This window comes from Equus asinus, chromosome 25, assembly GCF_041296235.1.
Source record: "Equus asinus isolate D_3611 breed Donkey chromosome 25, EquAss-T2T_v2, whole genome shotgun sequence".
NCBI lineage: Eukaryota > Metazoa > Chordata > Mammalia > Perissodactyla > Equidae > Equus > Equus asinus.
The window spans coordinates 18,954,799-19,098,977 of NC_091814.1; the positions used below are offsets into that span (position 1 = coordinate 18,954,799).

The 144,179-nt window shown below is 44.6% G+C and overlaps 1 protein-coding gene across 3 annotated transcripts; it reads left to right on the forward strand.

The window, feature by feature from the left end:
• The first annotated feature begins 21,968 nt into the window (after positions 1-21,968).
• Positions 21,969-105,384, forward strand: LOC123280641 (CD48 antigen-like). Of its 3 annotated transcripts, none has more exons than XM_070497245.1 (6): positions 21,973-22,078; positions 93,095-93,478; positions 95,778-96,056; positions 97,912-98,046; positions 98,214-98,305; positions 98,571-102,104. In XM_070497245.1, exons 1-6 carry the CDS (start codon positions 22,006-22,008, stop codon positions 98,655-98,657), a joined length of 1,050 nt encoding a protein of 349 aa, XP_070353346.1. In that variant the 5' UTR covers positions 21,973-22,005; the 3' UTR covers positions 98,658-102,104. The 3 variants fall into 3 exon arrangements, with proteins under 3 accessions (XP_044614034.1, XP_070353346.1, XP_044614033.2); XM_044758098.2 differs by lacking the exon at positions 21,973-22,078 and adding an exon at positions 87,599-87,761 and having other exon boundaries at positions 98,571-105,384; XM_044758099.2 differs by lacking the exons at positions 93,095-93,478; positions 95,778-96,056; positions 97,912-98,046; positions 98,214-98,305; positions 98,571-102,104 and adding exons at positions 27,216-27,599; positions 30,110-30,688 and having other exon boundaries at positions 21,969-22,078.
• The last annotated feature ends 38,795 nt before the right edge of the window (positions 105,385-144,179 follow it).

Genomic DNA, 144,179 nt, shown 5'->3' on the forward strand with positions numbered 1-144,179 from the left:
ACCCCTTTGCTGTTTCTGTGGTTTCTGTGTTAAGGCCAGTCATGGAGTCACCAGATTTTCTGCAGCATCATATCCACAGGTATTGGGGGACAGATTGTTGGATATTGATTTTTTACTAAAGTGTATCTAGCAGGTCAGACATGGCTCTGCAGCGAACAGTGCCGGTGGTAGCTCTTGACTGCTGTGTCACAGCTGAGGCATTCTTTTTGCTTGAAGCCAAGCATTCTAATTGACACACACATAGGTACTCATGCCATGCTGAGTGCAGGAATTTGGCTGAAGAAAATATCTGATCCTGTCTTTGATGAGAGGTGATCAGGAGGATGGTTGATGGATGACTGTGATGTGGCAGTTAGGGTGTAATATAGTCAGATGTATCCTCAAAGGATGGAGGAATTGACATGTAGTGAAGGAATTGTGACCTGGCTATAACAGGGAGAAGCAAGGAAGGCTTGACCACCTCTCTCTACTAAGGTATGTGGGTGTGATAAAGAGATCATCCTCTTCTTGAGAGGTTCTGGGGCACAGGGGGAGATAATGATCTGCAATTGGAGAAGCAGATTTCAGTTAAGGCAAAATATTTATTGCATTTAACAACAGGTATCATTTTACTTTTGTGAATTATAACTTTTTTCCTTCAATTATATGTCTATTTGGTTACAACTGATGTATTATGGCCTATTAATTTTGATACGTTGATCCTAAATTCAGCCTATTTAATTGAATTCTCCTATATAAATATTATATATGTTAAAATACTATTAATATTTATTTAAAGTTGGTATTAATACACACTAGATATTTATAAATAAATATGTAAATTGTAATCTGTAGAACAAGCAGTTAGAACATAATGGAAAAATACATAGTAAAAGAAATGACAAGAAAACATAATAGTACAATAGAAAATAACTGTTTAACATGAAGAAGTTAGCAATAGCAGAATAAGGAAACAAAAATACATGAGACATACAGACATTTTAGAAAAACGGCAGATGTAAACCTTACAAATGGCAGAGCTAAATTTTATGTTAATAATTACATTAAATGTAAATGGATTAATAGTTCTAATTAAAAGACAGAGATTGGCAGAATAAATAAAATAAAACACAGGATCCATGTATATGCTGCCAAAAGGGGACATACTTTAGATTCAAAGATACAACTAGGCTGAAAATAAAAAGATGGGAAATGATATGCCATACAAATAATAACTGAAAGGATTAGAGTGGATATACTAACTTCAGACAAAACAGACGGTAGGACAAAAATTGTTACTAGAGACAAAGAAGTAGATTTTATAATGACAATATGCTCTATCCATCAAGAAGATATAACAATTATAAACCTATATGACCCTACAAACAGAGCCCCAAAATACAGGAGGCAAAAAATGACAGAATAGAAGCTAGAATTACACAATTCAATAATAATATTAGGAGACTTCAATACCCCAATTTTAGTAATGGATAGAAAATCTAGAGAGAAGATCATCAAGGAAATAGAAGACAATAGATTATATAAAACAATTAGTGGAGAGTTACATGCAAAAGAATGAAACTAGACCACTGTGTTACACCATACGTAAAAATTAAATCAAGGGAGCCGGCCCCGTGGCTGAGTGGTTAAGTTCATGTGCTCCGCTTTGGTGGCCTGGGGTTTCACTGGTTGGAATCCTGGGCAAGAACATGGCACCACTCATCAAGCCATGCTCAGGCAGCATCCCACATGGCCCAACTGGAAGGACCCACAACTAAAAATACACATCTATGTACCAGGGGGCTTTGGGGGAGAAAAAGCAAAGAAAAATTCAATCAAATTGAATTAAAGACTTGAATGTAAGACCTGAAAACATGAAAGTTCTAGGAGAAAACATAGGCAGTGCGCTCTTTGACATTGGTCTTAGCAGTATGTTTTTGAATATGTCTCCTCAGGCAAGGGAAACAAAAGCAAAAATAAACAAATGAGACTACATCAAACTAAAAAGCTTCTGTACAGCAAAGGAAACCATCAAGAAAATGAAAAGGCAACCTACAGATGGGGAGAATATATTTACAAATCATACATCTAATAAGGGGTTAATATCCAAAATATATAAAGAACTCATACAACTCAACAACAACAAAACAAATAACCTGATTAGAAAATGGGCAGTGGGTCTGAATAGACATTTTTCCAAAGAATACATACAAGTAACCAACAGGCACATGAAAAGTCATTGAATATCACTAATTTTTAGAGAAATGCAAATGAAAACCACAGTGAGATACCACCTCATGCCTGTTGGAATGGCTATTATTAAAGACAAGAAATAACCAGTTTTGGAGAAGATGCGAAGAAAAGGGAACCCTCATACACTGTTGGTGGGAATGTAAATTGGTGCAGCCACTATGGAAAACAGTATGGAGATTCTTCAAAAAATTAAGAATAGAATTAACGTATGATCCAGCTATGCCACATCTGGGCATTTATCCAAAGAATATGAAAACACTAATTCAAAAAATATATTTACACTCTCACGTTCATTTAAGCATTATTTAAAATAACCAATACACGGAAACAACCTAAATGCCCATCAATGGATGAATAGTTAAAGAAGATGTGGTACAGGGCCTGGCCCTGTTGCTGAGTGATTAAGCTCTTGCGCTCCTCTACAGTGGCCCAAGGTTTCACCGGTTCAGATCCTGGGCACAGGCATGGCAATGCACATCAGGCTATGCTGAGGCAGTGTCCCACACAGCAAAACCAGAGGCATTCACAACTAGAATATACAACTATGTACAGATGTTAGATCAGGTGCCAATCTTAAAAAAAAGGAAGATGTGGTCCAGAATTGAATACTACTCAGCCATAAAAAAGATGAAATCTTGACATTTGTGACAACATGGATGGACCTTGAGGATATTATGCTCAGCGAAATAAGTCAGACAAAGACAAATACCATATGATTTCACTCATATGTGGAAGATGAAAACAACAACAAACACATAGATACAGAGAACAGATTGGTGGTAACTGGAGGGGAGGGGTTGGAGGGGAGGACGAAGTGGGTAAAGGGGGACAAAATGGTACAGAGCCAGATGGAGACTAGACTTTTGGTGGTGAACACAATGTAGTGTATACAGAAGTCGAATTATAATGATGTACATCTGAAATCTATGATATAAACCAATGTTACCTCAACAAAACAAATACAAAACCAATTAGATCTAACAGACATCATTGAACACACTACGCTCTGTCTATAGAACTGCTCACTATTCAGTGATTTACACATTCTTCTCAAGTATATGTGGAACATTCTCCAGAAAACACCATATGTTAGGCCGCAAAACAAGCTTCATTAAACTTAAAAAGATTGAAATTATACAAAGCATGTTCTCCAACCTCAATGAAATGAAATTAGAAATCAACAACAACAGGAAATTTGGCAAACTCACTAATACATGGAAAATACACAACACGCTCTTCAACAACCAAAGAGTAATAGAAGACATCACAAGGGAATTAGAATCTACTCTGAGCTGGGAAAAACGAAACACAGCACACCAAAGCTTGTGGGATATACTGAAAGCAGCACCTAAAGGAAAATTTATAGCTGTAAGTTCCTACATTAAAAGAGAAGAAAGACCTTAAATCAATAACCTGAACTTCCAACTTCAGAAACTAGAAAAAGAAGAGCAAACTAAACTCAGCACAAGCAGGAAATAGAAAATAATTAAGATGAAATATTTGACTGTATGGATATATCACATTTGATTATCCACTTATCAGTTGAACATTTCAGTTATTCACACTTTTTGACTATCATAAACAATGTTAAGTTCTTGTCTGAATATGTTTTCAGTTTTCTTGGGAGTATACCTAGGAGTGGGGTGCTCGGTCATACGGCAGCTGTGTGATGAACATTTTTCAGGACTGATAAACTGTTTGCCAAATCAGCTGCACCATTTTACATTCCCAGCAGCATTGAGTGAGGGTTCCAATGTCTCCACATCCTTGTCAACACTTGTTATTTCCAACTTTTTGATTCAAAAATACAAGTAGACTGTGTCAAGTGGCTATGAAGAGTTGCCTCAGTGTAGTTTTGATCTGCATTTCTCTAGTGAGTAATGATGTGGGACATCTTTCCATGTGTTTATGGGCCATTTGGATATTTTCTTTGGAGAAGTGTTTACTTGGACCCTTTCATAATTTTTAAAAATTGAGTTGTCTTTTTATTATTAAGGTGCAAGAGTCCTTTATGTAATCTGGATTTCTTGTTAGTGCTGTTGAGTCGATTCTGATTCCTAGCGACCCTGTGTACAAGGAAGTGGAACCCTGCTCGTTCTTTTTGCACCATCCTCTCATCTTCCAGCCTCATGTCAGACAATGCTCTGCCACTATTCATAGGGTTTTCATGGCCAAGTATTTCAGAAGTGAGTGGCCAGGTTTGTCCTCTAGTCTATCTTAGTCTGGAAGCTTCTCTGAATCCTGTCCACCATGGGTGACCCTGCTGGTATTTGAAATACTGGTGGCATAGCTTTCAGCATCACAGCAACACGCAACCACCACAGAATGACTACAGTTTGATGGAGGGTGTGGTTCCCTGACACGGAAATGAAACTGGGCTGCAGAAGTGAGAGCGCTGAGTCTTAACCACTAGATCACCAGGACTGGCTATGTATTCAGGATATTAGACCTTTAGCAGATACATGATTTGCAAATATTTTGTCCCATTCTCTAGATTGTATTTCACTTTTTTGACAGTGTCCTTTGAAGCACAAAACATTTTATTTTTACTGGAGTCCAATTTATCTATTCTTAATTTGGTTGCTTGTACTTGAGGTGTCATATCTAAGAAACTATTGCCTAATCTAACATCATGAATATTTTCACCTGTTTCTTTAAAGAGTTTAGCTCCCATAATTAGGTCTTTGATTAGCTTAGAGTTAATTTTTGTGTATGGTCTGAGGTAAGGGTGCAGCTTCACTCTTTTCCACGTGGCTATCCCATCTTCCCAGCACCATTTGTTGTAAATTGTTCTTTCTCCCATTGACTTGTCTTGGCATCCTTGCTGAAAATCAATTGACCATTGATGTGTGGGTTTATTTCCGTTCTTTCGAGTTTTATTCCAATGATTTATTCTCATGTCAATGCTACATTGTCTTGAGTACTTTGGCTTTGTAGTAAATTTTGAATCCATGAAGTGTGAGTCTTCTACTTTTATTCCTCTTTTTCAAGATTGTTTTGGTTCTTCTGAGTCCCTTTTATTCCCAAAGGCGTCTTATGACTGGCTTATCAATTTCGGCCAAAGAAATCAGAATGGAATTTTGATGGGGATTGCATTGAATATCTAGTTCAATTTGGGGAATATTGCCAACTTTGCAATATTAAATCACTAATTCATAATCATGGTATGCCTTTCCTTTTACTTACGTACTTTTTAATTTCTTTCAACAATGTTTTGCAGTTTTCTGTACACTAGACTTGCATTTCTTTTGTTAAATTTATTCCTAAGTTTTTCCTTTTTTCTATTGTAATGAAATTATTTTCCTAATTTACTTCTGGATTGTTTGTTGCTAGTGTATACAAATATAACTAATTTGTGCGTATTCATCTTGTGTCTTGAAACCTTACTGAACTTACTTATTAGGTCTAACAGTTTCTTATGGATTCCCTTGAATGTTCTCTATATGAAAACATGTCATTTTCAAATAGAGATAGTTTTAAATCTTCCTTTGTAATACGGGCACATTTTATTCTTTCCCTTACCTAAATTGCTCTGGCTAGAAACTCTGGTATAATGTTGAGTACAAGTGATGAGATCAGACACTCTTTTTTTCATCTTATGGAGAAAGCTTTCAGTTTTTCACCATTAAATAAGATGTTTAGACAAGGATCTTTTGTAAATAACTTCTGCAAGTTTTCCTCAATTCCTACTTGTTGAATGGCTTTTCTCATGAGACAGTGTTGAATTTTGTCAAATACTCTTTTTTTTCTTTACTGAGGTGATCATGTGGATTTTTCCCCTTTAATATACTGATATCTCATATTACACCACTTGATTTTCTTACGTTGAATGAATCTTGCATGTCTGAGATGAATCCCACTTGGTCATGTTGTAGAATCCTTTTTTATATGCTGATGATTTCAATTTGCTAGTAATTTGTGGAGGATTTTTGCATGTATAGTCATAAGGATATTTGTCTGTAGTTTTCTTGTGATATCGTTGTCTTGTTGGATATCAGGGTAATTCTGGCTTCATAGACTGAGTTGGTCACTGCCTAAGTGTCATTTCCTATTACATATTTTGGAAGTATTTGTGAAGTATTCACATTATTTCTCTTTTAAATGTTTGGTACAATTCAAGGTGAAGCCATTCTGGCTTTACTTTGAGGGAGCATTTGGATTACAAACTTATTCTCTTTACTTGTCATAGGTTTATCTAGATTTTCAATTTATTCTTGTCACCTTTTTTCCATTAATTTTATTGAGATAATAATGGTTTAAAATTATGTGTAATTTTGGGCTAACATTATTTATTATCAATTTCTGAATAGACTTCATCATGTTCACCACCAGCAGTCTAATTTTTGTCTGTCACTGAACATATGTGCTCCCTTATCCTTTTCGCCCACCCCTCAAACCACTTCCCCTCTGGCAAACACTAATCTGTTCTCTTTATCCGTGCATTTGTCATCTTCCACATATGAGTGAAATCATGCAGTATTTGTCTTTCTCTGTGTGGCTTATTTTGTTTAAGATCACACCCTCAAGTCCTATCCATGTTGTTGCAAATGGGATGATTTTGTCTTTTTTATGGCTGAGTAGTATTCCATTGTATATATATGCTACATCTTTATCCATTCATCTGTAGAAGGACACTTGGGTTGCTTCCAAGTCTTGTCTATTGTGAATAATGCTGCAATGAACATAGGGGTGCACAAATCTCTTTGGATCATTGATTTCAAGGTCTTTGGATAAATTATCCTGTAATGGGATAGCTGGATCATATGGTATTTCTATTTTTAATTTTTTGAGAAATCTCCATACTGTTTTCCATAGGGGCTGCACCAGTTTGCATTCCCACCAGCAGTCTATTGGCATTCCCTTTTCTCCACATCCTCTCCAGCATTTGTTGTTTTTTGTCTTGGTAACCATAGCCATTCTGACCAGTGTAAGGTGATATCTCGTACTTTTGATTTGCATTTGCCTAATAATTAGTGATGTTGAACATCATTTCATGTGTTTGTTGGCCATCTGTATGTCTTCTTTGGAAAAATTTCTGTTCATATCCTCTGCTCATTTTTTTGATTGGGGTGTTTGTTTTTTTCTTGTTGAGTTGTATGAGTTCTTTATATATTTTGGAGATCTACCCCTGGTTGGATAAATGATTTGCAAATATTTGCTCCCAGTTAGTGAGTTGTCTTTTTGTTTTGCTCATGGTTGCCTTTGCTTTGCAGAAGCTTTTCAGTCTGGTGTAGTCCCATATGTTAACTTTTTCATATTTTTCCCTGCCGGAGTAGACATGGTATTCAGAATGATACTGCTAAGACCAATGTCAAATAGTGTACTGCCTATATTTTTTTCTAGGAGTTTTATGGTTTCAGGTATTACATTCAAGTCTTTAATCCATTTTGAGTTAATTTTTGTGCATGGTGCAAGATAATGTTGTACCTTCATTCTTTCGCATGTGGCTGTCCAGTTTTCCCAAGGCCATGTATCGAAGAGACTTTCCTTTCTCCCTTGTATGTTCTCAGCTCCTTTGTAAAGATTAACTGTCCATAGATGTCTGATTTTATTTCTGGGCTTTCAATTCTGTTCCATTGATCTGTGTGTCTGTTTTTGTGCCAGTACCATGCTGTCCTGATTACAGTAGCTTTGTAGTATATTTTGAAGTCTGAGATTGTGATGCCTCGAGCTTTATTCTTTTTTCTCAGGCTTGCTTTGGCTGTTTGTGGTCTTTTGTTGTTCCATATAAATTTTAGGATTCTTTGTTCCATTTCCATGAAGAATGTCATTGGGATTCTGACTGGGATTGCACTGAATGTGCAGATTGCTTTAGGTAGTATAGACCTTTTAACTGTGTTGATTCTTCTGACTCATGAGCACGGAATATTTTTCCATTTCTTTATGTATTCTTCAGTTCCTTTCAACAACGTATTGTACTTTTCAGTGTATAGGTCTTTCACCATTTTTGTTAGGTTTATTCCTAGATACTTTGTTCTTTTTGTTGCAATTGTAAATGAAATTGTATTCTTGATTTCTCTTTCTTCTAGTTTGTTGTTAATGTATAGAAATGCAACTGACATTTATAAGTTGATTTTGCACCCTGCAACTTTGCCATAGTTGTTGATTATTTCTAACGGTTTTCTGTAGGGTTTTCTATATGTAGAATCATATCATCTGCAAACAGTGAGAGTTTCAACTCTTCCTTTCCAATTTAGATTCCTTTTATTTCTTTTTCTTTCTTAGTTGCTCTGCCCAAAACCTCCCATTCTATGTTGAATAGCAGTGGTGAGAGTGGGCACCCTTGTCTTGTTCCTGTTCTTGAAGGGGTGGTTTTTAGTTTTGCACAGTTAAGTAGGTGATGTTGGCTGTGGGTTTGCCATATACGGCCTTCATTATGTTGAGGTTCTTTCCTTCTATACCCGTTTTATTGAGAGATTTTTACCATAAATGGATGTTGGATCTTGTCAAATGCTTTCCCTGCATCTATTGAGATGATTATGTGATTCATATTCCTCATTTTGCTAATGTGGCATATCACTTGGATTGATCTGCAGATGTTGAAGCATTGCTGCATCCGTGGAATAAATTCCACTTGATCATGGTGCATGATCTGTTTAGTGTATGTCTGTATTTGGTTTGCTAGTATTTTGTTGAGGATTTTTTGCATCTATGTTCATCAGTGACATTGGCTTGTAATTTTTCTTCTTTGTATTGTCTTTGTCTGGTTTTGGTATTAGGGTAATGTTGGCATCATAGAATGAGTTAGGAAGCAAATCATCTTCAATTTTTTGGAACAGTTTGAAAAGGATAGGTATTAAATCTTCTTTGAATGTTTGATAGAATTCTCCAGGGAAGCCCTCTGGTCCTAGACTTCTGATTTTTTGGAGGTTTTTGATTACTGCTTCAATCTCTTTTCTTGTGATTGGTCTATTCAGATTCTCTATTTCTTCTTGCTTCAGTTTTGGGCAGTTGTATGAGTTTAAGAATTTATCCATTTCTTCTAGGTTATCCAATTTGTGGGCATATCATTTTTCATAGTATTCTCTTATAATCCTTTGTATTTCTGCAATATGTGTTGTAATTTCTCCTCTTTAGTTTCTGATTTTATGTGAGCCTCCTCTCTTTTTTTCTCAGTGAGTCTGGTCAAGGGGTTGTCAATTTTGTTTTTCTTCTCAAAGAACCAGGTGTTAGTTTCATTAATCCTTTCTACTGATCTTTTAGTCTCTATTTCATTTATTTCTGCTCTGATTTTTTTTTTTTGAGGAAGATTAGCCCTGAGCTAACTACTGCCAGTCATCCTCTCTTTTGCTGAGGAAGCCTGGCCCTGAGCTAACATCCATGGCCATCTTCTTCTGCTTTATGTGTGGGACACTGACCACAGCATGGCAGGCCAAGTAGTGCCATGTCCACACCCAGGATTCAAACCAGCAAACCCCGGGCCACCGAGAAGTGGAACGTGCGAACTTAACCACTGCGCCACCGGGCTGGTCCCTCTGCTCTGATTTTCATTATTTCCCTCCCTCTGCTGACTTTTGGCTTTGTTTGTTCTTCTTTTTCTAGTTCTGTTAGGTGCAGTTTAAGATTACTTATTTTAGATTTTTCTTCTTTATTGAGGTGGATATATATTGCTATGAATTTCCCTCTTATGATCACTTTTGCTGCATCCTATGAGAGTTGGTATGTTGTATTTTCATTTTCATTTGTGTCCAGGTATTTTTAAATTCCTCCTTTGATTTCTTCATTGATCCAATGAATGTTCGGTAGCATGTTGTTTAGTTTCCACATATTTCTGACTTTCCCAGTTTTTTTCTTGTAGTTGATTTCTAGTTTCATAGCATTGTGTTTGGAAAAGATGCTTGAGATGATTTGAATCTTCTCAAGTTTCTTGAGCTTTGCTTTGTTTCCTAACATATGGTCTATCTTCGAGAATGAACCATGTGCACTTGAGAACAATGTGAATTGTTGAAATCTTTTATTTCATTCTTGACTTTTTGTCTGGATGATCTGTCCATTGATGTAAGTGGGATGTTGAGGTCCCATACTGTTATTGTGCTTCTGTTAATTTCTCCCTTTATGTCTGTTATTAGTTGCTTTATGGACTTTGGTGGCCCTGTGTGAGGTGTGTGTATACTAATAAGTGTTATGTCCTCTTGGTGGAGTGCCCCTTTTATCATTATATACTGCCCCCTTTGTCTCTCATTGTCTTTTTTGACTTGAAGTCTGCTTTGTCTGATATAAGTATGGCAACACCTGCTTCTTTTGTTTGCCATTAGCTTGGAGTATCAACTTCCATCCCTTCACTTTGAGCCTATATTTGTCTTTAGGGCTGAGATGTGTTTCCTGGCAGCAGCATTTTGTTGGGTCTTGCTTTTTAATACATCCAGCTACTGTGTGTCTTTTGATTGAAGAATTCAATCCATTTCATTTTGAGTGATTATTGATATGTGAGGACTTAATCCTGCAATTTTATCTCTTGGTTGGTTTTTCTGTTTCCATTGTTTCTCTTCTTTTGTATTTCTGAGTGCCATTTCATTTTGGAAGTTTTCTGCGGAGATTTTCTCTCTTTTTGTGAATTGTGGCTCTGCTCTGATTTTTTGTTTAGTGGTTACTTTGAGGTTTGTATAAAAGATCTCATAGAAGAAATAGTCCATTTTCTCATAGTCTCTTATCTGCATTAACCTAAGCAGATTCCACCTCTTTGCTCTTTCCCTTCTAAGTTACTGTTGTTACAAATTATTCTGTTTTTAATGTTGTGAGTTTGTGACTAAATTGAAGTTTTTATAGTTACTTCTGATACTTTCTTTCCCTTTATCTTTTAAGATATAATTGAGTATTTTTTCCACTGTTCTGATAGAGAGCTTCAGTTTTCTGATTTTGTCTGTCTATTTGTATCCTTGCTCAAAGCCTTTTTGTGTCTGGTATGAGGGCATCTTTAATAATTTCTCAAAGGGGAGGTTTAGTGGCAACGAACTCCCTCAGTTTTTTTTTTTTCTTGTCTTGGAAATCTTTTATTTCTCTATTGTATCTGAAGGAAAGTTTTGCCAGATAGACTATTCTTGGCTTAAATCATTTGCTTTCAGTACTTTGAATATATCATTCCATTCTCTCCTATCCTGTAGGGTTTCTGCTGAGAAATCTGTTGACAGCCTGATGGGGTTCCCTTGTAGGTTATTTTCCTCTGTCTTTCAGCCCTTAGTATATTTTCTCTGTTGTTGACTTTTGCCAGTTTTACTATTATATACCTTGGAGAGGGTCTTTTGCATTGATGTAATTGGAAGTTCTATTAGCTTCACCTATTTGTAAATCCAATCCCTTCTCCAGATTTGAGAAATTCTCAGTTATCATTTCTTTGAACAAACTCTCTGCTCTTTTCTCCCTCCCTTCTCCCTCTGGAATACCTATAATCCTCATGTTGCTTTTCCTAATTGAGTCAGATATTTCTTGAAGAATTTCTTCATTTGAAAAAAATCTTAGTTTTGTCTCCTCCTACCAGTGTAGCATTTCTATATTTTTATCCTCCAAATCACTAATTCTTTCCTTCATAACATCAGCTCTATTTCTTAAGGATTTTAGATTATTTTTTATTTCATTAAATGTGTTTTTCACATCCAGAATTTCTTTGACTTTTTTATAGTTACAATCTATTTGGTGAAATATTCCTTCTACGGATAACTTTGTTTTTGCAGGCCCAGGCCCGTGGCCTAGTGGTTAAGTTTGTGCACTCTGCTTCAGTGACCCAGGATTTCACCAGTTCAGATCCTGGGTGTGGACATGGCACTGCTCATCAGGCCATGCTGAGGTGGCATCCCACATGCCACAACTAGAAGTACTCACAAGTAAATAAAATATACAAATATATACTGGGGGTATTTGGGGAGGAAAAGCAGAAAAAACATGACTGGCAACGTTGTTACCTCAGATGCCAATATTAAAAAATAAAAATTTTGTTTCTGAGCTCATTGAACTGTCTTTCTGTGTTCTCTTGTGACCTGAGTTTCTTTATGATGGCTATTTTGAATTTTCTGTCATTTCAATTATAAATTTCTGTGCCTTCAGGATTGGTTTCTGGTGAATTGTCATCTTCTCTCTCTTCTGAGCTGTAGTTTCTCATGGTGTTTGATGAACTAATCTTTGTTGGTGCATTTGTGGTAGCTCAGGTCACAGATTCCACCTGTTACTGCTTAGGGGAAGCAGGAGCTGTGTTTCTGTCCCCACCCTACCTGCAGGAATTTGTGCGGGTACTATGGATGCCTGCACTGGCCTGGAGAGTATCAGGTGCGTGTGTAGACTGTGCTCGGTGGGTGTGGCTTCCTAGTGGGGAGTGAGCCAGGGCCACTCCTTGGGGCTGCAGGGGCATGGTGAGCTCCCCCACCTCCAGGAAAGTGATCACGAGTGGGCTAAGGGCTGCCACTGCCTCTTCCCACAGTTGTCCTGGGGCTCATTCCCTCTTTAAGGGCTCAGTGGTAATATAGGTGCCTGCATGGGCCAGGAGTGCACATGCTCCCATGTAGGTCTGCCACTGTCTTTGCTCGTTCTCCTGTTGGGCCTCTGTGCTTTGTGGGTGGAGCTTACTCATGGGGCCCAGGTCAGGGCCACTCCCTGGGGCTACAGGGCATGGTGGGCTGCCCCAGCACCAGGAAAGTGTTCATGAGTGGGCTAAGGGCTGACACTGCCTCTTCCTACAGTCGCCCTGTGGTGCATTCCCACTTTTGAGATGCTTGTGCCAGGCTGGAAAGCACAGGGCTGCTTTGGAGGAGGGCAAGGAGTGCTCACCTATCTCTATCACTTCTTGGAGGCCAGTCAACCCCCCCTCAGATGTATAGCTGTGTGTCTCTCAGGCACCCTGTTGTGCTGTGTGGGGTTCCTCCATTGGTCAATGCATGCCCGTCAGGTTGTAGTTCAAAGGGGGAGAGACAAAGGGAACAGCTCACTCTGCCATGTTGCTGACGTCACTCTCCTTAAGACACTTTTAACAATTGTGTACTTCTAGAAATTGGCCCATAATCTATGTAATTTTTTTCCATACAACTGTTCACAGTATTTCCTCATAATACTTTTTATTTGTGTGGATTAAATTAGTTCCCTAATTTCTACAATCATAACTAAATTAATACCAACTTCCTTTAAATAGTAAACAAAACTTTGATCCTATAGAGCTATATTCCATCCTGCTTTGTGCTGTTAATCTTATACAAATTCTGTCTTTACCATTGTGTGCCCATTAATGAAGATTTATGATTTTTGCATTATGCATGTTTCTTTTAAGTCAGTTAGGAGGAAAACCTGTAACAAGGAAAACAACAAAAATTCCATTCTTATTTTCTTTATTCTTTATCTATTTAATGATCTTTACTGGTGCTATTTATTTGTTCATATGCATTCTATTTACTGATTAGTGTCTTTTCATTTCTGCCTGAATGACTCCCTTTAGTATTTGTTATAGGACAGGTCTGCTAGTGACAACTTCTCAATTTTTGATTGTCTGGGTATGTCTTAATTTCCCCTTCACTTTTGCAGAATAGGTTTGCTGTATAGTAAATTTAAGTTTGACAGGTTTTTTTCTCTGAAGACTTCAAATATGTCATCCCAGTGCCTTCTTATGTCCTTGGTTTCTGAAATCAGCTGTTAATCTCATTGGAGATCCCTTGTATGTGATGAGTAACTTCTCTATTTCTGCTTTCAACAATCTCTGTTTGTCTTTGTCTTTTTTTAGATTGAGATTTAATTGACATATAATATTAGTTTCAGGTGTACAACATATGATACATTATTTGTATAAATTGTGAAATGATCACACAATAAATCTAGCTAATATCCATCACCACACATAGTTACAAATTTTTTGTGTGTGATGTAAACTTTAAACATCTTCTCTCTTAGCAACTTTCAAATATCCAATGTTTTATTAACTATATTCACCATGCTATACATTGCATCCCCAGACTTATTTGCTTTATACCTAGTTTGTACCTTTTGACCACCTTTACCTATTCCACCCACCCCCCAACCCTTGCCTCTGGCTGGGAACCACCCATCTGTTCTTTGTATTGATGAGTTCTTTTTATTTGTTTTACATTCTACATATAAGTAAGGTCATATGATATTTGCCTTTCTCCCTCGGAGTTATTTTACTTGGCATAATGCCCTCAAGGTTCAACTACGTTGTCGCATATGGTAAGACTTCCCTCTTTTTTATGGTTAAATAACATTCCTTAGTATATACACCACATCTTCTTTGTCCCTTTACCGTTCATGGAAACTTAGGCTGCTTCCATGTCTTGGTTATTGTAAATAATACTGCAATGAACATGGAAGTTCATATATCTTTTTGAATTAGTGTTTTCTTTTCCCGTGGATAAATACCCAAAAGTGGAATTGCTGGATCATATGGTAGTTTTGTTTTTAAGTTTATAGGAACCCCAGACTATTTTCCTCTACATGCTTGCCAACACTTGTTATTGTTTTTTTTGATAATAGGCATTTTAATAGATGTGAGATGATATCTCATTGTGGTTTTGGTGTGCGTTTCCTTAATAATTAGTGATACTGAACACTTTTCCATGTACCTATTGCCTTTTTGCGTATCTTCTTTGGAAAAATGTCTCTTTAGTTCCACTGACCATTTTTTAATAAAATTGTTTGTGGGTTTTTTTTTGCTATTGAGTTGTATGAGATCTGTACATATTTTGCATATTAACCCCTTATCAGATATATGATTTGCAAAATTTTCTCCCATTCTGTAGGTTCCGTTTTCACTTTGTTGATGGTTTCCTTTGTTGTGCAGAAGCTTTTTATTTTGATGTAGTCCCACTTGTTTATTGTTGCTTTTGTTGCCTTTGCTTTTGGTGTCAAACCCAAATCACAATGTGATGAACTTTATCATTCAACCCTGTCCTATCTCTTGGTTGTCTCTCCAACCCTTGTGTTCAACCAAATAACCTACTCCATTTTTAGTGATTCCCAGTAGTAGAGTCTGTGCCAAGTCCTGTCAGGGTCCCAAAGGGAAGGATCTCAGTCAGCACCTACATTTAGGCTGATTGGAAGCTCAACTCTCAGGCAACCACTTTTTTTATTTTGCTGAGGAAGAGTTGCCATAAGCTAACACCTGTTGCCAATCTTCCTCTTTTTGCTTGAGGAAGATTTTCCCTAAGCTAACATCTGTGCCAATCTTCCTCTATTTTGTATGTGGCTCGCTGCCACAGCATGGCCACCAATGAGTGGTGTAGGTCTGTGGCCAGGAACCGAACCCAGGCCCTTGGTGTGGAGCACTCTGAACTTTAACCGCTGGGCCAAGTGCTGGGCCGCTAGCAGCCACTTTTAATGTATGCAAATGTGCCTTTATCAGGAGAAGAGTGAGAGTTGGACATTTCTGTCTGCTCTTTCTGTGCTGAGCCCTGGATTGATAGCCAGTTAAGAATTATTTCTTTCTTTGCTACTGTCTCATTAAACCTTTGAACACAAGCCACTGGCCACCAGAGCCAGGCTATGAATATATCCTCCGGTCAGCAGACACAAAAACTGGGGTTTCAGACATGTACACAAGCTCCTATCTTGGAGACACTGACAACCTGGGGTGGGGCAGAGGGAGTTAATAAAGATGGCACCCACAAGCCTCCTTGGTCTCTGGAAAGGTTAGTAGTCCACCCCTAGAAGTGTGTTTAATTAGAAGAGTGCCCCTCAGGTCACAGCTATGATGATCAGCTAATAGACCTCTTTCACAGAAATACTGGGGCTGCATTTCAATCTGCTGTCTCTGTGCTGTGTCCTGGGGTGGATACTGGTTTAAGAATTGTTTTTCCATTTTTAATAGTCCTGCAGGACTCATCAGTGTAAGGCCCACTAGCCACCAGAGCCAGGTATTCAAGAGGCATCCCCTGGGTGGCAGCTGTAAAAATCAGGGTGCCAGACAAGTGCATAAGCTCCCCACCAGGAAATAATAGAGACCTGGAGTGAGGCAGAGGGAGAGTGCAAAGATGGTACCACCCATCCTCCATCCCTGGAGAGCACCTTAGTAGGCCTCTAGACGTATGCCAAACCCAAAGCCCACTCCTCTGGCTGAAGTTCCAAGAACAGCAAATAGGTGTCTTTCACAGAAAGACTGGGATGTCTTTCAGTCTGCTATTTCTGTGCTGTCCTCTAAGATTGATAGTAGGGCAAGAACTATCTCTTCCTTTGTTATGGTCCTATGTGACCCACAAATGCAATCCCCACTTGCCAGCAGAGCCAGGTAATCAAGGAGCATACCCTGGGCAGCAGCCAAAAATACTAGGTACCAGATGTAATAATTGGGAACAGAACGCATGTACAGGCTCCTCTCCGGGAGCTCTGGATCTCAGTAGAGGTGACTGCAAAGATAACAGCTGCCCTCTAAGCTGTCTGGAGAAGATTGTAGTTGGCGCTTAAATGTGTGTCTAATTGGAAGCCTGCCCCTCAGGCTGCAGCTGTGAAGATAAGCTAATAGGCTTCTTTCACAGAAAGACTGCAGGCCTCCGTCTCTATAGCTTCTCACTGTGCCCTGATAGTGGTAGCTGGTTAAGAACTCTTTCTACATTTGTCACAGTCCTGTGGGACCCACAAGCATGTCTCACTTGCCATGAGAGCCAGGTGATCTAGAGGTATCCCGTGGGTGGCAGCTGCAAAAATCGGGGTGCCAGATGAGTGTACAAGCTTCTTTCTGGGGTATACTGACAACCTTGCGTGAGGCAGATGGAGAGTGTAAAGATAGCGCCTCCTGGCCTCTGTCTTTGAAGAGCGTTTCAGAAGCCTTTAGATGTGTGTTAAATTAGATACATGCTCCTCAGGGCAAGGCTTTAAGATAAGCAAATAAGCCTCTTTCATAGAAAGTCTGGGCACTTGGCTGTCTCTGTACTGGTCCCTGGTGGGATGTGAGTCCTCACGCATGAGCCCTTTAAGAACTGTTCCTCAGTTCACTGAGGCCTTGTGAGTCTCATGTGTGCACGCCCTGTTGGTTCCATGTTAGATATTGTATGGCTTGTTTGTCAGACGAAAGTCTTAAAAGCTAGGGTTCCAGATATGAGGTTGAAACCCTTCACTCCTCAGGGAGAATCTAGGGGTTGCGAGTTCCCTCTTGATCATGGGTTTGCTTGCCAAGGGTGGGGTTTATGTGCGATTGTGCCTCAGCCTCTCCTACCCACTTCTATGTGGACTTTGTCTCCTTTCCCCAACGTGTAGGAGCCATTCAACCAGTTTTTTATATTTTCCAGAGGAAATTGTTTCACAAGTAGATGTAGATTTGGTGTGTCCATGGGAGGATGTGATTTCAGGATCCTCCTACATCTATCTTGAACCAGACCTACCTGTTTCTTTTGATAATCTGATTCTGATATGCCTCGATGTGGATCTCTTTGAGTTTAACCTACTTGGAGTTCATTGAGTTTCTTGACTGCAGTTTACTGGGCTTTTAAAAAATAAAATTTGGGAAATTTGCTGCCAACATTTCTCCATTTTTTCTGCTCCTTACTTTTTCTCCTCTATTACTAGAAGTCCATTAGATATTTGGTGCTATGCTTGGTGATGTCCAACAGGTCTCTGAGAGTCTTTTCATTGTTCTTTATTTTTTCTTTCTAGTCCTCAGACTGGAATATCTAAATTTACATGCTTTCAAGTTCACTGATTGTTTTTCTGTCAACTCATACCTGCTACTGAGCTCTTCCAGCGTATTTTTCACTTCAGTTATTGTATTCTTCAACTTCCGAATTTCTATATGGTCCTTTCTTACAATTTCTATATCTTTATTGATATTCCCCATTTGATACATTGATCTTATACTTTTCTTTGGTTCTTCCTACATGATTTCCTTTAGTTCTTGGAATATATTTAAAACACCTGAATTAAAGTCTTTGTCAAGTAAGTCTTATGATTATGCTTCTCTAGAGATATTGTTTTTTTCCCCCTTGTGAATGTATCATATATTCCTGTTTCTTGGTAAATCTTATTTTTTTGTTGAAAGCTGGTCATTTAAAAGGATGTAATGTGGCAACTCTGAAAAGCAGATTTTTTTCCCTTTCCAGGGCTCCTTGTTGTTACTATTTGTTGTAGTTTTTCTTGTTTGTTTAGTTGCATTTCTGAACGAATTCTGCTCATTTGCATTCTTTGTTGTGTGTGGCTACGAATGTTTCTGCTCATTTAGCCTAATTGTCAGCTAATGTTGTACAGAGATTTCCTTAAATTCCCAGGCCCAATAAGTCTCCTAGTCTTTTCTGAGGGAAGGTTTCTGTGGGCATGTTGGACTTGTCTTCCATACTCATCCAGGCATTTGACAACTGTGCCTTTAGACTTCAATTTCAGCTTGCACAGAGCCCCAGTGTTAACTATAGGTAAGGTTGAAGGCCTTCTCATGCATTTTCTGACATGCCGACAGCCACATGCGTGTGCTTAGACTTCTAAATTCCAGGAGTATGTCAAAGCTTTTCAAATCTTCTATGGATATCTCATTCTCCAGGTTTCCCTTATAAAGTTTAATTAGTCTATTTGAATCAATTGTTATCCACTACCTCAGGCAGCCCTGAAGTTAGACAATTGCCTGTAATTGTTCTTGTCAAATTCTGCTGGGTAAAGGACTGTTCACAGTGGAAGAGATCCAAGTTAAGTCTTGCAAGCGGCGTCTTCAGGGATACCCCCAGACCTGTCAAATCATAACAATTTACTGGGAATGGGGCTTTGAAAGGGCTCTCTCTGGTGGCTGCAAGGCTGCTGGTGTTTGCCAAGAATACAGACATTTATTTTTCATGTATACAGTGCTGCTAAGAGCAGAGAATAGATCAAGGAAAGTTAAAACACCACAAAACTCCCCATTCTTATTGCACTTAAGCCATATTTCAAGTCATTAGTTAATTTCCAGTGTTCTGAAAAAGTTCTCTAAAAAGTAGGACAGTTTTCTCAGTGCCTTTATGAAGAAGAGAATTTTTGAAGGTCCTTACTCTGACTTTTTTCTACCCTTCCCATTTTAACATACATTGTAAATTATTAATGTTTTCTAATTATGGCTAAAGTTGTTCAGCATTAAATATGTCTCCCTGAATGACCCATTAAATCCAAACATTATTGTGTTATTACTTTCTAAAGATTTATCTCTATATAATTTAAATAAAAATATTAATTCAAACTTTTTTTTATCAGCGAATAGTTAGTTGGATTATAGAGGAAGCAGGAAGGAAGAAGAAAAAGATAGTGATGACCAATCTGTACCAACTGCTGTATGGCCATCTCCAGTCCACCTCTGGGGCTGCCCTGCTGCTCCACTGCAAGTCTCTCATGGCTGGGCAGGGGCTCTTCTCTTTCAGCCAGGAAGGGTGGTCAGGCAAAAGCATAATTCAGACTCTCTCCTCCAAACTCTCCTTTACCTAAACACCCAGCCCTCCTCCTGGGGATACAGGTTCCCCTCACATCATAAAACGGCCAATCTCTGTTTCCCAGGGTCTTTCACAGTGGTGACTTGAATTTCTCAGAATCTACATGTCCCTTTTCCTCTAGAGCATGTTCATGGCTGGGATGATGTTGTCAGCTTGTGAGCACACTGCCATTTATTTAAAATATGACCTTGGACAAGTTATTTAATCTCCTTGGACTTTCGCTGTTCACTTTTCACCTTTCACTTTTCATAGTGTGTGTAATGCCTAGATAATGTGGTGTTTTGAGGATTTAATTAAACATACATTGTGGATTAGTTGAAAGAACACATGGAAAGCCTCTGGCATAGAGTAGATATGCAATAAATGTATTTTTCACATGACCCTCTCTCAACTCGGTGTCCTACCCTTTGGAATTCAAGTAAAATAGACATGACCATCCACCAACTCCCTTGGAGGTCCAAAGAATTCCCTACAATTCCTGTGAATTTGTAGGAAATTCTGATTCCTACGAATCAGAGAATAAACTCATTCTCCTGGTCACCTCTCAGGTCTCTCATTCTTCCTGTGTGCTCAGCTCACTGAACTCTACATTTTTCTCCTATCTGGCCCTTCCTGACACACACATCATGCTGCTGTAGATCGAGGTGTTCCCTCCTTTAATTCCCAAAACGTTCCTGGCATCAGGTAGTTGTGTGTGCACACTCTTACCAAAGCTTCTGCGGCTGGCATGTGTGCTTGTTTGTGTGTTAGACCTTGGCACAGGATGGCTGGGATGTAGAAATGAGGTTAGATATCTGGATTTTTAAAAACTCTCTGATGTTTTGCCAGCATGAAAAAATCTACTGTCTGGCTCTCTGCAGTGTCCCTGGCCTGCACCTGCATTGCTGGTTCCCTGTCTCTAGGCTCCTCCTCTCCATGCCCCTTAAACAATTGGTTTTTATAACCCAACAGTTCTCACATGAAGAGTGCTGTCACAAGAGATGTAGGGACATGGGGGAGGGGCACCTAAAAGACTTGCTCCCCATCACCCTGAGAGTGACTGGTGGAGGAGCTGCCCAGATTTTGTCTCCATATAAGAAGTTTCTGACCACAGGACTCATGCATAGCCTTTGAAGTAATGTCCTCATTACTAGGTGGGGGAGGGGGAATCAAGCCAGTGTTGAATGCTCTCTTGTCTGGGATGCTGAAGAGCAGTTTAGGAGACACACGGACTGGAATCAAGTGACTTGCTTCAGGCCACATAGTAGGATTGGACAGCAGCTGTGATGTTGGGGTCTTTTTTCCAGAGTTTGTTGTTAAGAGTCCAGACCCTCATCCTTGATTTGCAACCTCTTGAGTCTTGAGTTTCACATCCGAAAAATGGGTTACTACGCAGTGCCCTGACTACCCTGAGTGCACGGTCATGGGGCCAGTGCTGTAGCTCCAGCCTTGGGGTGTTCTACCTGGGCAGCTGAGGGGGAAGCCTCAATGGGGAGGAGAAGGAGGCACTTCCCAGAAGTTAGGAAGATGGCGCTGGTCCCCTAAGGTAGGGGAGGCAAGAGTTCTTGGATGTTGCAAGTCTCCAGTCTGGGGGAAGAGTCCGGGGCCTGACCGTCAGTAGGGGCAGTGAGTCTGAGGCAGCTGGGGCTGTGGCCAGGAGGAGTGTGCAGGTCTCTGTCCCTGCTGCTCCGTGATGGCGGGAGCAGGGCTGGCAGAGGCTTAGAGGAAAAGCCTGGTTGGGATGCAGCTAAGAGCCTGTCAGTTTCTGTAGAGGTTAGTCTATGCCCTGTGTGGGGAGCATCACTAGCACTAGTGGCCGCTGAGAAAGCCATGTAGGCGCAAGCAACAGGCAAACGGCAATATGTGCATTGGGGGTGTAGGGATTTGACACTTCACACAAAGAGCTTTGCTTTTTTGCTCACAGCTTCTTACTTAGGTGACTGACAGTTGAAATTTGTGGAAAATCCTAATGGAAATTTGACTCATTAAGGTGAGGCTTAGCCCAGCCTGGCTGTAACAGAGTGACCTCTGAGCTGACCACACTGGCACTGGTGGCCAGGGCTGCCTGGGGCAGGCTGTTGAATGGAGAAGCAGGGGAGGGCTTCCAGTGGGTATAGGGCTGGAAAGTGTGAGATCATGGGACTGAGTTTGCCACAGGGAGGGGTCTCTCCAACACAGGGCCAGGCGTATCACAGAGTGAGGCTGTTTATAATTGATTTTGCACTCATGATCGAGGTCCTACTGTAGGTGCTGGGGATGATATGAAAGAGCTGAATGAGTTACTCTAACTATTGGGCTGCGATCCCAGAACTAACACTTTGCTCCGCCCCTGGGGAGGGAAGAGCATAAGTGGCTTGTCTGAGTGAAGCTTCTCCTCTGCTTTTGTCTCTGCCTCCTGGATGCTTCCTTTGCAGCGGGACAGGCTGGCAGGCAGCCTGCGATGGGGCCCTGCTCAGAAGACACCCCCCTCTGCTGGGCCTCCTGGCTCCTGGGCTTCAGCAGCCTCCTCCTCAGTGAGTGGTCTGGGCTCCTGGGAGGGAGGGCAGCGGGGTGGAGCAGGGGGGCAGGTTCTCCCTTCCCTGTCTGCTGTCTTTGGTGAACAAAAGACCAAACAACTCTTATAATTTAGCAAATGCACTGTCCATGGGTGAACAGAAGGAACAAATGGCTTTTTGGTTGTGGAGAGTCTGGGAGCCCTGAGCTAGGGCGGCCTTGGCCGTATTAAGGGGACCATTAACAGGGAGGTGAGGCCACTTCTGCTGCAATGACAGGGAAGCCAGGACAGCCTGGAGCTGCCTGAGGAGAGGGATGGAGACACAGAAAGAAGCTGCTCCTGGGGACAGAGGGCGTGGGAACGGGGTACCCCTGGTGTGGAACTCAGAGGGGCCCTGCCAGCCTCTGCAGCTGTCCTGTAGAGTAGGGGCTGACCTGGCAGCCCCGTGCCTGAACTGGAGGAACCAACTCCAGTCTGGACTTGTTGGACTTCTCTTCTGAAAAGGGAGAGTGAACGACCACTCCGTGCCTGGGTTTGGGGCTCAGCTCCAAGCACCAAGGAGAGAGTCCCTGGGAGTCTCACCTTTAACTTCAAATTGCTTGTGAATTTTGCGTTCCAGTACAGTGTTAGTTTTCATCTTAAATGTTAGGAGGCATTTATCTTAGTGTAAAGTGAATCCTCTAGGAGGATGCCTTTTTCCTGCCTGTGAGTTGCATCTCCCTCCACTGACAAATGTGGCTCAGGTCCTGGAGACCCCGGACTGAAAGCAGTTCTTTAGAGAAAAATCCTGGAAACACAGGAGGCACCTGCAGTTTGGGAATCATTGTACAAACTGAGGACTATCTGTACCATGGGATAACACGGAGGATAAAATACCAAATGTACCAGTTGTCCGGGAGGGATTTCCAATTTCCATGAGTTCAGAGGCATGGATTTCCACGAGCAAGATGCAGGAGGATGAATTCCATGAAATCTAATTTTGTAAATGAACAGGAGCCTTCAAAATTTAAGCGTGTCTGTGTGCCCACATGTTTATAAATGGAGAAAACGTGGAAGGAAACAGCAGACTGCTAAGGTGGGTTTCCAGAGAGAGCGAACTTGAGGAGGAGAGAAAGGAGGGAGAGGGAGAGAGGGGGAGGTTAAGCAAAAAGGAAACTGAAAAAAAGGCTGTCCTAAGGAAGCCCGAGTATCTCATGTATGACTTTATCGGAGATTTTATGTTTTATGTTATGTATACGTTATGTTACGTATAATGAAATTAAAGAAAGAACTAATGGTAAAATAATAATAACTAGTGAATTATGAATTCAGGTTAATGCTGTGAAAGGTTTACTATATTTTCTTGTTGTAATATCCCAGCCACATCCGAATTTGTAGGGAATTATATTAAATTTAGTGGATTAGAGAGCATTTGGACACAGGCTGTCTTGAATTCGTGATGAGCTTTGCATTAGACCCCTTTACCTAGGTAACGTAGTGTCAACAGTAAAATGTCGGTTTTCTCCACCTCTTCAATTTATTTAAATGGAGAAATATGTTGAATTATATACAGCTTTCTCCATAAGCCCTGGGATTGGAAGATTATAGAAGGAAGAGAAAGAGAGATGGAGAGAGAGTGAGGGAGGAAGGAAAAAAGGAGGAAGGGTCAGAAAAATGGACAACATTTTATGGTGATTTTTCAGTGTTAAATTTTATTTATTTCACTGGATTTGAACTCAAGCCTCCCCAGGCTTGATTATCTTCTTCAGGATTAGATCCTTTGTGGCGCAGAGAGCTCTTGCTGCCTTCCTCCTCTTTCTAAGTCTTCATCCATCTTCCTCACAGCTGGTGCTCCCCATGTAGCTTCTGGGGCCAATCCTCCCTGCAGGGTGAGGGCTGAGACTACTCTCTCCCTGGGTCCCTCCTCTCTATAAAGTGGGGAGTCAGGCTGGGCTGCTCTTTAACCCTCCCCTAGCCAGAGGCCCCTGCTCTGCTACCCTTCTAAGTCTTGCTTCCCTTTCCCAGGAGAGGGAAGTTGAAGGGTGAGACTCCAGGACCTGCTCAGATCCTGGGATCAGACAGCAGTGCTGGGAGGGAGGAGCCCTGGGGAGGGCAGGGAAAGGGTGGGGGAGCTGGTGGGCAGCTCCTGCAGGGGAGAAGCCCTGGGTGGGAAGAGAGGAGACCCAGGCTCCAGGTCTGGCTCTGCCCTGCGTGACCCAGGACAAAGTCACCCACCAGGGAACCTCCTCCTTTGTGAAAGGAGGGCCTGGGCAAATCCCCTCTAAGGGGATGAGATTCCTGAGTCCATCCAGACAGATCTCTACTGTGGCTACTTCAAGGCCGCTGCTCTGTTTCTTCATCCCATCCTGTCCTACTCAAGTGGCCTAAAAGCGATTGCCAGCTGGTGAGCCTGTTTAGGGCACCTTCAAAGAGAAGACCCCGGGAAGTCCCTGTGGTCACCTCCTCAGCCCTCCAAGGAAGGAGTGAATCCTCCTCTTCAAGCCTTATCTTTGAGATCCAACCTTGCCCTCTGTTTTCTGTGTCTCTGCTCCCAAGAGGGATCTCTGACCACCTGGAAGGACATCATCTCCTTCCCCACAGTGTGTGGAACTCTGTCTGCAAACCCTACTCAGGAAAGCTCGCTGCAGCTGTGCTGTTCAGAGGCAGCTGACTGAGAACCTTGGCCAGAGCTTCTCAGTTTCTGTCTGTGATGCGAAAATATCAGCTTCTTTCTCTCTGTTCCCCTGGTGCTGGCCCCCTCTTACCCAATGCTGAGGGTGGGGAGGGGGGAATAGATAAACATAATTTGGTCAGAATTACTGTGAAAATCCCTTAGGAAGGTGCCACCCTGGAGACTGAAATGCTTCTCTCAGTTTGTCCATCTGCACATTTCCCCATTGGAACAGGATGTTCCTGTGAGCCCCAGGTTAGATAGACCGCTTATGGTTAGTGTCCGTTGTTGTACCCCAAATTGCATATTTCAACATGAGATTAACTCAGAATGCCGTGATTGACTGAGGTGTTAAAGAGTGCTTTAATTTCACTCATTAATTAATGAGGGAACCAGGAGGCTGTCACAGCCTGTTCAAAGGAAGAGTCTGAGACCACGCCCACACAGGCCATCAGGATGCTGGAATGAATGTACAAACAGGTGCCCTGTGTTTACAGGGTTTATGGCAATTGTGATTACATAGACAAAAGTCTGGAAGGATACATGTCAATAACAGTGCTTACCTCTAAGAGGAGGCACTCTTTGAACTTTTACTTGAATCAACTCCATAATCCATATAATAGTTTTCTATGAACACATATACCTTTACAATTACAAAGCAACCCACTTTCTTTAGTGAAAGGGGAAAATGCCCACACCAAATAGAGTTGATAATACAAATTTTTTCAACCCAAGCTTGGGATAGCATGTAGCCTGTCCTTCCTCCATCTTTACCACTCTCCCCTGTAGCACAGATGTCCTTGGGTACCTGGTAAAATGGGAGTTGACAGTGGCCATGGAAACCAGCTGCTGTCTACACAGCAATAAATTTCCTTTCAGTCTGAGGCCTTTGGTAAACAAGAAGGCCCTGGCTGGACTTCAGCTCCCTACAACCACCTGGGGGATTGCACCCACGGGTGTTGAGCCCAGCCCGGTATCTAGGTGGAGACCCCTTAGAGGAGCAGCTGGGGGAGAGGAAAGGGCACCACCCTGGGACCTGGGAATATCTGGTTCTGATCCCAGGTAGGTTTGGTCAAGAATCATTTTCATCATAATGAGATAGAACACATTTATGGAACAAGTATTGAGAGCACTGTGCTGAGATCTTCTTAAGGCCCCACAATAATTCTGTGAGGTGAGCACTGTCATCATTTCCATTTCACAGATGAGAAAGTCAAGGCCGAGAGACTCAATAACATCTCAAGTCCACACAGCCAGGAAATGGAGACCTGGCGTCAACTTTAGTCTCGCTGGCTCTGAACTCCAAGCTTTAGACCACCTGTTGTACTGGATCACCCAGTCTGACCCCTCAGCACGTTTCAATAAAACATCCTCTGAGGTGGGACTGAGAGGCTGTGAGGACACTGTGGGTTTCATGTGGTGCAGCTACAAGGTGGTGGAGCCTCCACCGCATGTGACAGACCCCCTCCCTCCCTCTCTCATGGGACGTATGGTGTAGGATATAAACTCACCTTTTCTAAGACCCTGAGGCACTGTAATTATTTGTTACCACAGCACAGCCCAGCCCATCCTGACTACTACACTGCCTGGAAGGAAGGGGAAGGGACAGCAACCTTCGTTATTGTATTAATTATCCATTGCTGTGTAACCTGTTACTTGAAAACTTGTGCCTTAAAACAATACCATGTACAGCCTCACAGCTTCTGTGGGTCAGGATCCAGGGGTGGTTAAGCTGGTTCTCTGGCTCAGGGTCTCTGAGACTGAAATCAAGGCCTTGGCGGGGGCTGCAGTCAGCTCAAGGCTCAGCTGGGAATAATCTGCTTCCGAGCTCACTCATGTGATTGCTGATAGGATGCAGTTCCTGTGGCTGTTGGACTGAGGGCCTCAGTTCCTCCCTGGCTGTTGGCTGGAGGCTGCCCTCAGTTCCTTGCTGTGTGGGCCTCTCCACAGGGCAGCTGACAATATGGCAGCTGGCTTCATCAGATTGAGGGAGAGAGAGAGAGTGTGAGCAAGATGGGTCACAGTCATGTATAAGCTCACATCGCTAGGTGACATCCCATCACCTTTGCTGTATCCTGTTCCTTAGAAGCAAGTCACCAAGTCAGACCACATTCCAGGGCTAGGTGGTTACCAAGGGTGTAAAGCTGAGGAGGGAGGGGTCTTTGGACCCATTTTAGAAGCTGCCTCCTACAGATATGCACTTAGCATATTCTGGAAAATGTGCTGGTGCTTTTGATCCCTGAGCTCATTTAATTCACACTATCATTTTGAGGCAGGTACAGAATCTGCAGGTTAGCACATTTAAGTAACCTCTTCAAGGTTACACTCCACTGGGACCAGGACTTGATTCCAGAGTTGCTTCAAATTCATTGTACTAGGTGTACTAGGCTGCCTTCCAAGAATCAAGGGAGTACGTTGGAAGGATTTCATGAAAAAGATGGGTTCCGTGGTTCTCTCTTTTATCCTTGATCAAAAAACACTCGCTTTCCTGTTTCTGATGCCCTAGGTGTCTGCAGCATTGGGGTCAAGAGTTCTGGAGCACATGGTGCTGGAGTTCAGGATTCTGGAGTCCACGTTCCTTTGAAGGACATCCAAGGAGGGTCTGTGTTGTTTCATGTGATCAAGGAACCAGGAACCAAGCTGGAGGAGATCTCGTGGGGCTTTGGCCCTGACGTAAATTACACAGTCATCCTGCGAGTCCATAATGGGTCGGAAGAGACTCCAACCTGGGTCTGCTTTGAGGACAAGTACAAGCATAGGGTCCACGTGCCCAATATGACATCCCTGAGGATTGAGAACTTGACGCGTGGTGACAGTGGGCAGTACTGGGCTCGAGCCATCTTAACTGGGGGAATGGAATCTAACCAGATTTTCTACCTCACTGTCTATGGTATGTGACACCCCCTCACCTCAATCCCATGGCTATGACCTTCTTTTGTACCTAAGAGTGTCACACGGGCCCCGTTTTGCAGCACTCCTTCCCAATGCCAGCCTTCAGGCTCTATTTTCTCCCTTGAAATTAGAATAAATGCGTTCAGCACAAATGGGGAGCAGAGCTGAGATTCACACCAGGTATAAAGTCACTTCAGTGTTTCGGGAGAGGAAAATGGAAGTTTGGGGGAAATGGAATTTTTCCATAACACTCATTGTTCTTTAGAGGATTAAGTTGACTTATTTATGTGTTAGTTTTCTGTTGCTGCTAGAACACATTACGGTAGTTCTTCCTACCCGTGGGGGATACGTTCCAGACCCCAGTGGATGGTTGAAACTGTGGGTAGTACTGAACCCTATATATACTATGTTTTCCCTATTCATACATACCTATGATAAAGTTTAATTAATAAAAGAGGCATAGTAAGAGATGTACAATAAGTAATGATAAAATAGAACAATTAGGGCCGACCCTGTGGCCGGGTGGTTAAATTCGCGTGCTCAACTTCGGCGGCCCGGGGTTTCACAGGTTCAGATCCTGCGTGCGGACATGGCACTGATCATCAGGCCATGCTGAGGCAGCGTCCCACATGCCACAACTAGAAGGACCCACAACTAAAATATACAACTAGGTACCAGGGGGATTTGAGGACGAAAGGCAAAAAACAAAAACAAAAAAAAGAACAATTAGAACAGCACACTGTAGTAAAAGTTACTGTAGATCTTAGCAACCTGGCATTCTCTTTTTTTCTTTTCTTCATTAAGTCAAGAACTTTCACGTTTTCACTTAGAGGAAGCACTTCATGACTTCTGTTTAGTATATCTGAATTGCCAGCATTGCTGCTCTGTGCTTTGGGGTCCTTACTAAGTAAAATACGGGTTACTTGAGCACAAGCACTGCAATAACACCACAGTCATCTGATAACTGAGATGGCTACTAAGTGACTAACGGGCGGGTAGCCCATACAGCTACACTGGACAAAGGGATACACCGGACAAAGGGATGATTCACGTCCCAGGTGGGAGGGAGTGAGATGATGTGAGATTTCACAGGCTACTCAGAACAGCATGCAATTTAAAATATGAGTTGTTTATTTCTGGAATTTTCCATGTAATATTTTCTGACTGGTTGACTGTGGGTAAATGAAACTGTAGAAAATGAAACCAATGATAAGGGGGACTTGGTGGCTTAAATCAACACAAGTTTATTATCTTGCTGTGCTGTATGTAGGTCAGAAGTCAGACACGGGTCTCACTGGGCTCAAGTCAGGGTGTTGGCAGGGTGTGTTCCTTTCTGGAGGAGCCGGGGAGAAACACTTTCTTGCCTTTTCCGCCTTCTAGTGGCTGACTGCATTCCTAGCTCTTGACCACCTTTGTCTGTCTTCAAGGCAGCAATGGTGGGACGAGTCCTCCTCACATTGCCTCCTCTGAACTCTCCTTCCTTCTTCCACTCTTGAGGACCCTTGTGATTACACAGATCTCATCCAGATAATCCAGAATAATCTCATTTTAATGTCAGCTGATCAGCAACCTTAATTCTATCTATTACCTTACTTCCCCTTTACCATTAACCTAACACATTTACAGGTCCTGAGGACTAGGATGTGGACATCTTTGGGCGGGGAGCACTGTTCTGCCTGCCGTAATTCAGAAATCACATGTAGTTCATCCTCCCTATTCCCTCTGCTCTTCCTCAGGACCAGCCCAAGGCCAGTGTCACTCACAAAATCCAGCCCTAAGAGCCTCCATAGACGTAGGAGCAAGTCTAGCCTGCCCCACTTCTGAAGACCTCATTTAGCACCTCTTTCTTACCCTACAGCTCCTCTGCATAGAGAAATACCCTCCTACAGAGAGTGGCTTTGACAGCTTTAGGTTCCCATGGGATTTCTATGACTGGCTTGTAAACCTGTCATTTCTGTTCCTCTGTGTACCACAAGTTCAGTGCCACATTCTAACCACACTTGGGGTTGTCATTCCTAGTGGCTACCACTGCATCTCCCACAAATGTCTGCACTTTGGGGTGCATGGGGCCTTTCTCTGGACTCCCAGAGCTGGCCAGATATCCTTGTTCACTGTGGGCTGTGTAGTCCAGGCATCATCTCAGCAGGAGAACCAGGCGAGGGCCTTGGACCAGGACAAGTCCTTCAATCCCGACTTCTCCTTCTAGTAAAGACCCATTTTCTAAACATAAAGGGCCTTGGGTAGGTGGAGTGCTGGCTTTATTTTCTTGTGGGAGACTTTAAGACTTGCTCGGTCTAGTGCAGTCACATAAGGCTTAACTCAGTGGCTCCCTTCCTTCTTGTCTCTTACTACATATTTAGCTTTGGATAAATTCTATTTCATCCGTAAAATGTCTCCCCTTCCTAGAGGAAGGAAGACAAAGCTTTAATGAGATAATGGGTGAGAATGTGGCAATTGTAACGTTCTCCACTCATGTGAGGCTCCATTCTCTTGTCCCTCCTACTCCAGAACCTGTGCCCCTTCCCCAGATCCTGGTCCAGTCACTGTCCATCACACCACGCTGGTGCAGCATCATCTTAGAGTGCAGGGCTGCTGGGGTCACAGAGGACCTGAATGTGACCTGGGAAAGCAAAGGCCTCCCCAGGGAGCTGGAGCAGAAAGGGACACCAGGACCAGCCCCCAATTCCTGGACCCTGGCTGTTAATCTTCCTCTGCACCAGCCCAGTGCCAGCCTCACCTGTGTGGTCAGCAACTCCGAGGACCAGAAAACTGTCACCTCAGCCCTTGGGGAGGCCTGTGCCCACGGTGAGTGCAACCTGCCGGTGGTGGTAGGGAGGGGCACTGTCGGAGCTCAGGGAGCACTGGGGTCTGAGGATTCTGGGCTTTTCTCCCCACCATGTTTATCAGCACCATCCCCACCTGGTCACCCTCTACAGGAGCCTGGGAGGGGGGCACATCTAACTTGTTTCTGTTCTTAAATGACTCTCACATCTATGTGTCTCACCTCTTGCCCATGCTGGTGGGCAGCAGCTGTCCAGCACCGCTCCCACTGCACCCATCCTCCACAGGGAATGTAGAGTGGTCTTCAGGAAAGAACCTGGATTGTGTCACTTGTCTGTGTTGCCTGTAGGATTTGTCCTCCAGGGACTCCCTGTAGGATTCAGGCCTCTGACGCTCCTGTGCCCATGTTTTGGTCCCTGACACACTCACACCGACCTGCCTACTTGGAGTCCTGAACGCCTTCTGCTATTGAAGCTTGTGAGCCTCTGGAGATGCTGTTTCGTCTCCCATCATTCCTCCCACCTTTTCCTTCATTTCTTACCTTATTCCTATTGAAGGGTTTCCCTCAGGCATGGCTGACTTCAGTAGCCTGTGATCCATGTTGTCACACAGGGCCCCGTGCTGGGTTTAAAGCTCTGCGGTGGCCATCTTGAAATTTCTAACAATCTCTGAACACAGGGCTCCTCATTCTCATTTTGCACAGTGCCCTGCAGGGGTTGTAGCCATCCTGCCCTCAGGCGTCACCTTTAAGGAGGGTCCCCGGCCCCCCCATGGAGCAGCAATGCTCTGTATTGTACCTGTCTCCTCCAGAGCCTGGAACACCTTGAGGGCAGGGCCCTGTCTTCTTCTCCTCTGAATCCCTGTACCAAGCACAGCTTCTGGCACAGTTTGTTCACAGTGTTCCATTGAATGAACGGATGACCTGGTACCCCTGAGTGCAGCCTCGCCCTTATACCCTACCCTCCGTGAGCTGCTGGAAGGATCTGATGTGTCAGCATCACAGAAAACCCCCTGTGACCCTCCCCTCCCCTGCACACTGGACCCTCAGATAAAGTTCAACACTCAGCTTCACCCACTAGACCCTCTGAGAGCAGACTCCTGCTTTCCTCTGACCTTTCTTCCTAGCTCCTTCCTGCCCTGTCCCTCTCTTGCCTGCCCCAGTGGGGTGCTGGCTACTCCCAGGGGCTGGCTCTTTGACACGGACATGTCCTGAATGTGGTGCTTCTCCCTCCTGGGATGTCCTGCCCACCCTGAGTATCTGGTAAACTTCTATTCCTCCCTCAAGACTCAGGTTACCCATCACCTCATCTGGTAGGCATTCCCTGAAGACCTATGTGCAAGGTGTATACCTCCACTGCACTGCGATCCTTCTGGCTGGCAGATTTTGTCATTCTCTCAGTCTTCCCTGCTGGGTGACGAGCTCCAAGGGCATGGACGAAGTCTTGTCCATCTCAACATCCCTGGCAGCAAGCAGGAGCTCGGGAACTGGTTGAATGAATGAAACTCCATGTTCCTCCCTCTTTAGCTTCTGACCCAGGACCTTCAGAGTTCTCCATCTGGCAATGGGTATCCCAAGTTCCTTCTTGCCTTAACCTTCTTCACTCTCTTTGTGTGAGGGAAACAGATTCACATGGACAAGCCATTGCTGGCCCCCTACGAGCCATCCTAGGGACCATCGTGGCCGTGCTGTTGATCCTCGGCGCTGGACTGTGCCTTTGGAAGACACTGGGAGGAAGATGACAGAGACTGCAAGAGGCAGGTTGCACTTCTCTTTTCTGGCTCAGTACCTCCCCTCCCCCACTGGGCCCTCGGCTCCCTTTCTCCTGCATTTTACTGCTCAGGTAATGTCCCTGTGGAGGGGATGATCCCTAGACATGGCCTTGGGGTTCGTAGCAGTGGGGGAGGGTACAGGTTTCCAAGGCCTGGATTCAAGCTCCACTCTGTGTATGACTCAGGTGCATAATTGCAGGATGAACACAGGAACCATGGTGGCGACACCCACTGTGCAGAGCTAAGCCAGCAGGAGTCTCGAGGGGGCAGGGAGAAGATGAGAGCTTGGAACAGTGCCCAACTGGGCTCTCCCAGGTCCCCATGTGCCTGGGTCTTGGCATTGCTGGCCCTGCTGTGTCTTTAACTCTTTCCGGATAGTCACTGGTATTTAGTAAGAAAATTTACAACTGGGGCCAGTGTAGTGCTGGGTACTCTGCAGGAATTCACATGCAGTTCATGTCAGCGGCATTGGTTCCATGTGGGTCCCTCTGGGGCCTCTCTATCCCGCAGCTGTTCTAGGAACCTTCTGTCTTGCATTTCTAGGGTCTAGATGAATGACATCTAGAAGAAAGGAGCCTTTTACTACTGTCTGCAGTGAGGTCCAGAAGCCAGACCAGGCCATGAAGATAATTTAATTGGAGAAAGCATTCCTAGGACACCTCCATGCTGAGTTTGATCCCTGCAGAAACCTGCCTCTTCCAGCTCTGGTCCAGCTTCTTCTGCCTCTGGTCTGTGTTACTCTGCCCTTTGTGTTCTCAACTCCCTGGGCACATGTGGCCATGCCACTTCCTTTTCCACCTCCACAAGCTACCCTCCTACTCAGGACCCTCACCCCTGCAGGACAAGTGTTCATTCCCTGTCATTGACTCGGCTCCTGACCCCTCTCCTCCTGAAGCTTCCCAAAGGAGACCCTCCTGATGGTGCTTGTTAATCCCCACAACCTCTACTGTGTGTCTTTCTGAGAACATGAGCCCAAGTGCAGAGACTCTGTAGAGGTGTTGACCATGCTACAAAGGAGGGAGTGAAGGCCTTGGTGCTGGCTGGGTTGGGGGGTCAATGGAAGCAGCATGGGTGGGTGGGAGCCCACAAAGGGATTGGCCCGAGGCTTCCTCTGCAGCTTGTGGAGGGCTCCCTTGGGGGAGTTGGGCAGTGTGTGTGTGTGTTGGGGGGAGTGTCTAGTGTACATTATATACTGGCCAGAGCCCTTGTTCTTGGCCACCTGTGCTAACCTGGACCTCGGCCTCAGCGTCAGCCCATGGGTCCCAAACCCACTTCCCTGTGGAGCGGGAAGAGGAATTGTTACTATTTCACGCCCTTTCAAGTGTTCTGTTTCTCAGAAAATGACTCCAGAGGCCCAAAGTTGGGAGTGGCATTCTTCAGAAAATAGCTTCTGCTCTTCCCCTGTCTTGGATAGGGGCACTTGGTGGTTAGAATGGATGAGCAGTGTCCTCCCACCCTCCTTGGTGGGGCTGCTGTGGGGTGTGAGGGGTGAAGCTTGTGGGAAGGTCAAAACTAGCCCTCTCCAGACTCTTCTGCTGATCCTCAGCCCCCCACAACTGTGCTGGCCTCAGCCCCTAGGTCAGTCCCTCTTTGCTCACTGACATCCCTGTGTCTAGAATGACCGTTCCCTCTCCCTGTTCCTTGCTCCCATCCCTGTCTGTTGAAATATTACCATGCTACCTGAAACCTCCTTCCAAGTTACATGTTCCATGGATCCTGTCTGGTTCCAAAGATTTGGAAATGATTTCTCCAACATCTGACTTTTTCAAATGCTTTGGACATAACTAAGGCCACTGCTACAGTCTGTCCTGGATTAGTCATGAGTCTTCTCTGCTGGACTAACCTGGGGCTCCCCCAGGAGGGTGTCGGGGCTGTAGGAGGCCAGGACCAAGAAGACAAGTACCTGTCTCTGTGAAGGGTCTGGGCCACCCTTCCTCCCACAGGAGCTCAGCAGACTGAGACCAAGAGCACAGAGGCTGCCGCAGGTCTTTCTGGTGCTGGGTCCATGTGGAAGCAAGGATGGACATGATGAACTCCCATGACCCTGTCGATGAGCTCTCATGACTCCCTGGCCCAGAGATCTGAGGTGAGGATTCCCCACCCAAGCTCCAACCTCACATTGCCTGAGGACCTGATGCAGCCTGCACTGTGGTGTATGGGAGCTTCTCCCCTCCATGGGGGTGCTCACCTCTTCAAAGCCTCTGCCTCCTGCCTTGGATCTCAGCTCTTTGGTCAGAGATGTACTCACTGGTACTATGATCTCTGGTACCTGATCTGCTGGCCTAGATTCCTGGGTCTCTTGGTTCCCCTCCCTGTAAGCTCAGCTGAGCTGCTTCATCCCTGACCTCAAAGCAAAGTTTTGAGCTACAGGCTTGAGCATTATGAAGCAATGCTAGGAGCCTGCTGGATGGTGCGTGGATAAGGGAGGAGTAGGGGGATCCATAAAAAGACTGTTTCTGACCTCTTTTCCCTCAGGCTGAGCAGAAAGCTGACAGAGAAAAAGATGACATTGTGGGGGACTGGAATTGGCCACCCCAAGATATATCTCTTTGGCATTTGGATTATTTTGGGCTGGTTACTTTCAAAAACTGCAGACAGGAAAGCAACTCTTAAAAGCAGAGTTTACTTACCCTTTGTTAAGAGACATTTACATTGTAAAGGAAATCTCCATCTGTAAAGGTGTCTCCCTCTCTGTACCTGGAAGAAGGGGGGATGACCTTACCTCTAGAAACTCTTAATCAATGCCAAAGGTAAGGACTTAAATCTGCATCTTGTTTACTGTACTTGTCTGGTAAGTTACTGTAACTGACTCCCCCAACCACCAACATCCTCCTTTGTCTTTAGCTGAGGGGGATATTTAAGGTGGTGGCTTTGGCCATTTTGGCAAGTTGCTCAGCTTTCCTGAGCCTCTCCCATGTATACATGTAATAAAGCTTTGTTTAATTTTCTCCTGTTATTTTGTCTCATGTGAATTTAATTCATTCTCCAGCCAGAAGAACCCACAGTGGGTAGGGGAAGTGTCTTCCTCCCCTACAACATCTCCTTACTGGCATCCCAGGTGACTGGTTATGACTGGGTGTCAATCCCCATCAGCCCAGGAGCAGTGACTAGCCACTGACCCTTCCAATCCCACCTAAAGGAAGGAATTGAAAAAAAAGGAAGAGAACAGAGCTTTCAAAGCCTGTAATGAACCAGGTTTTGTCCTTTTTTATTAGTGTCATTGAAGCAGTTCCAACTCTTATAGACCTTGGTACAGCAGAGTGGATCTCTGCCTGGTCTTTTTTGCACCATCCTCTCATCTTGTGATGCTGTATCAGGCAATGCTCTGCTGCTCTTCATAGGGTTTTCATGGCCCTTTATTTTGGGAGTGGGTGGCCAGGTCCTTCTTCCTGGTCTGTCTTAGTCTGGAAAACCCACTGAAACTTGCCCACCATGGTGACCCTGCTGGTGTTTGAAATACCAGTGACGTAGCTTTCACCCTCACAGCAACATGCAGCTGATGGGATGTTATGGCCACACACTAATTCCCAGAACCTGTGACTTTATGACCTTATGTGGCAAAAGGGACTCAAAGATGTGATCCCTCCCCTGGACTCCACATTATAAATTTCCAACTGTTTACTGGCCATCTCCACTCGCATGTGTAACAGGCATCTCCAGCTTGACACGTCTAACTTAAAACTCCCCAAATATGCTGCCCATACAGTTTCCCATCCCAGAAATGTCACCTCAATCCAACAATTTGTTCTGGCCACAAAACCTTGGTGTCGTATTTGACTTCATTCTTTTCCTCATACCCCACACTCTATCAGCAGATACTGGTATCTTTTCATTCAATATATATATTCAAATATTTATTTTCATATATTCAACACAATACCTCTCACCAACCCCCTGTTCCCAGGACCATCATTTCTCACCTGGATTATTACAGTAGCCTCAGTCTCCTTAGTTTTGTCTTAACCAGTTAATGTATGTTTTCCAAATTTCATCCAGAGGCCTTCCTGGTGGTCTAGCAGTTAAGTTTGCATGCTCTGCTTCAGCAGCCCTGGGTGCACCTGCCCGGATCCCAGGCACGGACCTATGCACAGGATCAAGCCATGCTGTGGCAGGCGTCCCATGTATAAGACGGAGGAAGATGGGCACAGATGTTAGCTCAGGGCCCATCTTCCTCAAAAAAAAGTCATCCAGAGTGATCTTTTCAAAACCTAAGTTGCGTCACATTACTCTTTAGCTCAGAACTCCCCTTGGGTTCAATGTATCTGCAAGGCCTGGTACCATCTGATCTGATCTCTCTTGCTCCCTTCCTCCTTTAATTCACTCTAGGACACTGGGCTTTTTGTCCTTCCTTCAATGCAGCATGCATGCTCCTGCCTCAGGGCCTTTGCTCTGCCTAGAATTCTCTTGCCCCAGCTGTCTGCCTGTCTCATTTCCTGACCTCCTTCAGGTCTTTGTACAAACGTTATCTTCTCGGTAGGGTCTCCCCTGACCTCCCTATTTAAAGCTGCAAACTCCTTCAGGCGCCATCTTCCCTCCTCCAAGCTCTACTTTTCCTCACTGTTCTTCCAAAGGCTGTGAGGCAGGGGGCGTTTAATCTGGGCTGTAGTTTAAAGACCTTGGGAAGTGAGACTTCAAAGTGTAAACTGCAAATCCTATTATGCAAATCCCAGTATTCTTCCCAGGACACTGCCACACTGATACGTTAATGAACTTGCCGCAGGCCACACAACCAGGAAGTGGCAGAGCTGGGGTTATATTTTGGAGTTGGATTCTAAAGCCCCCGATCTTGACAGCTGTACACTGGTTAAATAAGGTGTAGTCTGTCCGCATGGTGGAGTACTATAGACGTAATAAGAAGGATAAATTGCATCTTTATATATATATATATTTTTGAGGAAGATTAGCCCTGAGCTAACTGCTGCCAATCCTCCTCTTTTTGCTGAGGAAGCCTGGCCCTGAGCTTACATCCGTGCCCCTCTTCCTCTACTTTATATGTGGGACGCCTACCACAGAATGGCTTGCCAAGCAGTGCCATGTCCTCACCGCGGATCTGAACCGTTGAACCCTAGGCCGCTGAAGCTGAACGTGCGCACTTAAGCGTCTTTATATATTTAAGTGGGAAATTGCCCCTGGAATATTAAAAGACTCTTGGGACAGTGTGTATAGTATTATCCTGCATTATAAATATATACAAACCTATGTTTATGTCGGCATAAAGGAAGTCTGAAACTGATATGTCAAGAAGTTAACAGTAGTTATATTTTGGAACTTGTCTCTTTTCCTGTATCATCAGATTCTCTATAGCACTTATTAGAAAAAGATTATTTATTAATGTTTTTGAGCAGGGCAGTGACATGAGCAGAGTTGTGTTTCAGACAGATAATGCCACCTATATGCCAACAGGAAGCTTATCATCTTAGAAAGTCGTTAAAGTATTTATGCTCATTTTCACTTTCTTTTGTGTTGAATTGATGCCTTCAGAATCTTTACTGAAATAACCCCAGATGTCTATGGATCTGTCTACACAGTACAGGCAAAGTGAAAATTTTGGTCTAATTGATTCAAATGGGCACTCCCCCTGACCCAGCTGACAACCCTGGCTGTTCATCAGGTCAACTGGAGAGATTTTAAGAACAGAAGCTTGGACCCTATCCCCAAACTGGGGATCATCTGCATTTTAAAAAACCCAATAGTTGATTCAGGTGTATGATCTGGGTTGAGAACTCAAACCTTTGGTCTACACGGAGGCTTTATTAAATTCAAGTGGGAATGTACACGGCAAGGAGACTGAGAGTTTGTCTTCCAAGAGGGTTCTCGGTGTGTGCTCAGCACGAGGTGCAGGAAATGTTGGTTGAGCAAAAGAGTGAGTGAAAGACGAGACCCCACAGGTTGCAACTACTTTGATGTGCTCACCAAGGTTCAGATTCTGACATGCAGACCCTGAGCCTGAGCCCAGAAGCCCCATTTCATCCCTTGAATCTGTGTGATTTGCTTTGGAGATGCAAAATCTTGCCATCAAATGTCAAGAGACACTGATACGCACCACCAGAATGCTTATTTATTAATTTGCAGTAAGTGGCACACTTGCTAAATGGGCTGGATGGTCCTGTTAGCCTGAGCGGTGTGTCCTCTTCCAATGACAGGCCACACGGGAAACTACGGTGTCATTGGGCTACCCGAGGTGCCCTGAGTCAGGACAAGTGAGTAGACCCTGCTGGTGTGGATGCCAATGGCTTTCTAGTCTGAGCTCTTCATCTCCATGGTGGGACGTACCTGCCTGGGACATGGGATTCTCCAGCCCGCCTGACAGAACTGCATTTGTCTCTGTCACTCACCTCTCTTTATGCTCCATTTCTTATTAACCCTCCCCGGATTGACATATTTTCTTTGGTCACGTTCATTTGTGAGATGAAGTCTTGCCTTTGTTTCTGATCTTGACTCTCTGTACCTCTCCTGTGATCCAGATATGCGATGTTTCATTTAATCTCCAATGCCCCCTGCCTCAAAAAAACCCGCCAAAAACCCACCCACATATATTTCTCTCATTTCCCAGCTGTGGTGCAGGGAGTGGCGGGAGAGGACACCCCCTCAACACACCGCACACCACCAATTGAACCACCAAACCACTTTTGCAAACAGACTCAGAAAGAAAAGCCGTGAACTGAGCAATGGGATTCCGTAGCTCTCAGGGCCGGAATATTCACCTGATTTATCACAAGCCTTTCGGTGAGATCCTCTCATATTTACAACATCAGAACCACAATAACAACTAGATAAAGCTCTGAGAGAATGTAATAAAATTAATATCTATTCCATTTAAAAATCTTCATGAAATGGACATTTTCTAGAAAAATATGGATGGCTAAAATTGATCTACATGTGTGTGTAAAACTCAAAAAATCAGTACAGACAATATTGTAAAACTATCTGTCACCCTGAATGTGCTAAGCATGTCCAGCCCACCCAGGGAGGGGTCCTGACTCTGGGTGACATGAGCTCTCCAGACCTAAAGAATCCTCAGTCCTTAATCCTCAAGTCCTCCTCCTCCCCTGCTTGGATTCTGATGACTGATTCAGCCTTCTGAACTCCTCAAGGCTGGGAAAGGGGGTGCCCACATACCAGTCCTGGATTTATGTCCTGGGTCATGCAGCAGTTTCCACATATTGGTCCAATTTCTGGACTTGCAAGTTTAAAGACTATGACGAGGGTGTGGCCATTCACTGGGGTGGAGACCTGTTGGTTGCACCACATCAAGTGCCTTAAAATACTCCCCTGTCCCACCACATTCCCTGAGCCTGCCCAGTCTCATCCCTCCCCCATTCTCTGCTAGCCCATTTTCTTCACACTTCCCAGCAGATCGCACTCACCCGTCGATGGACAGATGTTCTCCAGGTGTAAGGTTGCATTCTTCTCGTCCACAGAGTTGCTGACCACACAGGTGAGGTGGCCATTCAACTGGCCCAGGGGCAGGCTCAGGCTTAGATTCCTGGAGTTGGGGGCTGGCCCCAGTGTCTCTTTCGGCTCCAGCTCCCTGGGGAGGTCCTTGCTCAGCCAGGTCACTGCCAGGTTCTCTGTGGCTCCTGGGGTCCCACATTCCAGGCTGATGTTGCACCAGCCTGATGTGCCAGACGATGAATGAATCTGAATCTGAGGCTGGGGCATGGGCTCTGGGGCAATGGGGGACAAAAGAGAAACTGACCCTCAGGACTGGAGGCCCCCCAAAGTACATCATCCACTCTCACTAAGGTGATGCAGCTGTGTGAGGTTTCTAACTGCAGCCCTGGGGAAGGACCCTTCTCCCTCTGGCCCAAGGGGTTCTGACTCCAGCCCAGGGGCAGATGGCTGAGGCCCTCCCGTGCCCAGTGAAGCCTAGATGATTAAATAGACATGATGTACATGATAACCACACAATGATATGTACCCATGATAATCATACAGATGATAATAATTTTATATTCTTATATAGAATAACTACAACATGGGAGGAGTTGAGAATACAGTGGAAAAACATGTTAAAGTTCAAGTTTTGTTCAGAGAAAGAAAAGGATATTGATTATCTTTAAATGGTGAAAGAAAAATTTAATTTCAGTAACCTGTAGGATAAAAATCCAAGGTGGTATGACTTCCAAACTACTAGAAAAGTTTGGGTCAAAGAAGAGTGAACTAATCAAATAAAGTCCAGAAAAAATAAGGAAAAAAGGTAAATAAAAAACATCAGGGGCCAGCCCTGTGGCCGAGTGGGTAAGTTCTTGCGCTCTGCTTTGGCAGCCCAGAGTTTTGCTGGTTCATATCCTGGGCCCAGACTAGTACTGCTCTTCAAGCCATGCTGAGGCAGCGTCCCACCTAGCAGAAGGAGCAGGACCTACTACTAGAATATTCCGCCATGTACTGGGGGGCTTTGTGGAGAAGAAGGAAAAAACAAAAAAAGGATTGGCAAGAGATGTTAGCTCAGGTGCCAATCTTTGAAAGAAAAAAAAACAATACCCCCCCAAAAATTAAACAAGCTTTCAGGAGTAGGTCCATACCTGTATAAAAAATGAAATACCTTGGAATGCGTTATATCCCCCTGTTAAAAGCCAGGACTCAGACGAGGTAAAGCCAGCAGCACACTATTTCCATTACCTAACGACACGGAAAGATCAAAAAGAAAGAGATGGGAAACAGTAGATGAAGAAAATGACTGCAGGTGTGGCCAGAGTCATTACAGACCAAACGAAATTTAAGATAAAAAACATTAAACAGGCCAATGATAGATATTTTAGATTAATATATACCTAACAACATGGTTTGGAAGTGGATAAATGTTATAAAGCAAAACAAAACAAAATCAAAGCCAAAACACTGTTGGAAATTCAAGGAGAAATTTTCAAATCCACTATTACTCCAGTGGATTATTTTACTATGGTGGGTAGACTAGAGCAAAGGAAGAAATACAGGTAAAAGCAGCCAGTAACAGCCACGTGGCCAATCTGAGAGGTGGCCCATCCACACGCAGCCCCACTTCCCTCTCTGTCCTCGCTTCCTCTGCTGTGGAATCTAGAGAGCCAAAGTCTCGGTTTCAGTCTTTCTTACAGCTGCATTGGTGCTGACCAGGGAAGTAGGGGGATCTGCTGGGGGAGGAAAGGTCTTCACTCCTGAAAAGACAGAATCCCAGACCGAGAAGGACCTTCCCCTTGTCCTTCTCTCCTTTGCTGCCTTTATTGTGGAGTGATGTCTGGAGCAACAGCCACCTCTGGACCACGAGGCAACAAGCACGAGGACAGAAGTCTATGTGCTGAGGAGGGCAGAGCAGAAAGACAGAGCGAGGCTGGGTCCCCATAACAGTGCCGAGCAAATGGCCCAACACCAGCAAATGCTATCTCTTGACTTCTTGTTACATGAGAAAAGTGAATTTGCTTAAACCCTTGAAAATCAAGTTTTATGCTAATTTCAAACATATTCTTAGATTATATGCATAGATGACAATAAAAAAGGAGATTCGATCAGCAAAATTGAAAGTTGAATTTTTAAAAACAGGCCAACAAAAAGAGAAAATAGTGATATCCAACTCAAAAACAAAGCTACAATAAATATCACTAGCAATGAGCATTGGGGCTTAATTACAGATAAGATATTAAAAAAATTATAAGGAAATCCTGTGTACAACTATATGCCATTAATTTGAAAATGTAAATGAAATAATGCTTTTCCAGGAGAGTGTAAATGATCAAAATTCTGTTAAGAGGCAGCAGCAAACCTGAATACACCCACAGCCTTAGAAGAAAGTAGAAAGGTGGACAATGATCTGTCCTTACAAAGAGCATGAAGTGCATATGGTTTCGGGGTGAGTGCTACCCAATGGCCAAGGAAAATGGAATTCCTGTGTTACAGACACTGTTTCAGAGCTTAGAAAAAGGCAAAACGTTTCTCAGGTCATTCTGAAAGGATGGTTGAACTTGAATGCTCACATCAGACAAGGAGAATACCAACACCAACACAAGACAAAACCCACTTGCAAATCCATGGGTTAATGTCAGTGACAAACAGAGAACTTAAAATTCCTGAATTAAATATTAGCAAATACAGCCACACAATACATCATGATCAAGTTGGGTTTATTATAGGAATACAAAGTTAGTACAATCAGGAAATTTATTAATGTAATTTACTCCATTAGCAGACGAAAAGAAAACCACAGCTAGCCCTTATTGAGCAGGTATGCATTTCTAGTCACGGCTCCAAGGGTTTACATGGACTCATTTAATCCTCATGTTAACCCTCTGAAGTTACCTGGACCAGCTGTCAGTAGATTCATCTCGGCAGGGGAGGCAACCTTTTCTCTAAAGGGTCAGATAGCAAATATTTTAGGTTTTCACCAGCCATATGGTCTCTGTCACAACTACAGAAGTTTGACGTTATAGCACGAAAGGAGCCAAACACAAGATGTTAATGAATGGATGTGGCTGTGTTCCAATAAAACTTTATTTACAAGAACAGACACTGGGCTGGATTTGACCAATGGCATACAGTTTGCCAGGCCCTGATCTAGGGCAGTTATTAAAAATACAAATGTGTGGGCCCTCCTCAAGACTGTTTGAACATGTGTCTGGGGAAAATTATATTTTAAGTAGCTGTTTAAAAGATCTGATTTAATGAACAGATAATAATTTAAATATAAAACTAAATGGACTGTCTATTACAAAGTGTTATGAAATACAGACGGGTGTTTAGAAAGCTCATGCTCTTAGGTATTTAGAGTATTCACTCAATAATTGGTTTACACGAACCTTTATTCTGCTCTTTTCAAGAGGTGAAGGAATAGTACTCATGCTTGAATAATCAAAAATCCTAGAAAACATAGGTGTGTTTCTGTAGGTATCCTTTAAATATTGCTTAACTCTATCTGGTTAAAGGAATACAGTACTTCCTGAAAGTCTGCAGCGAGCTGTAGAAAACACTGGGCAGATGCCAAGGAGAGCAGGGCACGGACCTTGCTCTCAAGAGGAGAGTGGACCACACACAAACAATGGTAGTGCAAGGCAGAGAGAAACACGATCTGCAGGAGAACTAGGAGAAAGAACTTTGAATCTTAAAAATGGAAATATTTGTTTAATACAGATCAGAAAATCATTTTCTTAGGCCATGGCAGTTCCGAAAGCCATGAGGGAGAGAGAGGCTGTATTTGAGGCACAATATGTTTGGCTGGAAACAAGGCTGGAATGATGGCATCAGTTGGTGGAGGGCCTCTGATGCTGTGATGAGTACTTAGTCCTGCAGGCGATGGGGAGAGAACAAGTGTTGTTGGAAGACTGAACTTGGGCATTGATGGGATGTCAGGGAATGGAAAACAAGGCAAAAGGAAACCAGCTAGTAGCACTTCTTCTTTTGGCAACTTCTCTTCTGCCCCAACCTTGTGTTTTTGATATGATGTCACAGCACCTTAACCCTCATTACAGGGGAGGGCACAAGTCCCAGGCCTTGCCAATAGAATGTACTATTCCTCTGGCCAGTGAGCCATCTAGGGGCGGTCTTGCGACCCAAGCCCAGCCAACAAGGGTCCTTCCCTGGAATTTTCCATGTGGACTGCACCAGGAAAGTCCCTTTGCTCTCTGCTCCAGTGGGACCCATAGCTGCAGAAGGCCGTGTTCCCTACTGTGTGGAGAAGCCCAGGAGAATAAAGCTGACAGGAGGGAGAGAGAGAAAGAGAGACACTGAGAGCAAAGGTGAGGGACCACATGGCCCCTGACAGAGAGAAGAGAGCACCCATCAGCTTTCCTGTCCTTGAGCATGAGGGCCAGAGGAGCTCCTGTATTCATCTACTTCCTAGAGATCTATGTATCTTTACAATGAAAACCTCTTTATTAACCTAATTTGAGTAGGTTTCCATGTCTTGCTGCCAAAAGAGATAGGATGAGACTGTACCAGTAGGATGCCACTGAGAAAGCTATGCAAGGAATTTATCAGCCAAGGAGGACAGAGACAAGATCAGGAATCAGGAGCTGGAGGCCAGGGGGGCAGTGGGTGTATTCTCCACCCTTCACCAATGGAAAACCCCAGGTTGGACAGTCAAGCCAGTCTCCCCAGTCTCTTCTTACAAGCGTTCCCATCCCCCATGTTGGAGTCCCTCACCCTTCCCCTGCTCCCACTAGGTGAGGATTTGCTGGTTGTGCAGGGGAAACGTGGGAGATGGATGTCCCCTAGAGAGCCACCAGCATATGTCAAGGAGAAGAGAAAGGGCCTGGTGGGTGAGTGAAGTGTAGCTCATTTGGAGCATGGCCCATGAGGGAAAGTGTTGGGAAATGAGGCTGGAGAGGCAGGCAGGGACCAGATCCTGTGTGGGGTTGGACTTTTCCTGAGGGCCATTATCCTGTGGGGGTGGGGACAAGAAGAATTCTTTGGTTTTAAGCAGGGGAATAATAGGAAGAGTACTGCATTTTTAAAAAGATCCAAATATGAGCTGGTTGGAGGGTGATTTGGAAGGAGGAAGAGATGAGAGGCAGGAAGGCCCATTAGGAGGCTGCTGGGATCAGCCAAGCAGAGGAGACGGAGGGTGGAGGCAGAGAGGAGCAATGGGCGAGAGCTCTGGCAGGTTGGATGCCCCCAGGCTCTGCTCCCCCTCCTCCCTTTTTGCTGCTTTCTCCACTGCACATCTGCCCAGGTTCTCTGCTTCCTGGGGCAGGGTAGTGGACTCCTCATTGACCTGGGAACTCCAGGGCACAGTGGCTGGGTCTCCTTCTGCATCTGTGACTTGGACAGATCAGGACAGAGCTTTGCCCTGAGATCTCTCCAGTTGGACTTCAGGTCAATTGGTCTCAAAGTGTTTTACCTAATGACTCATCCTATCATGAATCTCCTTCTTGGTGTTTTTATTTCATCTTTTTGGTATTCTGTTTTGTTGTTTTGGGTCATTTAAGAATTTTTAAATGTGATTTTCAATCAACCAATTCAGGACATATTGGATATAACTACATATTCCTAGTAATCAATTTTACAGTATTTTTATGATTGAAGAAAGGTTTTTTTATCCTTTTCAGTAGCTCCTTCTCTGTCCCCATTTCATGTACACTTTATACTTTCTAAAAAATTATAGCTAGTTTTTCCTGGGATGCAATTTTTAAAATCTAGTTTTATCTTTAGTGCATCAGGAGAAATGCAAAAACTCCTAGAAATGTTTTTTTTCTTTACCCGCTTCTAGTTTAACTTACTTTAGACAAAGTGGTTGTTGGAATGCCTGTGTGGGGCATGGTCCCTATAAACCTTACCATATAAACAGAGTCTGAAGGCTTCCTCCTGGGATTTTCCTGACCAGAACTTGATTTTCGCTGTGTACAGTCCACTCATTTCCATACTGAAATTTCTGATGATCAAGAAAGCCAGGTCTGTTAGGCTGAATCTGTGCCTGTATTTTTCTTCAAGGCCATACCATTCAGGATTAGAGGTATCAGGTTTCCAGGACACCAGGATCAAATCTCTCTCATCGCCAGAATCCCGAATCCACTCAATCTCTCAGATGTCAGGAGACGAGGAGGAGGTCAGTTGCAGCTGCACAGATCCCCCCACGGTCCTTTGCAATGTGCAGGATGAGCTGGGGTCTTTGACAGTCTGGGAACCTGGTGAGAGAACAGCTGAGATTGAGGAAAGGAAGAAGCAGGGCAAACACCACACTGCATCTCCTCTCTGCTTTCACATCACATTAACTTTGTATTCATACAAAGAGAATTCTCTCTTTTTACGGACAGGGAAACAAAGCTGAGAGACAACTTGCCCAGGCCTTGGTCCTGCCTAGAACATGGCAGTTTGGATTTAAGCACGTGTCTGTCCCCCTCCCACACTCATGCTCTTTCCTTTTCTTGCAGCTTGCACCTAGCATGGTCTTTGGTCTCATTGCAGAAACAAGAAACTGAAAATATTAGCGCTGCTAAACAATAATCCAGTTTCTCCATTAGTCTGTACACACCAGAAGAAAATCATTCCAGCTTTCTCTGTTGCCACCATTTTCCCCTTAACCCACTGAAGTGTGGCTTCTGGCCCATCACTCCTCTGAAATTGCTCTCGATTGGGTCACTAACAACTCCCTAAAATTAGCAAAGTCAATTGTCACTGGTCAGTCATAGTCTTTCAGGACCATCTTGTGGCATTTGACATGGGACTGTTCTCCCTTCCTTGATATTCTACCTATTTGATACAAATTTTTCCCCCTCTGGGCCCTCAGCCAGCCTTCATTCAGTAAATGCTTAATGAGCTTGGCACTGTTGAGGTCGCTGGGGACACAGTGATGAACAAGCAGACCACGTCCCTGCACTCATGGAGCGTCCATTCTAGTGAGGGACACTGCTGAAAAAAGCATGGAAAACAAATGACTTCAGTTATAAGCGCTGTGAAGAAAATAAAAAGGATGTGGCACACATTTCATCTCTGTTGCCAGCCATCTGAACTTCCTTCACATATCTGTGGAATTTTCTACCTTATGAGGCAGAGCCCACCTCCCGCTATGAATGCCAGATACTTTCCCAGCCTCCTTTGCAGCTGAGACAGCACATGACCTGGGCTCTTCCAATCTGATGCACCTACCACAGACTTTCGAACACAAGCTGATGACATGAAGGGAGGTGGCCCACAGGATCTGTGCTGTTGACAATGGCAGTCATGGCATCAGCCACCTGCACTTGTCTGAGGCAGTGGTGGCAGCAGTTCTGGGGCAGGGCAAGTGTCTACAGTCAGTGGAATAGGGGTCTGAGCTGTGATGTCTTGGTCAGGATTAACGGACCGGCTTCTACTGGACCAGCTCTGGTGGTGTGACTCAGGGTGTGGCTCCTGGATGAGTGGTCTCAAAGCCTGGCCATCCGGACCCCTCAAAGGCCTGTGGGCCACCTGCTAAGCTCTAATATATACATATTCAATTAGTCAGCTGCTTTCCGTTGCTCGTAACCAAGAACCCTGACTGACACTTAGGATAATGTGATAGAAGATTCTTGGTTTGGTGGCAATGCAGGGGTGTGGGTGGCTCATCAAGAAAGTCCCCTATGAGTGGCTGCCAATTAAGGTGAGTCCTGAATGACGACAGGACAGAATGAATTATTCTTTCTTTCTCTCTTTTTTCTTTCTTTCTTCCTTTCTTTCTTCCTTCCTTTCTTTCTTTCTCTTCCCTTTCCTTCCCTTCCCTTCCCTCTTTGCTTCCTTTCCTTTCCTTTCTTCTTTCTTTCTTCTCTCTCTGTCTCTTTCTTTCTTTCTCTTCCTCTCTTTCTTTCTTTCTCTTTCTTCCTTCCTTGCTTCCTTCCTTCCCTCTTTCTGTCTTTTCTTTCCTTCTTTCTTCCTTTCTTCCTCTCTTTCTTTTTGATGAGGAAGTTTGGCTCTGAGATAACATCTATTGCCAATCTTCCTCTTTTTGCTTGAGAAAGATTCACCCTGAGCTAACATCTGTGCCACTCTTTCTCTTTTGTATGTGGGTCACCACCACAGCATGGCAGCAATGAGTGCTGTAGGTCCATGCCCGGGAGCTGAATCCTGGCTGCCAAAGCGGTGTGCACAAAACTTAACCACAAGGTTATGGAGCCGGCCACCTGTAATTATTATTAAACCATAGGGAGGAGCAGGTTTGGGGTGAGGGGAGGCAAAACACAAAAATTTGTTTTTATACTTGTTAACCTTGGCTTCCAAGAACAGTTGTTAAGTAGGCCATAGGGTCTGGGTCTGAAGTTCAGGGGAAGGTCAGGGCTGGAGACGTGGCCCTCAGCGCAGTCATGCTGCTACAGCCATGGGATTAGCTAAAATCACCTGTGGGGATTATAGCTAGTGAAGAAAAGATGGCATAGCCCCAACCACCATTAAGAGAGAGGGAGAAGGAGCAGCCAGTGGGAAAAGCCAGTGAGCTCAGTATCGCAAAAGCCAAAGAAGGAATTTCAGGAAGGGAGGGGAGGCCACCGTGACAGCCCTGCTGAGAGGTGAGGCCAGGCTGCCTTCTGTTCTTTTCTTTTCCTCCTGAGTACTTCCAAAATTATTTGGTGCTTCTCCATTCCACTGGTGCTTACCCCCATAATACATACATTTCTCTGCTATTATATTAAGTATTCAAATTATACCCCTCTGCCCTCCATGTCCCACTGCTCACCACCACAAGTAGGATGAGAATGCGGAACACTCAGCAGCCCACGTTCTCTGCCACCTCACAGTCTTGTAACATTCTTACCCCTCTCCCTGCAGCAGCCTTCCAACCTAGAGGCTTTACTGAAACAGTCAAGTGTTCTATTTCCAGACCTTGTTAGATTTTCTCAAAATGTGACTTCTTTGTTCCAGTAATCTTTACTTTTCACTTAAATCACAAATTCCCAGTCACATTACCATCATCCATTGTGTTTAACTAGAATTGTCGTGTGGTTCTTTGCTATCACTGTTGACTGTATCTTTTCCTACTCTGGAGATCTCTGTTATGACGCATTTCTTATTTGATGGAGAATTGTTTGGAGGATTTTCCTCAAATTTGCTCTGTGGTGATATATTCTCTGAATCCTTACCTCAGTGCTAATATTTTGTCTTACCCTGACAGGAAGTGACAGCTAGCTGATTTGCAAGGATTTGTCACTTGCTGTCTTTCCTTTAAGCAGTGCATAGATGTCCTTTCACTGTCATCAACCTTCTGTTATTGCAGACAAGAAGTTTGATTATTTTTCCTTTCAAAGTATTTTTCCTTTGGAAGCTTTCTAAGTTTTTGTTCTTTTTTGTGGTATTGCAAGAATTATACCAGCTACTCTTAGGTGCGTGTCTTCTTTTTTCACTGAAGTGAAGTCCTCATACATACCATTAACACTATAAAGTGCATATTTTTTAGTGGCATTTTGTGTATTCACAATATTGTGCCACTGCCACCTCTCTCCAGTTTCAAAACATTCTCATCATCCCAGAAGAACACCCTGTACCCACCAAATAGCTACTGTCTCTTCTTCCTCCCCATCCTCTGGTAACCTCTACTCAATCATGTCTGTTTAACGAAGTCTCCATAAAAACCCAAGTGGGCAGTGTTAGGACAGCTCCTGGGTTGGTGAGCACAAGGAGGTGCTGGAGGGTGGCCCACCTGGAGAGGGCGTGGAAGCTCCACACCCCTTCCACATACCTTGCCTTGTGCATCTCTTCCATCTGGCTTTTCATGAGTTATATCTATTTATAATAAACCAAGAATATAGTAAGTAAACTGTTTTCCCATTGTTCTGTGAGCTGCTCTAGCAAATTCCTCAAACCTGACTGGAAGGTCATGGGAACCTCTGGTGTTTAGCCCGTCAGTCAGAAGCCAGTCGGTAACAACCTGGACTTGTGACTGGCATCTGAAGTCGGGGGATGATAGTCCTGTGGGGCTGAGCCCTAAACCTGTGGGATCTGACACAAACTGCAGGAAGACAGTGTTAGAACTGAGTAAAATTGTAGGACACCCAGGTGGTGTTTGAGAAATCACAAAATTGTCCGTGATGGGAAAGGAACACACACACATCTAGCGTCAGAAGTAGTGTGGTAGTCGCGTGAGAGTAAAGGAGAAACAGAGGAGTGTGTTTTTCCATAGCAGGTAATTTATCTGTTTAGATTATGTTTCTCTTCTGGAGTCAGTATTGGTAAATTATATTTTCCTAGAAAATTATCCATTTCATCTCAGTTTTCCATATATTTGTATGGAAAATACTATTTTGCTTAACTTCCTTTATGTATGTGATTTTTTCTTGTCGTTTCATTTCTTCTTTTGGCCCTGTAGGCTTTCCCTGGAGGGTTTTGAAAGATTGGAACTACTCAATCATGCATGCGTGCTCGTGGCAATAAATCAGGGGTTTCATCCTTTTCAGACAAAACATTTCAAAGTAGGAGACAGTTTGTTTCCCCAAAGCAATGTTTGGTTTTTTAAACAGGGAGTTGATGAATAAATGAAATGCAATAGTCCATATTGGAGTATAAGAGGAAGCCATTTGGTTTAAAACTAATTTGGCCTGAACTTCTGTTTCCAAAAGAGCTTGACGTGGCCTGTTGAGCATTAATTGTACATCTGCTTTCAACATTTACTATGTCCCACAGGCAAGAATGATGCCCTTAAAGACATGGATGTAACTTCCCCCCATATGGCATTTCTTTAAGAATAAGCATCACTTCCTGGGAGCTAAGGATTCATTTCTGACCTGCTGCGTTCACCTTGTGACCACCAACTTGTGCCAGCTAAGCGTCTTGTGACAGTAGTAAGAGAGATATTCCTGCCATATGTGATGTATGCTCTTTGTTCCAAGATGGTCCATCACCACTCTGCACACCCCATTTCTTTGGCGCTTTTCCTTCCTTGAGGAGGTAGTCCCAGCTATAGTCCTCAAAACTGGCTCATAATAAACTCTACCCAATTTTGATTTATAGATTGATTATGGATTCTTACATCAACATTTCTTGTTGTAGTCTCAGCAGGATTTCAGAGAAATGCACTGGAGACCACCTGGAACATACACTGAACTGGCATTCAGTACCAATAGGGGCCCACTGAGCCCCCTGGATCACTGCATTCTTCAGGTGACCCTGCTGAGATCTTCTGAACTGTGACCTTCTTATTTTAAGTCAATGGTCCAGAGTTTATACAAGCCTTAAGACTAGGTGTCTTAGGGGGTACCGGTACATACCCTAGGTAAGAGGAAGCTAGGGAGAATTGCTAGGAAAAAGAAACCTAATGGGAATTTCCTAGGTCAGGGGAGCCTAGGGGGTACTTTGGAGTGAATGGGGCAGATTGACCTTTTTAATTTGGCTTTAAGTTGGAAAGAATTGTGTTTATAAAATCTGAACAAACTGCTTGATCGAGAAATGAGAGTCTGAACACGTTCAGTTCCAAAGAACAGGACACCAGCTCGTTCCAGCTGAAAGGCGTTTTCAGGTGACTGAGAACCTCACGGAAGTGTCAGAGAATCAATCCACATGATGCATATGGGTCCCACAGGGCACTCCACTATCGTTCATGTTAATTAATTAAAGGCTCATCCAGGTAAATTAGGAGTGGTCTTCCAGTGCTCCAAGCCTCCTCTGCAGTTTTAGATGACTGGTGGGAGATACTGAGGCATGTAAGAGAGTGTTTATGACCTTTGGTTAGGAAGTAACACTCACATTTCTGACCCACTACACTGTCCTTAGTTTATTTATAGTAAAATTAAACTGAAAGAAAAATGACAAATTGAGTTTCTAAAAGCCCACCAATTCCCGAATGGGCTGCCTCCTCTCAGAACTACAGCTGGCTTCATGCTGAAACTTTCAAGTGCTTAAAGAAATGAGTATTGCAGGAAATGGCTGGCAAGATAACCTGGGATAATTTAACGTTACAGTGGCTACCTTTTTAAGAGCCAGGTAATAGAGGAATTTTTAAACAGTTGAGCTTGACACCATCCAGCACAATTGCTCAAGATTAATTTTCCAGAAACTGTAAATATTTATGAAGAATAGCAAAATATTAACAAGTTTGTTTTGTGTCCTGAGGGCTTGGCTTCATAAACATCTGGTTGGGGTCCCAAAATACAGTCAGACAAAAATGGGGTCGCATCCCACTTTTTGGTCAGAGATGGTCGGACAGAAATGTGGGTTGCATTCCATTGGATGCACCAAACAGCTGCCAGCCTCAGGGGCATTACACTAGCCATCAGAAGGAATGTTCTGATTAGATAAGATCACATAAGTAGTACACTTAAAAGCAAAGACATTAAAATTCCAAAAAACCTTATTGAAAGTTTTGTTGCAAAAAGTTAATAAAAATTAAGTTATAAAAGGTAACTAAAGGAAAATATGTCAGACCATGGCTTTACAGACACCCCTGTATCTACTCCCAGAGTTAACAAGAGTCTGAGAGACTTTCTGGGAAACTGCTACGTTAAAGATTACTGGAATGGTTCAATACCACCAGGTAGTTACTGGTTCTCCTGGCTGAAACCTGACAAGATACTTGAAAAGATTTAGCAACATATGATCAGAAATTCAGCCAAACTGGAAGCTGATATTCAAAGCCTGATTGGGATTTTCTTTCTAGCTCTTCTTCCCTAAGTTAAAATAAAACTAAACACCCACATGGAAGAATGCAAATTAGGGCTGATGTAGTTGGATTGCTAGATCCACCTATAGTGTCACTTAGGTTATAACTCAATTTCTGACGAATTAAGAGAAACTGTCCTTAAAAAAAGTCCTTGCAAGGCTAGAAATATAGCTCTAGATGCAGTTCAGGTTCCTCTCATTTCCCTCATCTCAAAAGGCTTATCACTCTCCAGGAACTGTTATCTAGTCCATCATCAATTCATAAGAGTGAAGAAAAGTAAGTAAAAAACGCAAGAAAAACAGCCATAAGAGCACTTTCTCCCAAAATCTAGAATCTTGAGTGTCTTCTCCACAACAATTAGTGGACAAAGCTTAAAACTAAATTTGGATTCAATTATTCTTTCATAACTAGTGAGCCTTACATTACTGTACCTGATTCATGGCAGTAATCTTAAAAAGAGTAGCTGTGGAGCTGTTGTGTGTGTGTATCCATATGTATGTTATGTATGTGTGATGTTTTACCTCTGGATGGTATAATTTCCAAAAAGCTCTATTTAATTGGCTTAAAGTAAGTGCCTTTATAAATGTAATGGAAACTAACTCAAATGTCTTTCAAGCTAACATGACATAAAATCACCTTCGGTAAATTCAAGCTTAAGTTTGCTGGTTTGATTAAAATAAACACATTTTCAGAGTTTTCAACATGGAAACAAGCAAACTAAATCGATGAGAAAAAGATAAAAATGTTGGGTGAAATTTTTAACAACAATTCTGTATTATGGTGTATGTACTTAATTTCAAAAATTTGGCAACTTGAAACCTTAGAGTTTTGCTAATTGAGTCAAATGATAAAACTTATTGAGTATCTAGATCATTCCCAAATGAGATAAAATATTAGACATTAATTATTAAATATAGTTTATGTACTTTTGTCTTAGTAGAGAGAAATCAAAAGATGCTTTGGTCTACTAGTAAACAGGATTTTATTTTATTGAAAATTGTACTATGAAGTAGCATGTTTCCAGAAATTATAAAAAGTATTTATAAGTTTCCCAAGCCACAGAATGCTAATGTAAAAGACACTTTATAATTGCTTACTTCTTAGTTTTCACTAAAAGGTATGGTCTGTAAGGGTTAAAAATTCTAATTAATATATGTGATTAAGGCTACTAAAATTTAATAAGGAAAACACCTTTGTGTTCCAGGAAAGTAAGATGTATGTTTTCAGTAAAGAAGGTATAAAGCATGGAAGTATTTTCATTTGTTTTGTTAAGAAAGATAAATTTGTCCTAAAGTACTAGGAAGGAAAGACGGCACGGGATAAATTCTGAATGTAAAAAGAAAGTTAGAGAGGATTTGTGGATGAGGAACCCTGTGAAAGAATTTTGTTCATTGTCGAGTTGGCCAGGATTAATATGAACTTAATGGAGTGAGTAAGGTTTAACATCAAAGTAAGCTAGTACAAAAACTAGAATTTGGTTTTCTCTTTCTTAAAAGGATACTTTTGCTGAACTTTTAGTCTGCTCTTGGTTAAGAGATTATAAAAGGTTTTCTTTACTTTTGAGTGAGTCTCACTTTGGCTCAATGGATAACTAAAGCACTGTTTCACAGCGACCATTGTTTCACAGCAACACAGTTCAAAAAACAATTGATGTTGTTTGACCAAGTGTTTTAACCTTTTGATATTTTGCCTAAGCTCCCCCAATTTCATATCCTAATGAAGTCTTTCTTTTGACTTAAAAATTTCTGTGCTAATTTTCAGAGGGCCTCTGGGCCCTCTCAAAGAAATGTGTTTTCTCTTCCTAGAAAGAGGAAGATACTAAATTAATTAGGCTTGTTTGCTATGCTAAGTTGCATGCGAAGCATTGTCAAGTAAATGCTGATAAGCCTTCTTAGGTCATATTGTGCAGGTAAATATTCACTCCCTTAACCCTGCTGCCTTGCTTCAGGTACTACAGGAGGAAAACGACCATGACAGCATTCGATTATCTAATTTGGTTTATAGACAAGTCTTAAATAAATGATAAGCAAGGACATTATCCAGCTGGACATGCTGTCCAGCCTAGAGAATGCCTGCTACTTTCTGTTCACTCTACTAAGCCAGTAAAAGATTTCCCTCTCTAGGCTCAAGAAATTGCCACAGAAGAAGGGAAACAAAGGTGGCAATAAAAACAGGGAATTTTTGACACCACCACACAGATGTGGTTTGGGTTCACTAAAAAAACCCCAGAAATCATAATCCCTACTGGAGCACAATTGCCACTGCTCGAGCATACAACCAATTATCCACTGGGCACCTGAAAAGATGATTTCATGGGGAAAACAATTATTGGAAACTTCCTCCCACAGTGGCTCATAAAGCCTATACTCGTTGTGCTATACACCCAAAATATTATCTAGGGAAACTGTTTCATGGGTCACAAGGCCACTTTCCCTTCCTCAGGGACCCTTTGAGGTATGGCAATTGGGCTTTGTTCAAATGGCATTATCTCAATGATAAATATATCTTGTAGTCATCTGTATGTTCTCACACTGGGTTGAGGCCTTTCCTTGCAGAAGAGTGATGGCTGTAGGTAAATTATTATTGGAAAGGATAATATATTGGATAGGATTTCCTTCTGAGTTGCACAGTGACCATAGAACTCATTTCACTGGACAAGAAATTAAATCTATTTGTGACATTTGGCCAATAATACAACCCTAGAACTAATGGCACAATCAAAACTCAATTGGCAAAGCTTTGGGATCATTCAATCTCTCATGGCCGAAAGATCTTCCTCTAAGTGCTCCTCAACCTTAGATCTGCGCCCTTTGCTAACATTCACTTGTCCCCTTTGGAGATAATAACTGGACAGCATGTGCAATTAGATGAAGGAATGTATGAACTAATTCTGCATAAAGGAGATATCTTACATTACTGTCAAGGTCTCATTGAGACAGTTAATGGAAGTGAGAGGTTTGTAGCTGATTCATTTCCCAGTGAGCTCCTCCGAGATGAAAGCTTTAAGGACCATGGACTTCAACCTGGAGATTTTGTTCATTGGAAAAGACACCAGAGAAAGACTCTTGGCAACCCTGTTGGAAAGGACCAGACCAGGTACTTGTAATCAATTCATGTGCTGAGGAATCAAAAGACATAGACTCATGGATTCATATTTTTCATTAAAAAGAAAGTCTTCCCCACCTATGTGGGTTTCAGTTCCTATGTCTGATTCCCAGCTTTAACTGACCAAGGCAAATATCTGCAAACCAGGATGAGAGGAAGATGGCATCTGTTGTAGACAGCTGTCCCAAGACTCCAGACCAGGCCTGTATTGCCAACATTATATCTCCTCATTTAAACCTTTGTAATGCTTAAACCATACATCTTTTTCATAATCATTCTATTTCAGTTTTCAGAATACTATCATACTTAAAGAAAGTGATTGATTTGGAATAGACTGTTCTTGAAGGCCAGGCATTTATTGGGTGACTTCTAATGGAAATCAGTTGTTACATGAAAAAGACCTGTGGCCTTGACTACTGTCTAGATGGCTAAAACACTGCCCCCTGAGATTCCCTTGGTTACAGGGAAGGATTCACTCTGAGCTAACATCCTTTGCCAATCTTCTGTTTAAGGCCAGATGGGCTTGCTCAGTGTCCCACTGGTATGGCCACCTGGTAGCTATATTTATTCTTTCCTTGGGGAAAGAAGATGTCATATCATATCTAGAAGGCCTGACTAAATCAACCCAATAAGATCTTAATGATAGTCAAGCAGAAATAGCCTTATTAAACACTAAAATGTCTTTAATGAGAAAGGCTGTACTTCAAAAATAGAATGGCCTTAGATGTCCTAACTGCATCCCAAGGTGATACATGTACAATCATTCAAGCTGAATGCTGTGTTTTTATACCTAATGAATCTTCCAATGTGTCATCTCTGCTAAAGCACTGGAAAAAAAAAATAGGTGAATGCCTGAAGTAATTCTACACCCAGTCTTGATTTGTTTGGTTGGCCGCCTTCAGGTATTGGTTCCCTTTTTTGACACAGATTACAATGCCTATTCTATTCCTCCTTGGAATTCTTGTAGTAGTCATAATATTCAAACTAGTTACTGTTTTCTTTACTCAGTGTTGTAGAGTGGCATGCTGGCTAGAGTAATGATTGCTCAGTGACTTGAGATGGTCAATCTATCTTACAAGCCTGGGCAAACTTCCTTTTTTGATCAAGACTATGCTAAAGAACTCATTTTAAAATTAATCTTTTCAGATATTGAATTATCAACATTGTTCTTGTACCCATTCTATAATCGTAAACAATGTGAGCATGACGAGTCATGTGAAGTATATGCATGATGTTTGTGTGACAATCTAAATTAATTGAAAAATTATACAACCCAAGAAATGCTTCCTCTGTTAATAAATACCTCTATGCTGTCCAACTATTTCCCCCCAATGTGGATAACTGGGCAAATAAATGTGATCCAAGGCCAGCACTGAGGGACGTGATGCACCCAGGGCAGGCGGCAACCACCCTAGGACTGATGGACCATATTTTGATCATCAATGCTTTCTATTGAAAGATTATAGATAAAAAGGGGGAAAATGATGAATAAATGAAAAGCAATAGTATTTGAGGAAGCCATTTACTTTAAAACTAATTCAGCCTGACCTTGTTTTTCCAAAGGGCCTGATGTGGCCTTTTGAGCAGGCATTGTACTTCTGCTTTAAGCATTTACTATGTTCCAAAGACAGGCACAATGCCCTTAAATATATGTACGTAATTTCCCCCCATATCAGCATTTCTTTAAAAATAAGCATCTTTTCCTGGGAACTAAGGATCCATTTCTGTTCTGTTGTGTTCGCCTTGTGACCTCTGACCTGCTGACCACCATCCTGCTGTGTCAGCTAAGTATCTCGTGACAGTAGGAAAAGGGCTATTCCTGTCATATGTGATGTGTACTCTTTGTCCCAAGATGGTGTACATCCACTCTGTACACTTCTTCGGTGCTCTTCCTTCCTTGGAGAAGGTAGATCCTGGGTTATAGTCCTCAAATGTGGCTCATAATAAACTCACCCCAATTTTGACTTAAGATTGATTAGGGATTACTTGCATCAATAGACCTAAATCACTAAATAGAAGGCAAGGGGTCAGGGTTCAGGAAAAGATATGAATGAGATAGTTTTCAAAGACCAAAGATTTAATGCAGAGAGCTGCCAGAGCTCACACAGCAGTGAAGTTAGATCTGTGTATCTGTGTGTTTTCGAGCTGCCTGACTCCTGTTTCCTCTCTCTCTCTCAATCTTTCCTTCTTATATTTAAATAAATTTATTAAGCTATTTCTCACAGGCTACAGAAAAGATTCTTTACCACGAACAGGGAGATGGAGTTCCAATTTATAAGAAAACTGAGAGACATCACTAGAGAGAAGTTGGTACCACGATCTTTATAAGATCCAGATTCCTGATTTCCAGTTCTCTTCCCAGTGCACATCTGGAACAGATAAAACATACAGGAAGGACCAGTTCCAATAACGACTGAGAGACTGGGCAAGGGCAGTGTGATGACAGCCGATTCCATCTCTCAAATACCAACACTTCCCATGCCCTCCTTGCGATGCGTATAAGTATACTTTCTTCCCTTGTAAAATTTTAAAGAACTAAAGTTAGATATGATGATAAGATGCCCTATGCTTTGAATGTTTGAAAAATTATCCTTTTAAGTAAAGGACAAGAGTTCACTAGCTCAGTCAACTTTGATTCTTAATAAAAATGAGTTTACCATGAACCCAGCGCTTCCTAAATCTGCTTTAATCCAAGCTGTGTTTACAGGAAAGAGAGTTTGTTTTGTCAGTGTTTAAGGGATAGAAAGGACATTGTGGCTAGAGCCACTGGGCCCCTCCCACTTCCCTGCCCTCCCCTGTCCTATGAGACCCCATGCAGCCTGGTAGGGGCTGCTCTCAATCAGTTTAGAAGTCGGTAAGGCTGACGCCAGTTTGGGTGAGGCAGGAACAGCTGCATTTCCTCCTCTGGGGGACTTATGCCCTCAGTGGTTGTATGGTAACCAATAGCACAGAAAGAGAGGGCAGCTGGGGGCAGAGGCAGCTTCCTGTGCATCTCACCCTGCCATGTATGCAGCTCTCTGAGAATCGTGACAAATGCTACAATGGCAGAGCAGTGGAAGCACCCCCAGAGGAGCCAGCATAGACGTAACTACAGCTCAAGAAAGAAAAAACCCAGGAGGACTCCTTAAAGTGCTCTCTGACCCCACGGACTCCATGACCCTAACCCGGAAATGATAGCATTTGTTGAGCAGAAAAAGGAAAGAGAATTCAGATGGGGGTAGGCACTAAGGGAGCAACTGTTTCCCTATTGAGAAACATAAAAGGAATAATTTTCCTAGAGGCTGGGGTGGGGGGAACAGAAGGTGTGAGAAAAATTCCTTTCAACTAGCAGATGTTCCGGTACCTGCTTAGTTAAGCATTCAGAGGTCTGGGTGTAGCAGTGGGGGCAGGGAGGGTTAGGAGAGGAGGGCAACGCAGCCCGAGTCCCCAGCTCTCTGCTGTCTGAGGCAGAACGTGGTCCTGGAGCTCTTAGATACCTGGGCTAAGACGTAGAAGTGCTGAGCTCTCAGGCAAGTTCATTGGCCCTCTGAGACTTGGTTTCCTTAAATGTAAGACGAGGGTGGTGTTATCTACTCAGTGCAGCTACGTAGAAAGCCAGATTCCAACATATGTGATTAGCAAGGGGTCCTCCATTATCTTGGCTCTCGCTGCCTCAGTATCCCTCCCAGCCCCACAGGAAACACATGGTGATGTGAGGCTGCAATGAGAGAATGTATGGAACACTCCAGGTGCAGATCTTGCCTATGGTAGATGCTCAGCACGTGTTTATTCCTGTTCCTTCTGACCAAATCCTTTTCATCTTCTCGGTCACTCACCCAACCCAGCTTCCCTGGGGCTGTTATTGTCACCACCTTAATGTTGTAACTTTCCCATCTCTCATTTATCCTCTCATTGGGTTCCAATGTTTCATTATTGTAAACAGACCAAAATGAGTGTCTTTGTACATAAGCTTCTTCTGCATGAAGGTTGTTCCCTTGGGGTAAGTCCCAGAAGTGGAGTTACCAAGGAAAAGGTAGAAATCATTTATTTATTTATTTATTTATTTATTTATTTATTTATTTATTTATTCTTTGTGAGGAAGATTGGTCCTGAGTCAACATCTGTTCCAATCTTCCTCTATTTATGTGGGATGCCACCACAGCGTGGCTTGACGAGTGGTGGTAGATCTGCACCCAAGATCCACTGGGCTGCCAGGCCACCAGTGGAGCAGGCGAACAGAACCACTGCACCACTGGGCTGGCTCCCAGGTATAAATATTATAAAGGTTTAAATGTTTCTGACACATCAAATGTACTACCAAGAAGCTTTTTACTCATTTAAAAAGCTGCCTACCATATATGAGAGTGCCTGGCGTAGTGTCCCATTGCCAAACGGAGTATTCACATTAAAAATATAACCCTGTGCTGGTGCAACATGTAAAATACGATATCTAGTTTTCTTCATTTGCATTTGTTTGATTACCTGTGAGGATGACTGTCTTTCATGCTTATTTATCTTACCTTTTTTCCCTTGTTTCGTCTCTCATATCCTCTGCTCATCATCAACAATCGTGGTAATATTTCTCCTATTGATTGGTAAGGGGGAATGGACTTTTTCAAAGGTTCCTACAATGTTCACCACAGTGTAGGAGGTGGAGGGCAGTGGGGAGCGTAGGGACGTGTGCGACCTCTGTGTTACCACAACTACCTCACGTCCCAGAGGGAAAACTTTCCTGTTTTTAAACTGTTGGATCACGATATCACTGTCAATTATGAAATAAGGAAACGTCACCTTTTATTACAGTGTCTACCAGCAGGTTTTTATCAAGCAAGAAATGTGTGATGCTGTATACATGAGGAATCTGTGTCCCTGTTCAGACACCGGTCAGAAAGTGCACAATTTCACTTACTCTCCCAAGAACACCTTGAGTGAGGTATTATTCTATCCATTTTCCAGGTGAGGAATTGAAGCTCAGAAAGATAAAGCCACTCTTCCAGGGTATTTACAATTTGTCCAAAATTTTATGGTCAATATGTGGCAGAACCAGAATTTCGACCCAGCTGGTGTGACTGCTGAATTCAGCCCCTCGTTCCACCACAAGGAGGTTCTGGGGACAAGGGCAGGGGACCAGGCCACCAAGCCCGAGCCTGGTTCCCATGAGGCAGCTCCTGCAGCATAACCCCCACCTCCACGGAGAGCTCAGAAACAACCGATAACCACACAGAAAGGTCACCAGCAGAGCGAGAAGGGAAGGTCCCACTTCCCCCCCAAACCCTGCTTCCCCCCGCCCCTTCTCCTCCTTCGCCTCTGCAGGTGGTGCCACAGCTCAGCTGTCCCTAATGATGGCCAGTGGGAGATGTTCTGACCCCTCACTCCCCACACATGCCCTCCGCAGCCTGGGAGGAGAAGACGGAAGCAGGCTGGACGCTGGGGAGCGGATGGAGACAAGAACCTGAGACTGTGGATTTGTTCCCACCAAACAGGGGTGGAAAATGAGACGCTGGTCTGAGGATCTCAGTGGCAGCAGCCCAACTGAGCAGGACAAATAACTGCCCTTTGAGGCAGAGGTTTGGTGGAGGTTTTCCTGTCCTGAGGAAGTTGCAGGCATCCCAGAAAAGCCCCAGCCCCCTTTCCCTCCCCCTCAACCCTCAAAGAAGCTGGAGGAGTCAGAGTTTTAATATCATGCAAACCCCAGCTCCCCCTCCCACCTGACTCCTCAGCCTCCTCCACACCCCCCGGGGAGCCGCCCCACCTGCTCTGCTACTCACTAAGAAGGAGGCTGATTTGCATCATGGGGGTCTGGCAGGAGAACCAGCTGGGGCACAAGGAGTCAACTGACTGCCTGTTGATGAGGTTAGACCAGTGGCTCCTTCTCTCCCCACCTCTGGTCCCCCTGCCATCCTCACTCTCCTCTTGAATCCTCTCATCTCACACTCACCTTACCTGGTGAGTCAAGGGACATAAAAATTTACAAAAAGAAGTGTTTTTTTTTTTCTGAGAACAATCCATGTTGATTACATAAAATTTAGAAAGCGGAGAAAATTGTTCAGAAGAAGAAAAACCACTTGTTATCACACCTCACACAGCTAACCACCATACACATTCTTCTACCCCAGCTTTACGGAGATATTACTGATATATAACATATGTATGTTAAGATGTACAACAAGGTGAATTCATAAATGTGTGCCCTGCAAAATGATTACCACAATGAGGATAGTTAACGCCTCCATCTCCTCACATAATTACCAGTTTTGTGCACGTGTGATGATAACATTTCTGATCTACTCTCTTAACTTTCAAGTGTATAATATCAGCTCAGGGCCAATCTTCCTTACCAAAAAAATTCAGTTTGGTTATATATAAGAGAAATACCTCCAAGAGTAGTGGCTTACATATAATACAAGTTTAAGTTTTGCTCCAGCAAAACAAAATGAACCCAAAATATTGTACATGCGTCCAATGGAATATTATTCACTCATTGAAAGGAATGACGTACTGATGCACACTACAACATGGATAAACCTTGACACATTATGCTAAGTTAAACAAATCAGACACTAAAGTCCATATAGTACGCGATTCCACTCATATGGAAGTCCAGAATAGATTAGCGGATGTTCAGGGCTGCGAGAGGGTGGGGAAGAAGGGAGAAGGCAGTGACAGCTGAAGGACGCAAAGTTCCTTTCTGAGGTGGAGAAAGTGTCCTAACATTGACTCTTGATGGCTGCACATCTCTGTGAATACACTAAAGCCATTGATTTGTACACTTGAAGTGGGTGAAATGTATTGTGTATCTCAGCAAAGCTGTTTTTACAAATACGATTGTATTGGAAGTACAGGACAAGACCAAGAGCTTTGGGGCCAGACTGACCTGGGTTTGACTCCTTACTATAATTTGTCAGCCTTGGATCTTGGACAAGTCATTCTACTCCTCTGAGCCACTTTCTCATCTGTGAAGTGGATGTAATGATCCTAACTGCACAGAGAGCTGTTGGAGGATTAATGAGATCATTCATATCAAGTGCTTCGTCTCTGTGCCTTGTACATAGTAAGCACTCAATGAATGTCAACTGCCTGAAATATGCCCAGAGCACCTGCTCAGGGGGAAAACACATGGACCACGTGACATGCCTGAGGCCCACAAAGCCTGTCCAGACACCTGCACATAAATGTGGCAGAAAAGCAGATTTTGGCCTTTGGTGTGGACAGGTATAGGAAATGGGTCAAAATTATTTTAAGGACTAAAATATAGTAACATTCAGGCAGAGAAATTAGTGGTAGATATTTTCCCCAGGTGGGGGTCTGGGGGCTGCTCTATTGCTCACATTCTGATAAATGGGTCCCCCTAGATATGCAAATCCTACAGAGAATGGGGACAGTGACTTGCCTCCCTTGCTCCACACATTCCCTAGGCTGAAGGCCCAGAGGAAAGAAAGGGTGAACACAGCAGTGGAATGGTTACAGGAATGCAATGGGCAGAGGCCAGCTCTCGCTGCAGGTCTTGATGAGAATCAGAGGCAGATCTAAGTGATGGATGCCTTCAGCCCCAGGAGAGCCCGCTCTGGGAGGGAGGAGTTCTTCCATCACCCACTGGCGGAGGTTTAAGGAGTTCGCCAACAGATCCCAGCATCATTTGCAGGGTCCCATGAGATCTGAAAGCCAGGGGGGAAGACAGTATTCTCCTTGATAGAGCTGGTGTCCCGCATGATGATGGTGGTAGGAACAGGGCTGCACGTTCTAAACGAATCCCCCAAGAGGGATCTCTGCCTCAGGATTAGTCTGGTTTTATACTGATTGCTGTTTCAGATGGCGAGGCCAGTGGGGAGTGTGCATGTGCTGAAAACTGCACACAGAGACTGCAACCCTAGGGGCAAACATTAATTCAGTGTCCCCATGTTTTTTCCTCCTGCACGTGTGAAGTAATTGCATTTCTTGTTTTGTGGCCCATTTATTCTCGTCCTGTGGCCATGAACATCTAGTTTCTTCTGTGTTTCCATTTGCTTAGGTTTCACGGCATTTCTTTCTGGCGAGTGGAGAATCCACTGTGTATGTTGGGAAGTAGGTTATGACGCACGTTTACATTTTTCTTTCATTGTAAAGAGTTTCAGTGGCTCATATCTTGAAATATAGAAATAAGTCGACTGAAGAGATTAGTGGGTATTTATTCTCAGGTCTTTCCTATCCCCAAGGACAGTTTTATTTTTTGAAGGAAATTAGGAAAATGTACTGCCACGAGGGGGCGCCCATGGAATTGCGGTCTAGTAGTGAAGCCAACACATTCACAATGGAGGAAGCATCTCTATACAGTGGATTCTCGATAACATGGAGCATTTGTTGAGCACTTGTGACCGCACTGGGCACACACACAGGGCCCCATTTACTGCACCCAGAGACTCCTGAGGTAGGAATGTGTCCCCCACTGTTATGGTTGCTCATAGGCTTGCATAGTTCAGCAACTTGTCCAGGGCCACTCAGGTAATAAGTAAAAAAGATGAGATTCAGACCTAATTTCGTCTAGTCCTAAAGCCCCACATTTCCACGACAGCCAACTGTGGCACTGGCACATCTCGGGAGGGTCTGACCTGAAGAGCCCTAGTCAGCACAGAAGCCATGCTGGTCAGTGTGTCCTCAGGATCGGGGTCATGAGCAGTCTGCCCACCACAGAGGTGTTTCAGTTGAGTCAGGAAGTTTCAGAATGTTCCTGAATGTGGGAGAAATAACCCCCACCCTGACCATCGCAGGATCTGTGCCCAGTGAGGTCCCCTGTGGTTGCAGAGAGAAACTGTTAATGGGAAGGGTGTATCTTGGGTCACTGGCTTGACTGGGGAGCCTTTTACTGCAATAAATAACTTGGCATCTACTTCATATGTCATCCTTGACCTAACTTTGTCATCCTGAGTGCATCACCAAGAGTCTGAACGTTAATGAATATTGTAAACATTTAGAGCTTTGGGACCTGAAGTACTGTGGATGGCTGTGGACTTTGAGATTCTCTCCCAAGAGGTTCAGACTCCTAAGGGAAACTAGGCAGCATCCCTGAAAGCAGGGTTGAGAAAATGCGGTTGGGGCAACCACCAAGGAGGTGTAGGAGGCAGTCAGATGAAATTTATTAGGGTCTAGAAAGGGGGCTGGAAGAAGGGTCAAGAGCAGGGAGAAGGGCATCAGACACCTATTGAGTGTTTATCTAATGACATAGAAATCATTTTGTCCATTTCACAGATGAGGAAACTGAGTTTTGAAGAAATTGAATAACTAGCCGGAGGTCAAAAACTGCTACTATTTGGCAAAGCTGGGACCTGAACCTGATGCGGGTGTCTAGTCTCCTTGCAAAAAGCCAGACGGCCTCTCAGAAAATGTGGTCTTGATTCTCACCAGAAACCCACCATCCCTTCTCTTCTCTGAGCAGTTTGTCTCAAATCCAGGAACACCTACAGGCCTTTGGGCGATTCTGAGCTCAGCCACTAAGTGGCGACATTGTCTGACTGTGGCTCAGGCCCCACTCCCCTGGGGACGTGAAGGAGGGAAGTAGTGGTGGCGTGCCTGTTGGCCCTGCCCTGTGACGGGTGCTTTTGGTACTACATTTATTTAGTCCTCCCAACAACCCTGCAAAGTAGGTGTTATCCCAGTTTACAGATGAGGCCAATGAGGATCTGCCCACGACTACACAGCTTAGTGGTAGAGGCAGAAACGGAATCAAGGTCTGTTTGTCTCCCAAGTCCCGCCTCCAAGCACGCTGGGCTCCCAAAGGAAAAGTCATTCTGTGCCCTCAGGATACAAGTCTCCTGGGGAGGTAGATGGGTTCTGGGGGACCCCATTTGAGTTTGGGCCAGGACTTTCTAGTGAAGGAGGAGGGTCCATGAGGAGTCCCCAAGTCTTAGCTTTGTTTGTTGAAGGGGAGAATTAGGTTTTAAGGTGGAAATCAAACACAGTGACTACCCCGCTTGTGAATCCCTTAGGATGCTGCGGGATTGCAGGCCGCCCTCCACACTCAGCAAGTGTTTCCTCCTGCTCTGGAAGAGACGCCTTTTCTTCCTGATGAAACAGTGGGCTGGTATGAGGGGCCAGGCTGTATGAAACCTGTGTCCTGCATATTGAAACATCGGATTCCCCCACAGACAGTGGTGTGCTGGAGCCAGCTGGAACTGGCTGTGAGAGCTGCTTTCATGCATCTTTTCCCAAACATATGTTCTGTGTCATCAGGTTGGTAATTTGAAATGAGCCCTAGAGGGAGTATTTACACCACAGAAATTTTTGAATGCTGGAGACCAGGGCTTGTTCCTCCTGAGGAGCCAGCTGTTAGGCAGTTACCAGCACACCACTGCCCACCAGGAAAGGCCGGTGGGAGCAGAGAGATGGACAAAGGGATCCCAAGGCTAACCCATGGATTTACAGCTTCCATCTCAAGTTCCCTCCAAGTCCTCAGGTTTTGAAGAGTAAATACTACTGGAGTAGAATTGCTGCCCAGTTTAAGTTGCCTCTTTTTTTTTTTTTTTAAAGATTTTATTTTTTTCCTTTTTCTCCCAAAAGCCCCCCAGTAAATAGTTGTATATCCTTCGTTGTGGGTCCTTCTAGTTGTGGCATGTGGGACGCTGCCTCAGCGTGGTTTGATGAGCAGTGCCATGTCCATGCCCAGGATTCGAACCAACGAAACACTGGGCCGCCTGCAGTGGAGCGTGCGAACTTAACCACTAGGCCACGGGGCCAGCCCCTTAAGTTGCCTCTTTTTTCTCCCTCTTCTTTTTTGTTGTTGAGGGCAAATGACTCAATTTGAGTAGTAAAACACAAGTATGCTGTGTCTCCACTGGAAAGCAAGATGGCTGACGCTGGAAGATGTCTTTGGGCCCAACCCATGATGAAGTCCTGCCTGGGTCCTAGGGAGGTGGGTTAACCACCCGGGACAGGGTGGGCTGTGGTGTTAGCTAGGGAAGGACAGCACACACATGACTGCTCAGGGTCTGTGGGGACAGCTAGCAAAGAGGAGCTCACCTTTGTTTTCCCACGGTGTGGTCTGGACCCTTGGTGGCTCAGAATCTGTCAGAACAAGAGGTTCTGGGTGAGATCATGCTGCCTGTGAAGCCACCTTGTGGCTCAGGGAAGGAGCAGATGGTGACCAGGATGGGAAGGGAAGTCCCTGGCAGCGCCGAGACACAGGCGTGTTCAGTAAATATTTACTGAATGGAAACTAGTGATGGCTGCCATGTGTAGTTTAGCCGAAAGCTGGTTGTCTCTGTCGAGAGCATATGTGATACCCCAGGGGCCTCACAGGGCGGGTGGGGACTAGGGCGAGACAGTGAGACACCCACTCTCAGGTGCCGACCTGCACTTGCACCAGCCTGAGTGGCCTCCTCGCCTCACCTGTTCACAGGACCTTGGTCCTGCATCATAAGAGGGAGGGCAAGAGCCAGTGATGCCTGTTGGTATCACAAATGAGTGATGACTTGCTAAAGTTCTGTGAGAACCCAGCATAGAGAGCACCTAATACCTTCTGAGACAGAACAGCGCAGGCCCCCAGGAGGCCATCTGAGCTGCTTCTGGAAGGGTCAGCAGACATGTGACAGGAGAAGGGAGGTCAGGGTGTTACTCCAGGGAGCAGGAGCAGACACACAGTCTGGAGGCTGATGGGGCGTCCTCTCTTAGGTCCAGAGGGGATGAGGATTGGCCCCTATAAATTGGGAGGTCTTTTCCCGGTTCACTGTCCTGCTTGGGGGACAGGGCTCTCCCTCTCCTCTGTGTCTCCTCAGGAGTGAGTCTCCAAGATCCCAGGGCATGTTCTTGGTGGCTGTTTGTGGGGTCTGCAGAGCCTACCCACTGCCCTGTGGGGTGCAGTGGTATGGCCTGAGCCCCTGGGTGGGCAGGAAGTTGTGCTGGGTGTCGTGGCCTGTCCTCCCCCACTGGATGGACGAGAGATGCTGGGAACCTGTCCAGCAGAGACCTGTGAGGGAAACCTTGTGATAAAGGAAGTCCGGCGGAAAGGGGTTGACTGATGTGGGTGGGATGAATGTCACTGACAATCTGAGGTTAGACGGGAGCCCTTCAAGGGAGCTGGGCCCAGGCAGGGGAGGAGAGCAGTCCCAGCCAGTGGGGCTTCTCCAGGTTTAATGGTATTGTAGTTGGCGAGACTGATGATATGGTTAAGACTAATGAAAAGACCTGGTGAAAGGCAGACTGAGACACTCCTTAGGAGGATGGTGCTCCCTGCCCCAGGGATGGGGGAGGGCTCACCAGCCTCCAGCTCAGAGACATGAGGGTCCCAGGCCCTGCTGGAGACCAGCTGAGGCTCCTCAGGCCAGCAGGCTTTGCAGGCGTGGTTTGGGCTGGAGGCGCAGGCCCATTTGTGATGCACTGAGTGCAGAGGGAGGTGGCTGTGGTTGGCCAGGGGCCGCCTTTGTTCTCAGAGGCTGTGAGATGCAGCCACAGGCCTTGGTTCCCCTGACTGGGGGTGGTGTGAAGGAGGCAAGAGGCCACTGTGGGACAGGCGTCCCTCCCCCCGACTCCGTGCGGCTTCTCAAGCTCTGAAGCCGTCTTAGTGTGGGAGATTCATTTCCCTGAGAGGGACCTGGATCTGGAAAGACCATGGGTCTGAAAGACTGACCACCTGGTTCTAGGCCTGGCTCTGCCACCTACTGGCTCCTAGACCTTGGGTTTATGCATGAAACTACTTGGATGCTCAGTTTCCTCATCTGTGAAATGGGAAGGCGATCCTAATGGTGCCTGTGTCTCACAGGTGGTAGTGCTTGTAAACTGGAATGTGCTAGACAAGTGGGAGGTGTTGATGATGTTTAGCTCTGGGTGCCCCTGACATACTTGAGACCATGGGAATGTCTCTTGCATAGATTCAGCAAGAACAGATTAAGCAGTGTCCCCGTTTTTCCAACAGTCGGACTTCTCCCATCTGTAACGCTTTAGAACTTAGCTCAGGGCAGAGCTCCCTCCTCATTGCCGTAGGCACGGGGCCCTCTTTCAGTGACCTGAGCACAGCAGCCCCCAGTGCCCAACACTGGAGGCCCCTCACCTCCAGAATAGTGTTTCTTAGGCTGCCCAGCCTCACAAAATGGAGATAATTGAAAAGTGTCTCACACAGAACCGTGCAAGTATTTTTGATATTATGTATTGTTTGTGTCAAGTGTTTAGTTGTAGACTTACTATTCTCTTCAGCCATTCTAAGAAGAAAATGTTTAATAAAGAGTAAATATCAAGTCAACAGTGTTTTAATGGGGCGAAGAAACAAAATCACGTCAGATCCCAGAAATGACTTCCAGAAGAACCACACTGCAGAATTTGGCTGCTAAGAGGGTTGCTGCCTCTGCCACGAATAGGAAACTGCAGGATCAGGAGCTGCTAGCCTGTGCCCATTCTGTCTGCCAGCGTTCCATGCCAGCAAAATGGATGCTCTGCTTCGTGCCTGGACCCTGTGTAACTCAATCTCAGATAAAGGTCTTGTGTGTATAAAAATGATTGCTGGGAACTTACTCATAATGAATCTGGAAAACGTAGTTCTCAGCTTTGCATCCCCTGCAGCACAGGGAGGATCCTCGAGCAGGGACTTAACGGGTGTTGGGTGAGCCAGGCCATGGGATCTGCCAATCTTGCCCTCAAAGAGCTGATTGAACTTGGTTTGACCACTTATAGGGTTTGACACAAGTACCCTTGTGCCTTCTGAAATACACCACCTTACCAGCTCATAGTCCCCCACTTCCTTTCCCTCCCACGTTAACCCCTTCTTGCCTGCATTCACACCCGCTCTCTTGGTTCTCTTCTACCCTGGTTTCTGTGAAAAAAACCCAGTTGAGCCAAGAACATGTTTGTTTGTGGACATTACTGTAGATTCTGGTCTGTAACAAGGAGGTGTTATCAGTCTCATTGGCAGCACACGGGCTTTCCCCTCTTTGCCATCACCTCCATCACAGCCTCCCTCTAAAGCCTGAGGTCCTCACACATGACCACTCTCTGCCCTGTAGTGTCCTGTGGGGTGTAGAATCCACTGCCCCTCACTCTAACTTGTTCTCTGAGAGAGCGACTTTGTCAGCTTCCAGCCCTCACCAGCATCCCCCTGGGGAATTCTGGTGAGTGAGACTTTCCTGTCTCCTTACACCAGTGAGCACAGTGAGAGCCAGGGAGAGACGTGGGAAAGAACTGAAGAAGTGGAACAAAAACCTTTTCTTCCAGGAAGGTTGCCTGTGATGAGCAAGAGAGAGATGGATCAGGAGGGAGGTCATAAGATTTAGGAAGTTTTTGACTTTTTTAGTGGAAGAGGTTCAGTCATATTTTTAGGATGAGAGAACAGATTCAGGAGAGAGGGAGAAGTTGACACAAGACTGGGGAGGGAATAATGGATGAAACAATGTGTCTAAGGGGGATGAGAGGCTGGAGCAGAGCAGGTTTGGTGGGACTTAATATGTTCAACCTTTTATACTTAGAAGCAGGAAAGAGAGTAAGTATTTAGAATGAGAACTGTCTCTCCAGGGAGTTTGCGCCTCTAGTGTCCTGAAGCCTCCTTCACCTGCTCTTGACCTGGACTGCCAGTGACTATCCTGCTATGTGGACCATGGCTGTTGGGTGAACGCTTGTCCCTATTTGACCATCTTTCTCTCCTTCCACCTTTGTCCTCTTGACTCATTTTTTATAGCATTAAAAAAAATTTATGAAAGGGAAATTGGCTCTGACAAAAGACATCACTATAAATCATTGTCATTATCCTTGTCCTTAGAACCTCGGCAGGGGCTGAGGTGGTGAGGAAACCCTCTAGTCCTCTCCTCGTGGTGACTTCCCACATCTCCTCCCCATCAGGTCCAGTTCTGGAACCTTAACCCAAAGGAAACTATTATCATTGTCACACGCTGGATGCAGCCCCAGTGGGGCAGGGAGATAGGAGTGGGTGGAGCCCTGGAAACTGTCTTGGGCTGCATGGCCCCTGTAAAAGCGAGAAAAGCATGACACTCAGTGTGACAGTAAGTGAGAATGGAGAGAAGTTAGGAAGAAAAGAGGGTTGAGAGAGAGGATCTCAGAAAAATCAGTGCTCAGGAAAACCAGGGGGCCTGCATGGATAAGGGGGTGGTGCAATTTGTGTGGGGCCTTTAACAAGGACCTGGTAGGGAGGAATAGGAAGAGGCAGAGGATGGCCAAAGGGACACCTCAGCTAGGGGAGCAGGCAACAGGATACAGGACTAAAGGGCCTGATGACTCAGTAACCACCATTCTCCATCAGACTTGTCCTTAAAATTAATGGTACACATAGGTTCAGAGTAAGAGGAGAGAAACACATATGCCATGCAAAGACTAATTCAAAGAAAGCTGGAATGACTAATTAATATCAGAGAAAGTCGACTTCAGAGCACAAAAATTACCAGAAATAGTGATGGATATTTAATTGGCTTCTGGTACCAAATTCAATGTATATGTGTGTGTGTGGGTGGGTGTGTGTGTTTCCCCATACCAACAAACAATTCTTGGACATTAGCTGTGTCTTCCACAGTTCAACTCAATTCTGACACTATCTACGTGCAGATAGCATCATATTCCACCACGTAAGAGTTGAGTCCTACCAGACTGTCCCCCCTCCATTTCAGACACCAGTAGCAAGGCCAGGTTGTTACCTGGACTGCTGACTGACTGGCTATAAATCACAGGTTCCCATGATGCCCTCCTTGGGTTCTGCAAGTTCTAGAGCAGCTCAGAGAACTCACAGAAACACTTTACTAGATTACCAGTTTATTATAAAAGGATATAACTCAGGAACGGGCAGATGGAAGAGATGCATAGGGCAAGGTAAGGGGAAAGGGCACGGAGCTTCCATGCTTTCTCTGAGTGCATCACTGTCCCCAAAACTCCACGTGTTCAGCAATCTGAAAGCTGTCTGAACTCTGTTGTTTCAGGTTTTTATGAATGCCTTGTTACATAGGCATGATTGATTAATTGACAATTGGTGATTGATTCAACTGCCAGCCCCTCTCCCCTCCTCAGAGGTCAGCAGGTGGAACTGAATGTTCCAACCCTCTAATCATATGGTTGGCTCCACTGGTAACCAGCTCCCATCCTTAGGTGCATTCCAAAAGTCACCTCATTAACATAACAAAAGACACTTTTCTCTCTCTCATCACAGGAAATTCTAAAGGTCTTAGGAGCTCTGTGCCAGAAATGGAGAAGAAGACCAAATATATGTTTTTATTATAAATCACAGTGTCATATACTGACGAGGGGGTCGATTTACAAAGAGATAACAATCCTAAATGTGTATGCATATAACAACAGTGCTTCCACACACATGACGCAAAAACTGACAGAACTGAAAGGAGAAAGAAACAAATCTACTATTATAGTCAGAGGCTGTGATACTCCTCTCCCAGAAGTGGAAGTATTAGATAGGAAATCAGTAAGAATATAGAAGAAGTGAACACCGCTATCAACCAAATTGACTTAATTAACATTTTAGAACATTCCACCAAATGACAGCAGGCTATGCTTTTTTTTTAAAAGCACATGGAAAATTCAGCAAGATACGTTCTATTCTAGGTCATAAAAGGAAACTTGGCAAGTTTAAAAGATGTGAAAAACATATTGTGTGAGCTCCATGGAATTAGACTAGAAATGAGCAACAGAAAGAGAACAGAAACATCTCCAAACTCTTAGAAATTACACAAGACACTTGTAGATATTCTGTGGGTCAAAGAGGAAGTCTCCAAGGAAATTAGGAAATAATTGAACTAAATGAAAATGAAAATACAACATATCAAAATTTATGGGATGAAGCTAAAGTAATGCTTAGAGAAAAATTGTAGGATCAAAGGCTTATATTAGAGAAGAAGAAATATATCATAAACAACTTAAGCTCTCATCTTCTGAAACCTGAAAATTAAAAACAGCTAGAACAGGCAGTAGGAAGGAAATAATATAGAGAAGACCAGAAACTAATGAAAATGATAAATCTGAAAAAGGGTATATTCCTGAAACCTACGGTTAAGTCAGTCTTAATGGCAAAAAACTGAGTGCTTTTCCCCTGGTATTGGAAATAAGAAAATATGTCCAATTTCAGCAGTTCTATTCAACACTGTTCTGTAAGTCCTGGCCAGTGCATTATGGCGAGAAAGAGAAATAAAAGGTCTACAAATTGAGAAGGCGTCAGGAGAAACCTATCATTATTTGTAGACAGCATGCTTGTCTATATAGAAAACTGTCTAGAACTAATAATTGAGTTTAGCAAAATTACAGGAAAGAAACTCAGCAGAAAAATATTGTTGTACTTCTATATACTAATGAAAGACATGAACACCAGGTTCAAAAGTTTGAATTCCAGGTTGTGGGAAGTGTATTGAGGTTCTTGAAGGAGTGTGCATACATGAAGATTAATCTAGCCAAGCCCTACAAAATGGATTAGAGGGTGGGGCAAGAAACTGGTGGCATGGAGTGTGTGAGGCTCTGTAGGTATTATCTTGTGTACTCACCTCCAGTCTCTGATCCATCCCCCTTACTGTTTGTTCTAAATTGAAAATATGAGTCATTTATTGATTCATGTTGGGCACTTTTCTCACAGATTGTTTGAAGAGTAGTTAATAATTAAGGGCTGGACCCGTGGCCGAGTGGTTAATTTAGCGCGCTCCGCTGCAGGTGGCCCAGTGTTTTGTCAGTTCGAATCCTGGGCGGGGACATGGCACTGCTCATCACACCATGCTGAGGCAGCGTCCCACATGCCACAACTAGAAGGATGCACAACGAAGAATATACCACTATGTACTGGGGAAATTTGGGGGTAAAAAGGAAAAAAAACCTTAAAAAATTATATTACTGCCTGCTGTAGTTAGGGAATTCCCAATTTCTTTACCAGCAGGTGCTAGAAACATCTAAAGTTTGACGATTTCTTTTTTCCTGCTTAAGATTGGGTCAATAAAATAAAGTCATTGGATGTGAGGTGCTTAACATGAGACCTGACATATTGTAGGTACTTGATCAACCATGCTAGGGGGTGTAGGGAGAGGAAGGAGCCAAGGAAATGGTCCAGGTTTCTGGAGTGGTCCATTGCCTGAAAGTGGGAAGACAGAAATAGGTTGGAAATGGAGATAATCAATGAAGTATTGGACATATTGAGAGCGAACCCTGAGTGGAGACGTCTTGTTGAGTTGAATGCAGGATCTGATGCTAAGCAGATGATGTGGGGTGGGGATATAGACGTGGACATTAGCAGTATGTGAATGATACTTGGAGCTCACAGAGTAGATGTCCTAGTGACAGAGTGAAAAATGAGATGAAAAGGGGGCTCTGACCACTGGAAGCACTAACATTTGAGGGAAGAATGGATACAGAGGAAGAGGAGCCAGCAAAAGAGCCTGAAGAGGATGGCCATTGTGAAAGGGGAGATCCAGGAGAGTCTGACATCAAGGAAACTGAAGGAAGAGAGTGTTTCCAGGAGGGAGAGGTCAATAATGTCAATTGCTGATGTTCTGAGTAGTAGGAGAAGGCAAGGAAGGAGGATCTTGGAGAAAGTGCAGACGTGTGACTGTGATGTGGAAGAGGGAGACATAGGACAATGGTCAGGGGTATGGGGTTAAGGAGGATGTAAATAGAGAGATTCCTGAGAATATTTAAGGGTGCGGGAAAGGAGTGGGCAGAGATGGATCAATGGAACACACCAAAGAAAGAGGAAATACATTAGAAAGCCAGGTTCCCAAAAAGGTGAGAGGAGAAGGGACACGAAGTTCAGTGAAGGTACTAACTTTAGACTGTAGGAGCTCAATGTCTTCCATGGGGACAGGAGAGAAACTTAGGACAGACATAAATAAGTGCAGGTCAGTTACAAGTTTGGTGGTAGGTATTTGAAATTATCCCTTTCTGCTGTGCATTTTTCCCTGAGAAGTAGGAGGCCCTGCCATTTGACAAGAGTGATAAGGGAGGATGTTGTCTCAGTCTGCTCAGCTGCCATAATAGAATAATATGGATGGTGGCTTAATCAACAGAAATTAATTTTCTCACAGTTCTGGACGCTAGAAGTTTTTGGATTTTTCTTGTTTTGTTGAGGTAGGCCTGAATTGCTATAAACTTCCCTCTTAGAACCACTTTTGCTGTATCTCATAGATTTTGGCATGTCGTATTTTGATTTTCATTTTCATTTTTCTCCAGATAATTTTTGATCTCTCCTTTTATATCTTCATTGACCCAATCGCTGTTCAGTAGCATTTTGTTTAATCTCCACATATTTGTGGTTTTTCTGATTTTCTCCCTGTAGCTGATTTCTAGTTCCATACCTTTGTGGTCAGAAAAGATGCTTTGTATTATTTCAATGTTCTTAAATTTCTTGAGACTTGCTTTGTGGCCTAATATGTGATCTATCCTGGAGAAAGTTCCATGTACATTTGAAAAGAATGTGTATTCTGCAGTTTTTGGATGGAATGTTCTTTATATATCTACTAAGTCCATCTGGTCCAATGTGTCCTTTAAGGCCAAAGTTTCCTTATTGATCTTCTGCTTAGATGATCTATCCATTGGTGTAAGTGGAAGGTTAAAGTCCCCTACTATTATTGTGTTACTGTCTATTCCTCCTTTTATGTCTGTTAATAATTGGTTTATATATTTAGGTGTTCCTATGTTGGGTGCATAGATATTTACAAGTGTTATATCCTCTTGTTGCATTGTTCCCCTTATCATTATGTAGTGTCCTTCTTTGTTTCATGTTATAGTTTTTGTTTTAAAGTCTATTTTGTCTGACGTAAGTATTGCTACCCCAGCTTTCTTTTCATTGCCCTTTGCATGGAGTATCTTTTCCCATCCCTTCACTTTCAGTCTGTGAGTGTCTTGAGGTCTGAAATGTATCTCTTGTATGCAGTATATATGGGTCTTGTTTTTTTAATCCAATCAACCACCCTATTCCTTTTTATTGGAGCATTTACTCTATTCACTTTTAAAGTAGCTATTGATAAGTATGTACTTATTGCCATTTTGTTACTTTTTTAATGGTCTGTTAGTAGTTCTTTTCTGTTCTTTTCTTCTTCGGTTGCTCTCTTCCCTTGTGGTTTGATGGCTGTCTTTAGTATTTTGTTTGAGCTCCTTTCTCTCAAGTTTCTTTGTGTTTATTATAGGTTTCTGTTTTATGATTACCGTGAGATTCATTTATAATAACCTATGTTGATAGCAATCCATATTAAGCCGATGTTCTTTTTAGTTTAATCTCTTTCTAAAAGCTCTACTCTTTTCTCTCCACCTCCCAGGTCTTATGTTTTTGATATCATATCTTACCTATTTTTGTGAGTGTGTGTGTATCTTTTACCCTTTTATCATTGAAATAGGTAATTTTAGTACTTTTGTCTTTTGACCTTCATATCATCTTCCTAGGTGGTTGATCTGCTACCTTTACTGTACTTTTGCCTTTACCAGTGATTTTCTTGCCTTTTGGGGGGATAATTTTCTTTTTCCTATTTCTGGTCTTCTCTTTCCCACTTGAATAAGTCCTTTAGCATTTCTTGTAAGACTGGTTTCTTGATGATAAACTCCTTTATCTTTTGCTTGTCTGGGATACTCTCTCTCCTTCCATTCTGAATGGTAGCCTTACTGCATAAAGTGTTCTTGGCCGTAGGTTTTTTCCTTTCAGCACTTTAAATGTATTCTACCACTCCCTTCTAGTCTGTAAGGTTTCTGCCGAGAAGTCAGCTGATAGCTTTATTAGATCTCCTTTCTATGTAACTTGTTGCCTTTTGCTTGTGGTTTTTAGGATTCTCTATCTTTAATTTTTGACATTTTAATTATAGCGTGTCTTGGTGTGGGCCTCTTTGGGTTTGTCTTGTTTGATGCTCTCTGTGCTTCCTGTACCTAGATGTCTGTTTCCTTCCTTAGGGTAGGAAAATTTTGCAGATATTATTTCTTCCAATAGATTCTCTGCCCCTTTGTTTCTCCCTTCTCCTTCTGGGACACCTATAATAAAAAGGTTAGTGCTCTTGACATTGTCCCAGAGGTCCCTTAGATTGTTCTCATTCTTTTAAGTTCGTTTTTCTTTTCTATGTTCCGTTTGGGTAATTTCCTCTAGTCTTTCATTGAGCTCACTGATCTATTCTTCAGTATCATCTTCTCTGCTATTAATTCCCTCTAGTGAAATTTTCATTTCCAGTATTGTTTCCTTCATTTCTGATTGGTCCTTTTTCATATTTTCCAGTTCTGTGTTGATGTTCTCACTGACTTTATATCCATTCTTCTCCTAAGATCAGTGAGCATCCTTATGACTTTTTGTTTGAACTCTTTGTCAGCTAGATTGTTTATTTCTGTTTCCTTTAGTTCTTTTTCTGGGGATTTGTCCTGTTCCTTTAGTTGAAATGTATTCCTTTGCCTCCTCACCTTGCTTCTTTGTCTGTGCTTATATCCACGTACTAGGTTGGTCAGCTATGTGTCCTGATCTTGGAGAGGTGGGTTTATGTAAGAGGTGGCTTTTGAGGCCCAGCAGTGTTCTCCCCTCTCATCACCATTTCCAAATGTTCTAGGAGTGACTCCTGTGTGGGCTACATGTGTCCTTCTGTTGTGGCTAAGTTGCTCTTGCTGCAGGTGCCCAGGGCTGCTAAGCCGTTTCCCTGTCCAGCTGGTTGTGATACTCAGATGTGTCTGAATGTTATGGACCCTTCATTCACATTATTGGCCCTGGGGACCCCCAGCACAGTTGGCTACAATGTCTAATAGCACATTCCTGTTGCAGTTTTTCTACTAAGTGAGAAGGCCTCCAGTGTGGCTGGTTGTTAGACTCAGGGGCTTACAATTGCTGTAGGCCTCTGGCCTGCAAGGGTGTTGTCAGCTCTCTCAGGATTGCAACTGAGTGGGGCTGGACCCAGGCATGGGGCCAACCATTTGTTTCAGGCTTTGGAAGGTGGCCTGATCCCCTATGTGGTTGTTTGTGATGCACAAGTCTTCTGCAGCTGACATTCCCCACAGCCTGCAGGGCCACACACCCCATCAACACAGTCCTGTACCGTGGGTGCACCCTGGCCCACTGAAGTGGACCCAGTCACCTCACTGCAGAGGCCCCACATAATCCCAACTAGTTACCCACCCTCTTCCCTACAGAGGCAGACCCTCTTGCCTGGCTGCAGAGAATCCAGGCACCCAGCCTATCCAGGCCCAAGGACTTGCTGTTGGGTGGGGGTAGTCTGTAGGGTGGGCTGCCTGCCTTGGCTGAGCTGGATTAATCAGTGCTCAGTGGCTGGCGCAGATCCTGGGTAACTGGCCAAGGGAAGAACTCCAATGGCGTCTGCCAGCATCTGTGTCAATAGGCCTGGACTAGGTCACAAAATGGAGTCAATGTCTCACTCCCTGGAGAGGTCTCACCTCTCTCTGAGATGCTCCCACAGCCTATAAGGTGGGTCTTTTTTTCACCAAGGGACTGTGTGCCTTTCTTTCTGGGGATTTTAGGTTTCCAACATGGGTGAATTTGTGCATGCGCCCTTTAAGAGCTGGCTTTTTTCCCTTATGTCCCATAGATTTCCTGGGGGTATTCCCTGTTGTTGCTAGTAGCCAGCAAAGCCAGATATTATCAGACTCATATCAGTTGTGCTGAGTCCAAAGGATGCTTATAGGGGTAACTCTCCCCTGCTCAGTTCCCCCACTCTTCCAGGGAAGGCTGTGAACCTTAGGATCACTCCTGGCTGGCCATAAAACATCACGGCTTGCCAACGTGGCTTTTTTAAATGTCCAGACAGGAATTTTTGCCTCTTTCACCTCAGTCAGTACTGTCCCTTGTCATGGGGGTTATTTTCATCCAGTTTCTGTCCTCTCCAATGAGCAATTGTTCTCAGAGTAGTTGTAAATTGATTGTGTCCATGGGAGGAGGTGAGTTCAGAGTCTGCCTATGCCACCATCTTGACACCTCTCCCCAACTCAGCAAAATTAAATCACTAATTCATGAACATGGACTGTCTTTCCATTTATTTAGGTGCTCTTTCTTTCAACAGTTTTGCAGTTTTCAGTACACTAGTCTTGCACTTCTTTTGTTATATTTATTGCTAAGTCATTTTTTTCTTTTTGATTTTATTGTAATGAAATTGTTTCCCTAATTATTTTTTGGATTGTTTGTTCTTGGTGTATGCAAACATAACTAATTTTTGCATATTTATCTTGCTTCCTGAAAACTTACTAAACTTGTTTATTAGGTCTAATAGTTTCTGTTGGATTTCTTTGGATGTTCTGTGTATAAAATCATGTCATTTTCAAATAGAGATAGTTTTAAATTATCCTTTCTAATATGAGCACATTTTACTCTTTTTCTAACATAATTATTCTGGCTAGAAACTATAGCATAACGTTGAATACAAGTGATGAGATCAGGCACTCTTTTCTTTTTTCCTCTGGAGAAAGTGTTCAGTTTTTCACCCTTAAATAAGATGTTAGCTGTGGATTTTTCATAAACATCTATCAATTTGAGAAAGTTCTCCTCAATTCCTACCTTTGACTGTTTTTTTTCATGAGAGGGTGTTGAATCTTGTCAAATACTTTTTTCCTCTACCTAGATGATCATGTATTTTTTTCTCCCTTTAGTCTACTAACATCTCATATTACATTGCTTAATTTTCTTATGTTGAACCAACCTTGCATGTCTGGGATGAATTCCACATGGTCATGTTGTAGAATCCTTTTTTATATCCTGATGGTTTTAGTTTGCTCATAATTTGTGGAGGATTTTTGCATGTACAGTCATAAGGATATTAGCCTGTAGTTTTCTTGCGTTGCCATTGTCTTTTTTTGCTATAAGGGTAGTTCTGGCTTCATAGATGAGGTGGTCAGTGCCTAAGCACCATTTCCTATTATATTTTTTGGAAGCATTTGTAAAGTATTGACAGTAGTTCTCCTTCAAATGTTTGGTACAATTCAAGATGGAGCCATCCTGGCTTTACTTTGAGGGAGTATTTTGATTACTGATTCATTCTCTTTACTTGTCATAGGTTTATCTAGAATTTCAATTTATTCTTGTCAGTTTTGATAGTTGTGTCTTTCTAGAAATTTGTCCATAATAATATATGTAATTTGTTTTCATACAATTGTTCACAGTATTTCCTCATAATATTTTTTATTTGTGTGGATTAAATTAATTTCCTAATTGCTACTTTTTCAACTAGGTTAATACCAATTTAATTTAAATAGTGAACAAAACTTTGATCCTATAGAGCTATGTTCCATCCTGCTTTGTGCTGTTATTCTCATACAAATTCCATATTTTACGTTGTTTGCCCATTAACACAGATTTATAATTTTTTTATTATGCAAGTTTCTTTTAAGTTAGGAGAAAAAACTGTTACAAAGAACAACAGCAACAAAACCCCATTCATATTAACTTCTTTGTTTATCGAGTTAATGACTTTCACTGGTGCTATTTATTTGTTCATATGCATTCTATTTACTGACTAGTGTCCTTTCATTTCAGCCTGAATGGCTCCCTCTAGTATTTGTTATAGGGCAGGTCTGCTAGTGACAAAAATCTCAGTTTTCATTTATCTGGGTATGTCTTGATTTCTCCTTCATTTTTGTAAAAGCCCCAGCACATAGTTGTATGTCCTAGTTGTAGGTCATTCTAGTTCCTCCATGTGGGATGCTGCCACAACATGGCTTGATGAGTGGCATGTAGGTCGATGCCTAGGATCCGAACTGGCAAACCCTGTGCTGCTGAAGCAGAGCACGTGAACTTAACCACTTGGCCACAGTGCTGGCCCCTTCTCCTTCATTTTTGTTGGATAGTAAGTTCAAGTTTGATAGTTTTTTTCTCTCAGAAACTTCAAATATGTCACCCCAGTGCCTGTGGCCTCCATGGTTTCTGAAATCAGCTGTTCATCTCTTTGTGGATGCCTTGTATGGGATGAGAAACTGCTCTATTTCTGCTTTCAAGAATCTGTTTATCTTTGTCTTTTTTAAAATGGAGATATAATTCCTTCACAACATTATATTAGTTACAGGTGTACAACATAATGACACAATATTTGTATATATTGCAAAATGATAACCACAAGAAATCTAGTTAATATCCATCACCACACACAGTATCAAATTCTTTTTGTGATGAGAACTCCTTTATCTTTTGCTTGCCTGGACAGCTTTTTATTTCTTCTTCTATTCTGAATGAGAACGTTGCTGGGAGGAGTATTCTTGGGTGGGAGTTTTTTCTTTTAGCACATTGAATATATCATGCCACTCCCTTCTGGCCTGCAAAGTTTCTGCTGAAAAATCTGCTGATAGTCTTATGTGAGTTCTGTTCTCTTGTTGCTTTTAAGATTCTTTCTTGTATTTAACTTTTTACACTTTAATTATGATGTGTCTTGGTGTGAATCTCTTTGGGTTCCTCTTCTTTGGCACTCTCTGGGGTTCCTGGATCGGGATGTCTATTTTCTTCCCAGGTAAGGGATGTTTTCAGCTATTATTTCTTCAAATAAGTTTTCTGCCCCTTTCTCTCTCTCTTCTCCTTTTGGGATCTCTATACCATGAACGTTGGTCAACCTGAAGTTGTCTCATAAGCCCCTTAGGCTATCTTCACTCTGTCTTTCTTGTTCTTATTGCTGCTCTGACTGGGTGAGTCCCATTACACTGTTTTCAAGTTCACTGCTCCCTTCCTCTGCTTCACCTAGTCTGTTATTGAACCCTTTTACTGTAGGTTTCTGTTCAGTTACTGTGTTCTTCATCTGCATGACTTCTAATTGGTGCTTTCTTATATTTTCTATCTCTTTGTTGAAATTCTCATTTTGTTGCTCTATTCTTCCCCGAGCTCAGTGAACATCTTTATGACCATCATTTTGAACTTTTTATCCATTAAATCACTCATCTCCATTTCATTAAGGTCTTTTTGTGAAATTTCATCTTCTTTTTCCATTTATAACATATCCCTTTGTTTCTTCATTTTTGTTGATGTCTATGCATGAGATAAAACAGCCACCACTCTCAGGCTTAAAGGAGTGGCCTTGAGTAAGAGATGAACTTTATCATTCAACCCTGTGTAGCTCTTGGTTGTCTCTCAAACCTTTTTCATCGTTCAAGCAGCCTACTTTATTTTTAGTGGATCCCAGTAGCTGAGCATGTGCCAAATCCTGTCCATGTCCCAAAGCGAATGATTTCAGTCAGCACCCAGTTTCAGGCTTATTGGAAGCCCAACTCTGAGGCAATAATAGCTTTTGAAGTATGCAAATATGCCTCTTTCAGGAAAAGACTGAGAGATGGGCATTTCTATCTGTTCCCTCTGCATTGAGCCCTGGGGTATTAGCCAGTTAAGAACTATTTCTTTCTTTGCTACCTTTGAACCTGTAAGCACAAGCCCTGCTGGCCACCAGAGCCAGGATTTCAGTGCACGCCTCCTCTGGGCAATAGACACAGAAACCAGAGTACCAGATGTGTACACAAGCTTCTATCTTGGAGACACTTACACCCTGGGTGGGGCAGAGGGGAGCATGAAGATGGCACTCACCAGCCCCCCTGCTATCTGGAGAGGACTGTAGTCAGACCCAAGTGTGTGTTTAATTAGAAGACTGCCCCTCAGGCGACAGCTATGAAGATAAGCTCTCAGGCCTTTTTCACGAAACACTGGGAGTGTGTTTCAATCTGCTGCTGTCTCTTTTCTGTGCCAATGGGTCGATAGCACGTTAACAACTGTTTTCCCATTTTTAGCAGTCCTGTGGGACCCATCACCACAAAGTCCACGATCCACCAGAGCCAGGTAATCAAGAGGCATCACCTGGGTGGCAGCTGCAAAAATCAGGGTGCCAGAGGAGTGCACAAGCTCCCTCCAGGAGATACTGGAGACCTGGAGTGAGACAGAGGGAGAGTGCAAAGATGACACCACCCAGCCTCCATCCATGGAGAGCACCTTAGAAGGCCTCTAGATGTGTGCCAAACCTGAAGCCGGCCCCTCTGGCTGAAACTCCAAGTATAGCAAATAGGTGTCTTTCACAGAAAGACTGTGGTGTCTTGCAGTCTGCTATCTCCGTGCTGTGCCCCGGAGTTGGTAGTAGGCCAAGAACTCTCTCTCTCTTTTTACAGTCCTATTAGACCCATGAACACAAGCCCCACTTGCTACAAGACCCAAGTGATCAGGGGGTGTACCCTGGGCAGCGATCACAAAAACTAGGGCACGAGATGTAAAAACTGGGAACAGATGCATGTACAAGATCCCTTCCGGGAGATATCCGAGCTCTGGAGCATGGTAGAAGGGACTGCAAAGATAAAACCTGCCCTCCAAGCTTTCTGCAGAAGATTACAGTTGGCACTTAGATGTATGTTGATTTAGAAACCTGCCCCTCAGGCTGCAGCTATGAAGATAAGCTAATAGGCTTCTTTCACAGAAAGACTGCAGGCCTCAGTCTATAGCCTGTCTACTGTGCCCTGATGGTGGTAGCTGGTTAAGAACTCTTTCTACTTTTGTTATAGTCTTGTGGGACCCACAGAGTAAGTCTCACTGACCATCAGAGCCAGGCGATCTAGAGGTCTCCCCTGGGTGGCAGCTGCAAAAATTGGTGTGCCAGATGAGTGTACAACCTCTTCTTTGAAAGATACTGGCAAACTTGAGTGAGGCAGAGGGAGAGCACAAAAATGGTGCCTGATGGCCTCTGACTTTCAAGAGTGTTTCAGTAGCCCCTAGATGCATATTAAATTAGATGACTTCCCCTCGGGCCAATGCTTTCAGATCAGCAAATAATCCTCTTTCATAGAAAGTCTGTTCACTTTTCAGTTTGCTGTCTCTGTGCTCGGCCCTGAGGGGTGTGAGTCCTCATGCAGAAACCCTTTAAGAATTGTTCCTCAGTTCGCTATTGCCTGTGGGTCTCATAGCTGCAAGCCCTGTTGGCTTTCACAGTTAGGCATTTGGGGGTTTGTCTGTCAGGTGCAGGTCTTAAATGTTGGGGTGTCAGAGGTGGGGTTCAAACCCTTCCTTCCTTTGGGAGAAGGTCTGGGTTGTGAATTCCCTCATGATTGAGAATTGCCACATCAGTGGCGGGGTCTATGGTGAGATTGTGACTCAGCCTCTCCTACTCACTTCCTTGTAGATTTTTTTCACCTTTCCCCAAGGTGAAGGAGCTGCTCAGCTAGGATTTGATTCTTTTTCAGAGGAAATTATTTCGCGTGTAGATGCAGATTTGGTGTGCCCCTGGGAGCATGTGACTTCAGGATCCTCTTACATCACTATCTTTAACCAGACCTCTCTTTATCTTTTGGTAATCTTATTCTGATGTATGGATCTCTGCAATGTGGATCTCTTGGAGTTTAACCTACTTGGAGCTCACTGAGCATCTTGATTGTAGTTTAGAGTGTTTTTAAAAAAATAAAATTTGAGAAATTTACTGATAATATTATTTCTCAAATTTTTTCTGCTCTTTTCTGTTTCTCCTCTATTTCTAGAAATCCATTAGATTATGCTTGAATGTCTTTTCATTGTTCTTTATTATTTTTTCTTTTTATTCCTCAGACTGAATAATCTAAACTTACATATCTTCAAGTTCAGTGATTAATTTTCTGTCTGCTCATAGCTGCTGATGAGCTCCTCCAGTGAATTTTTCATTTCAGTTGTTGTATTCTTCAACTCCAGAATTTCTGCTTGGTTCCTTGTTACAGTTTCTATATCTTTATTTATATTGTCTATTTGATACATTGATCTTATACTTTTCTTTAGTTCTTCATACATGATTTCCTTTAGTTCTTTGAACATATTGAAAATAGCTGATTTAAAGTCTTTGTCAAGTAAGTGCAATGATTATGCTTCTACAGGGATATTGTTTCTCCCCCCTTGTGAATATATCCTATATTCCTGTTTCTTTGCATATCTTATAAATTTTTTTTTGTTAGAAACTGGTCATTTAAAATAGCATAACGTGGTGATTCTGAAAATCAGACTCTTTCCCTTTCCAGATCTTGTAGTTGTTGCTGTATGTTGTAGCTTTTCTTGTTTGTTTAGTTTATTTCTGAACTAATGATGCTCATTTGCATTCTTTGTTGTGTTTGTCTACTAATGTTTCTCCTCATGTAGTCTAGTAGTCTGCTAATGTTGTGCAGAGGTTTCCTTAAATGCCTCAGCCTAGTGACTCTCTCAGTCTTTGCTGAGGGAAAGTCTCTGTGTGTGTTGGTCTTGTCTTCCATACTCATCCAGGCAGTGCTGTTAGACTTCAATTCCTGCTTGCACAGAGCCCCAATCTTAGCCATAGGTAAGGATGAAGGCCTTCTCAGGCCTTTTCTGACATGCCCACATCCATATGCATCTGCTTAGACTTCTACATTCCAGGAATATGTCAAAGCTTTCAAAGACTCTATGAATAGCTCATTCCCCACGTTTTCCTTACAAGGTTTTAATTAGTCTATTTGTGTCAATTGTTATCCTCTATCTCAGGAAGCCCTGAAGTTAAACAATTGCCTGTAATTGCCTTTGTCAAATTCTGCTGGGTAAAGGGCTGTTCATAGTGGGAGAGCTCCAAGTTTAAGTCAAATACAGACTCTGTTTCAAGTAGAGTCTTCAGGGGTACCACTAGACATGTCAACTCCTAAGAATTTACTGGGAATGAGGCTTTGAAAGGGCTGTCTCTGGTGGCTGCAAGGCTGCTGGAGTTCACCAAGAATACGGACATTTATTTTTCAAGTGTACAGCACTGCCAGAGAGCAGAGAAGTGACTAGGAAAAGTTAAAACACAAGATGGCTCCCTGTTTTTATTGGGGTTAAGCCATTTTTCTTGAATAAATGCTCCTCAGGTTACTGCAAGCCATTAGTTAACTTGCAGTGTTAGGAAAAAATTTTCTAAAAGGTAGGCCAATTTTCTCACTTCTTTTATGAAGGAGAGAGTTTTGGAGGTCCCTACTCTGACATTTTCACTCTTCACATTTTAATATACATTGTAAATTTATTAGTTATTTTCTAATTATGGCTAAAGTTGCTCAGCATTTATATACTTTTCCCTGAATGACCCATTGAAACTAAACCTTATCCTGTTGTGACTTTTTAAAGTTTTAGTTCTATTTATTTTTAATAAAAATACTAATTGTAATTATTTTTAATCAGAAAATAAGTAGTTGAATTATAGAGGAGGAAGGAAGGAAGAAAAAACAGATAGTGATGACTAGTGTGCACCTACTGCTGTCTCCCTCTGTCTGCAGTCCAGCTCTGGGGCTGCCCTGCTGCTTTGTTGCAAAACATTCATGGCTGGGCAGGTGGCTCTTCTCTTTCACCCAGACATGGTGGTCAGAGAAAAGACCATAATGCAGACCCTGTCCTCCAAACTCTCCTTTACCTAAACACTCAGCCCTCCTCCTGGGGATACACGTTCCCCTCACATGATAAAGTGGCCAATCTCTCTCTTGCCAGGGTCTTTCACAGTCATGACTTGAATTTCTCAGAACCGACACCCTCCTTTTCCTCTAGAGCACATCCACGGCTGGGATGATGTTGTCAGCTTGTGAGCACATTGCCATTTATTTAAAATATGACCTTGGATAAGTTATTTCATCTCTTTGGACTTTCAGGATGCTCCTTCATTAGTGAATGAATGCTTAGATAATATGGTGTTTTGAGGATTTAGTTAAACATATATTGTAGATTAATTAAAAGAACACATGGAAAGCCTCTGGCATAGAGTAGATATTCAACAAATGTACTCTTCACACGACCCTCTCTCAACTGGGGTGTCCTGCCCTTTGGAATTCCAATAAAATAGACATTACCATCCACCAACTCCCTTGGAGGTCCAGAGAATTACCTACAGTTTCTGTGACTTCCTAGGAACTTACTTTTTCCTGGCTCAGATCTCTTATTCTTCCCGTGATCTCAGCTCACTGAACTCTACATTTTTCTCCTACCTGGCCCTTCCTGACACACACATTATGCTGCTGTAGATCCAGGTGTGCCCTCATCTAATTCCTCAAACATTCCTGGCATCAGGTAGTTATGTGTAGCACACTCTTACCAAAGGTTCTGCAGCTAGCATGTGAGCTTGCTTGTGTGTTAGACCTTGGCACAGGATGGCTGGGATGTAGAAATGAGGTTTAAGCAATTGGTTTGCATAACTCAACGATTCTCACATGAAGAGTGCTTTCACAAGAGGCATAGGGACACAGAGGAAGGGGACCTATGAGACTTACTCCCCATCACCCCGAGAGTGACCAGTGGAGGAGCTGCCTGGATTTTGACTCCATACAAGAAGTGCCAGACCATAGGAGTCATGGACTGCCTTTTGAAGTGATGTCCTCATTACAAGGTGGGGTGGGGGAATCAAGCCACTGTTAAACGTTCTCTTGTCTGGGATTCTGCAGAGCAGTTTAGGGGATGAACAGACTGGAATTAGGTGACCTGCTTGAGGCCACACAGTGGGATTGGACAGCTGTGATGTTGGGAATTTTTTTCCAGAGTTTGTTGTTAAGAGTGCAGACCCTGACCCTTGATTTGCTGTGTGACCTTTCACAAGTTGTACAACCCTTTAGGGCTTGGTTTTCACATCCAAAAATGGGTTACTATGCAGTGCCCCGACTACCTTGAGTGCATGGTCATGGGGCCAGTGCTGCAGCTCCAGCCTTGGGGTGTTCTACCTGGGCAGCTGAGGGGGAAGCCTAAGTGGGGAGGAGAAGGAGGCACTTCCCAGGAGTTAGGAAGGTGGCACGGGTCCCCTAAGGTAGGGGAGGCAAGAGTTTTCGGATGTTGCAGAGTCTACAGTCTGGGGGAAGAGTCCGGGGCCTGACCCTCAGTAGGGGTGGTGAGTCTGAGGCAGCGGAGGCTGTGGCCAGGAGGATGTGCAGGTCTCTGTCCCTGCCGCTCTGTGATGGCGGGAGCAGGGCTGGCAGAAGCTTAGAGGAAAAGCCTGGTTGTGATGCAGCTAAGAGCCTGTTGGTTTCTGTAGAGGTTAGTCTACGCCCTGTGTGGGGAGCATCACTAGCACTAGTGGCCGCTGAGGGACCCATGTAGGCGCAAGCAATAGGCAAACGGCAACATGTGCACTGGGGTGTGGGGATTTGACACTTCACACAAAGAGCTTTGCTTTTTTGCTCAGAGCTTCTTACTTAGGTGACTGACAGTTGAAATTTGTTGAAAATCCAAATGGAAATTTGACTCATTAAGGTGAGGCTTAGCCCAGCCAGGCTCTAAAAGAGTGACCTCTGAGCTGACCACACTGACACTGGTGGCCAGGGCTGCCTGGGGCAGGCTGTTGACGGGAGAAGCAGGTGAGGGTTTTGAGTGGGTGTAGGGCTGGAAATTGTGAGATCACTGCAGGGAGGGTCTCTCCAACACTGGGCCAGGAGGATCACAGAGTGAGGCTGTTTATAGCTGGTTCTGCAATTATGATTGACGTCTTATTGTAGATACCAGGGATGATAGGAAAGATCTGAATGGCTTACTTTTACTATTGGGCTGTGATCCCAGAACTAATATTTAGCTCCGCCCTTGGGGTGGGGAAGAGCGCAAAGGGCTTGTCTGAGTGAAGCTTTTCCTCTGCTTTTGTCTCTGCCTCCTAGATGCTTCCTCTGCAGCGGAACAGGCTGGCAGGCAGCCTGCGATGGGGCCCTGCTCAGAAGATCCCCCCCTCTGCTGGGCCTCCTGGCTCCTGGGCTTCAGCAGCCTCCTCCTCAGTGAGTGGTCCGGGCTCCTGGGAGGGAGGGCAGCGGGGTGGAGCAGGGGGGCAGGGTCTCCCTTCCCTGTCTGCTGTCTTTGGTGAACAAAAGACCAAACAACTCTTATAATTTAGCAAATGCACTGTCCATGGGTGAGCAGAAAGAACAAATGGCTTTTTGGTTGCATGCAGGCTGGAAACCCTGAGGTCCCAGCAGTGCTGCTTTAAGGGGGCCATTAACAGAGAGGCAAGGCCACTTCTGCTGCAATAACAGTGAAGCCAGGGGAGCCTGGAGCTCCCCAGGGATGAGGGATGGAGACAGAGAAAGAAGCTGCTCCTGGGGACAGAGTGGGTAGGAACCAGGCAGCCCTGGCCTGAAACTCAGAGGGGACCTGCCATCTTCAGCAGCTGTCATGTGGAAGAGAGGGCTGACCTGGCACCACCATGTCTGAGCTGGAGGAATCAACTCCAGTCTGGGCTTCTTGGGCTTTTCTTCCGTAAAAAGAGAGTGAACGAGCACTGCCTGCCTGGGTTTGGGGCTCAGCTCCAAGCACCAAGGAGAGAGTCCCTGGGAGTCTCACCTTTAACTTCAAATTACTTGTGAATTTTGCATTTTACTACAGTGTTAGTTTTCATCTTAAATGTTAAGAAGGACTTATCTTCGGGTAAAGTGAATCCTCTAGGGGGACGCCCTTTTTCCTGCCTGTGGGTTGCATCTCCCTACACTGCCAAAGTGGCTCAGGTCCTGGAGACCCCAGACCGAAAGCACAGTTTTAGAGAAAAACTCTGGAAAGAGAGGAGGTACCCATCAGTTCAGGAATCACTGAACAAATTGGGCAGCATCTGTCCCATGGAATAATATGGAGGAAAAAAACCCTAATGACCGGTTGTTTGGGGGGGGGGATTTCCAATTTCCATGAGGTCGGATGTATGCATTTCCATGAGCAAGATGTGAGAGACCGAATACCATGAAATTCTCATTTTGTAAATGAACAGGAGCCTCGAAATTTAAGGGTGTCTGTGTACCTACTTGTTTATAAATGGAGAAAATGTGGAAGGAAACATTAGACTGCTAAGGTGGGTTCTCAGGGAGGGTGAACTTGGGGAGGAGACAGAGGAGGAGGAAGTAGAGAGGGGGAGGGTTAAGCAAAAAGGGAACTGAAAGGAAGACTGTGCTCAGGACGGCCGGATATCTCATCTATGACTTTATCGGAGATTTTATGTTTACGTATAACGAAATTAAAGAAAGAAATAGTGGGAAAATAACAACCATTAAATTTGGAATTTAAGTGAAGGCTGTGAACGCTTTCATGGTTGTATTTTTTGGTTCTAATATCCCAGCCACTAGACAAAGTTGCAGGGAATTCTATGAAATTTAGTGGATTAGAGAGCGTTTGTACACAGGATGTCTTGAATTCCTGATGAGCTTTGCATTAGACCCCTTTAACTAGGTAACGTAATGTCAACAGTAAAATGTCGGCTTTCTCCATTTCTTCAATTTTATTTAACTGGAGAAGTATGTTAAATTATATACAGTTTTCTGCAAAGGCCCCGGGGCTGTACAATTATATAAATAGAAAGAGAGAGAGAGAGAGAGAGAGAGAGAGAGAGAGAGATGGGGGTGGAGGGAGAAAAAAAGGAGGAAGGGTCAGAAAACTGTATAGCATTTTATGGTGATTTTTCAGTGTTAAACTTTATATTATTTAAGTGAATTTTAACTTTATCTTGTTTACCACCATGCCCTCCCCAGGCTTTATTTTCTTCTTCAGGATTAGATCCTTTGTGGACCACAGAGCTCTTGCTGCCTTCCTCTTTCTACGAATTCCTCCATCTTCCTCACAGCTAGTACTCCCCATGCAGCACAGGGGCCAATCCTCCCTGCAGCCTGAGGGCTGAGCCTCCTCTCTACCTGGGTCCCTCCTCTCTAGAAAGTGGGGAGTCAGGCTGGGCTGCAGTTTAACCCTCCCCTAGCTGGAAGCCCCTGCTCTGCTACCCCTCTAAGTCTTGCTTCCCTTTCCCGGGAGAGGGAAGTTGGAGGGTGAGACTCCGGGACCTGCTCAGATCCTGTGATTCCAGCAGTGCTGGCAGCCCTGGGGAGGGCAGGGAAATGGTAGGGGAGCTGGTGGGAAGCTCCTGCAGGGGAGGAGTACTGGGCGGGAAGAGAGGAGACCCAGGTTCCAGGTCTGGCTCTGCCCTGCGTGACCCAGGACAAGGTCACCCACCAGGGAGCGTCCTCCTCTGTGAAAGGAGGGCCTGGGCAGATCCCATCTAAGAGGATGAGATTCCTGAGTCCACCCAGACAGGACTCTCCTGTGGCTGCTTCAAGGCCGCTGCTCTCTCTCTTCATCCCTTCCTGTCCTATTCCTGTGGCCTGACAGTGATTGCCAGCTGGTGAGCCTGTTTAAGGCACCTTCAAAGAGAAGACCCCTGGCGGTCCCTGTGGTCACTTCCTCAGCCCTCCAAGGAGGGACGGCATCCTCCTCTTCATGCCTTGTCTTTGCGATACAGCCTGGCCCTCTGTTTTTTCTGTCAACTGCTCCTGAGAGGGGTCTCCAGACCACCTGGAAGGACGTCATCTCCTTCCCCCCAGTGTGTGGGACTCGGTCTGCAAACCCCACTCAGGAAAGCTCACTGCAGCTGTGCTGCTCAGAAGCAGCTGACTGAGAACCTCGGCCACAGCTTCTCAGTTTCCGCCTGTGGAGCAGAAATTATCAGCTTCTTTCTCTCTGTTTCCCTGTGCTGACCCACTCTTACCAACGCTGGGAGAAATAGACAAACAGAATTAGGTCAGAATTACTGTGAAAATCCCTTAGGAAGGTGCCACCCTGGAGACTGAAATGCTGTCTGTCAGTTGGTCCATCTGAGCAGTTCGCCATTGGAACAGGAGGTTCCACTGAGCCCCAGGTTAGATAGAGCACTAATGGTTAGCGTCTGTTGCTGTGTCCAAAATCGCACACTTCAATGTGTGATGAACTCTGAATGCCATGATTGGCTGAGGTGTTAAAGAATGCTTCAATTACACTCATTAATTAATGAGGGAACCAGGAGGCTGTCACAGCCTGTTCCAAGGAAGAGTCTGAGACCGCACCCACATAGGCCATCAGGAAGCTGGAATGAATGTACAAGCAGACGCCCTGTGTTTACAGAATTTATGGCATTTGTGGCTACACAGAGAAAGGTCTGGAAAATTACAGGTCAATAACGGGGCTTATCTCTGGGACGAGGCATTCGTAGAACTTTTACTTGAATCAACTCCATAATCCATATAATTGTTTTTTATGAACACATAATGCTTTTAAGATTATAAAGAAACTCACTAAAGAAAGTGGAGAATGCCCACACCGAATGCAGTTGATAGTAGTAATTTGTTCGATCCAAGCTTAGGATAACATGTAGCCTGTCCTTCCTCCATCTTTACCACTCTCCCTGGCAGCACAGATGTCCTCAGGTACCTGGTAACATAGGAGCTGACAGTGGCCATGGAAGCCAGCTGCTGTCTACACAGCAATAAATTTCCTTTCAGTCTGAGGCCTTTGGTAAACAAGAAGGCCCTTGCTGGACTTTGACTCCCTACAGCCACCTATGGGATTGCACCCACGGGTGTCTGAGCCCAGCCCTGTATCCAGGTGGAGATTACCTTAGAAGAGCAGGTAGGGGAGAGGAAAGGGCACCACCCTGGGACCTGGGAATATCTGGTTCTGATCCCAGGTAGGCTTGGTCAAGAATCATCATCATCATAATGAGTTGGAACACATTTATGGATGAATTATTGAACTCTGTGCTGAGATCTTTTATCTTCTTAAATCCCCACAATAATTCTGTGAGGTGAGCACTGTCATCGTTTCCATTTCACAGATGAGAAAGTGAAGGCTGAGAGGTTCAATAACAGCTCAAGTCCACACAGCCAGGAAATGGAGACCTGGCCTCAACTTTGGTCTTGCTGACTCTGAAGTCCAAGCTTTGGACCATCTGTAGCACTAGATCACCCAGTCTGACAGTTCAGGACATTTCAATAAAACATACTTTGAAGTGGGACTGAGAAGCTGTGAGGATGCTGTGGGTTTCATGTGGTGCAGCTACAAGGTGGTGGAGCCTCCACCACTTGTGACAGGCCCCCTCCCTCCCTCTCTCACAGGACATGTGGTGTAGGATACAAACTCCCATTTTCTAAGACCCTGAGGTATTGTAATTATTTGTTACCACAGCACAGCCCAGCCCATCCTGGCTACTACACTGCCTGGAAGGAAGGGGAAGGGACAGCAACCTTGCTATTGTATTAGTTATCCATTACTGTGTAACCTGTTACTTGAAAACCTGTGCCTTAAAACAATACCATGTACAGTCTCACAGCTTCTGTGGGTCAGGATCCAGGGGTGGTTTAGCTGGTTCTCTGGCTCAGGGTCTCTGAGACTGAAATCAAGTCCTTGGCGGGGGCTGCAGTCAGCTCAAGCCTCAGCTGGGAAGAATCTGCTTCCAAGCTCACTCGTGTGATTGCTGATAGGATGCAGTTCCCGTGGCTGTTGGACTGAGGCCTGAGTTCCTCCCTGGCTGTTGGCTGGAGTCTGCCCTCAGTTCCTCTCTGTGTGGGCCTCTCCACAGGGCAGCTGACAACATGGCAGCTGGCTTCATCAGACTGAGGGAGAGAGAGAGTGCGAGCAAGATGGGTCACAGTCTTGTATAACCTCACATCGCTAGGTGACATCCCATCACCTTTGCTGTATCCTGTTGCTTAGAAGTAAGTCACCAGGTTAGACCACACTCCAGGGGAGGTGGTTACCAAGGGTGTAAGCATGAGGAGGGAGGGGTCTTTGGACCCATTTTAGAAGCTGCCTCCTACAGATACGCTCTTAGTATGTATCAGAAAATGTGCTGGTGCTTTTGATCCTTGAGCTCATTTAATTCACACTATCATTTTGAGCCAGGTACGGAACCTGCAGGTTAGCTCGTTTAAGTAACCTGTTCAAGGTTACACGCCACTGGGACCAGCACTTGATTCCAGAATTGCTCCAAATTCATTGTACTAGGCTGCCTTCCAGGAATCAAGAGAGTATATTGGATGGATTTCATTAAAAAGATGGGTCCATGCTTTAGCCTGCTGGCATAGTGCTTAAATTTGCACACTCCGCTTTGGATCCAAGGGTTCACGGGTTCGGAGCTTTGGTGAGGACCTACACACTGCTCATCAAACCATGCTGTGGCAGCATCCCACATAGAAAATAGAGCAAGATTGGCACTGATGTTAACTCAGGGTCAATGTTCTTTACGATACACACACAAAAAAAGATGGGTTCTGTGATTCTCTTTATTATTCTTGATCAAAAACCACTCATGTTCTTGTTTCCAATGCCCTAGGTGTCTGCAGCACTGGGGTCAAGAGTTCTGGAGCACATGGTGCTGGAGTTCAGGATTCTGGATCCAACGTTTCTCTGAAGGAGATCCGAGGAGGTTCTGTGTGGTTTCATCTGATCAAGGAGCCAGGCACTGAGCTGGAGGAGATCGTTTGGGCCTTTGGCCCCGCCATTAAACACACAGTCATGCTGCGAGTCCATAAAGGGTCAGAAGGGACTCCAACCTGGGTCAGCCTCCAGGACAAGTACATGCAGAGGGTCCATGTGCCCAACATGACATCCCTGAGGATTGAGAACTTGACCCGTGAGGACAGTGGGCAGTACCGGGCTCGAGCCAGCTTAACTGGGGGAATGGAATCTAACCAGATTTTCGACCTCACCGTCTATGGTACGTGACACCCCTCCACCTCAATCCCATGGCTACAGCCTTCTTTTGTGCCTAGGAGTGTCGCATGGGCACCATTTTGCAGGCCTCCTTCTTGACGGCAGGCTTCAGGCTCTATTTTCTCCGCTGATATTAGGGTAGGTAGGTTCAGCACAAATGGAGAGCAGAGCTGAGATTCACGCCAGGGAAAGAATCACTTCAGTGTTTTGGGAGACGAAAATAGAATTATGGGGGAAATGGAATTTTTGCCATAACACTGATTGTTCTTTAGAGGATTCAGTTGACTTAATTTATGTGTTAGTTTTCTATTGCTGCTATAACAAATTATAGTGGCCTCCCTTATCTGTGGAGGATACATTCCAAGACCTCCAGTGGATGCTTGAAACCGTGGAGAGTACCGAACTGTATATATAGTATGTTTTTCCTATACACACATACCTATGATACCTATGATAAAGCTTCATTTAGGCGCCATAAGAGATGAACAGTAACTAATAATAAAATAGAACGATTATAACACTATACTGTAATAAAAGTTACCACAGATCTTCGCAACCTCAGCATACGAATTTTTCTTTCTTCATTAAGTCAAGAACTTTCACCTTTTCACTTAAAAGAATCACTTTATGGCTTCTCTTTGGCATATCTGAGCGTCACTACTCTTGATCTTTGGGATCATTATTAAGTAAAATGAGGGTTACTTGAACACAAGCACTGAGACACCATCACGGTAGATCTGATAACCCAGCTGGCTACTAAGTGACTAACGGATGGGTAGTGTATACAGTGTGGACATGCTGGACAAAGGGATGATTCATGTCCCAGGCAGGATAGAGGGGGATGCCACGAGATTTCAACACATTACTCAGAACACTTTGCAATTTAAAACATGATGACTTTATTTCTGGAATTTCTCATCTAATCTTTAGGTGTGTGGTTGACCGTGGCTAGTGGAAACCTAGGAAAGTGAAACCGTGGATGAGGAGGGACTGCTGTACTACAAACTTAGTGGGCTAAATCCACACAAATTTATTACCTTAAGCTGCTGTGTGTAGGTCAGGAGTCAGACATGGGTCTCACTGTGCTAAAGTGAAGGTGTTGGCAGGGCTGTGTTCCTTTCTGCAGGAGCCACGGGAAAAAACATTTTCTTGTCTTTTCCACCTCCTGGTGGCTGCCTGCATTCCTAGCTCTTGGCCACATTCCTCTGTCTTCAAAGGCAGCAATGGCAGGACGAGTCCTCCTCACACTGCATCCCTCTGATGTCTCTCCTTCCTTCTTCCACTCTTGAGGACCCTTGTGATTACATAGGTCCCATCCAGATAATCCAGAATAATCTCCCTATTTTAATGTCAGCTGATCAGCAACCCTAATTCTATCTATTACCTTACTTCCCCTTTGCCATTAACCTAACATATTCACAGGTCCTGAGGATTAGGATGTGGACATCTTTGGGCGGGGGACACTGTTCTGCCTGCCATAATTCAGAAATCCTTGTGTAGTTCATCCTCCCTATTCCCTCTGTTCTTCCTCAGCCCCAGCCGGAGGCCAGCCTCGCTCACAAAATCCAGCCCTAAGAGCTTCCATAGACGTAGGAGCAAGTCTAGCCTGCCCCACTTCTGAAGACCTCATTTAGTGCCTCTTTCTTCTCCTACATTCCCCTCCATAGGGAAATATCTTGCTACGGAGAGTGGCTTTGACAGCTTTAGGTCTCCATGGGATTTCTATGATGTCTGGAAAACCTGTCACTTCTCTTCGTCTGTGTACCACAAGTTCAGTGGCATGTTCTAATCACACGTGGGGGTGTCAGCCCTGGTCATAACCACTGCATCTCCCACATCTCTTCACTTTGGGGCACATGGGGCCTTTCTCAGGACTCCCAGAGCTTGCCAGACGTCCTTCTTCACCGTGGGCTGTGTGGTCCAGGCACCATCTCAGCAGGAGAAGCAGAGTGAGAGCCCTGGACCAGGACACGTCCTTCATTCCACTTCTTCTCCTTCTAGGAAAGACCCAATTTCTAAAAATACTGGGCCTTGGGTGGGTGGAGTGCTGGCTTTATTTTCTTGTGGGAGATTTTAAGCCTTGCTCAGTCTAGTGCAGTCACATAAGGCTTAACTCAGTGGTTCCCTTCCTTCTTGTCTCTTGCAACATATTTAGTTTTGGGTAAATTCTATTTCATCTATAAAATGTCTCCCCTTCCTAGAGGAAGGAAGACAGAGCTTCAGTGAGATAGTGGACAAGAATGTGCAAATTGCTGTGTTTTCCACTCACGTGAGGCTCCATTCTCTTGTCCCTCCCACCCCAGATCTTCTTCCCCTTCCCAAGATCCAAGTCCAGTCAGTGTCCACCACAGGAGGCTGGTGCAACATCACCCTGGAGTGCAGGGCTGCAGGGGTAACGGAGGACCTGAATGTGACCTGGGAAAGCAAGGATCTCCCAAGGGAGCTGGAACCAGCCCGCAACTCCTGGACCCTGGCTGTGAGTGTGCCTCTGAGCCAGCCCAATGCCAGCCTCACCTGTGTGGTCAGCAACCCCAAGGACCGGAAAACTGTCACCACATTCCTTGGGACACTCTGTGCCCATGGTGTGTACAACCTGCTGGAGGGGAGGGGCACTGTCAGAGCTCAGGGAGCTCTGGGGTCTGAGGATTCTGGGCTTTTCTCCTCACCATGTTTATCAGCACCAGCCCCACCTGCTCACCCCCTAAAGGAGTCTAGGGAGCACATCCAACTTGTTCTGCTCTTAAATGACTGTCATGTCTATGCCTCTCATCTCTTGACTCTGCTGGTGGGCAGCAGCTGTCCAGCACCTTTCCCACCCCACCCATCCTCCACAGGGAATGCAGAGTGGTCTTCGGGAAAGAACCTGGATTGTGTCACTTGTCTGTGTCGAGGGAAGGGTTTGACCTCCAGGGACTCCCTGTAGGATTCAGGGCTCTGAAGCTCCTGTGCCCATGTTTTGGCCTCACTGACACTCACACTGACCTGCCTGCTTGGAGTCCCGAACGCATTCTGCAAAGTTAGAGCCTCTGGATGTACTGTTTCCGCTACCATCATTCCTCCTACCTTTTCCTTCATTTCTTGCCTTATTCTTTTTTTTTAATTTTTTTTTGAGGAAGATCAGCCCTGAGCTAACTACTGCCAATCCTCCTCTTTTTACCAAGGAAGACTGGCCCTGAGCTAACATCCATGCCCATCTTCCTCCACTTTTTTATATGTGGGACGCCTACCACAGCATGGCTTTTTGCCAAACAGTGTCACGTCCACACCCAGGATCCAAACCGGTGAACTCCGAGCCGCTGAGAAGCAGAACGTGTGAACTTAACTGCTGAGCCACTGGGCCGGCCCATCTTGCCTTATTCTTATTGATGGATTTCCCTCAGGCATGGGTGACGTCAGTAGCATGTGTCCCATGTTGTCACACAGAGCTGTGTGCTGGGTTTAAAGGTGTACAGTGGGCATCTTGAAATTTCTAACAGTCTCTGAACACGGGGCTCCTCATTCTCATTTTGCCCAGGGCCCTGTAGGGACAGTAGCTGTCCTGTCCTCAGGCATCACCTTTAAGGAGGGTGTCTGGCCCCCCACTGAGCGGCAATGCTCTGTTTATGTACCTGTCTCCTCCAGAGCCTGGAGCACCTTGAGGGCAGGGGCCTGTCTTTTTCTCTGAATCCCTGTGCCAAGCACAGCTTCTGGCACAGTTTGTTCAGGATGTTCCATTGAATGAATGGATGACCTGGGACCCCCGTGTGCAGTGTTGCCCCCCTAACCTACCCTCTATGAATTGCTGGAAGGATCTGATGTGTCAGCATCACAGAAAACCACCTGTGACCCTCCCCTCACCTCCAAACAGCACCCTCAATAAAGTTCAACACTCAGCGTGACCCACTAGACCCTCTGGGAGCAGACTCCTGCCTCCCTCTGACCTTTCTTGCCCAGCTCCTTCCTGCCCTATTCTCGCCTGCCTGCCCCAGTCGGGTGCTGGGCACTCCCAGGGGCTGGCTTTTTGACACAGTCATATCCTGAACATGTGCTCCTCCCTCCTGGAATGCTGAATATCTGGTAAACTCCTATTCCTCCCTCAAGACTCAGGTTACCCATCACCTCCTCTGGGAGGCCTTCCCTGAAGACCTGTGTACAAGGTGTAAACCTCTATTGCACTGCAATCCCTCTGGCTGGCAGACTTTGTTATTCTCTCAGTCTTCCCTGCTGGGTGACGAGCTCCAAGGGCGGGGACCAAGTCTTGTCCATCTCAATATCCCTGGTAGCAAGCAGGAGCTCGGGAACTGGTTGAATGAATGAATCTCCATGCTCCTGCCTCTTTGCCTTCTGATCCAGGACCCTCAGACTTCTCTACCTGCTCTCTCTATCTCTCCTTAGCAGTGGGTATCTAAGTTCTCTTGTGCCTTAACCTTCTTCATTCTTTCTGCTTGAGGGGAACAGATTCACAGGGACACGCCTCAACAGGCACCCTCAAAGCCATCCTAGGGGCCATCGTGGCTGTGCTATTGATCCTCGGTGTTGGACTGTACCTTTGGAAGACACATGAGAAGAAGAAGAAGATGGAGATTGGAAGAGGCAGGTTAACTTCTTTCTGGCCCACATACCTCCCCTGCCCCACTTGACCCCTGGCTCCCTTCCTCCTGCATTTTGCTGCTCAGGGAATGCCCTTGAGCTTCATAGCAGTGGGGGAGGGTACAGGTTTCCAAGGCCCAGATTCCAGCTCCAATCTATGTGTGACTCAGGTGCAGGACTGCAGGAGGAACACAGGAACCACGATGATGACATGCAGTATGCAGAGCTGAGCTTGCAGGAGTCTCGAGGTGGCAAGGACAAGGTGAGAGCTGGGAGCAGTGCCCACTTGGGCTCTCCCACCCTCTGTGGCTGAGTCTGAGCATTTCTGGCCCTGACAGAAGTCTCTAACTCCTTCCTGATAGTCGATGGTATGTACTAAGAAAATTTACAACTGGGGCCAGTGTAGCGCTGGGTACTCTGGGGGAATACACATGCAGTTCATGTCAGCGACATTGGTTCCCTGTGGGTCCCTCTGGAATCTCTCTATCCCTCAGCTGTTCTATGAATCTTCTGTCTTGCATTCCTAGAGTATGGGTGAACGATGTCTACAAGAAAAGGAACCTCTCACTACTGTCTACAGTGAGGTCCAGAAGCCAGGCCAGGCCAGGCCATGAAGATAATTACATTGGAGAAAACAGGAGAATCAGCATTCCTAGGACACCTCCACACTGAGCTTGATCCCTGCAGACACCTGCCTCTTCCAGCTGCTTCTGGTCCACATTTCTCTGACCCTCATGTCTTCAACTCCCTAGGCTCGTATAGCCCTGTCATGTCCTCTGACACCTCCCTAAGCTGCCCTCCCACTCGTGACCCTCACTCCTGCAGGACAAGTGCTCTTTCCCTGTCATTGACTCGGCTCCTGACCCCTCTCCTCCTGAAGATTCCCCACAGGAGACCCTCCTGATTGCGCTTGTGTTAATCCCCACAACCTCTGCTGTGTGTCTTTCTGAGAACATGAGCACAAGTGTGGGGACTGTGTAGACGTGTTGACCACGCCACAAAGGAGGCAGTGAGGCCCTCGGTGCTGGATGCTGAGTTCAGGATTAATGGAAGCAGCACGGGTGGGTGGGAGCCCAAAAAGGCACTGACTCGAGTCTTCCTTTGCATCCTGTGTAGGGCTCCCTTGTGGGTGTTGGGCAGTGTGTGTGTGTGTTGGGGGGAGTGTCCAGTGTATGTTACATACTGGCCAGAGCCCTTGTTCTTGGCCACCTGTGCTAACCTGGTCTTCGGCCTCAGCGTCAGCCCATGGGTCCCAAACTCACTTTCCTGTGGAGTGAGAAGAGGAATTGGTACTGTTTCAGGCCCTTTGAATTCTTCTGTTTCTCAGAAAATGACTCCAGAGGCCCAAAGTGGGGAGTTGCCCCCTTAGGACAATAGCTTCATCTCTTCTCCTACCTTGGATAGGGGCACTTGGTGGTTAGAATGGATGTGCAGTGTCCTCCCACCCGCCCTGATGGGGCTGCTATGGGGTGTGAGTGGTGAAGCTTGTGGGAAGGTCCGAACCAGCCCTCTCCAGACTCTTCTGCTGACGCTCCGCCCCCCACAACCATGCTGGCCTCAGACCCTAGGTCAGCCCCTCTTTGTTCATTCATATCCCACTGTCTAGAATGACATTTCCCTCTCCCTGTTCCTTGCTCTCATCCCTGCCTCTTGAAATACTATCATCCTGCCTCAAGCCTCCTTCCCAGTCACGTGTTCCATGGATCCTGTCTGGTTCCAAAGGTTTGGAAATGGTCTCTCCAACATCTAACTTTTTCATATTCTTTGGACATAACTAAGGCCACTGCTACAGTCTGTCCTGGATTAGTCATGAGCCTTCCCTGCTGGACTAACCTGGGGCTCCCTCAGGAGGGTGTCAGGGCTGTAGGAGGCCAGGACCAAGAAGACAAGCACCTCTCTCTGTGAAGGGTCTGGGCCACCCTTCCTCCCACAGGAGCTCAGCAGACTGAGACCAAGAGCACAGAGGCTGCTGCAGGTCTTTCTGGTGCTGGGTCCGTGTGGAAGCAAGTATGGACATGATGACCTCCCATGACCCCGCTGATGACCTCTCATGACTCTCCTTGGCCCAGAGATCTGAGATGGGGACTTCCCTACTCCAGCTCCAGCCTCACATTGTCTGAGGACATGATGGAACCTGCACTGTGGTGTGTGGGAGCTTCTCTCCTCCATGGGGGTTCTCACCTCCTCAAAGCCTCTGCCTCCTTCCTTGGATCCAAGATTTTGGGTCAGAGGTAGACTTACTGGTACTATGAGCTCTTGTATCTCATCTCCTGGCCTAGATTTCTGCATCTCTTGGTTCTCCTCCCAGCCAGCTCTGCTCAACTGCTTCATCCCTGACCACAAAGTAAAGTTCTGAGGTACAGGTTTGAGCATTATGAAGCAATGCTAGGAGCCTGCTGGATGGCGCATGGATAAGGGAGGAGTACAGGGATCCATAATAAGGCTGTTTCTGACCTATTTTCCCTCAGGATGAGCAGAAAGCTGAGAGAAAAAGATGATATCACCTCACTGTCATCCCAGGTGACTGGTTATGGCTGGGCGTCAACACCTATCAGCCCAGGAGCAGTGACCACCCATTGACTCTTCACATCTCACCAAAGCAGGGAAATGGAAAAAAAAAGGAAGGGGACGGGGCTTTCAAAGCCTGTAATGAACCAGGTTTTGTCCTTTGTTGTTAGTGCCACTGAGCCAATTCTGACTCCTAGAGGCCTTGCGTACAGCAGAGCGGATCTCTGCCTGGTGTTTTTTGCACCATCCTCTCATCTTGTGGTGCTGTATCAGGCAATGCTCCACTGCTCTTCATCGGATTTTCACGGCCATTTTCTTTGTGAGTGGGTGGCCAGGTCCTTCTTCCTAGTCTGTGTTAGTCTGGAAGACCCACTGAAACTTGCTCACCATAGGTGACCTTGCTGCAATTTGAAATACTAGTGGCCTACCTTTCAGCATCACGGCAACATGCACCTGCCACAATATGACAACCGACAGATAGGTGGTGTGGATGCCTGCTTGGAAAACAAACCTGAGCTGTGGTAGTGAGCACGCTGAATCTTAACCACTAGACCCCCAGGGCTGGCATTTTTGTCACAGGAATTTTACAAATATTCTAATTCTTTCAAGAACTCTCTAGGGTAGGCATTATTATCCCCATTTTTCAGGACACAGAACTAATGTTACAAACTGCTTGATGGCAGAGCAAAGCCTTCAGTCCAACACTGGATGATTCCAGCATTCACATCTTACCCTTTACCATATGGTCACTGAAGAACTTGGAATCCTAGAATATTCCAATGGGAGTATCCTCCAATTGTTCCTCTCCCAAGGACCCTGGTCTTCTAACTCAGGTGACCCAATTTAGGATGAGCTCATCCTGGTGATGGATGGAAAAGTTGATGGTTGAAAGAGAAAGTGTCACTTATGTGGACAGTGGGGCCTTGGTGGGCAGGAGACATGGAATGAGCGACCTTGCACTCTGGTGCTGATGAGATGAGGAGATGCTTCTCTCTCTTGAGGCTTTTGGGAGTATTTTCCTGTCATACAATGTGTGTTGTGGACTTTAGCATCCCCATCTTCAGACCAGCTCCCTTTCACATTATTCTTCATAACTCCATTCAACAGGTTTTAAATAAATTTCTCATTTAGACCTTCAACAATTCTAGGAGGCAGAAATCCCCATTGTACAGATGGAACAATAAAATTCAGAGACGTTAAGTACCTCTCACACGTTCTCCGGATGGTAAGTGATGTAGGCATGATTTGGGTCCACAGGGGATCACTTCACTCATTTTGCCTTCTTCTCCCTCATGCCAGGCATCCAACCAGTTCCTGTCTTCCATTGGGTTATCCTTCATAATGCTTCTGGTATTCCATCCTCCTCTCATTCTTTTATTCCTATCTTCCACTTGCAGCTGCACCCTTTTATGTTTGAGCCAACAATCTATGAGGATTTCTCCACATCCTCTCCAACTCTTAGTATTTTTTGATTGTAGCTATCCTAATGTGGGTGAAGTTGTATTTCATTGTGGTTATGAGTTGTATTTCTTTATTAATGATGTTGAACATCTTTTCCTGTGTGTATTGACCATTTGTATACTTATTTGAAGAAATCTCTTTCTCAAATTCTCTCTTTTCATGCATGACCCCACCACTCCATTGAATCTGCTCTTGTCCAGGTTATCGGGAAACTCCAGGTTGTTGAATCCAGTGGTAGATTCTCAATGTTCACCTCCCGTGACCTCTCAGCAGCAATGGACCTATACTTCCTCGAAACACTGTCTTTACCTTGCATTCCCCACTCGCCATTCTTTTCCTCCTCCTCAGTAGATGTTCCTTAGTTCCTTTATTAATGTCTTTTCAATCTCTCCAACCTCTAAGTTTTGAAATTTCCCAGGGTTCATACCCAGACCACCTCTCTTCACTACCTGCACTCATTCTCTATGATGTTATGGCCATGCACTAATCTCTGGAACCTGTGACTTTATGACCTTATGTGGCAAAAAGGACTCACAGATGTGATCCCTCGCCTGGACTCCACATTATAAATTTCCAACTGTTTACTGGCCATCTCCACTCACATGTATAACAGGCATCTGCAGCTTGACACGTCTATATTCAAACTCTCCAAACGTGTTGCCCATACAGTTTCCCATCCCCAAAATGTCACCTCAATCTTTCCATTTGTTCTGGCTGCAAAGCGTTGGTGGCATCCTTGAGTTCATTCTTTTTCTCATACCCTACACTCTATCAGCAAATACTGGTATCTTTTCATTCAACATATATATTTAAATGTTTTTCATATATATATATTCATAACCTCGTACTACCTCCCTGGTCCACTAGAACCATCATTTCTCAACTGGATTATTATGGTAGCCTCAGGCTCCCTACTTTTGTCTTAACTGTTTAATGTTTGTTTTCAAAAAGTCACCCAGAGTGATCTCTTCAAAACCTAAGTTGCATCACATTACTCCTTAGCTCAGAACTTCCCATGGGCCCTCTTTGTCTGCAAGGCCCTCTACTATCTGACTTGATCTCTCTTGCTCCCCTCCTCCCTTAATTCACTCTAGGACACTGGGCTTTTTGTCCTTCCTTCAATGTACCATGCATGCTCCTGCCTCAGGGCCTTTGCTCTGCCTAGAATTCTCTTGCCCCAGCTGTCTGCCTGTCTCATTTCCTGACCTCCTTCAGGTCTGTATACAAACGTTATCTTCTCCTGACCTCCCTATTTAAAGCTGCAAACTCCTCCAGGCGCCATCCTCCCTCCTCCAAGCTCTGTTTTGCCTCATTGTTCTTCAAAAGGCTGTGAGACAGGGGGCGTTTAATCTGGGCTGTAGTGTAAAGACAATGGGAATGGAGGCCTCAAAGTGTAAACTGCAAATCCTATTATGCAAATCCCAGTATTCTTCCCAGGAAACTGCAACACTGATATATTAATGAACTTGCTGCAGGTCACATAACTAGGAAGTGGCAGAGATGGGATTAAATTTTGGAGTTGGATTCTAAAGCCCCCGATCTTGACAGCTGTACACTGGTTAAATAAGGTGTAGTCTGTCCGCATGGTGGAGTACTATAGACGTAATAAGAAGGATAAATTGCATCTTTATATATATATATATTTTGAGGAAGATTAGCCCTGAGCTAACTGCTGCCAATCCTCCTCTTTTTGCTGAGGAAACCTGGCCCTGAGCTTACATCCGAGCCCATCTTCCTCTACTTTATACGTGGGATGCCTGCCACAGCATGGCTTGCCAAGCAGTGCCATGTCCGCACCCGGGAACCGAACCGGTGAACCCCAGCACGATGAAGCGGAATGTGCGCACTTAGGCATCTTTATATATTTAAGAGGGAAATTGCCCCTGGAATATTAAAAGAGTTATGGGACAGTGTGCATAGTATTATCCTGTATTATAAATATATACAAACATATGTTTATGTCGGCATAAAGGAAGTCTAAAACTGACATGTCAAGAAGTTAACAGTAGTTATATTCTGGAACCTGTCTCTTTTCCTGTATCATCAGATTCTCTATAGCACTTATCAGAAAAAGATTATTTATTAATGTTTTTGAGCAGGGCAGTGACATGAGCAGAGCTGTGTTTCAGACAGATAACGCCACCCATATGCCAAGAGGAAGCTTATCATCTTAGAAAGTCGTTATTTATGCTCATTTTCACTTTCTTTTGTGTTGAATTGATGCCTTCAGAATCTTTACTGAAATAACCCCAGATGTCTATGGATCTGTCTACACAGTACAGGCAAAGTGAAAATTTTGGTCTAATTGATTCAAATGGACATTCCCTCTGACCCAACTCACAACCCTGGCTGTTCATCAGGTCAACTGGAGAGATTCTAAGAACAGAAGCTTGGACCCTATCCCCGAACTGGGGATCATTTGTATTTTAAAAACCCAATAGTTGATTCAGATGTATGATCTGCGTTGAGAACTGACACCTTTGGTCTACTGGAGGCTTCATTAAATTCAAATGGGAATGTACACGGTAAGGAGACTGAGAGTTTGTCTTCCAAGAGGGTTCTCGGTGTGTGCTCAGCACGAGGTGCAGGAAATGTTGGTTGAGCAAAAGAGTGAGTGAAGACGAGACCCCACAGGTTGCAATTACTTTGATGTGCTCACCAAGGTTCAGATTCTGACATGCAGACCCTAAGCCTGAGCCCAGAAGTCCCATTTCATCCCTTGAACCTGTGTGATTTGCTTTGGAGATGCAAAATCTTGCCATCAAATGTCAAAAGACACTGATAGGCACTGATGCGGGATCGGTGAGCCGAGGAGTCGAAAGAAAGATTTCTTAGACTCTCAAGATCTGGCAGTAGTGCTCTTTTATTTAGAGAATAGTGTGGAATAGCATGGGGACAGGACCCATGGGCAGTCAGAGCTCCTGCTGCTGCCGCTTCAGCTGCCCCCGCTGGCATGGGGACAGGTCCCATGGGCAGGCAGAGCTGGTGTGTGGGGACAAGACCCATGGGCAGTCAGAGCTCCTGCTGCTGCCGCATGGGGACAGGACCCATGGGCAGTCAGAGCTGGTGCGTGGGGACAGGACCCACGGGCAGTCAGAGCTCCTGCTGCTGCTGCTTCTGCTGCCCCCGCTGGCATGGGGACAGGTCCCATGGGCAGGCAGAGCTAGTGTGTGGGGACAAGACCCACAGGCAGTCAGAGCTCCTGCTGCTGCCGCTTCTGCTGCCCCCGCTGGCATGGGGACAGGTCCCATGGGCAGGCAGAGCTAGTGTGTGGGGACAAGACCCACAGGCAGTCAGAGCTCCTGCTGCTGCCCCGAGTTGAGGGTTAGGGCTAATTTTATAAGGCATGGGTACGTGACTTATTTTTACTGGAAAAAAAAGAAAAGATGATGTAAAAAGTCATTAAATGATTTCAATGCAGATGGGGTCTGGTTATTGTGCGGTCATATAACTTTAGACACAAATCTGGCCATATAGATCGGCATGTAGGTGAGGATGCCCTGGGCTTCGCTCCCTGGGGCGGTCCTAATTCATACCATAAAAAAGTCCACTGGGTCCTATAGTTTGGCATGTAGGCCAGGTCACCTTGGGCTTCTCTAGCTGGGGCAGCCTTAATCCACATCAGGCACCACCAGAATGCTGATGTATTAATTTGTGGTAAGTGGCACACTTGCTAAATGGGCTGGATGGTCCTGTTAGCCTGTGCAGTGTGTCCTCTCGCAAAGACAGGCCACATGGGAAACTACGCTGTCACTGGGCTGCCTGGGGAGCCCTGAGTCAGGACAGGTGAGTAGATGCTGCTGGTGGGGATGCTGATGGTTTTCTAGTCTGAGCTCTTCATCTCCATTGTGGGATGTACCTGCCTGGGGCAGGGGATTCTCCTGCCCGCCTGACAGAACTGCATTAGTCTCTGTTGCTCACCTCTCTTTATGCTCCATTTCTTATTAACCCTCCCTGGATTGACATATTTTCTTTGGTCACGTTCATTTGTGAGATGAAGTCTTGCCTTTGTTTCTGATCTTGAATCTCTGTACTTCTCCTGTGATCCAGATATGTGATGTTTCATTTAATCTCCAATGCCCCCTACCTCAAAAACACCCCCAAAAAAACCCACCCACATATATTTCTCTCATTTCCCAGCTGTGGTGGAGGGAGTGGAGGGAGAGGACACCCCCTCAACACACCGCACACCACCAGCTGAACCACCAAACCGCTTTAGCAAACAGACTCAGAAAGAAAAGCCGTGAACTGAGCCATGGGATTCCGCAGCTCTCAGGGCCCAATCTTCACATGACTTATCACAAGCCTTTAGGTGAGATCCTCTCATATTTACAACATCAAAACCACAATAACAACTAGATAAAGCTCTGAGAGAATGTAATATAATTAATATCTATTCCATTTAAAAATCTTCATGAAATGGACATTTTCTAGAAAAACATGGATTGCTAAAATTGATCTACATGTGTGTGTAAAGCTCAAAAAATCAGTACAGACAATATTGTAAAACTTATATAAGTATTTTCTCCTTAAGGGCACAGGAGCCACATGGTATTGCAGGCGGATTCCTTCAAATCTTAAAAAACAAATCTTTGTGCTAACAAATATGTTTTAAAACTTGGCAGAATATAGAAAGTATCCATTTATGATTTAGAAAACTCGACAAAACACAAGACAAGAAAGAAGGTCCCAAGGCAGTTGTCTGGCTGCTCGGGCACCTCTCTCTTCCCTTCTTCTGCTGGAAACCCTTCTTGTGAGCTGAACTCCCGGCTTCCCAAGGAGCTCAAGGAGAGAGGCCTTTTGCCAGCAACATCCACAATAATGGGGGGAACAGAGCTCTAGTCCCCATTGGGTCAGAAACGGAGCAGAGGGAGAGGCTTCTGGGTGATGAGTCCTGGGACCGGCCGCGCTGCCTGCGTTCGGCTGGCTCAGTGCGGGCCCTCCACTCCACCTGGTGGTTCTGGGAAACTGGGACGTTGGGGTTTGCAATAATCCTGTGTGCTTTTGCCACAGAGAGTTTCCTAGAATCTAAGAATGTCCATGTTGGAAGCGAACTCACTGTGGAGTCCTGCTCCATCCTCCACTTTCTAACAACCCACCAGGTGACTTTGCCTGTGGTTACATTCCACCAGTGACAGGGACCTCACTGTGTCCCAAAGCATCTATTCCATTTTTGGATCACTCTGAGTACAGAACTCTCTCTTCGAATGTTGAGTCAAAACCTGCTTTTATCTTCAAGTTTCCGTCTTCAGATTGTTTATTGCAGAGATGATTCCTTGTCCACTCAAGGGCCCTTCAAGTGGGATTTAGGGCAGAACGGAGAGAAACATCAGTGCCTGGCATAGCTGTTCTTTGCTCTTCCTAAAAGCCCCGATTCCGCCCATCCCCCATAGTTTCCTGGGTCACATGCCACCTTTACTGTCTCTGATTCATGTCACCTGGTATTGTCCCAAGGGCTGGAGATGTTGGATATCACATTTCCTGGGGGTGGTGAGCACCAACCTACCCCACCCCCAATCTCCTGGGAAAGGAGTGTCTCAGGAGCTGGGCACACTCACCCTGCTGGGCACTTTCTTGATCAACAAACTTCCCCAGTGCTGTTGGTGGCAGTGTTCTGGTCCACATAGTTGCCGACCACACAGGTGATGCTGATGTTGGCCTGGCTCAGGGGCAGCCTCACAGCTGGGGCTCAGGTGCAGGGGGCTGGTCCTGGTGTCCTTGGCTTTCCTCTTACATTTATAAATGAGCCAAGCAGCTCTGTGGGCATCAGGCTTCAATTTAGGGTGAGGACAGGGAGCTGGCTTCTATGCTGGGGAACCCCTAAATGTCAGAATGAGGTGGGCTTTCCTGAAGCTCCTGTGCTCACACAAGCTGCCCGAGTTCTCTCCAGACAGTGTATTCAGAGTTTCTTGGCTTTGGTTTTGGTTTTAGAAGAGGTCTCCTTTGTTAATGTCTGAGAAGGAAATGCCTGGCTCCATGACGGTCCATGCCCGGAGCTGGACAGAGGGTTGGGGGTTGACTATTCCATGCACAGACCTCCCAGTATTCTCCCTGTTTCAGCCCCGTTCTCACCACATCCTCCATCCTACCTGGGCCTGTGAGTTCAGAGCCCCTGTGGGTTCCTCTGGGCGTACATCTCCATCCCCTGCTGAGCCCCTAAGTGTGTGTCCCAGGTCAGTGGTTCTCAAACGTGGCTGCACATTGGGCTCACCGGGGCCGTTGAAAAAATACTGTTCCTGCGAACTAGCCCAGAGATTCTGATGTTATTGGTCTGGGGTCTGGCTCTGCCCTGCTAGGCTGCCCTCTTTCTTCTCGCTCTGAAACTCCAGGAGTCTCTGGTCTGCCGACTAGTTATTCCTGTCTCTCTTTGATGCTGTGATTTATACACTTAATCAAAATAGATTTAGTACGGTTTTAATGTTCTCTGGAAGGGGAGGAAACACATGCATCTACCTTGTTCATGAACATCTTGAACAAGAAGTGCAAACCTAATTTCCATGACCGTGTCCAACTTATTCTCCAGCCCCTCCTTCTCTGTGCTCTATAACTTAGCAGATACAAACCAATCAGCAAACTCCAAACGCATTCCCTTTCATCTGTCCACACGCTGCTCCTTCCTGCATCTGTAACATCACTCGTGCTGCCCCCCTGGTGATTTCCAGGCTCAGAGATAAGCTGTGGTTGGTTTTGGATCAGCGCTCATGGGTGCCAGGGCCCTGGGTCAGACTCTGCCACCTCCTGACCTCTCCTCTGCTCTGAGATGGCTCCAACAGTTTCAAGCACCACATTCTCACACAGCCACTTTCAGAGGCAGGAGCCAGGGGCAGTGTGGGGTGGGAGCTTCTCCTCAGCCTCCTTCCTCTTGTCAGGGTGGAAGTCATTCTCAGGAGCCCCCTAGTAAACTTTTCTTACGTATCCTTGGCCAGAACAGGGTAACACGCCCACCGTGAGGTCAGGAGAATCCCCCCACCCCACCCCTGATACCCGCTCTCTCTCTTGACAGCTGAACCAAGCAGGGTTCTGTTGGTGAGAAGAGGGGTGGCTTGAGGGAGGAAGTGGATGGTGTTGGTCATGGTAGTTTTTCCTCTCCATTCCTTCTGTCTCTTCTTGGAGGACACCAGTTATCCACACGTTTGATCTCCATTGTCAGTCCATATTGCTTCTTCTTTGCTCTAATTGCTTCCCTCTTATTTTTTACATTATTTTCTTATCCTGTCTTCCACGTCATTGATATGGTTCCCTGTAGTGCTGATTTTAGTCTCTGCATTTTTAAATCTGCAAAAGAATTACTTTTCCCTTTGATTATTGTCTTTGCCCCTCCCCCAATCATATTCTGATATCTTAGTTCATCTTTCATCTCTGGTTTCATCAGTCTTTTGCAAATATTGTTCCTTTCCTTTATTTCTGAGGACAAATTATCTCTTGGGGACTCATGTTGTTTTTTTTTTTTTTCTTCTGCTTTTTCATCTTTGATTGAGGTCTTCCTGTTTATTTTGTTGTTCACCTCAGGAAACATGTTTGTTTAGATTCCTTTTGACTTTGCTTTGTATCAGGACACTGAACTCTCAGCACAGGAGATAGAGAACTAGATATAATGGCTGTATTCTCTGTTTGGTCACAGTGGCCTGGGCAGCATAGGAAGAGAGCAGGAACTTTGGGCCATAGGAATTCGAGAACCCCGTCTGCTCCATCCGCTCCAGTTCTGTGAAAACCACATGGAGACAGTCTTCACTGAGTGGAGTATTCCTGTTCCTTGAGGAATGCCCTGTGGGATTCCATTCCTTTTCCCCTCCTCCCATCAGCGTGGGCCAGCCATGTGGCGTAACATCCTTGTGGCTCCTGGGCTTCCCCCAACCCTGCCCCTCTTGTTCTTTTGTCTGCTGTCTTTCCTGTCTGGGTCCGTTGCTCCTAGAATGGTGTTTCCCAAACTGGTGTGCCCGGTAGTCTCAGGGGCTTGCAAGAGCTCCTTTAGAATGTGTATATTTCATGCTTTCATTTTGATAATAATCTGAACATTAACACATGCATGTTCTGGATCCTGCAGTGACCACCCTATTACAGGCATTTTCAGGGCTCTGCTTACTTTCGTGTTAAAGCATCTTTGCAGGTGGACCAGATGACGACACAGACTGTGGTTCTGATGGGGACTGTCCAGTGCATTGTTCATGTAGAGGAGACAGTTGGGAGGATCAGCCATCAGGCAGGGAGGGCAGAATGACAGTAATAACATGCACTGAACACTGGTGACACGAGTGCTGCTGTGAGGGCTGTGAGTGTGTTAACTCATTGACTCTTCCAACAAGTCTAGGAGGGAGGCCCTTGACTACTCCACTTTGTTTTTTTTTGGTGAGAATGGTTGGCTCTGAGCTAGCATCTGTTGCCAATCTTCCTGTTTTTGTTGAGGAAGGTTGCTGCTGAGCTAACATCTGTGCCAGTCTTCCTCCATTTTGTATGTGGGACACTGCCACAGCACAGCTGGATGAGCAGTGTGTGAGTCTGTGCCTGAGATCTGAACCTGTGAACCCTGGGCCACTGAAGCAGAGTGTGCAAACTTAACTACTATGCTGCTTGGCCAGCCCCTGCTTACTCCACTTTTTTTTTTTTTAAAGATTTTATTTTTTTCATTTTTCTCCCCAAAGCCCCCCAGTACATAGTTGTATATTCTTCATTGCGGGTCCCTCCAGCCATAACACGTGGGACGCCACCTCAGCGTGGTTCAGTGAACAGTGCCATGTCTGCGCCCAGGATCCCAACCAATGAAACACTGGGCCACCTGCAGCGGAGCGCGAACTTAACCACTTGGCCACGGGGCCAGCCCTGATTCCTCCACTTTTATACATGGGGAGACTGAGGCTCTGAGAGGTCACGACCCTGCTCAAGAGTAAACAGCCAGTAAGTGGAGTGAGGGCTTAACCCAGGCAGCTTGGCCCCAAAGCCAAATTTCTTAGCTGTTAAGCAGTAAGGCTCACATTAACCTGACCAAAGGTCAATTTATCTAAAACTGGTTTGCTGAAAAACAGTTTATAGAAGAAATTGTTTCCTAAACGAGCAAATCACTGAATGATCAATTTGCTGAATTTGCTAACTTGATAAAGTCTGTACTTCTATCAATTATTGATAAACTTTGTAACAATGTGAATTGAATGGATCAAGAGGGCCTACGAGAACCCTGGGGAGCAAACACTCCAGGGTTCTGGCTTCAGATTGCCTCCCTGACCCTCAGTCTCCTCCTCGCTCTGCCTGTCAGTCTCCTCACCTCTCTGCCCCCCATCACCCCCTTTCAGGAATCACCAATTCAGGCTGTCCTGTGAACTGACTTCTCCTTTCTCCTCGCAGGGAGCTGAGTAGAGAAAAATCAAACATTGTTTTAGGTGCTTTAAGGAGGAAATAGTGAAAACCTGTCAATGAAAATGACAGAAATCTTCAAAAGCTGTTAAACCAGACTATCCAATACGAATTGCTTTAAGCTTTATACACAGTTAAAAGAAAGAAGTTTCTGGTAAATGGATAGATTTGATCACTTTGATGGCTTGATCATTCACTGAATTGGCCTCTAATTGACCCACAGCTCTTCTCACACAGGCATGTCAAGCTCCAAAGTTCCTGCTCTGTAGCGGTCAGGGGCGTATCTGCCCTGCACGTAGAGGTGTGGGATTCTGTCTTTGTAGTAACAGCTTTCCAAAGTTCATTCACGGTAATGTAGTCAATACCCGCTAGGGTAGCAAATATCCAAAGAAGAATTTTTTTCCATCTAGTGTTTCAATAGTAAGTAGGTAGATATGTATTGAGTGAGGATTTCCATAATGCTGTAACGTTAATTTTTTTTCAGGTGAATCAAACAATTTATAGATCTCTCGATTGTCACCTGGCAGAGTTTTGGTTAAGAACGAAGTTGACTGTCTTGAACTGGTAAACAAAGACTTTAATCAAGCGTTGTCCAATAAATGTACATAAACTGGCAGTCTTTGTGTTAAAGTTAAAAAAAATGAATTAAATACATAACCTGATGTGAACCTACAGTTTTTTCCTATAATCCCAACATTAATCATTTAGTTTCAGCAAAACAAGAACACCCATCACATTAAAGTCATAGGTTTGAATATTAGTTTGAATGACAATTGCTTTACTGTTTGCTTTGTTTTTATTTACTTTATACACTTTTTTGGGTTTATAGTATAAAAGCTCTAAGCACAAGTCATGTACATATAGTTTGATGTTTATACATCTTTAAGGCAATTTATAATAAAAATAATTTAAATGAACACTGGGTAATTAGAATTCTTTTCTTTAAAAGGAATCTGTTTTGGAGTATAAAGCAAATTTTTATTGAATTATTACAAGAAATGAGGATAAAAAGGGATCTTTAATAAGTATCACACAAATACCAAATAGACAAAGTGAAGCATAAAAAAGATACAGGAGAATTTCATTTATGAAGAATGATGCAAAAATCCAAAATAAAAATATTATCAAACAGATTCACATTAAAAGAATAATACATCAGCTGGGATTTATTCCAGTAATGCAAAAATAGCTCAATATTAGGAAATGTGTTATTGTGTTATTAATGGATGAAAAAGAAAAACCATACAAAATTTGCACAGATGAAACTAGAAAAGATAAAATTTAACATTTTATTCTCAGTAAAACTCTCGATAAAGTAGGAATAAATACATAGTTTGTTAACATGATAAAACATATATGCCTTAACCAAATAACAACATCATGCTTAATGGAGAAGCACTAGAAGCATTTATATTAAAGTTAGGAACAATACAAGGACATCTTTATCAGTATTATTTATCATGGCTTTGGAGGTATCAGCCAATGAAATTAGACAACAGAAGGAAATGAGGCATAAAAATTGGAAAGAAAGAAGCAAAAATTGTAACTATTTGTTGATAATACGGTTATTTACTCATATATTCAAAGGGATCAAATGAAAAACTATTACAAACAGTAGAGAAATTTAGAATGTGACAATTAATATATGTTATGTGTGCATTATTTTAAGCAGCTAGTCAGAAGATCTAATGGGAACAAGAGCCTATTTACAATAGCAACAGGATGCTGAAACAGTATCATTTCAACAAGACCTGCCTTTTGACTTTTATACTGCATGCATGTATTACGTGATAAAAATAAAAGGGTCTGTGTGATACCGACCCTGATTTCAGTTTCCCCACATTAAACCCAGCATATATGGGGTTAAAATCAAAACACTCATTCCCTGCTTACTCTCTGGCTTCCTGGCTCCAGAATCCACTATTCTCCATGGAGACAGACACTGTCAAGGACAAGCACCTGGACTATCTTCTCCCGCAAAGAGATACAGGCTGGTGGGAAAGCTGCTGACCAGCAAAGTCATGAGCTCCCTCCTCTTTGCAAGTAGTCTCAAGGCCAAAGACAGGCTGGTGGGAAAGCTCCGACCAGCAAGGCCATATGCTCCCCCTCCCCTACCTAAAACCCCAAATAAAAACTCTTCCTTTTAGCTTTTCAGGGAGTTTGGGATTTGAACGTTAGCTGCCCTCTCTCCTTGCTCAGTGCTCTGTAAAAATAAAATTCCTACTTTCTTCCACCACATTCAGTGTCAGAGATTGGCTTGCTGCGCAACGGGTGAGTGAACTCACTTCAGGTTCGGTAACATGTGCATTACTTGAATTTGAGAAATCCTGAGCTAGCCCATTTACTGTGCTTAGATTAAGCCTGGTAGGTGATGGAGCTCAAAAAGTGTTTCCCTCCCTTTCTACCACTCCCAGGCACAAGTGACCTGGAATCTTCTATCTGCCAGCCTCTGGCTTTTCCATAGTCAAAGGCCATCCCTTTCTCTATTCTTGGGTACTGGGCTGTGCTGTGACATCCTGAAGGTCCTCCACCCAAGACCCATCATTCTCAGAGGCACCAGGACCCTCCCTATTCCAGGAAAGCATCTCTATCCCCTGACCATCTCTATGCAGGTCCCACCTAAACACGGGCGTTCCCAAATGGGGTTAAGTGGGTCACAGGCCAGAAATCTGGCTAACTGCTGAAAGGCTTACCTCTTGTACTTGGATATTCGAGTAGCACCATCACTGCTCACGGTCTGTGAAATGAGAAAACTTTGGTGGGGAACCCAGGGGAGCAGCTGCTGCTGCTCTGCTGTCTCAGTGGGATGGGTCAGAAAGACTTGGGGTCTAGTCCCAGGTCCACCTTAAGGAGGGAGATCTTAGGATCCTGGGGTGAAGGGTGGGGTGGGGGAGATCTTGTCAAGGCCCCTCACTACCCCAGTGTCTTCATGGTCTCGGTGTCACCCTGGTGTTCTGGACTTTTCTGGATCTTCTCGTAGATAGTGTGGATTACTGGAGCACACTCAGGGCTATATGAATGGCAGCTGCCCTTCTCCATGTCTGTCTACAATTCAAGAAGAATTTAGGAGTGGTCTTGGTCAGTTTCTGAGAATTAGGAACAGTGTTATTCAAGCTACATCTCTTCGTGTGCTTCTTGTCCTCAACCAGGTAGTTCTGGCTCTCCATCCTGACAACTCCCCAGAATACGGCTTCGGTGCGGACCTCTCCCTTGAACACTGCAGAATCTTGCCACTTGCTCTGTCCTAGACCCAGGATGCTAGCCCTCTCTCCGCCCTGCCCACACCCTCCAAGACCTGCACTTTGCTCACTCCTTCATCTCTTTCAGGGTCTCTCTTCTTGGTGAGGTTATCTCAGACAGGCTTGTTAAAATCGCACCCAATCCCTCCATCCCTCTTCTCTGCTTTATTTTCTCCTTAGCACTTACCGTCATCTGACCCTTCATGTTTTGCTTATTTTATTTGTCATTCTCTCTTCCCACAACCTAGAATGTATATTCTATGAGGCCAGGGAATTTTGTTGTTCTGTTGAATCGTGCAGCCCAGATCAGAACAATTCTGGGAACACAGTAGACACTCCGTAAATATTCCTTGGACAAATTTGTCAATCACCTTGACTGCTTTCATTGCAAAAGTGCTTTTGAAAAGTTGTAAAGTATCAGATAAATGTAAGGTGTTATTACTGTAATCCTCATTTTATAGAAGAAGAAACTGAGGCCCAGGGAGTAAAGTAACTTTTCTAAGGTCAATCAAGAAGTCAGTATCAGGGCTGGGGTTCTCACTCATTTCTCTGGAATCTGCTCCTTCATGCCACCCCCATCTCTCTTCTGTGCTTGTCTTCCTGTGTCCTGGCAGGGAATTCATTTTCTCCATCAGACTGGGAGTGCTGCAACAACAGGGACTATGGTGGCAGGGACTTCAGGGCCGGGCTGAGTGTCTGGGTCAGATGTGGCCTGATTTGTTTCTCTGTCCCAAAGTCACACATTGCTCACCTCCTGTGCTTCTCTGGTAGGGGGAGTTGGGGTTCGGGCCCAAGGACCTATTTCTTGAGTTCCCTGAGGCCCAAATCAGACAGGTACATAACTCAGAGGGGCTGATATGGGAAGTCGCAAGGTGGCAGGTACTCATGCAATTGGGCACAGTGCACAGAGCACTGGACTGAGAGAGAGGACACCCTGTTCTGCCCTGTGCTTGCGTGGTTCTCTTCCCAAGCCCCAGTGTTCCTTCTGGGCTCCACTTTCCCAACTCTAAACTGCTGGGACCAGACCAAGGGATTTCTAAGTTCCCGATGTTCTGTGGCACAATGATCCAGAGTGCTCCCTCTTTAAAGAAATCAAAGGTTGGGAGAGGAGAGGCCTCGGCCACTGGCTAGTCCTGGATGTCCCGACAGCGGCTCTACTTGCTTTTCCCCTGATCACTCTTTAGCCCAGTAGTTCTCAAAGAGTGGGACCAGAAGTGTCAGCATCCTTTGGGAACTTGCTAGAATTGAGCAAATGCTCGGGTCTCCCTAGACCTGCTGAATCAGAAACTCGAGAGTCAGCCCTGCAAACTTTATTCTACCATGCTCTCCAGGGGATTCCAATGTGAGTTCAGTTTGAGAACTACTGCTTCTAGGGAAGTCCCTTGAGTGTCCTCTCCTCCTACAGTTGTCCTGTCTCCAGGTCTTCCCCCTTGGTGGAATCATTCCATTGGTGACCACTGCACCAATTTCCATCTAAGGGCCTGTGGCCACATGAGATGCTCTCCGTGGGGCATGTCATCAGTGGGGGCAACTATGCCTTTACCCAAAGACAGGATCTCAGGCAGGTAGGAGGGAGACAGACTGTGGGGAGGAGATTTCCCAATGTTCCTCAGATCCTTGGGTCTGCCCAACCTCCAGGCCCTGCTGGTCTCCCCTACTTTTGCTTCCTTTGGGTCCTATGCAGATGGCAGGGTCTACCAGACACCTGTCCATTTACATTGTTCCCTCTCCTGCTCTGCCACCCCTCCTCCCTGGGTGGCAGCAACATCTGATGAGATTGTGGACACTCGGTCGAGGTGTCCTCCTCATCCGTGGTTTCCTCTCATTGCACCTCAGCTCCCAGCATCCTGTGAGGGCCCGGGCACAGCAACCATATCATCCAAAGCAAGGATTGAACCCAGAGCCTGACAAGGAGCAGAGTATCCTGGACTTCCTGTGATTCACAACCTCTGAGTAGATGTTGGTCAACCTGATTTGATTCCTTCAGATCCACCTTAGGATGTCCTAGGAGTCTGATCTTCATGTAGGGGGAGTCGTGGATGTCAGCCCCACCAGTCTGCAGGTCAGCAGATTCTTCTGTGGGAAGGGCCTGGGGAACAGCTGCTGAGCCAGGCCCCTAGGGCAGGAGAGCAGACCCACCTGCACACAGCAGACACTCAATGAGGCTGTGTGGAATTGAGGTGATCCCTCATCAGCCCTTGGGTGAGGGCAGCTATTGCTCCCCAGGTTGTAAGCTCAGGTCCCAGACCCCTGCCCTGTCCCTGCCACACATCACCTTCCTTCCTGGGCACGTTCTCAGCTCCCACCCCCAGCAGGCTCTACCCCAGCCTTCCAGGGATGATTCACTGGAGAGGTCCATGAGCCTCTGTCTGCCCATTGTCCTGCCCAGTCCTGCCCCGCTCCCTGGGGTCTCCTCCAGGCCCCCCCATCCTACTGCTCCTCTCAGCGTCTCTCCAGCACCTACCTCTCCCAGTCTCCGTCTTCTTCCTCATCAAGATCCACACTCCAGCGCCCAGGCCCACCATCAGAACCGTGGGACGGATGCCTCTCCAAAGCCATTTGCTCTGAAGCAAACCTGGGGTCAAAGGCTGGTATCAGGTCTGCTTCAGTCAGGCCTGGTGCAGGCAGGGGGAGGAGGTGGGACCACCCCGGCTCAGGACCTGTATCCCAAGTGGACATCCTTGATGCAGCCCTGACAGGTTTCCTCCTTTCTGGTCTCCCTGCAGGCTTCCCACTGTCACTTTAACGTTTCTTCTGCTAGGCTTTATGTCTCTTCTCTGCACAGGCAACTTGGAGGCTCCCACCAGCTGGATGTTCCATTGTTCATCCCCTCAACCTGGCTCTCTTTTCTCCTCTCAGAATCCCAGAAGAGAAATACATCCCAAGAGAGAGAGGGAATGGAAGAATCTGGGGTCACCAGACCTCAGGACATGTTCTGCTCTCTGTTTGGGCTATCTTTCTCATACTCCCACAAGAAAACTCCTATTCATCCTTCAAGGCCCAATTCAGGTGTTACTTTCTCTCTGATGCCTTTCCCAACTCCTGCAGCAGTTACTCAGTTTCTTTCTTTTTTGTGCTTGAACCATATCCTTTGTTTTTGCCTCAACTTTAGCACTTAGCAAGTGGTTTTGTATTTAGAGATGTACTCCTCCTCTTTGTTGAACTACTTTCAAATAATTATTGACATAATATGTGTCATACATTTATTGCTAACTTTCTATAGATTTTCCTTTGAATTTGCACCACAGCCCTATGAAGTAGACACAATTATTGCACATCTTACAAAAAGGCTCCAAAAATCAAGTGACTTCTCCAGGGTCATACAGCAGGTGTGTGGTGATGCCCCACTGCACTGTGAGCTCCTTGAGGGTAGGGGCTCAGCTTACTTTTCAGTGACGCCCCCCCAGCACGTGGTAGGCCCTCAGTCCTAGTGTGAGGGTTGAATGCTGAGTAGCTGAGCGAATGAGCAAATGACATGGAGGAGACTGTTCAGATGGGAGCCCCACGTGAGCATGCAGAGCTCAGGGGGACGTGGGTGGGAGGGGGCCGCTGAACTCTTCCTCCTTTGGTCCATCCATTGTTCCTGCTGTGTAGTCCTAGGGAAAGTTGGAGGTTTCGTATTTTATGAAACCAGGTCCCAAGGCTCCTTTCTAAGGGCTTCCACCCATTCACCTACCCTGGATCGTCCCTTTATCTAGCAGGGCGACCCCTTAGGCTGATGGGGGAAGTGTGTAACTAGCTGTAGTGACAACAAGTGCTCTCACTGCTCAGTGGGTGGTTGAACTGTGGTTTATGTACTCAGAGGTGGTCCAGAAATGACACATCTGTCGTGTAGCAAAAAACAGGCATCTATCAGCCTGAATGTGCTAAGCATGTCCAGCCCATCCAGAGAGGGGGCCTGAGTCTGGGCGACATGAGCTTTCCAGGTCTAAGGAATCCTCAGTCCTTAATCCTCAAGTCCTCCTCCTCCCCTGCTTGGATTCTGATGACTAATTCAGCCTTCCGGGCTCCTCAAGGCTGGGAAAGGGGGTGCCCGCATGCCAGTCCCAGATTTATGTCCTGGGTGATATAGCAGTCTCCACATATTGGTCCAATTTCTGGACTTGCAAGTTTAAAGACTATGACGAGGGTGTGGCCATTCACTGGGGTGGGCAACTTTTGGTTGCACCACATCAAGTGCCTTAAAATACTCCCCTGTCCCACCACATTCCCTGAGCCCACCCAGTCTCGTCCCTCCCCCATTCTCTGCTAGCCCATTTTCGTCACCCTTCCCAGCAGATCACACTCATCCTTTGATGGACAGATGTTTTCCAGGTGTAAGATTGCATTTTTCTTGTCCACAGGGTTGCTGACCACACAGGTGAGGTGGCCATTCAACTGGCCCAGGGGCAGGCTCAGGCTTAGATTCCTGGAGTTGGGGGCTGGTCCCAGTGTCTCTCTTGGCTGCAATTCCCTGGGGAGGCCCTTGCTAAGCCAGGTCACCTCCAGGTTCTCTGTGGCTCCTGGGGTCCCACATTCCAGGCTGATGTTGCACCAGCCTGATGTGAGACGATGAATGAATCTGAATCTGGGGTTGGGGCCTGGGCTCTGGGACAAGGGGGGACAAAAGAGAAACTGATCTTCAGGACTGGAGGTCCCCCAAGTACATCATCCACTCTCACTAAGGTGATGCAGCTGTGTGAGGTTCCTAACTGCAGCCCTGAGGAAGGAGCCTTCTCCCTCTGGCCCAAGGGGTTCTGACTCCAGCCCAGGGGCAGATGGCTGAGGCCCTCCCGTGCCCAGTTAAGCCTAGATGATTAAATAGACATGATGTACATGATAACCACACAATGATATGTATCCATGATAATCATACAGATGATAATAATTTTATATATTCTTATATATAATAACTACAACATGGGAGTGTTGAGAATACAGTGGAAAAACATGTTAAAGTTCCAGTTTTGTTCAGAGAAAGAAAAGGATACTGATTATCTTTAAATGGTGAAAGAAAAATTTAATTTCAGTAACCTGTAAGATAAAAATCCAAGGTGGTATAACTTCCAAACTACTAGAAAAGCTTAGTTCAAAGAAAACTCTACTAATCAAATAAAAGGGAGAAAAAATAGGAAAAATAAGGAAAAAAGGTAAATAAAAAACATTAGGGGCTGGCCCCGTGGCTGAGTGGGTAAGTTTGTGTGCCCTGCTTTGGCCGCCCAGGGTTTTGCTGGTTCATATCCTGGGCCCAGCCTTAGCACCGCTCATCAAGCCATGCTGAGGCAGCGTCCCACCTAGCAGAACGAGCACGACCTACTACTAGAATATTCCGCCATGTACTGGGGGGCTTTGGGGGGAAGAAGGAAAAAACAAAAAAAGGATTGGCAACAGATGTTAGCTCAAGTGCCAAACTTTGGAAAAAAAAACAATCCCCCCAAAAAACATTAAACAAGATTTCAGGAGTAGGTCCTTACCTGTAAAAAAATAAACGAAACACCTTCGAATGCGTTATATACCCCTGTTAAAAGCCAAGACTCAGACGAGGTAAAGCCAGCAGCACGCTATTTCTATTACCTAACGACACGGAAAGATTAAAAAGAAAGAGATGGGAAACAGTAGATGAAGAAAATGACTGCAGGTGTGGCAAGAGTCATTACAGACCAAATAAAATTTAAGATAAAAAACATTAAGCAGGCCAAAGAGAGATATTTTAGATTAATATGTACCAACAACATGGTTTGGAAATGCATAAATGCTATAAAGAAAAACAAAACAAAATCAAAACCAAAACAGTGTTGGAAATTCAAGGAGAAATTTTCAAATCCACTATTACCCCAGTGGATTATTTTACTATGGTCGGTAGACCAGAGCAAAGGATGTAACACAGGTAAAACCAGCTAGCAATGGCCACGTACATGGCCAATCTGAGAGGTGGCTCATCCACACGCAGCCCCACTTCCCTCTCTGTCCTCGCTTCCTCTGCTGTGGAATCTAGAGAGCCAAAGTCTCGGTTTCGGTCTTTCTTACAGCTGCATTGGTGCTGACCAGGGAAGTACGGGGGATCCGCTGGGGGAGGAAAGGTCTTCACTCCTGAAAAGACAGAGCCCCAGACCGAGAAGGACCTTCCCCTTGTCCTTCTCTCCTTTGCTGCCTTTATTGTGGAGTGATGTGTGGAGCAACAGCCACCTCTGGGCCACGAGGCAACAAGCACGAGGATGAAAGTGTATGTGCCGAGGATGGCAGAGCAGAAAGACATAGAGAGCCTGGGTCCGCAGGACAGTGCCGAGCCGATAGCCCAACACCAGAAATGCTATCTCTTGACTTCGTTACATGAGAAAAATGAATTTGCTTAAACCTTTGAAAATCAAGTTTTATGCAAATTGCAGTCAAACATATTCTTAACTTATATGCATAGATAGCAATAAAAAAGCAGATTCAATCAGCAAAATCAAAAGTTGATTTTTCAAAACAGGCCAATCAAAAGAGACCATATTGATATCTAAAAAATTAAAGCTATAATAAATATCACTAGAAATGAGTGTTGGGGCATAATTACAGATACTAAAAAAATTATAAGGAAATACTATGTACAACTACATGTCAAATAATTTGAAAATGTAAATGAAATAATGCTTTTCCAGGAGAGTGTAAATGATCAAAATTCTGTTAGGAAGCATCAGCAATCCTGAATACACCCACAGCCTTAGGAGAAAGTAGAAAGGTGGACAATGATCTGTCCTTACAAAGGGCAAGAAGTGCATATGGTTTCAGGGGTGAGTGCTACCCAATGGCCAAGGCAAATGGAATTCCTGTGTTACAGACACTGTTTCAGAGCTTAGAAAAAGGCAAAACGTTTCTCAGGTCATTCTGAAAGGATGGTTGAGCTTGAATGCTCACATCAGACAAGGAGAATACCACCACCAACACAAGACAAAACCCACTTGCAAATCCATGGGTTAATGTCAGTGACAAACAGAGAACTTAAAATTGCTAAATTAAATATTGGCAAATACAGTCACACAATACATCACGATCAAGTTGAGTTTATTATAGGAATACAAAGTTAGTGTAATCCGGAAATTTATTAATGTAATTTACTCCATTAGCAGACGAAAAGAAAACCACAGCTAGCATGTATTGTGCAGGTATGCATTTCCAGTCACGGCTTCAAGGGTTTTACATGGACTCATTTAATCCTCATGTTAACCCTCTGAAGTTGCACGGATCAGCTGTCAGTAGATTCATCTAGGCAGGGAAGGCAACCTTTTCTGTAAAGGGTCAGATAGCAAATATTTTAGGTTTCACCAGCCATATGTTCTCTGTCACAACTACACAACCTTGATGTTATGGCATGAAAGGAGCCAAACACAACATGTTAATGAATGGATGCGGCTGTGTTGCAATAAAACTTTATTTACAAAACAGACACTGGGCTGGATTTGACCAATGGGTATGGTTTGCCAGCCCCTGATCTGGGGCAGTTATTAAAAATACAAATGTGTGGACCCCCTCAAGACTGTTTGAACATGTGTCTGGGGAAAAATGATATTTACTTAGCTTTTTGAAAGATCTGACTTAATGAACAGATAATAATTTAAATATAAAATCAAATAGACTGTCTGTTACACAGAGTAAAGAAGCACAGATGGGTGTTTAGAAAGCTCATGCTCTTAGGCGTTTAGAGTAGTCACTCAATAATTGGCTGACATGAATCTTTATTATGCTCTTTTCAATAGGTGAAGGAATAGTAATCAGGCTTGAATCATCAAAAATCCTAGAAAACATAGGTGTGTTTCTGTAGGTATCCTTTAAATATTGCTTAACTCTATCTGGTTAAAGGAATACAGTACTTCCTGAATGCCTGCTGGGAGCTGTAGAAAACAGTGGGCAGATGCCAAGGAGAGCAGGGCACGGACCCTGCTTTCAAGTGGAGAGTAGACCACACACAAACAATGGTAGTGCAAGGCAGAGAGAAACACGATCTGCAGGAGAACTAGGAGAAAGAACTTTGAATCTTCAAAATGGAAATATTTGTTTAATACAGATCAGAAAATCATTTTTTTAGGCCATGGCAGTTCTGAAAGCCATGAGGGAGAGAGAGGCAATATTTGAGGAGCAATGTGTTTGGCTGGAAACAAGGCTGGAATGATGGCATCAGTTGTGGAGGGCCTCTAATGCAGTGATGAGTACTTAGTTCTACAGGTGATGAGGAGAGAACAAGTGTTGTTGGAAGGTTTAGTTTGGGCATTGCTGGCATGTCAGGAAATGGAAAACAAGGCAAAAGGAAATCAGCTTGTAGGACTTCTTCTTTTGGCAAATTCTCTTCTGCTGCAACCTTGTTTTTGATATGATGTAAATCACAGCACCCTAATCCTGGTTACAGGGGAGGGCACAAGTCCCAGGCCTTGCCAATAGAATGTACTATTCCTCTGGCCAGTGAGCCATCTAGGGGTGGTCTTGTGACCCAAGCCCAGCCAAAAAGTGTCCTTCCCTGGGTTTTCCATGTAGAGTGCACCAGGAAAGTCCCTTTGCTCTGTGATCCAGGGGGACCCATAGCTGCAGAAGGCCATGTTCCCTACCGTGTGGAGAAGCCCAGGAGAATAGGAGAAAAAACAGTCCTTGCAAGACTAGAAATGCAGCTCTAGAGGCAGTTCATATTCCACTCATTTTCCCTTATCTCAAAAGGCTTATCATCTCTCCAGCAACTGTCATCTAGTCAATCATCAATTTGTAAGAGTGAAGAAAAAACAGTAAAAAAGGCAAGAAAAACGACCATAAGAGCACTTTCTCCCCAAATCTAGAATCTTGAGTGTCTTCTCCACAAATATTAGTGGAAAAAGCTTAAAACTAAATTTGGACTCAATTATTCTTTCATAACTAGTGAGCCTTACATTACTGTACCTGATTCATGGCAGTAATCTTAAAAGAGTAGCTGTGGAGTGTTGTGTGTGTGTATCCATATGTGTGTTATGTATGTGTGATGTTTTACCTCTGGATGGTGTAATCTCCAAAGAGCTCTATTTAATTGGCTTAAAGTAAGTGCTTTTGTAAATGTAATGGAAAATAACCCAAACGTCTTTCAAGCTAATGTGACATAAAATCACCTTCGGTAAATGCAAGCTTAAGTTTGCTGGTTTGATTAAAATAAACACATTTTCAGATTTCTCAACTTGGAAACAAGTAAACTAAATAGATGTGAAAAAGATAAAAATGTTGGGTGAACTTTTTAACAATAATTCTGTATTATGGTGTATGTACTTAAAATAATTTCAAAACTTTTTGGAAACATGAAAGCTTAGTGTTTTGCTAATTGAGTTAAATGGTGAAATATATTGAGGATAATTCCAAAATGAGATAAAATATTAGACATTAATTATTAAAAATAGTTTACATAATTTTTTCGTAGTAGAGAGAAATCAAAAGATGCTTGGGTCTATTAGTAAACATGTTTTTATTTTATTTAAAAAGTGTACTATGAAGTAGCATGTTTCTAGAAATTATAAAAAGTATTCATAAGTTTCCCAAGGCACAGAATGCTAATGTAAAAGATACCTTATAATTGCTTACTTCGTAGTTTTCACTAAAAAGTATGCTCTGTAAGGGTTAAACATTCTAATTAATATATGTGATTAAGGCTACTAAAATTTAATAAGGAAAACATCTTTGAGTTCAAGGAAAGTAATATGTATGTTTTCAGTAAATAAGGTATAAAGAATGGAAATATTTTCATTGGTTTTGTTAAGAAAGACAAATTTGTCCTAAAGCACTAGGAAGGAAAGAAGGCATAGGATAAATTCTGAATGTAAAAAGAAAGTTATAGAGGATTTGTGGATGAAGAACCCTGAGGAAAGAATTTTGTTCATTCTCAAGTTGACCAGGATTAATATGAATTTAATGGAGTGAGTAAGGTTTAACGTCAAAAGTAACCTAGTACAAAAATTAGAATTTTTTTTCTCTTTCTTAAAAAGCATACTTTTGCTGAACTTTTAGTCTGCTCTTGGTTCAAAGATTATAAAAGGGTTTCTTTACTTTTGAGTGAGTCTCACTTTGGCTAAATGGATAACTAAAGCATTGTTTCACAGCAACACAGCTCAGCAAACAATTGATGTTGTTTGACCAAGTGTTTTAACCTTTTGATATTTTGCACAAGCTCCCTCAAATTCATATCCTAATGAAGTCTTTCTTTTGACTTAAAAATTTCTCTGCTAATTTTCAGAGGGCCCCTGGGCCCTCTCAAAGAAATGTGTTCTCTTTTCCTATAAAGAGGAAGATACTAAACTAATTAGGCTTGTTTGCTACGCTAAGTTGCATGGGAAGCATTGTCAAGTAAATGATGATAAGCCTTCTTAGGTCATATTGTGCAGGTAAATATTATTCACTCTCTTAACTCTGCTACCTTGCTTCTAGCACCACAGGAGGAAAATGACCATGACAGCATTCGATTATCTAATTTGGTTTACAGGTAGGTCTTAAATAAATGCTAAGCAAGGACATTATGCAGCTGGATATGCTGTCCAGCCTTGAGAATGCCTGCTACTTCTTCTTAACTGTACTAAGCCAGTAAAAGATTTCCTTCTACAGACTCAAGAAATTGCCACAGAAGAGAAACAAAGGTGGCAATTAAAACAGGGAATTTTTGACACCACCACACAGATGTGGTTTGGGTTCAATAAAAAAACCCCCAAAACTATAATGCCTACTGAAGCACAATTGACACTGCCCCAGCATACAACCAATTAGCCCACACAGCACCTGAAAAGATGATTTCATGGGGAAAACAATTCTTGGATGCTTTCTCCCGCAGTGGCTCATAAAGCCTATACTCATTGTGCTATATGCCCAAAATACTATCTAGGGAAGCTATTTCATGGGTCACAAGGCCACTTTCCCTTCCTCATGGACCTTTTGAGGTATGGCAATTGGGCTTTGTTCAAATGCCATGATCTCAATGATAAATATCTCTTGTAATGATCTGTATGTTCTCACACTGGGTTGAGGCCTTTCCTTGCAGAAGTGTGACGGCTGTAGGTAAATTATTATTGGAAAGGATAATTTGTGTTAGAGCAGTACCTTCTGAGTTACACAGTGACCAGGGAACTCATTTCACCAGACAAGAAATTAAATCTATTTGTGACATTTGGCCAATCATACAACCCTAGAACTAATGGCACAATCAAAACTCAATTGGCAAAGCTTTGGGATCATTCAATCTCTCATGGCCGAAAGATCTTCCTCTAAGTGCTCCTCAACCTTAGATCTACACCTTTTGGTAAATTTCAGTTGTCCCCTTTGGAGATAATAACTGCGCAGCCTATGTAATTAGATAAAGGAATGTATGAACCAACTCTGCTTGAAGAGATATCTTACATTACTGTCAAGGTCTCATTGAGACACTTAATGTAGGTGAGAAGCTGGTAGCTGATTCTTTTCCCAATGAACTCCTGGGTGACGAAAGCCTTAAGGACAATGGACTTCAACCTGGAGATTTTGTTCATTGGAAAAGACACCAGAGAAAAGACTCTTAGGTGCCCTGTTGGAAAGAATAACACCAGGTACTTGTAATCAACTCATGTGCTGAGGAATCCAACGGCATAGATCATGGATTCATATTTTTCATTAAAAAAAAGTCTTCCCCACCTGAGTTGGTTTCAGTTCTTACTTCTGATACCCAGCTTTAACTGACCAATGCAAATATCTCCAAACCAGGGTGAGAAGAAGATGGTTTCTGTTGTAGACAGCTGTCCCAAGACTCCAGACCAGGCCTGTATTGCCAACATTATATTTCCTCATTTAAACCTTTGCAATGCGTAAACCATACACCTGTTTCATAATTGTTCTGTTTAAGTTTTCAGAATACTATCATACTTAAAGAAAGTGATTGACTTGGAATAGACTGGTCTTGAAGGCCAGGCATTTATTGGGTGGCTCCTAATGGAACTCAGTTGTTACATGAAAAAAACCTTTGGCCTTGGCTACTGTCTAGATGGCTAAAACACTGCACACTGAGCTTCCCTTGGATATAGGGAAGGATTCACCCTGAGCTAACATCTGTTGCCAATCTTCTCTTTAAGGCCAGATGGGCTCGCTCAGTGTCCCACTGGTATGGCCACCTGGTAGCCATATTTGTTCCCTCCTTGGGGCAAGAAGATGTCATATCACATATATATTCTAGAAATAGCCTATTAAACACTAAAATGTCTTTAATGAGAAAGGCTGTCCTTCAAAATAGAATGGCCTGAGATGTCCTAACTGCATCCCAAAGTGATACATTACAATCATTCACACTGAATGCTGTGATTTTATACCTGATCAACCTTCCAATGTGTCATCTCTGCTAAAGCATAGTAGAAAAAATAGGTGAATGCCTGAAGTAATTCTACACCCAGTCTTGATTTGTTTGGTTGGCCCCCTTTGGGTATTGGTTCCCTTTTTTGACACAGATTATAGTTCCTATTTCTATTACTCCTTGGAATTCTTGTATTAGTCATAATATTCAAAGTAGTTACTCCTTTCTTTACTCAGTGTTATAGAGTGTCATGCTGACTAGAGCAGCGATTACTCAGTGACTTGAGATGGTCAATCAATTTTACAACCCTGGACAAACTTTCTTTTTGATAAAGACTATGCCAAAGAACTCATTTTAAAACTAATCTTTTCAGATATTGAATTATCAACATTGTTCTTGTACCCATTCTATAATCGTAAACAATGTGAGCATGACGAGTCACGTGAAGTATATGCACGTTTGTCTGATAATATAAATTAATTGAAAAATTATGCAACCTATGTAATGCTTCCTCTGTTAATCAATATATCTATGCTTGTCCAACTATTTCCCCCCAACATGGATAACTGGGCAAATATATGTGATCAAAGTCCAGCACTGAGGGACGTGATGGACCCAGGGCAGAGAGCAACCCTAGCACTGAGGGACTGTATTTTGATCATCAATGCTTTCTATTGAAAGATTATAGATAAAAAGGAGGAAAATGATGAATAAATGAAAAGCAATAGTACATGAGGAAGACATTTACTTTAAAACTAATTCAGCCTGACCTTGTTTTTCCAAAGGGCCTCATGTGGCCTGTTGAGCAGGCGTTGTACATCTGCTTCAAGCATTTACTATGTTCCAAAGACAGGCACGATGCCCTTAAATATAGGTATGTAATTTGCCCCCATACCAGCATTTCTTTAAAAATAAGTATCTTTTCCTGGGAACTAAGGATTCATTTCTGTCCTGCTGTGTTTGCCTTGTGACCACTGACCTGCTGACCACCAACCGGCTGCACCAGCTAAGCGTCTGGTGACAGTAGGAAAAAGGCTATTCCTGTCATATGTGATGTATGCTCTTTGTCCCAAGATGGTATACATCCGCTCTGTACACTTCTTTGTGCCCTTCCTTCCTTGGAGAATGTAGGTCCTGGGTTATAGTCCTCAAATGTGGCTCATAATAATCTCACCCCAATTTTGATTTAAGATTGATTAGTGATTATTTGTGTCAGTACACCTAAATCACTAAATAGAAGGCAAGGGGCCAGGGTTCAGGAAAAGGTAAAAATGAGGGAATTTCCAAAGACCAATGACCTAATGAAGAGAGCTGCCAGAGCTCACACAGCAGTGAAGCTAGATCTGTGCATCTGAGTGGTCTCCAACTGCCTGACTCCTGTTTTATCTCTCTGTCTCTGTCTCTCTGTCTTTCCCTCTTATGTTTAAGAAATTCATTAAGCTATTTCTCACAGGCTACAGAAAAGATTCTTTACTATGAACAGGGAGATGGAGTTGCAATTTACAAGAACACTGAGAGAAATCACTAGAGAGTAGTTGGTGCCACAGTCTTTATGAGATCCAGTTTCCTGATTTCCAGTTCTCTTCCCAGTGCACTGCTGGGACAGATAAAACATACAGGAAGGACGAATTCCAATAACGACTGAGAAAGTGGGCAAGGGCAGTGCGATGACAGCCGATCCATCTCTCATATACCAACACATCCCGTGCCCTCCTTGAGGACGCATGTAAATATACTTCCATGAAATTTTTCTCTTGTAAAAAATTTTAAGGAACTAAAATTAAATATGATGACATGATGCTATATCCTTTGAAAGTTTTAAAAATTATTCTTTTAAATAAAGGACAAAAGTTCATTAGCTCAGTCAACTACAGTTCTTAATAAAAATGAGTTAACCATGAACACAGTGCTGCCTGAATCAGCTTTAATCTAAGATGCATTTACAGGAAAGAGATTTTGTTTTGTCAATGTTTAAGAGATAGAAAGGACATGTGGCTAGAGCCACTGGGCCCCTCCCACCTCCCTGTCCTCCCCTGTCCTATGAGACCCCATGCAGCCTGGTAATGGCTGCTCTCAATCTGCTTAGAATTCAGTAAGGCTGATGCCAGCTTGGGTGGGGCAGGAACAGCTGCATTTCCTCCTCTGGAGGACTATCCACCCTCAGTGGTTGTGTGGCAAACAATTGCACACAAAGAGAGGGCAGCTGGGGGCAGAGGCAGCTTCCTGTGCACCCTGGTCCTGCCATGTATGCAGCTCTCTGAGAATGGTGACAAATGCTACAATGGCAGAGCAGTGGAAGCTCTCCCAGAGGAGCCAGCATAGACATAACTACAGCTCAAGAAAGAAAAGACCCAGGAGGACTCCTTAAAGTGCTCACTGACCCCACAGACTCCATGACCCTAACGGGGAAATGATAGCATTTGTTGAGCAGAAAGAGGAAAGAGAATTCAGATGGGGGAAGGCACTAAGGGAGCAGCTGTTTCCCTATTGAGAAACATAAAAGGAATAATTTTCCTAGAGGCTGTGGTGGCAGGAACAGAAGTTGCGAGAGAAATTTCTGTCAAATAGCACAGGTTCCTCTATCCCCTTAGTTAAGAATTCAGAGGTCTGGGTGTGGGAGTGGGGGCGGGGAGGGTTAGGAGAGGAGGGCAGCACAGCCCAAGTCCCCAGCTCTCTGCAGTCTGAGGCAGAACGTGGTCCTGGAGCTCTTAGATACCTGGGCGAAGACGTAGTAGTGCTGAGCTCTCAGGCAAGTTCATTGGCTTCTCTGAGCCTTGGTTTCCTCAAACTTAAGACGAGGGTGGTGTCATCTACTCAGTGGGGCTACATAGAAAGCCAGATTCCTGCCATGTGTCACAGTGCCTGGTCATTAGCAACAGGTCTTCTGTTGTCCTGTCCTCCCTGCCTCAGTATCCCTCCCAGCTCCACAGGAAACACATGGTGCTGTGAGGCTGCAATGAGAGAGTGTATGGAACACTCCAGGTGCAGATCTTGCCTATGGTAGATGCTCAGCACGTGTTTATTCCTGTCTTCCTTCTGACCAAATCCTTTCCATCTTCTCAGTCACCCGCCCAACCCGGCTTACCTGGGGCTGCCATTGTCACCACCTTAATGTTGTAACTTGTCCTTATGTCATTTACCCTCTCACTGTGTTCCAATTTTTTCATTATTGTAAACAGACCAAAATGAATGTCTTTGTTCATAAGCTTCTTCTGTGTGAACGTTTTTCCCTTGGGGTAAGTCCCAGAAGTGGAGTTACCAAGGAAAAGGTAGAAATATTTTATTTACTTATTTATTTATTTTTTGTGAGGAAGATTGGTCCTGAGCTAACATCTGTTCCAATCTTCCTCTATTTATATGGGATGCCACCACAGTGTGGATTGACGAGTGGTGGTAGGTCTGCACCCAGGATCCACTGGGCCGCCAGGTCACCAGTGGAGCGTGCGAACTGAGCCACTATGCCACCGGGCTGGCTCCCAGGTATAAATATTATAAATGCTTAAATGTTTGTGACACAGCAAATGTACTACCAAGAAGCTTTTACTCATTTAAAAAGCTGCCTACAACATGTGAGAGTGCCTGTCGTAGTGTCCCATTGTCAAACGGAGGATTCACATTAAAAAAAAAAAACCTGTGCTGATGTGACAGGCAAAATACAATACCTAGTTTTCTTCATCTGCATTTGTTTGATTACCTGTGACCGTGACTGTCTTTCATGCTTATTTATCTTGCCTATTTTTTCCTTATGTTTCGTCTCTCATATCCTCTGCTCATCATCAACAATCGTGGTAATATTTCTCCTATTGATTGGTAAGGGGGAATGGACTTTTTCAAAGGGTCCCACAATGTTCACCACAGTGCAGGAGGTGGAGGGCAGTGGGGAGCGTAGGGACGTGTGCGACCTCTGTCTTACCACAACTACCTCACGTCCCAGAGGGAAATCTTTCCTGTTTTTAAACTGTTGGATCACGATAACACTGTCAATTATGAAACAAGGAGACACCACCTTTTTTACAGTGGCCATCAGCAAGTTTTTATCCAGCAAGAAATGTATGATGCTGTATACATGAGGAATCTGTGTCCCTGTTCAGACACCGGTCGGAAAGTGCACGATTTCACTTACTCTCCCAAGAACACTTGAGTGAGGCATTATGCTATCCAATTTCCAGGTGAGGAATTGAAGCTCAGAAAGATAAAGCCACTCTGCCAGGGTATTTATAATTTGTCCAAAATTTTATGGTCAATATGTGGCAGAACCAGAATTTCGACCCAGCTGGTGTGACTGCTGAATTCAGCCCCTCGTTCCACCACAAGGAAGTTCTGGGGACAAGGGCAGGGGACCAGGCCACCAAGCCCGAGCCTGGTTCCCATGAGGCAGCTCCTGCAGCATAACCCCCACCCCCACGGAGAGCTCAGAAACAACCGGTAACCACACAGAAAGGTCACCAGCAGAGCGAGAGGGGAAGGTCCCACTTCCCCCCCAAACCCCGCTTCCCCCCGCCCCTTCTCCTCCTCAGCCTCTGCAGATGGTGCCACAGCTCAGCTGTCCGTAATGATGAGCAGTGGGAGTTGTCCTGACCCCTCACCCCCACACATGCCCTCGTCAGCCTGGGAGGAGAAGAAGGAAGCAGGCTGGGTGCTGGGGAGTGGACGGAGACAAGGACCTGAGACTGTGGATTTGTTCCCACCAAACAGGGAGGTGGAAAATGAGACGCTGGTCTGGGGATATCAGCGGCAGAAGCCCAACAGAGCAGGACAAATAACTGCCCTTTGAGGAAGAGGTTTGATGGAGGTTTTCCTGTCCTGAGGAAGTTGCAGGCATCCCAGAAAAGCCCTAGCCCCCTTTCCCTCCCCCTCAACCCTCAAAGAAGCTGGAGGAGTCAGAGTTTTAATACCATGCAAGCCCCAGCTCCCCCTCCCACCTGACTCCTCAGCCTCCTCCACACCCGCCCGGAGCCACCCCATCTGCTCTGCTTCTCACTGAGAAGGAGGCTCATTTGGAGCATCAGGGTCTGGCCGGAGAACCAGCTCTGGCACAAGGAGTCCATGACTGTCTGTTGATGAGGTTAGACCAGTGGCTCCTCCTCTCCCTGCCTCTGGTCCCCCTGCCATCCTCACTCTCCTCTTGAATCCTCTCAGCTCACACTCACCTTTTCTGGTGAGTCAAGGGACAGAAAAATGTGTAAAAAGAAGGATATTTTTTTTTTCTGAGAACAATCTATGTTGATTATATAAAATTTAGAAAACAGAGAAAATTGTACAGAAGAATAAAAATGACTTGTTATCACACCTCACAAAGCTAACCACCATACACATTCTTTTCCCGCAGCTTTATGGAGATATGACTGCCATTGAACATATGTATGTTAAGATGTACAACACGGTGACTTGATAAATGTGTGCACTGCAAAGTGATTACCACAATGAGGATAGTAACACCTCCATCTCCTCGCATAATTACCATTTTTTTTGCATGAGTGATGATATGATTTCTGATCTACTCTCTTAACAAATTTCAAGTGTAGAGTATCAGCTCAGGGCCAGTCTTCCACACCAAAAAAGATTAGTTTGGTTATATATAACAGAAATACCTCCAATGGTAGTGGCTTACACAGAATACAAATTTAGGGTTTTCTCAAACAAAACCAAATGAAGCCAAAATGCTGTACATGCATCCAATGGAATATCATTCACTCATTGAAAGGAATGACGTACTGATGCACGCTACAACGGGGATAAACCTTGACACATTATTCTAAGAGAAAGAAATCAGACACCAAAGACCATATAGTACACGATTCCACTCATATGGAAGTCCTGAATAGATTAGCAGATGTTCCGGGCTGGGAGAGGGTGGGGAAGAAGGGAGAAGGGAGTGACAGCTGAGGGACGCAAAGTTCCTTTCTGAGGTGGAGAAAGTGTCCTAACATTGACTCTTTTGATGGCTGCACATCTCTGTGAATACACTAAAGCCATTGATTTGGACCCTTGAAGTGGGTGAAACGTATTGTGTATCTCAGCAAAGCTGTTTTTACAAATATGATTGTGTTGCAAGCACAGGACAAGACCAAGTGCTTTGGGGCCAGACTGACCTGGGTTTGACTCCTTACTGTAATTTGTCAGCCTTGGATCTTGGACAAGTCATTCTATTCCTCTGAGCCACTTTCTCATCTGTGAAGTGGATGTAATGATCCTGCCTGCACAGAGAGCTCTTGGACGATTAACGAGATCATTCATATCAAGTGTTAGTCTCTGTGCCTTGTACATAGTAAGCACTCAATGAATGTCAACTGCCTGAAATATGCCCAGAGCACCTGCTCAGGGGAAAACACACGGACCATGTGACGTGCCCAAGGCCCACAAGGCCTGTCCAGACACCTGCAAATAAATGTGGTAGAAAAGCAGATTTTGGCCTTTGATGTGGACAGGTATAGGAAATGGGTCAAAATTATTTTAAGGACTAAAATATAGTGAGAGGCAGGCAGAGAAATTAGTGGTAGATATTTTCCCCCGGTGGGGGTCTGGGGGCTGCTCTATTGCTCACATTCTGATAAATGGGTCCCCCTAGATCTGTGAACCCTACAGAGAATGGGGACAGTGACTTGCCTCCCTTGCTCCACACATTACCTAGGCTGAAGGCCCAGAGGAAAGAAAGGGTGAACACAGCAGTGGAATGGTTACAGGAATGCAACGGGCAGAGGCCAGCTCTCGCTGCAGGTCTTGATGAGAATCAGAGGCAGATCTAAGTGATGGATGGGTTCAGCCCCAGGAGAGCCCGCTCTGGGAGGGAGAAGTTCTTCCATCACCCACATGGGGAGGTTTAAGTAGTAATAGATGCCAGCATCATTTGCCGGGTCCCATGAGATCTGAAAGCCAGGGGGGAAGACAACATTCTCCTTGATAGAGCTGGTGTCCCAAATGATGATGGTGGTAGGAACAGGGCTGCATGTTCTAACCGAATCCCCCCAGATGGATCAGTGCCTCACGATTAGTCTGGTTTTATAGTGATTGCTGTTTCAGATGGCGAGGCCAGTGGGGAGCATGCATGTGCCGAAAACTGGACCCAGAGGCTGCAAGCCTAGGGGCAAACATTAATTCAGTCTCTCCGTGTTTTTTCCTCCTGCACGTGTGAAGTAATTGCATTTCTTGGTTTGTGACCCGTTTATTCCTGTCCTATGGCCACGAATATCTAGTTTCTTCCGTGTTTCCATTTGCTTAGGTTTCATGGCATTTCTTTCTGGTGAGTGGAGAATCCCCTGTGTGTGTTGGGAAGTATGTTATAACACACATTTACATTTTTCTTTCATTGTAAAGAGTTTCAGTGGCTCATATCTTGAAATTTAGAAATCAGTTGACTGAAGGGAATAGTGGGTATTTATGCGCAGGTGTTTCCTCTCCCCAAGGACAGTTTTATTTTTTGAAGGAAATTAGGAAAATGTACTGCCACGAGGGGGCGCCCATGGAATTGCGGTCTAGTAGTGAAGCCAACACATTCACAATGGAGGAAGTGTCTCTATACAGTGGATTCTCAATAACATGGAGTATTTGTTGAGCACTTGTGACTGCACTGGGTGCACACACAGGGCCCCATTTACTGCACCCAGAGACTCCTGAGGTAGGAACGTGTCCCCCACTGTTGTGGTAGCTCGTAGGCTTGGATAGTTCAGCAACTTGTACAGGGCCATTCTGATAATAGGTAAAAAAGATGAGGTTCAGACCTAATTCTGTCTAGTCCTAAAGCCCCACATTCCCACGACAGCCGACTGTGGCATTGGCACATCTTGGGAGGGTCTATAATCATAAGGGCAGTGGTCAGCACAGAAGCCATGCTGGTCAGTGTGTGTCCTCAGGATCGGGGTCATGAGCAATCTGCTCACCAGAGAGGTGTTTCAGTTGAGTCAGGAAGTTTCAGAATGTTCCTGAATGTGGGAGAAATAACCCCCACCCTGACCATTGCAGGGTCTGTGCCCAGGGAGGTCCCCTTGTGGTTGCAGAGAGAAATTGTTAATGGGTAGAGGGTGCCTTGGGTCACTGGTTTGACTGGGGAGCCTTTTACTGCAATGAATAACTTGGCATCTACTTCATATGTCATCCTTGACATAACTTTGTCATCCTGAGTGCATCACCAAGAGTAGGAACGTTACTGAATATTGTAAACATGTAGAGCATTAGGATCCGACGTACTGTGGATGGCTGTGGACTCTGAGATTCTCTCCCTAGGAGGTCCTGAGTCCTGAGGGAAATTAGGCAGCATCCCTGAAAAAAGGGTTGAGAAAATCTGGTTGGGGCAACCACCAAGGAAGTGTAGGAGGCAGTCAGATGAAATTTATTAGGGTCTAGAAAGGGGGCTGGAAGAGGAGTCAAGAGCAGGGAGAAGGGCATCAGACACCTATTGAGTGTTTATCTAATGGCATAGAAATCATTTTGTCCATTTCACAGATGAGGAAACTGAGTTTTGAAGACATTGAATAACTAGCCCAAGGTCAAACTGCCACTATTTAGCAAAGCTGGGACCTGAACCTGATGCTGGTTCCCAGTCTCTTTCCACAACTCCAGAGGGCCTCTCAGAAAATGTGGTCTTGATTCTCACCAGACACTTACCATCCCTTTTCTTCTCTGAGCAGTTTTCCTCAAATCCAGGGACACCTGCATGCCTTTGGGTGATTCTGAGCTCAGCCACTAAGTGGCGACATTGTCTGACTGTGGCTCAGGCCCTGCTCCCCTGGGGATATGAAGGAGGGAAGCAGTGGTGGTGTGCGTGTTGGCGTTGCCCTGTGTTAAGTGCTTTTTGTACTATATTTGTCTCCCAACAACCCTGCAAAGTAGGTGTTATCCCAGTTTACAGATGAGGCCATTGAGGATCTGCCCATGATTACACAGCTTAGTGGTAGAAGCAGGAATGGAATCAATGTCGGTTTGTCTCCAAAGTCCTGCCTCCAAGCAAGCTGGGCTGCCAAAGAAAAAGTCATTCTGTGCCCTCAGGATACACAGTCTCCTGGGGAGGTAGATGGGGTATGGGGGACGCCATTTGAGTTTGGGCCAGGACTGTCTAGTGAAAGAGGAGGGTCCATGAGGAGTCCCCAAGCCTTAGCTCTGGTTGTTGAAGGGGAGAATTAGGTTTTAAGGTGGAAATGAACTACAGCTAATGTTACTCTTGCAAATCCCTTAGGATGCTGCCGTACTGCAGGCCGACCTCCCACCCTCAGTAAGTGTTTCCTCCTGCTCTGGAAGAGACGCCTTTTCTTCCTGATGAAACAGTGGGCTGGTATGAGGGGTCAGGCTGTATGAAACCTGTGTCTTGCATATTGAAACATCGGATTTCCCTACAGACAGTGGTGTGCTGGAGCCAGCTGGAACCGGCTGTGAGAGCTGCTTTCGTACATCTTTTCCCAACGGTGTGTTCATGTCATCAAGGTGGTAGTTTGAAATGAGCCCTAGTGGGAGTATTTACACCACAGAAATTTTAGAGTGCTGGAGACCAGGGCTTGTTCCTCCTGAGGAGCTGGCTGTTAGGCATTTACCAGCATACCACTGCCTACCAGGAAAGTCCGATGGGAGCACAGAGATGGATCATGGAACCCCAAGGCTAACCTATGGATTTATAGCTTCCATCTCAAGTTCCCTCCAAGTCCTCAGGTTTTGAAGAGTAAATACTACTGGAGTAGAATTGCTGCCCAATTTAAGTTGCCTCTTTTTTCTGCCTCTTCTCTTTTGTTGTTGAGGGCAGATGACTCAATTTGAGTAGAAAAACGCATATGCTGTGTCTCCACTGGAAAGCAAGATGGCTGACGCTGGAAGATGTCTTTGGGCCCAACCCATGGTGAAGTCATGCCTGGGTCCTAGGGAGGTGGGGTAGCCACCAGGGACAGGGTGGGCTGTGGTGTTGGCTGGGGAAGGACAGCACACACGTGATTGCTCAGGGTCTGTGGGGACAACTAGCAGAGAGGAGCTCACCTTTGTTTTCCCACAGAACGGTGTGGTCTGGGCCCTTGGGGGCTCAGAATCTCTCCGAAAAGGAGGTGCTGGGTGAGATCATGCTGCCTGTGAAGCCACCCTGTGGCTCAGGGAAGGAGCAGATGGTGACCAGGATGGGAAGGGAAGTCCCTGGCAGCACCGAGACACAGGCGTGCTCAGTAAATATCTGCTGAATGAAAACCAGTGATGGCTGCCATGTGTAGTTTAGCTGAAAGCTGGTTGTCTCGTTCGAGAGCATATGTGATACCCCAGGGTCCTCACAGGCAGGGTGGGGACTAGAGTGAGACACCCACTCTCAGGTGCCAACCTGCGCTTGCACCAGCCTGAGTGGGCTCCTCACCTCACCTGTTAACAGGACCTTGGTCCTGCATCAGAAGGGGAAGGGCAAGAGCCAGTGATGCCTGTTGGTATCACAAATGAGTGATGACTTGCTAAAGTGCTTTAGAGCCCAGCCTGGAGATCACCTAATTCCATCTGAGACAGAACAGGGCAGGCCCCCAGGGAGGCCATTTGAGCTGCTTCTGGAAGGGTCAGCAGACATGTGACAGGAGACGAAGGGAAGGGTGTTACTCCAGGGAGCAGGAGAAGACACACAGGCTGGAGGCTGACAGGGTGTCCTCTCTTAGTTCCAGAGGGGGTGGGGATTGACCCCTATAAATGGGAGGTCTTTTCCAAGTTCACTGTCCTGTTGAGGGGACAGGGCTCTCCCTCTCCTCTGTGTCTCCTCAGGAGGGAGTCTCCAAGATCCGAGGGCATGTTCTCAGTGGCTGTGTGTGGGGTCTGCAGAGCCTACCCACTGCTCTGTGGGGAGGAGTTGTGTGGCCTGAGTCCCTGGGTGGGCAGAAGGTTGTGCTGGGTGTCGTGGCCTGTCCTCCCTCTCTGGATGGACGAGAGATGGTGGAACCCGTCCAGCCGAGACCCGTGAGGGAAACCTTGTGATAAAGGAAGTCCTGCAGAAAGGGGCTGACTGATGTGGGTGGGATGAATGTCCCCGACAATCTGAGGTTAGACGGGAGACCTTCAGGGGAGCTGGGCCTAGGCAGGGGACGGGATCAGTCCCCACCAGTGGGGCTTCTCCAGATTTAATGGTATTGTAGTTTGGCGAGACTGATGGGATGCTTAAGACAAAATGAAAATACCTTGTGAAAGGCAGACTGAGACACTCCTTGGGAGGATAGTGCTCCCTGCCCCAGGGAGGGGGGTGGGCTCACCAGCCTTCAGCTCAGAGACATGAGGGTTCCAGGCCCTGCTGGAGACCAGATGAGGCTCCTCAGGCCAGCAGGCTTTGCAGGCATGGGCTGGCCTGGGCTGGAGGCGCAGGCCCATCTGTGATGCACTGAGTGCAGGGGGAGGCGGCTGTGGTTGGCCAGGGGCCGCCTTGGTTCTCAGAGGCTGTGAGATGCAGCCACAGGCCTTGGTTCCCCTGACTGAGGGTGGTGTGAGGGAGGTGAGAGGCCACTGTGGGACAGGCCTTCCTCCCCCTCTGTGTGGCCTCTGAAGCTCTGAAGCCGTCTTAGTGTGGGAGATTCATTTCCCTGAGAGGGACCTGGATCTGGAAAGACCATGGGTCTGAAAGGCTGGTCACCTGGTTCTAGGCCTGGCTCTGCCACCTACTGGCTCCTAGACCTTGAGTTTATGCATGAAACTCCTTTGATCCTCAGTTTCCTCATCTGTGAAATGGGAAGGTAATCCTAGTGATGCCTGTGTCTCACGGGTGGAAGTGCTTGTAAACTGGAATGTGCTAGACAAGTGGGAGGTCTTAATGATGTTTAGCTCTGGGTGACCCTGACAGACTTGAGACCATGGGAACATCTGTTGCATAGATTCAGCAAGAACAGATTAAGCAGTGTCCCCATTTATCCATCAGTCAGACTTCTCCCATCCGTACCCCCTTAGAACTTAGCTTAGGGCAGAGCTCCCACCTCATTGCCATGGGCACAGGGACCTGTTTCAGTGACCTGAGCACAGCAACCCCCAGTGCCCTACAGTGGAGGTCCCTCACCTCCAGAATAGAGTCTTAGGCTGCCTGGTCTCACAAAATAGAGATAATTGAAAACTGTCTCACACAGAACTGTGCAAGTCTTTTTGATATTATGTATTGTTTGTGTCAAGTGTTTAGTTGTAGACTTACTATTCTCTTCAGCTACTTAAGAAGAAAAATGTTTAATAAAGCGTATATATCAAGTCAACAGTGTTTTAATAGGGCTGAAGAAACAAACTCAGGTCAGATCCCAGAAATGACTTCCGGAACCACACTGCAGAATTTGGTTGCTAAGAGGGTTGCTGCCTCTGCCATGAACAGGAAACTGCAGGATCAGGAGCTGCTAGCCTGTGCCCATTCTCTCTCTGCCAGCGTTCCATGCCAGCAAAATGGATGCTGTGCATCCTGCCTAGACCCAGTGTAACTCAGTCTCAATTAAAAGTCTTGTGTGAATAAAAATGATTGCCGGGACCTTACTCATAATGAATCTGAAAAATGTAGTTCTTAGCTTTGCATCCCCTGCAGCACAGGAAGAATCCTCTATCAGGGATTTAATGGGTGTTGGGTGAGCCAGGCCATGGGATCTGCCAATCTTGTCCTCAAGAAACTGTTTGAACTCGGTTTGACCACTTATAGGGTTTGACACAATACAAGCCCCCCTGTGCCTCCTGAAATATACCAATTTACCAGCTCATAGTCCCCCCACTTACTTTCCCTCCCACATTAATTACATTTTGCCTGCCTTCACACCTGCTCTCTTGGTTCTCTTCTACCCTGGTTTCTGTGGAAAAAAAAAAAAAACCCAGTTGAGCCAAGAACATGTTTGTTTGTGGACATTACTGTAGATTCTGGTCTATCACAGGGAGGTGTTATCAGTCTCATTGGCAGCACACGGGCTTTCCCCTCTTTGCCATCACCTCCATCACAGCCTCCCTCTAAAGCCTGAGGTCCTCACACATGCCCACTCTCCTGCCCTGTAGTGTCCTGTGGGGTGTAGAATCCACTGCCCCTCACTCTAATTCTTTCTCTGAGAGAGTGACCTTGTCAGCTTCCAGCCCTCACGTGCATCCCCCTGGGGAATTCTTGTGAGTGAGACTTTCCTGTCTCCTTACACCAGTGAGCACAGTGAGAGCCAGGGAGAGACGTGGGAAAGAACTGAAGAAGTGGAACGAAAACCTTTTCTTCCAGGAAGGTTGCCTGTGATGAGCAAGAGAGAGATGGATCAGGAGGGAGGTCATAAGATTTAGAAAGTTTTTGACTTTTTTAGTGGAAGAGTTTCAGTCACATTTTTAGGATGAGAGAACAGATTCAGCAGAGAGGGAGAAGTTGACACAAGACTGGGGAGGAAATAATGGATGAAACAATGTGTTTGAGGGGATGAGAGGCAGCAGCAGAGCCAGGTTTTGTGGGACTTAATATGTTCAACCTTTTATACCTAGAAGCAGGAAAGAAAGTGAGTATTTAGAATGAGAACTGTCTCTTGGGGGTTTGTACATCTAGCGTCCTGAGGCCTCCCTTGCCTGCTCTTGGCCCGGACTGTCAGTGACTATCCTGCTATGTGGACCATGGCTGTTGGGTGAACGCTTGTCCCTATTTGACAATCTTTCTCTCCTTTCACTTTTGTCCCCTTGACTTATTTTTTATAGCATTTAAAAAAATTTATGAAAGGGAAATTGGCTCTGACAAGAGACATCTCTATAAATCATTGTCATTATCCTTGACCTTAGAACCTCGGCAGGGGCTGAAGCAGTGAGGAAACCCTCTAGTCCTCTCCTCGTGGTGCCTTCCCCACATCTCATTCCCCTCAGGTCCAGTTATGGAACCTTAGCCCAAAGGAAACTATTATCATTGTCACACACTGGGTGCAGCCCCACTGGGGCAGGGAGATAGGAGTGGGTGGAGCCCTGGAAATTTTCTTGGGCTGCATGGCCCCTGTAAAAGTGAGAAAAGCATAACATTCAGTGTGACAGTAAGTGAGAATGGAGAGAAGTTAGGAAGAAATTAGGGTTGAGAGAGAGGATCTCAGAAAAATTGGTGCTCAGGAAAACCAGGGGGCCTGCATGAATAAGGGGGTGGTGCAATTTGTGTGGGGCCTCTAACAAGGACCTGGTAGGGAGGAATCGGAAGAGGCAGAGGATGACCAAAGGGACACCTCAGCTAGGGGAGCAGGCAACAGGATACAGGACTAAAGGGCCTGATGACTCAGTAACCACCATTCTCCATCAGACTTGTCCTTAAAATTAATGGTACACATAGGCTCAGAGTAAGAGGAGAGAAACACATATGCCATGCAAAGACTAACTCAAAGAAAGCTGGAATGGCTAATTAATATCAGAGAAAGTCGACTTCAGAGCACAAAAATTACCAGAAATAGTGATGGATATTTAATTGGGTTCTGGTACCAAATTCAATGTATGTGTGTGTGTGTGTGTGTGTGTGTGTGTGTGTGTGTGTGTGTTTGGGTGTTTCCCCATACCAACAATTCTTGGACATTAGCTGTGTCTTCTACAGTTCAACTCAATTCTGACAGTATCTACGTGCAGATAGCATCATATTCCACCACTTAAGAGTTCAGTCCTACCAGACTGTCCCCCCTCCATTTCAGACACCAGTTGCAAGGCGAGGTTGTTACCTGGACTGCTGACTGACTGGCTATAAATCACAGGTTCCCATGATGCCCTCCTTGGGTTCTGTAAGTTTTAGAGCAGCTCGGAGAACTCACAGAAACACTTTAGTATATTACCGGTTTATCATAAAAGGATATAACTCAGGAACGGGCAGATGGAAGAGATGCGTAGAGCAAGGTATGGGGAAAGGTCACGGAGCTTCCATGCTTTCTCTGAGTGCATCACTGTCCCCAAAACTCCACGTGTTCAGCAATCTGAAAGCTCTCTGAACCCTGTTCTTTCAGGTTTTTATGAAGGCTTTGTGACATAGGCATGATTGATTAATTGACAATTGGTGAGTGATTCAACCCCCAGCCCCTCTCTCCTCCTCAGAGGTCAGCAGGTGGACCTGAATGTTCCAACCCTCTAATTATCTGGTTGGCTCCACTGGTAACCAGCTCCCATCCTTAGGTGCATTCCAAAAGTCACCTCATGAACATAACAAAAGACACTTTTCTCTCTCTCATCACAGGAATTCTAAAGGTCTTAGGAGCTCTGTGCCAGAGATGGAGAGGAAAACCAAATATGTGTTTCTATTTTAAACCATAGTATCACATAATGGCGAAGGTGTCGATTTACAAAGAGATAACAATCCTAAATGTGTATGCATATAACAACAGTGCTTCCACACACATGGAGCAAAAACTGACAGAACTGAAAGGAGAGAGAAACAAATCTACTATTATAGTCAGAGGCTGTGATACCCCTTTCCCAGAACTGGAAGTAGTAGATAGGAAATCAGTAAGAATATAGAAGAACTGAACACCACTATCAACCAAATTGACTTAATTAACATTTCAGAACATTCTACCAAATGACAGCAGGCTATGCATTTTTTTTAAAGCACATGGAAAATTCAGCAAGATAGGTTCTATCTTGTATCATAAAACGAAACTTGACAAATTTAAAAGATTTGAAAAATATTTGTGTGAGCTCAATGGAATTAGACTAGAAAGGAGTAACAGAAAGAGAACAGAAACATCTCCAAACTCTTAGAAATTGCACAAGACACTTGTAGACATTCTGTGGGTCAAAGAGGAAGTCTCCAAGGAAACTAGGAAATAATTGAACTAAATGAAAATGAAAATACAACATATCAAAATTTATGGGATGAAGCTAAAGTAGTGCTTAGAGAAAAATTGTAGGATCAAAGGCTTATATTAGAGAAGAAGAAATATATCATAAACAACTTAAGCTCTCATCTTCTGAAACCTCAAAATTAAAAACAGCTAGAACAAGCAGCAGGAAAGAAATAATAAACGAAGAGCTGAAACTAATGAAAATGATGAAACTGAAAAAGGGTATATTCCTGAAACCTACAGTTAAGTCAGTCTTAATGCAAAAAAACTGAGTGCTTTCCCCCTGGTATTGGAAATAGGAAAATATGTCCAATTTCAGCAGTTCTATTCAACACTGTACTGTAAGTCCTGGCCAGTGCATTGTGGCGAGAAAGAGAAAAAAAGTCTATAAATTGAGAACGAGGCAGGAGAAACCTATCATTATTTGTAGACAGCATGCTTGTCTATATAAAAAACCCTCTAGAACTAATAATTGAGTTTAGCAAGATTATAGGAAAGAAACTCAGCAGAAAAATATTGTTGTACTTCTACATACTAATGAAAGACATGAACACCAGGTTCAAAAGTTTGAATTCCAGGTTGTGGGAAGTGTATTGAGGTTCTTGAAGGAGTCTGCATACATGAAGATTAATCTAGTCAAGTTCTACAAAATATATTAGAGGATGGGGCAAGAAACTGGTGGCATGGAGTCTGTCAGGCTCTGTAGGTATTATCTTGTGTACTCACCTCCAGTCTCTGATCCATCCCCCTTACCATTTGTTCTAAACTGAAAATATGAATCATTTATTAATTCCTGTTGGGTACTTCTCTCAAAGATTGTTTGAAGAGTAGTTAATAATTATATTACTGCCTGCTGTAGTTTGGGAATTCTCATTCAATTTCCTTACCAATAAGTGCTAGAAACATCTAAAGTTTTACTATTTATTTTTTCCTTCTTAAGATTGGGTCCATAAAATAAAGTCACTGGATGTGAGGTGCTTAACATGAGACCTGACACATTGTAGGTACTTGATCAACCATGCTGGGGGTGGAGGGGAGGTACAGGAAGGAGCTAAGGAAATGGTCCAGGTTTCTGGAGTGGTCCATTGCCTGAAAGTGGGAAGACAGAAATAGGTTGGAAATGAAGATAATGAATGAAGCATTGGACATGTTGAGAGTGAGCCCTGAGTGGAGATGTCTTGTTGCGTTGAATGCAGGATCTGATGCTAAGCAGATGATGTGGGGTGGGGATAGAGACGTGGACATTAGCAGTATGTGAATGACAATTGGAGCCCACAGAGTAGATGTCCTAGTGACAGAGTGAAAAATGAGATGAAAAGGGGGCTCTGACAAAACCACTGGAAGCACTAACATTTGAGGGAAGAATGGATATAGAGGAAGATGAGCCAGCAAAAGAGCCTGAAGAGGATGGCCATTGTGAAAGGGGAGATCCAGGAGAGTCTGACATCAAGGAAACTGAAGGAGGAGAGTGTTTTAAGAAGGAGGGAGATGTCAATATGTCAACAACTGCTGATGTTCTGAGTAGTAGGAGAAGGTAAGGAAGGAGGATCTTGGAGAAAGTGCAGACGTGTGACTGTGATGTGGAAGAGGGAGACATAGGACAATGGTCAGGGGTAT

Excerpts from the sequence above, each read along its gene's own strand:
- LOC123280641 (XM_070497245.1), top strand. The coding sequence starts at position 22,006 with ATGGGGCCCTGCTCAGAAGACACCCCCCTCTGCTGGGCCTCCTGGCTC. Across the intron at positions 96,057-97,911 it reads TGGGACACTCTGTGCCCATG|ATTCACAGGGACACGCCTCA; the intron begins GTGTGTACAACC and ends TGAGGGGAACAG. Across the intron at positions 98,306-98,570 it reads CTCGAGGTGGCAAGGACAAG|AGTATGGGTGAACGATGTCT; the intron begins GTGAGAGCTGGG and ends TTGCATTCCTAG.